Source organism: Lemur catta, chromosome 12 (assembly GCF_020740605.2).
Source record: "Lemur catta isolate mLemCat1 chromosome 12, mLemCat1.pri, whole genome shotgun sequence".
In the NCBI taxonomy this organism is placed as follows: Eukaryota; Metazoa; Chordata; class Mammalia; order Primates; family Lemuridae; genus Lemur; species Lemur catta.
This window is the reverse complement of record NC_059139.1, coordinates 44,532,313-44,647,225: the sequence shown is the minus strand read 5'-3', so window position 1 is coordinate 44,647,225 and position 114,913 is coordinate 44,532,313. Positions and strand designations below refer to the sequence as shown.

The 114,913-nt window shown below is 38.7% G+C and overlaps 3 protein-coding genes and 1 non-coding gene across 10 annotated transcripts; 2 read left to right on the top strand and 2 right to left on the bottom strand.

The window, feature by feature from the left end:
* Nucleotides 1-241: 241 nt before the first annotated feature.
* Nucleotides 242-23,051, top strand: LOC123648002 (survival motor neuron protein). 3 transcript variants are annotated; one of them, XM_045565685.1, is made up of 10 exons: nucleotides 249-354; nucleotides 4,966-5,037; nucleotides 6,717-6,836; nucleotides 8,093-8,293; nucleotides 8,441-8,593; nucleotides 9,999-10,091; nucleotides 10,961-11,071; nucleotides 13,427-13,477; nucleotides 19,943-19,968; nucleotides 22,726-23,051. In XM_045565685.1, exons 1-8 carry the CDS (start codon nucleotides 274-276, stop codon nucleotides 13,472-13,474), a joined length of 879 nt encoding a protein of 292 aa, XP_045421641.1. In that variant the 5' UTR covers nucleotides 249-273; the 3' UTR covers nucleotides 13,475-13,477; nucleotides 19,943-19,968; nucleotides 22,726-23,051. The 3 variants fall into 3 exon arrangements, with proteins under 3 accessions (XP_045421640.1, XP_045421639.1, XP_045421641.1); XM_045565683.1 differs by lacking the exons at nucleotides 19,943-19,968; nucleotides 22,726-23,051 and adding an exon at nucleotides 13,906-14,469 and having other exon boundaries at nucleotides 248-354; XM_045565684.1 differs by lacking the exons at nucleotides 19,943-19,968; nucleotides 22,726-23,051 and having other exon boundaries at nucleotides 242-354; nucleotides 13,427-14,469.
* A 7,551-nt stretch (nucleotides 23,052-30,602) lies between these two features.
* Nucleotides 30,603-57,892, bottom strand: LOC123648629 (general transcription factor IIH subunit 2). Of its 2 annotated transcripts, none has more exons than XM_045566558.1 (16): nucleotides 57,864-57,892; nucleotides 54,736-54,822; nucleotides 53,736-53,813; nucleotides 53,369-53,405; nucleotides 53,077-53,163; nucleotides 52,051-52,101; nucleotides 51,669-51,723; nucleotides 47,914-48,019; nucleotides 42,821-42,911; nucleotides 42,521-42,608; nucleotides 41,887-41,994; nucleotides 39,567-39,630; nucleotides 38,209-38,312; nucleotides 37,544-37,646; nucleotides 34,719-34,758; nucleotides 30,603-31,040 (listed from the first exon to the last, which is right to left on the bottom strand). In XM_045566558.1, exons 2-16 carry the CDS (start codon nucleotides 54,789-54,791, stop codon nucleotides 30,921-30,923), a joined length of 1,188 nt encoding a protein of 395 aa, XP_045422514.1. In that variant the 5' UTR covers nucleotides 54,792-54,822; nucleotides 57,864-57,892; the 3' UTR covers nucleotides 30,603-30,920. The 2 variants fall into 2 exon arrangements, with proteins under 2 accessions (XP_045422514.1, XP_045422515.1); XM_045566559.1 differs by lacking the exon at nucleotides 57,864-57,892 and adding an exon at nucleotides 57,824-57,851.
* Nucleotides 57,893-61,533: 3,641 nt separating this feature from the next.
* On the bottom strand, nucleotides 61,534-114,650 carry OCLN (occludin). 4 transcript variants are annotated; one of them, XM_045566553.1, is made up of 10 exons: nucleotides 114,613-114,650; nucleotides 113,801-113,946; nucleotides 103,243-103,359; nucleotides 99,025-99,679; nucleotides 95,843-96,004; nucleotides 80,252-80,397; nucleotides 72,949-73,164; nucleotides 71,156-71,327; nucleotides 66,029-66,070; nucleotides 61,534-64,086 (listed from the first exon to the last, which is right to left on the bottom strand). In XM_045566553.1, exons 3-10 carry the CDS (start codon nucleotides 103,290-103,292, stop codon nucleotides 63,985-63,987), a joined length of 1,545 nt encoding a protein of 514 aa, XP_045422509.1. In that variant the 5' UTR covers nucleotides 103,293-103,359; nucleotides 113,801-113,946; nucleotides 114,613-114,650; the 3' UTR covers nucleotides 61,534-63,984. The 4 variants fall into 4 exon arrangements, with proteins under 4 accessions (XP_045422509.1, XP_045422510.1, XP_045422511.1 ...); XM_045566554.1 differs by lacking the exon at nucleotides 114,613-114,650 and having other exon boundaries at nucleotides 113,801-114,145; XM_045566555.1 differs by lacking the exons at nucleotides 113,801-113,946; nucleotides 114,613-114,650 and adding an exon at nucleotides 113,567-113,725.
* LOC123648694 lies at nucleotides 84,560-84,666 on the top strand. The gene has a single exon (XR_006738720.1). It is a non-coding gene; the product is annotated as a U6 spliceosomal RNA (small nuclear RNA).
* Nucleotides 114,651-114,913: the final 263 nt, after the last annotated feature.

The following is a 114,913-nucleotide window of genomic DNA, read 5'->3' as shown; positions in this document are numbered from 1 at the left end:
CAACACAGTGAAATCAGAAGACTGAGGCAGAGAAAAGAAAAACCCGGGTGTGTCCCTGCTTGGATTATGGGGGAAAAAAGAATTAAAAAATATATTAAAAAGAAAAGGCGACCAAGTTGTGAGGGAAGTAACCATTTACAGAAAGCCTACGGAGTTCCTCCAGGCCGCCCTCCGGGCCCCTGTACTCTTCCGCTCCCAGAAGCCCCAGGTGGCGGAAGTCGTCACTAAGCGGAGACAAGAGGCCCACGCCGCGCAGTTCCCACTGGGCTCGCCATGGCAATGGCCGGCGGCGGCGGCGGCGGCGGCGTCGTCCCGGAGGAGGACTCGGTGCTGTTCCGGCGTGGTACAGGCCAGGTGAGACTTTCGCAGCACCCTCCTCCCGGCCCCCGCACTCCTTCTCCAGCCGCAGTGCGGGACTTGAGCCGTCTGTTCACCGTAGAGTCGTGGTCCCGGTTTTTCTACATCTTTTCCCCCTCCTCTTCCTGCGATTCCTATACCTAGGCTCCTTCCTCGCGCAACTTGGACGCCCTGATGGCTTCGGCCCGAGGCCTTACCGCAACTTGACGATACCTTAGTTTGTCCACCCTTCTCTGACTTTGGGCAGAACCAGGGGGAAATAAGGAAATCGGTTGGGAACCTTGAAATTACCCAAACTTAAATCAAGGTGTTAGTAGGAGTTAAAGTATTTGGATTCCGAATGTATTTTGAAATCAGAGGCAACAGGTCTTGCATATGGAGTTGATTATGGAGGTTTGAGAGAGGAAGGTTAAGGATAACTCGTTGTCCTGAACAGTTGAAAAGATGAAATTGCTTTTTACTAAGATGTATTAGGATGGGGAATAGGGAAGATTGAAATAGAGCGGGTTTATAAGGGGAATATCAAAAGATGGCATCGTGGGGATGAAAGCTGATTGAAGTAGGTTCGAGAGTGGGAGAAATTCAAGGCAACATTTGTAAGCAAGTATTCAAGGAGTTTTATTGCTAACATAAGTAGAAGGTAAAAAAATTGGGCAATAGATGGAGGGGGAAGTGAGGTAAAGAGAGTTTTTAGTTGTGTTTTTTGTTTGTTTTTAGTTTTTTTTGTTTTTTGTTTTATGATGAGAGCGACGTTTCAGCATGTTTGTGGGCTGATGGGGAAGATTCAGTAAGGGTGGGGAAACTGATGATGCAGAAAAGAAGAGAATTACAGGAGCAACGTTTTATAGTGGGTAAGAAGATGGGTTTGGCCTTTGTTAGAAACACTGGAAGTTCGTGTAGTGAGGTGGGTACAGATATGTGTGAATGGGCAGATTCGATGGCAGGAGGTTGTGAAGATTCTGATTGTTACTGTTAGTGAAGGAAGCAAGGTCATCAGCTAGGAGCTAGCATAGAGGGGAAGGTGTTGGAGGTTTGAGGAGAGAGAAGGTAGGGAGTAGTCCTCTAGGAAAGTGCGTTTAGTGTTGAACTAGGGAAATTTAGTGGAACTGTTGATAGGCAGCATGAAAGGCCTGCTTGAGATTTGTGGTCATGGGTTTAAGGGGACCAGACAGCAAGATGGGGGGGGGCATGCACGTAGTTAACGGAGAGTTGAAAGTAATAGGGTTGTAGTTTTACCAGGTGGATGTGAAGAAGTGAGGGGGAGAGGCACAAATGAATTATCTTAATGACTGACCATGGAATTTAAGCTTGTTAGAAAGGAATTAAGTACATTAAGACCTGAGGGACAGTTTAAAAAGTGGGAGGATGGGCCAGGCGTGGCTCACGCCTGTAATCCTAGCACTCTGGGAGGCCGAGGCGGGAGGATCCCTCCAGGTCAGGAGTTGGAGACCAGCCTGAGCAAGAGTGAGACCCTGTCTCTACTTAAAAAATAGAAAGAAATTAGTTGGACAACTAAAAATAATATATATATTTATATATGTATATATAAAATTAGCCAGGCATGATGGTGCATGCCTGTAGTCCCAGCTACTCGGGAGGCTGAGGTAGTAGGATTGCTTGAGCCCAGGAGTTTGAGGTTGCTGTGAGCTAGGCTGATGCCACTGCACTCTAGCCCAGGCAACAGAGTGAGACTCTGTCTCAAAAAAAAGAAAAAAAGTGGGAGGATCAACATTTTTTCAGTCCCAGTGAAGTGGAATGATTGTCATCATCAAACTACTAGAAAAAATAACTTGCAGAGCCTAAAAGGTGGTGGCTGATTACAGAGTAGGATCCTTTAAACTGTATTTACGGAGAGGTTGTAGTAATTGGTTATAAAAACCATAGAAGTGAGTGGCTGAGATTGGGAGATGTACAAGACTGTTGGTAAAGAGGAGTTTAAAGACCTACAAATACAGGTTATTAGAAGGATCATCTACGTGGATTTTTTAAAACTTTAGTTTTTCTTTTTTCTTTAAAGACAGGGTCTCCCTCTGTCACCCAGGCTGGAATGCAATGGCGCCATCATAGCTCACTATAACCTTAAACTCCTGGCTCAAATAAATGATCTTCCACCTCAGCCTCCAGAGTAGTTAGGACTACAGTCATGTGCCACCACACCTGGCTATTTGTTGTAGGAGAGGGTTGCCCAGGCTGGTCTGGAACACCTGGTCTCAAGTGATCCTCCCACCTTGGTCTCCAAAAGTGCTGGGTCTCATTTCCCAGTCTGGCAATAACAGTTGAGATATGAAGAGTTTGGGTTGCTGTATGTCTAGGTATCTCAGTGTAAGAGTGCCCTCTTCTGTTGATATGGTGGAGTACAGTTTCCTATATCAGTAGTGACATTTGCAGTTGCAGGAGAATTAATGTCTTCTGATTTTGTGATTTCCTTATTTCTTCAGGATGCTTAATTTCTAGTGTTTACTCTCCTTCCTTTTGCCAAATAGCCAAGGAACAGCTCCCCTTGCAAGTAGCGGTGTAACCTTTAACAAGTCACTTAACCTCTTTGTGATTACTTTATCTGCAAAACAACTTACTGATTGTAAGACTTTTTATCATATAGAGAGATTGAAAATTTTACATTGGAACATACTTCTCTATATATAATGGAGATTAAGAAGAGAATGACAAACAGTAGTGTTACAACTAAATGAATTTTATGGCAAACTTTTGTGGAATTCATTGATTTACTACTACTATACTAAATTCAAGATTCTGGCTGAGGGTGTTTTATAACCTGTCTTCTCATCACCCACATGATGTATCCAGACTATCTCCAATTGCTCTATAGTAAGAATTTGATTCTAGTTGGACTTGTCTCACTGATCCCTGAAATACAATGTGTTTTATTTTTAATTTTTAATTAAAGAAAATCACATAACCAAATGTATCATCCTAGCCATTTTTAAGTATATAGTTCAGTAGCATGTTCATATTGTTGTGCAGCAGATTTCCAGAACTTTTTTGTCTTGCAAACTGAAACTCTACCCATTAAACAACTCCCCATTTCCCCTGGTAATCACTATTCTTTCTTTTTTATTATTGTTATTATTTTTGAGACAAGTCTTGCTCTGTTGCCTGGGCTAAAGTACCGTGGCATCAGTCTAGCTCATAGCTACCTCAGACTCCTGGGCTCAAGCAATCCTCTTGCCTCAGCCTCCCTAGTAGCTGGAATTACAGGTGCAAACCACCATGCCCAGCTGATTTTTTTCTATTTTTAGTAGAGATGGTGTCTTGCTGTTACTCAGTCTGGTCTCAAGCTGGTCTCAAACTCCTGACTTCAAGCGATCCTCCTGCCTCAGCCTCCCAGAGTGCTAGAATTACAGGCGTGAGCCACCATGCCTGGCACATTCTTTCTATTTCTGTGAATTACACTACTTTAGATACCTCATATAAGTGAAATCTTGTAGTCAATGTGTTTATTTTTGCTTCCGTGCTTTTTTTTTTCCTTGGGCTCATGCTTTTCCCCAGAGTACTTTATATTTTTTTCTCTACCTGTTCAAATCCTGTTGATTTTTATTTCCTAGGCCTGTTTCTTCCATATGATCATTCAGTATACGTTAATTTCTTTAAAAATTTTTTTTAATCTTTTTAATTAAAACATGTTTGTATTTCACATTTTAGTGTTTTATAATTTTTTTCTTTTGTGTGACAATATGTCTGAAATCCCTAGTTAGATATCTCTTGAGAGCAGGTAGCATATTTTCATATACCTCTTAATGATTTGCACAGTGCTTAGTAGATAGTGGGTGTTCAAAAATATTTCTTTTTAAATTAAATTTATAGAAAAATAGAAATAATGATTTTTAGCTCTTTTTCAGATTACTCAATATCACTCCCATTTAAAATGAAAATTAATTGATTAATCATTTTTAACAGTTTGTATCCTTACAATCTACACACATTATAATGTCAAGAGAAAAAATATTCTTTGGACCACAGTGTCTGTGGTTAGAATGGCATTACCATAGTCTAGATAAAGTCAAGTTGATGGCCGGATGTTTTCCCACCCTGCCAAACTAAACCTTATCTTAGTTGAAATGTAGCTAGCCTTGAACAAATCTACTCATAGTTGATGGACAGGAATTAAATTGTGGAGGCATTCACTTTATGACATACCTCTTAGAACATTTACATTTGTCCAGTTTTGAGGGTAAAGTCATATAACCTCTAGGTGGATAGGCTTCCTGTAACTTTATTTAGGGTTTGTAGTACCTAAATATTTTAAATTCAGTGTAATTTGGTTATATCTGGGTTAAGACGGCTCATGGCACTACCTAACATATGGGGTTTTTTTGGTTTTTTTCCTGAGACAACGGAGTCTTGCTCCGTCGTCCCAGATAGAATGCGGTGGCATCATCACAGCTCACTGCAACCTCAAACTCCCAGACTCAAATGATCCTCCTGCCTCAGCCTCCCAAGTAGCTGGGACTATAGGCAATGCCACAATGCCTGGCTAATTTCTCTATTTTTAGTAGAGGTGAAGGTCTTGCTCAAGCTGGTCTCAAACTAACATATGATGTTTTTGATGAAACCTATCTGAACATTGTTTTTATTCCTTGCCCTCTCCAGAGTGATGATTCTGACATTTGGGATGATACAGCATTGATAAAAGCTTATGATAAAGCTGTGGCTTCATTTAAGGTATGAAATATTTACTTATTCTTTCTCTTATTTTCCCATGTTATTCATTTGGAAGAAAATTAATTGCTAACATACTTAAGTGTTAAAGTACATGTTACTCAGTTTTCATTTTGAAGCTAAATGCTAATATGGTTAATTACATCACATATCTTCCTTTAAAAGTTGATAGCCTATCTATGTCATCCCTTTTGAAGAGGCAATAAATATAAACAAACTTTTAAGCATTTATTCCGTTTAATATTTTTATATTGTATCAAACTGTAGAAGTCCTCTAATTCAGATTGGTAGGAAAAGGACAATCTGAATTATAATTTTAAACAATAAGCTTTTAGTGAAATAATAGTGATAAAGACAAATACCAGTAGTGCAGCAATTAATACTTGTAGAGTATTGACAATATTCTAAGTACTGTTCTTAGTGCTGTACATATAGTAAATTAATTCAGTCCTCCCAAATCCTATAAATTGGATATTGAGTCAAGTGTTCTTCATGGTAGGAATATACAGTTCTTTTAGAACTGTATATTTCCAGTGTAGTCTGGTTCTGTGGCCCAAACAAGACATTTATACAGTTGTCTGGCATCATCACCTTCCCCCCTATCTGAGGTCTTATTGAGCACCAAGTATACAGAGTCATCAATACTGTATTCATCTGACCCTGTATGTTGAGTCAGCCTTAGTCCAGGCTAGGTTGAGCACACACAGCATACACTCAGAGCATAAAGAGCACGAAGTATGTGGAGTCCACTTCCTTTTCATACTGACACTTGCAACATGAGGTAAGGATCAGGCCTCTATTTTATCTTTGCAGCTAAATTCTAGATATTTTCATATGCTTTTCAGTATACACTGAAACTAGAAGTGGACTAAGAAAGAGTTACCAAGAGAGTTCTGTAAAATACAGATTGAAATGGGGCTCAGTGTGGGATAGAGTTGGTGATATTGCAGGGAGAAATAGTCTGAATAAGGGAGGGAAAGACATGATTTGGGAAAGAGATAGTTTAGTTTTAGTCTTGTTGAGTTTCAGGTATGTGTGAGCCTGTGCAATTGGTAATTGGAAATGTTGGGCTGAACCAAGGAGAAAAGTCAGAGCTGGATAATAGCTTTGGAAGGCTGATTGCAGACTGTTGTAATTGAACTAATAAGAATAGATGGCCTTAGGCAGCTGAAGAAGGATGGCTAGTTCTTGTTGGGAATGCCTAAATTTAAGACTTGACCTGAGGCTGAGCACAGTGGTTCATTCCTGTAATCCTAGGACTTTAAGAGGCTGAGGCGGGAGGATCACTTGAGGCCAGGAGTTTGTGACCAGCCTGGGTAACAGTGAGACACTATCTCTACGGAAAAAAAAAAAAAGACTTAATCCAGAGAAGTAATAAAAACACTGGGGCCCTACATTGCTATGTCGTAAGTACCAGAATAAAGAGGTGATTAACAGGATCTAATGTTACAGAGAGGTTGAAAGCAAGAAGACTTAATTAAAAGGATCTTCAGAGCTGATAATCAGATGTATAATGACTTCAAGAGCAGTTTCTGTAGTGTGTGGGATGGTGAAAAGAGGAAGTAGAGATTTTCTGAGGCGATGGGGCCTTAACACCAGCTTATAATGTTAACTGAGTTACCTTGTAACTTTTTTTAATGTATCACTCTGTAACATGTACATTTCTATTCTTGTTTTCATAGCATGCTCTAAAGAATGGTGACATTTGTGAAACTTCAGATAAACCAAAATGCACACCTAAAAGAAAACCTGCTAAGAAGAATAAAAGCCAAAAAAAGAATACCGCAACACCCTTGAAACAGGTTATTTTATTTTATTTTTTTGAGACAAAGTCTCTCTCTGTTGCCTGGACTATATTACAGTGGCACAATCATAGCTTGCTGCAACCTCAGACTCCTGCACTCAAGTGATCTCCTGCCTCAGCCTCCTAAGTAGCTGGAACTACAGGCGTGCACCACTACGCTTGGCTAAATTTTGTATTTTTTGTAGAGAAAGAGTCTCACTGTGTTGCTCACTGGTCTCAAACTCCTGGCCTCAAGCAATCCTCCCTCCTCGGCCTCCTGAAGTGCTAGGATTATAGGCGTTGAGCGATAGCACCCAGCCCTGAAACAGGGTATTTTAGAATATGGAGATTTAACTTCAAAGGATTACTTGTTACTGTCCTTATTAAATAGTGTAAACTATCTTTAACTTCAGTGATTAGTAGAGTATTTTCTATTGATGTGTAATCATAAAGTGGTTTTTTTTTTTTTTGGTGTCCCTTGGTTTTAAAAGGACATAAAACTTCTAAAACAACTATTAAACTTTCTATTGTTTGAGATCATGCATGTAAAAGGAATTAGATGGGAAAGATGAATGCCAACATCAGGACAGTGTTTACTTTGTGGGTTGGGGAAGAAGGTGGTGCTGTTTGGGAGGAATACCTTGAGGGCCTTAAATTGAATTGACTGTGTTTTACTACTTTTTTTTTTTTCTTTTTTTTAAAAGCCAATCAAATTTAGTGTTTTACTTCTTAAGTTGAAAGATGGGTGTCTTTTTTTTTTCCTTTTCTTCAAAAACCCTAAAACTATTCATTCCAGGGAACCCAAAAGTCTAGGTAGAATCACTTCTGCTAGTTAAAAACAGGAGACCTGGAAGTTAAGCATTTTGATGTCTTTAGAAGTCAACTTTAGTGTCATCCATACCAAGGGGTAAGAGAGCTAACAGTTAATGAACACTTGCTCCGTGCCAGACCAGAGGGCTGGACACTTTATGCACTTTGCCTCCTTCTTATTCTTCACAACAGATATGGGAGGTAGATTTTTATTGTAGTCATTTAACAGGGAAAATAAGACTCAAAGAGATTAAGAAATTTGTCTATGATTATATAAATGGGAGACTTGGAATTCAGATGTATGCATTTTGGGCCCCAAGCCTTTTTCACTGTATCATGTAGCCTTCTAAATCAGTTAACTGTTCCCTCAACCCTCCACTCTCCACCCCTTCTCCATACAAGATTATAGTTTGCCCCTTTAAAAGAAATTTGTGTACATGTTTGTATCTTTGATTTCTTTTGTAGTGGAAAGTTGGTGACAAATGTTCTGCGATTTGGTCAGAAGATGGTTGCATTTACCCAGCTACCATTGCTTCAGTTGATTATAAGAGAGAAACCTGCATTGTGGTTTACACCGGATATGGAAATAGAGAGGAGCAAAATCTGTCTGATCTTCTTTCCCCAACCTCTGAAGTAGCTAATAACATAGAACAGAATGCTCAAGAGGTAAGGATATAAAAAGATTCAATTCCTGGAAGCAGACTAGATGAGAAACTAAGCAGTATACCTAGTTGTCAGTTTGATTCACTGAGGCATTACATTTTTCTTAATGATACTTTTTAACAAAAATATTTACATTTTTTCTTTTTAAAGAATGAAAATGAAAGTCAAGTTTCAACAGATGAAAGTGAGAGTTCCAGGTCTCCTGGAAATAAGCCAAATAACATCAAGGCAAAAGCTACTCCATGGAACTCTTTTCTCCCTCCACCTCCCCCCATGCCTGGGTCAGGCCTGGGATTAGGAAAGGTAAACCTCCTACTCAGAAAAGGTTTCCCAGGAAATAGTTTATATTGGGACTTTTAACCCCTCCATTAAGTGGTTTGTAGCTTTCCCATGAAACGTTTGTAGTTCTTTTTAGGTGTTACAAATATACTCTTGAGAATTCTTTGACAAGGAAATAAGATAACAGTGCAAAATGATTTATAGTGAAAGACTTAGCCAATTACTTTTGTGGAGTATTGGGTATTAGAGTAATAATTTAGTGAAGTTAAATAAGTTAGTTTTTTGAGACAGGGTTTCACTTTTGCCCGGGCTGGGGTGCAGGGGCATCATCATAGGTCACTGCGTCCTCCAACTCCTGGGCTCAAGTGATCCTCCTGCCTCAGCCTCCCTAGTAACTTTGACTGCAGCAGCATGCTGCCACACCTGGCTAATTTTTTTATTTTTTGTAGAGGCAGGGTCTCACTATTGCCCAGGCTGGTTTTGAACTCCTAGCCTCAAGCTGTCCTGTCTTGGCCTCCCAAAGTGTTAGGATTACAGGCATGAGCCACCACATCTGGCCAGAAAGTATTATGATATGCTGTAGTTCCCCGTGTCACCTATATAAAATATGTAAAAAAAAGAAAAGAAAAAAGAAAGAATACAGTATTTATATCTATCTAATACAGACAGAATCCTGAGGATCTCCTAGATTGTTTTGTAGAGTTAAAATATAAGCGTTGTTTTCATTTATGGTTCTTTCGGTTATAAGTAACAAATCAACTTAGAATAGATTTTTATCATACATTAAGTTATGTCATGGTACACAAGGGTATGTCCCTTTTTAGTTCTTTTGTGTAAAGCAGTGATTTCCCTGAAGAGTATGGTATTTAGGCAGTAATTTTTAAAAATCAAGCATGACTCATCAGAAGTTTTTCTTAAGATTTTCTGTGATCACTTTCTTATTGAGGCTTATTGTGTAAAGTTTCTTAACTCTAAAATGATTAAACCTCTTAGTTAATGTATATCCTGCTTCATTGGTCTCAGGGAGCTGATTTTTATTAGGTGAGAGGTCTGCTAGTTTTCGAAATGTATAATTAAGTTAGCTAAAAGGGCTTCCATTAAAAAATTACACGATTTAGTTAATGAAATTGGGAATATAGTCTTCTGTGATTAAAATGTCTTGCTGAATACGCTGTCTCTGATTCATTAAGTAATCACAAATCTTCCTTACTTTTGTTTTACTTCCATAATGTCTATGAGAGAAAATAAGAAAAATCTAGAGGTCATCATTTGACTTCAGGATTTGGTACATGGAATTCCATTTAATCTTTTTGATATGTATAATACACATATTCTGGGTAATTGTTTTTACCTTTTTGGTATTGAATCCTTTTTCTTCCTTTCATATGGATATCGGTAAATTAATTTTCCTTTGAAATATTCTTTATAGCCAGGTTTAAAATTCAATGGCCCGCCGCCACCACCACCACCACCTCCCCACTTCCTGTCATGCTGGCTGCCGCCACTTCCTTCTGGACCACCAGTAAGTACAAAAGAATTCAGATTAAACTTTGCTTTCATATATAGGATTTAGCAGAATATAGGGAATTGTACAATGTCAATTTAGACCATCCCTAGGGCCAGATTCTAATGAGTAAAAATTTGAATTTAATCTCTGGGTTTTTTGTTTTTAACGCCCTTTTATTACTCGGACACAGTACTCTTATAGCCCCAACTCTAAGCTCTATATTGCCTGATTCTTTCTTGGCAGAAATTGCCATGTATCTATAGGGAGGTAATTCTCATTCTAAAGAATTTATTAATGTTTTGCCCTGCCATATATACTTGGATGTCAGCTTCTGATCATGTAAAGTGGATTTCTCATGGTATATTTTTAGGCATTAACAACAGATACAAAGACACTTTTTGGCAGACTATGTATATTGGGGTGGGGTTAAGGCAGATGTTCTACCCAAGACCTTTATTAATATAGCCCTTGAAATGAATGCTCCATGTGTGTGTGTGTTGGGAGAAAACATGAAAGTATACTTGATCTTTCATTCATACCTTCATAATGGAACAGTAATGTAGTCTAATTAAATAAAAATGTATAAATATTTTAAGTCACCTATTGTCTTTTAATCCTTGTTGAATTTTATTGGTCTTGTTATTGATTGGCTTTCTCCAGATGTCAGATTTTTTAAAAAATTTAAATATGAGATGACATGGGATATAAGAAAAGATATAATTGATATCTAGCATTCTGTATGTAATAGTGAATCTCCAGAATTCACTTTTTTTTGGGGGGGGGGGTGTTTTTTTTTTCTTTTTTTTTTTTTCCTTAGCTCCCCTACCTACCCCTGCCCCCACATTGTTACTTGTTGGATGCAACATAATTTTTTCCATTTTCAGATAATTCCCCCACCACCTCCCATATGTCCAGGTTCTCTTGATGATACCGATGCTTTGGGAAGTATGTTAATCTCTTGGTACATGAGTGGCTATCATACTGGCTATTATATGGTGAGTAATCACTCAGCATATTTTCCTGACAATTTCTTTGTGATTATGTGACTTTGTATATAAGTTTAAAAAATACAACTATCTAAGGCTTAAATTACTCTTGCATTATCCCTAAGTGTAATTGTAGTTCATTTTTAAAAATCTTTCATGCTGTTATTAAATTTTTTTTGTGCCCCAAGTAGATAAAGGAAATTAGATTATTTGGTTGTACATTTTTTAATGTAAATAATATTCTTTCTAAATTATTTTTAATCTTAGCAGTTTTCTGCTTTGAAGTGAAATAAAATGAATTGTAGGGGATGGACAAAGGGATAATCTTTTGCAAAAGAAAGATGAAATTCTTTCTGTGCATAGAAAAATGTCTGAGGTAATATGTACCAAATTAGACCTCGGTGACTGAGGCTTCAAACTTGTCGTTTTATACTTTAGTCTACTATAGACATGTTCTATTATATTTTAGTGCAAAATTTTAAAATTATTTTTAAAAGGAAGCCATTGTGCCATGCTGAAATTATGATGTGATATTATAGGCACTTGAAATTTTAGTTAATTAATATAGAAGAAAAGAAACAACTGACTTTAAGGTGTAATTTTTTAAGTGTATCATCTGTGCATGCCCCCATTAATAATTAAAATCTCTTCAGCTGTTGTGTAACTGTGGTATATTTGTATATATGATGAATTTCCCACTTTAATGACATCTCAAACCAAATGCACCCAGAACAAAACTCTTGGTGTCACTCCGTGCACCCATATTCCCATAGCCTCTTACATCTCAGTTAGCAATATCATGTGTACTAGCAGCACAAGTTGTTTAAGCAGAGTTAGCCTTGATTCCTCTCTTTCCCTCACTTGCTATATCCAGTCTATAAGAAAGTCTTGTTGGCTTTTTCCATATTGATACTGAATCAGTGTACTTAGCTTTCTCTCTTCTGCTACTACTTCATTCAAGACAACATCATTTCTCTTTTTAAAAATTTGAGATATAATTCACATGCTTTATAATTAACACTTTTAAAGTGTGCAGTTGGTGGCTTTTATTATATTCACCATATTGTACAGCCACCACCACTATCTGATTCCAGAACATTTTCATTACCCACAAAGAAAACCCATACCCATTAGCAATCACTCCCTTAGACCCTCTCCTCCCAGCCCCTGACAACCCCTAATTTACTTTATATGGATTTGCCTGTTCTGGATATTTCATATAAATGGAATCATACACTATGTGGCCATTTGTGCCTGGATTCTTTTACTTAGCATAAGTTTCTCAGGGTACATTCATGTTGAACCACATATCAGCACTTTATATCTTTAATTGCTGAGTGATATTTCATCATATGGATATACTACATTTTGTTTATTCAGATGGGCATTTAGGTTGTTTCCTCTTTGGGGCTTTCATGAATAATGCTGTTACAAACACTTCTGTGCAAAATTTTGTTATGGACATGTTTTCAGTTCTCTTGGGTATATACCTAGGAGTGTAATTATTGGCTGTTATGGTAAAATCTGTTTAGCTTTTTGAGAAACTGTCAAACTGTTTTCCAAAGTGGCTATACCATTTTACATTCCCACCAATAGTTTAGGAACCTCCTTATTTCTATACATCCTCAAGCAGTCCTCCTGCCTCAGCCACCCAAAGTGTTAGGGTTACAGACATGAGCCACCGCACCCAGCCAGCTCCTGGTCTTTAGTGGTTTTATTTTAATGAATGAGTATGACACAAGTAATTTTATGTCATATATTTTATTTGATGAAAATAAGGTATAAGTGGGCTTAGGAACATCACTGGACTTAGTAAAGGAAGAAAAACTTTTTTTTTTTTGAGACAGAGTTTTGCTCTTTTTACCCTGGCTAGAGTGCCGTGGCATCAGCCTAGCTCACAGCAACCTCAAACTCCTGGGCTCAAGTGATCCTTCTGCCTCAGCCTCCCGAGTCGCTGGGACTACAGGCATGCGCCACCATGCCTGGCTAATTTTTTCTATATATATTTTTAGTTGTCCAGATAATTTCTTTCTATTTTTTAGTAGAAACGGGGTCTCACTTTTGCTCAGGCTGGTCTTGAACTCCTGAGCTCAAATGATCCACTCGCCTCGGCCTCCCAGAGTGCTAGGATTACAGGTGTGAGCCACCACGCCCAGCCTAAGAAAAACTTCTTAATTGCACCCTAATAACTGTTGATTTGGGGATCATTTTAAAAGCATACTGGAAGGCTGTAAACTTATATTTTGAACATATTTTGTTAAATAAAGTTAGTAAAATGTCTTATGTGAAAGGAAATGTTTATCAACATTTGTTTATAATATGTATGTTATTCTTTTAACTTCCTCTCCTTTATTTTCCTTATAGGGTTTCAGACAAAATCAAAAAGAAGGAAGGTGCTCACATTCCAATTAAGGAGTAAGTCTGCCATCATTATGAAAGTTAATCTTATTTTTGTATAAATTTTGTGGAAAACAACTATGTAACATTTTAAAATTTTGAAATGTTACATAGTTGAAAAGTTAATGTAAAACAACATTAAAGACATTTTGATGCCAAAGATTAGATACAAGATTGAGATCTGCATCCCCCCTAAAATTCTCCTGGTGTCGAAGTGTCATCTCACCAAATTCTTGCTGGTTGGTTTTATGGAAAAAACATACTTTTACAATAAAAAGATCCGTAGGATCTGATTACCTTTTGCATCACTGGTAGTCAGATAACCAGGCATTTTTTTTTATTTGTGATGCTGTATTGAAGTACACTGTATTACCTATGAAGCATTCTCATCAAAAAAGCTTAACTAGAATTTAGTCAAGCCTTTAGATCTAATTTCCCATTTGCAGGAAATAAACTGGGGATAGAGCAACAAGTTAAATGACACCACTAAAGAAACGATCACACAGGTCCAGAATGTGGAATGCCGTAGAAGATAACTGGCCTCATTTCTTCAAAATATCAGTGTTGGAAAAGAAAAAGCAAGGTGGAATAGTTAACTATTCTAGATTAAAAGTTACTTAAGAGACATAATAACCAAATGCAGTGTGGAATCTTTGATTGGACCCTGGTTTGTAAAACCATTTGACTTGGGGTGGGGATGATTGAGAAAATTTGAATATGACTAGATTTTAAATATTAGATAATTATTGCTAATTGTATGGGCTGTGAGAAGGGCATTGTAGTTTATAGAAGAATGTTTTAATTTGCATACTGAAATATTTTTGGAATGAACTGTTAGAGTGTCTCTAAAATATTTTAAAATGGTTTAGCAAAATGTATGTGTGTGAAGCATAAATGGCAAAATGTCAGTGACTAACTGGTGTGTATATGGATGTTCATTGTACTATTTTTTTTTATTTCCTGTATGTTTAAAAGTATATAATAAAAATATTTAATTGTTTTTAAAATTAGCTATGTGTCTGTCATTGTATTCCTTTTTTGCTCATTACTTTATATTTTTCACCCATATTCATCTATATTTTGATATGAATGCCATCATAGCATTTTGTGTGTGTGTGTTTGTGTGTGTGTGTCCCCACTTAATGTCACATTTTTTATGTCTTTACATACTTTTTCTGTCAGTATTCGCCTAATGTATGTCACTGTACCTTTTGTGGAGTAGTTTTTGCCATTCTGGATAACATTATAGTAAATGCCTTTGTATATGTATTAATTTTATTCTGTTATATTTTCAGGAAAAATTTCTGGATTATGACTTTGATACAAGATTATGAACGTTATAATTCTTGGTAGATGTTTCCTTGAAAAGCAAATTTTTAAAAATCACATTTTCTTTTCTGTTTGCAGAATGGGAGTTGTAGTCCTGGGAGGGGTATTTTCTAAATTATATAAATTATCACAAAGTGTAACTACTCATATTTCATTCTTTGGTTAGTCATCTTTTTTTTTTTTTTTTTTTTTTTGAGATAGAGTCTCGCTCTGTTCCCCGGGCTAGAGTGCCGTAGCGTCAGCCTAGCTCACAGCAACCTCAAACTCCTGGGCTTTAAGCAATCCTGCCTCAGCCTCCCGAGTAGCTGGGACTACAGGCATGTGCCACCATGCCCGGCTAATTTTTTTCTATATAGATTTTTAGCTGTCCAGGTCATTTCTTTCTATTTTTAGTAGAGATGGGGTCTCGCTCTTGCTCAGGCTGATCTCGAACTCCTGACCTCGAGCGATCCACCCGCCTTGGCCTCCCAGAGTTCTAGGATTACAGGCGTGAGCTACCATGCCCGGCCTGATTAGTCATCTTCATTCAGTTGAAGGTATTTACCTGGCATATTCAGCCAAGTCTAAAAGGATAAATAGAAAAATGAGGCAGAGGATGGAATGAGTTAGTCTGTTCCAGGCAGAGAATGCTCAAAGCCAGAAGCGTTAGGGGATGTGTGTTTAGAGGCATAAGGTAGCTCAGATGTCACATCATTATTCCTAATGCCACCCAACCTTCTTATCCACCACCCCCTATTCATGTAATTTCCCCTCCTTGAATACACTCTCTGCTTATTTCTATTACATAGCTTTTTACATTATATTATCTTTATTGTTTATATATCTGTCTTTCCTCTGTCATTAGAGGAAAGGTACTACATCTTGTTCTTCACTGTTTCTACAGTATCTGGCAGTTTTTTGAAGCTGAGGATAAACTTAGAGCATAGGGTGGAGGGACTGTCAAAGAAGAGAGAAAATGGTAAATGGAAAGAAATTTCAGAGTTGTTTTCAGATCCGTCTTTCATTTATAATGAAGGGATTTAAGCATTAGTTTTATTTCTTGCTAGTTTTGAAAAAGACTTTTAACAAACGCTGCATTAGGTTAAATGGTTTTAAATGTTGAGTTAATCATAATGGTGTTTGACTTAGGGTTATTTTTAGACATTATTTACCTTAAATATTGAATAATGAAGCTGCTTCCCCCTTAGGTACAGACAGGAAATGTAAAGCCACCACACTATTCCTAGCAATAAGGTCAAAACAGAGGTGGTTCTCTGGCCATCACTACAGTAATTGTCGCTGTGGTTATAAGGGATCCCAGATGGGAAATTCCATGGTCTGTTCCACAGCCACAGCAGTACCTACATGCAGAAGACAGAAAAACATAAGGTGCTATATTTGAAAAGAGCCTTCAGTAAGGGATCAACCAGAGATTGCTCTGTCTGAGATATAAGTTTAGCTTTTCTGCAGGGTTGCCATTAACAGAAGTAAACTACAGGGCTAATGTCTTTTAATTTTTAACTTTCATGAACTTAATCCTTTTTTTTTTTTTTTTTTAAGACAGAGTCTCACTCCGTTGCCCAGGCTAGAGTGCTGTGGCGTCAGCTTAGCTCACAGCACCCTCAAACTCCTGGGCTTAAGCAATCCTCCTGCCTCAGCCTCCCGAGGAGCTGGAACTACAGGCATGCACCACCATGCCCAGCTAATTTTTTCTATATATAGTTTTAGCTGTCCATATAATTTCTTTCTATTTTTAGTAGAGACAAGGTCTCGCTCTTGCTCAGGCTGAACTTAAGTCTTAATGGAGTTTAAAGCTCTTGGTGATTGCAAAAACAATGGATTCAGTTCAGAAATCAAATTCTGAAAGTGAAGAAGGGCAGCTCCTGATTTCGCATTACATCCATGTTTTACATACAGCGATCAGTAGAAGGCATTTGATATTTAGTTATCTCACTAAGTACTTGGGTGTTTTTATGTACGAATCATGGCCTTTCAAGAGAATTAAACATTTGTGCATAGGACTTCTTTTTTTTAATAGCTTTTTTGAGGTATAATTTATATACAATAAAATGCACAGATTTAAATTGCAAAGTTTGGTCAGTATTGACAAATACTTGTTACACCTCAATCAACATAGAGAACGTTTCCCTCAACCAGGAAGTCCCTTTGTGTCCCTCTCTCGCCATTCACCGCATTTGCCCACCCTGGCAACCACTGTTCTAACTTCTATGGGCAGATTACTTTTACCTATTTTAGAACTTCTTATAATAGAATTAGACCATATTCTTTTGCATAGCATCATTTTTTAGGTATAGTTACTTATGAGTTCAGCTACTGTCTTGGGATGATATATGTAGCATATTTTGAAGATAGCAATATGGTTGGAGAAGCTTTTGGAAAAACTAGTTTCTGAGCTTTGAAGTTCTGATTCTTTGATAACTAGTTGTTGTGACACATAAATTGACCTTTATATGTGAAAGTGGCATGTAATTTATGGTTAACCTATATTCACTTTAAGTAAAACCAGTTCTCGGTTACTAGGTAGAGGAAGGCAAATGTGAAGCAGTATACCTGAGCATTAATGAGCCTTTGTGTGAACCATTAATTATTAAGGACTTCTGGTTAATAATAAATAAAACCCCATATTATAAAATCTTGGTTTTAATAGACTGTTAACTATGTGTTAGTAGATTTAGCTTTTTTTTTTTTTTTTTTTTTTTTTTGAGACAGAGTGTCACTTTGTTGCCCAGGCTAGAGTGAGTGCCGTGGCATCAGCCTCGCTCACAGCAACCTCAAACTCCTGGGCTTAAGCGATCCTACTGCCTCAGCCTCCCGAGTAGCTGGGACTACAGGCATGTGCCACCATGCCCGGCTAATTTTTTCTATATATATTTTTAGTTGTCCAGATAGTTTATTTCTATTTTTAGTAGAGACGGGGTCTTACTCTTGCTCAGGCTGGTCTCGAACTCCTGACCTCGAGCGATCCACCTGCCTCGGCCTCCCAGAGGGCTAGAATTACAGGCGTGAGCCACCGCGCCCGGCCTTGATTTAGCTTTTTATTGTAAAGGAAACCAGGAACTGCCACATGAAATTTTTCTTCCCATTATAAGTACTAATAATAATATTAGCTAGACTTAGTGATTATTGTATACGAGGCATAGTTATTTTGTTTAATCTTTATAACACCAATCCATTTAGATAATATCCCCATTTTACAGATGAGAAAGCAGACTCACAGGTAAAATGACTTGTCTTGGGCCACGTAGTAAATGGTAGAATTCTGTACAACCTCTGCACTCTCCAGCTGTCAGCTCCTCAGTAACTGCTTTTGCCAGGCCCTGTGGAGTCTTGTCTTACATAAGTGCAATTTAGGATTTGGACAAAGACCTATGTGGAAATCCTATACAAATTTCTGAAGCTTCTTCTCTTCAAATCCCTCCTCTCTAGACCCTGCCTCTTTGGAGCTGCCTTCTTCCAAGGCCTGAACTCCAATCTCTGTTTCTTCCACTCAGGGAGACCAGTAATCTCAGGAAGTATCCCCCTTCCAGTCTGCAGTTTGGAAATCATATCCAGCCAGAAAGGGTGAATGCAAAGTTTACCTTATGGGTTTCCCTTTCTTGAGGATCTCAGCCGTGTACCATCTGTTGCCCAGTGTCTGAAAAGTGTTGTAACATATATTGTGCACAGTTTTATAGTCTATGGCAGGAAAACAAGTCCACTACCAGTTATTCCCCCTTTTTTTAAAGACTAGTTGGTTTTAACAAATGTTTCAGCATTTTCTCCATGAATACTTGGCTGGATAGCACAATACATTGCATCACCTTTCCCATTTTGGAACAATTAATTTTTAGTTGTTGCATGTTTTCTGAAAAATTAATCTGATGGTTAAAACAAAATGTATTTTTTTTTCTTTTTTTGAGACAGAGTCTCACTCTGTTGCCTGGGCTAGAGTGCCGTGGAGTCAGCTTAGCTCACAGCAACTTCAAACTCCTGGGCTCAAGCAATCCTACTGCCTCAGCCTCCCGAGTAGCTAGGACTACAGGCATGCGCCACCACGCCTGGCTAATTTTTTTTTCTTTTGGTAGAGATGGGATCTTGCTATGTTGGCCAGGCTGGTCTCAAACTCCTGGCCTCAAGTGATCCTCCCTCCTCAGCCTCCCAAAGTGCTAGGATTACAGGCATTTGCCACTGTGCCCAGCCCCCTTGTTAGATTTTGTTTAAGAATTATTATTTCTTGGCCAGGCATAGTGGCTTACGCCTGTAATCCTAGCACTCTGGGAGGCCGAGGTGGGAGGATCACTTGAGGTCAGGAGTTCGAGACCAGCTCTGAGCAAGAGTGAGACCCCGTCTCTACTAAAAATAGAAATGATCTAGACAGCTAAAATTATATATATAGAAAAAAAAAATTAGCCGGGCATGGTGGCGCATGCCTATAGTCCCAGCTACTCGGGAGGCTGAGGCAGAAGGATTGCTTAAGCCCAGGAGTTTGAGACAACAGAGCAACACTCTGTCTCAAAAAAAAAAAAAAAAAAAAGAATTATTTCTTTTCTGTTGTTGTTATTTATAAAATAAAAGTTCTAAAATAGTTTGAATCTATTTTTGTCCATTATTCAATTTACTCTTTTAATTCTTTTTTGTTATTTATTCATTTTTATTATTTTAACTTTTTGGAGATGGGATCTCACTGTTGCCCAGGCTGTTGAGTGCAGCAGCTATTCATAGGTGTAATCATAGAGCAGTAGAGCCTTGAATTTGTGGCCTCAGGCACTCCTCCCACCACAGCTACTTGAGTAGTTGGGAATACAAGTGTGTGCCACTGTACCTATCTATTTGTTTTTTAAAAAACAACATTGTTGCTTTGTTATATGTATAGTGATCTGATAGGAAGATAAACATTTAAATGAATAAAGTAAAATCCAGAACTATGTATATTATGCTACCTGCCATTTGTGTAAATCTATATGTATATATACGTATGTATGTACATTATCATCTCAGGGCAATACTCAAGTTACCTCTGAAGAGGAACTAAAATACACCCCCTTTTGTGGTTTTAAAATTTTTGTCCTGTGTACATGTATTGCAAACAAAAAAAAATAGCATGTACTAAAATAAGTCTAGTTATGATGTATTATCATTACCCCTTTAAACTTTTTGAACTTTTTATTTTTATAGGTAATTCATACAGTGTTCTTTAATAGGTAAGTGCTTTTTTCCTCACTATATCTTGGGGAGCATTCTATACAATATTTAAGCTGTCTCGTTCTTTTATACAGAGATGTGCACCATACTTATTTAATTGATATTTTATGGGTGAGAGTTTGTTTTTGCTATTTAATATACAGTCAGTATATTTAGGATTAAATATGTAGAATTAGAACTACTAGGTTGAAGAGGATATGCACTTATAATTTTAATAATTTTTTGCCAGATTGCTCTCAGTAGAGGTTGTGTTAGTTTACATTCTCACCAACGTGGTCTTTTACCTTTCAGTTACTTTGCATACACATCTGTCTTCCTCTTTTGTCCACTTAAAACTATTTCAAGTAAATTCTGGTGCATATATGTACAAGATGAAGGAATATTTTTACCTGTTCTTTTAGCAAAATGGAGTGTTTCAGATTTTTATCATAAAATATTATATAATGTAGTCCTTTCTGTTAAATTACTAACCAGATGAGACCACCATATTTCCTTTTTTGTCCTTAGAAATATATCAGTTCTTGAATTTGGGAGAATTTATCTAAGTAGTGTATCTCACCTGAAGACTCATAGTTTTCATATGACAATTTATTTCACCACCATTTTTAGTCTAGAGCAGGGATTAACAAGGAGTTAGGCAGTAAATATTTTAGGTCATAGTTTTCCAGCCACTGGAGTCAATGTTGGTATCTATGTCTTTCTTTATATTCATCTTCTAATTGGTTTAATAATTACGAAATAACTTTTTCTGTCAATTTTCTTCTCTTTGCTGTGATGGAGAGAAAATGAAAAGATCTGAATTCTCAACTGTTTTCAAGGAAAGGTGTTTTTTTTTTTTTTTTAAAAAAAAAAAAAAGACTACAAGGATTGTGTCTCCAGACTTCCATTAAAACTTTTTGAAAGATCATGTAATACTAGGCAATAGAATAAGAAAACTGAAGGATCATGTAAACAATGATGATTTACCTCATCATCCTTTTAGGTGATTCCATCCTTCCATGTTCTTATTATTTTAGCCTTTCCTTAAAGCATAGTTGGAGATAATAGGAGAGTGTATTATCTATTGATGCCTAACAAATTACCCTAAAATTTAGCAACTTAAAGCAGCAAACACTTTTACCTCATAGTTTCTGTGGGTCAGGAATCCTGGAGCAGCTTAGCTGGATGGTTCTGGGTGTTTCTTATGAGGCTGCAGTCATCTCAAGACTCTACTGGGTCTGGAAGATCCAAGCTCACTCACGTGGTTGTTGGCAGGGGCCTCAGTTCCTTGCCACTTGAGGCTCCCTGTAGGCAACCTGAGAATCTAAACTGGCTTCCCCCAGAATAAGTAACTCAAGAAAGTGAGAGCAAGGCCACACTTACCTTTATAACTTAGTCTCTGAATCACACACCGTTACTTCCACCTTTTTCTATTCTTTAGATACAAGTTTCTAAGTGCAGCCCACAGTCAATTGGAGGGGAAGACACAAGGGTGTGAATATCCAGAGGCAGAGATCATTGGGGAGAAATTTTGGAGGCTGGCTATCACAATGAGTTATAATAAAATGAATCCTGGGATGATGAATAACAAAATGTTTCAAGATAAGGGGTAATAAAATCATTAAAATGCTATCTTTTAGGTTTATAAAAGGGTTCAGTAGAGTCACACTGTAATCGCAATAGGTGGTGTTTTTTTTTTTTTTGTTTTTTTTTTTTTGAGACAGAGTCTTGCTCTGTTGCCCGGGCTAGAGTGAGTGCCATGACATCAGCCTAGCTCACAGCAACCTCAAACTCCTGGGCTCAAGCGATCCTACTGTCTCAGTCTCCCGAGTAGCTGGGACTACAGGCATGAGCCATCATGCCCGGCTAATTTTTTTCTGTATATATTTTTAGTTGGCCAGATAATTTCTTTCTATTTTTAGTAGAGACGGGGTCTCGCTCTTGCTCAGGCTGGTCTCGAACTCCTGACCTTGAGCGATCCACCTGCCTCGGCCTCCCAGAGTGCTAGGATTACAGGCGTGAGCCACCGCGCCGGCCTGTTTGTTTTTTTTAATAAGTAAATTTTTTCTCTTTGTTCCTTGGCAGACCTCTAAGAAACAATGTAATGAATCCTTACAAATAGTTAGAACTGTTCAAAAAAAAAAAACTTAGAAACTAAAATTGGGTTCAATAGACCTTGATGGTCTATTGGGTGTTAATTTTCATGTTTCTGCTTTCCTAATAATTTTTTTAAAATTTCTTCTTATTGTTTATTAAAATGAATATTTTAGGACCATAAATTTTCTTCTGAGTAATGTTATATTCTGGAGGTTGTCTTATGTAGAATTCTTATTGTTTTCTAGAAATTCCAAGTTTTTGAGTTTTGTTTTCAACTCTAGAAATGTTTAATGCTTTAATTTCTAGGTAGTTAGGTTTAACTTCTAATGTTATTATATTGTAGTTGGAGAATGTTATTTGTACTGTTGTAATCACTAATGTGTTTAAAATTTTTTAACATGATTTTGATAATCGTTTTATAATATGTTTTAAATCCTAGTAGGACAGACCAAATACCAGTACTTCTTAAAAATTTTTTTGGAATTAGCATAAGTCTTTATATTAGCATTTTTATGTTCTTTGTGCTCTATACAAAAATATTACATGTTTTTATATTTGTGTTGTAGTGTATTTACCACAATCAGTATATTGCTAATATTTTCTCTGTTCTTTCTTTATGATTTTATAAGAAAATAGGTTTTTATATTTTATAATTTAGACTTTTTTCCTTTCAAATTCAGGTGCAGTTTTCTCCCAAGGAGAATGGTATTTTGATGTTTCCTTGTTGGACACTTGACTGGGTGGCACAATCATCTGTACTTCTTCCCTTATTGCATGTGTTCCATGCTTAAATAACCAGTAAAGGGTTTTTAGGGAATAATCAGTTTAAGTAACTGAACAATGGAAATATGGGTGGTTAAAAGAAACTCAAGGTGACATATGGTACAGAAAAGTCAGTCTGTCAAAATTGCAATTGAGCACATTTGTATATTGTAACTTTCTTAGTATGTTAAGTTTTTTATTAATGCCTTTAAAATAAAGGAAAAAATTTTTTGAAACCTTAAAAGTTGAATTTTTTCCTTGGAATACATAGGATAGGGTTCAGTCTGTCTAAAGATGTAGAAATAAACTGCTCAGGCTTATCTGGGTAAAGACAGAAAAAATTATAAACAGCCTTACTGATAATCCAAGGTTAGGAAACAAAGGCAAGGACTGGGTCTATCCAGTCAGGAACCAAAGCCATGTTATGTTTCTTAGAAGTCATGTCATTCTCCTCTCTGTACTTTCCCTTGTCTGTCTGTCTGTCTGTTTTTCTACTTCTCCCTCTTTCTCTTCTGACTTCCTCTGTATCCGAATCATACACACTGCCTAACTCAGTTGCCCCACCCATTGTCTCTACATCAAGGCCTTTCACAGTTCCATCTACCATCTCCATTTGATTATTGTTTCAGGTGAGTCTAAAGATTGTTGTCCATGTACCTAGGGCTCTCCCTAGTCCATTTAGAATTGTTGACCAAAATTTCTTGATTCAGCAGTTTTTAGCTGAATCTTTTATTTCTGAATGATTGGGGAAAATGGCAGCACCCATTTCCAGAAAATAGTTAAGTGTTTAGATTGAGGATACCTTTCTTTCATGATATTAAGCAATGCAATATCCTCTGCATCCAGGAGCCAACTTAGCATGTTAAAAAGTAGGATCAAATCTCCTTGTGAGACTATATTTCTTAGGAAGAAATTAGTATTTGGCTCTGCCAATGGATGAAATTAGAAATGGAGCATCCATCCTCTCCCTTGCACTCTTGGAAAGCTGGGGCAGAGGAAAGCCTCCTGTCAAGAGTTCTAGTGCTTGACCAAATTCAAACAGTGATGCCTCGGCAATCAGCCTGGCACCAGTGGTTCTAAATCTTTTCCCACTTATCATCTTTCTTTCTCCCAAAGAAAGCCTTAGCTATCATTGAGATTTTAAAGTAAAAAATTGTTTCAATTATCCTAGTTACAGTACCATCTTCATCAATTACACAGTTTTGGATAACGGAAAAAATTCACAGGACTCCATGTGGTATAATTACATAACACCTTTATAAAGGTAAAGGATAAGACACACACAAAAAATAAAACAAAAACAAAAAAGGCACAGTAACACCAAGCCTGGTTCCTATGGTCCTTTTTCAGTCACAGAGGATGTGCTTCATCTTTAGGTAATGAACAACTTAGAGACATGTGAGATGCCTCAGCTTCAGGGAAACCATAACTTTATCTGAGGAGGGATCTTTCGTGCTCCTCTGCTCAGCTAGCCAAAACTAGGACACACAGCCAGCTCAGAAAGAGAAACAAGCTGGTATAGGCTGCCCCCTGGTCTAAACAGTATTTTTTTTTTTACTATTCTATTTTCTAAATGTTCACTGATGATGTATATAGGACTCCTTCTGGTCTATTTTTAATCTAGGATTGTAAATCCCCTTGAATTTTCTAAGTAGATATTTGTATTGTCTGCTATTATGACAATTTTGTCTTTTACATTATTTCATTTTGTCTTGTTGTATTGATTATATCATCTAATATGCTGCTTAATAAGAGTGATAATAGAGGTCTTATTCTTGACCTTGGTATAAATTTTTCTAAAGTTTGACCATTAAATATGACATTTATTGTAGATTTTTAGTGGATACCCTTAATCAGTTGAAGGAACTTCCCTTTTACTTCTAGTGACACTGAAAACTTCTTCCTAGCCAGGCATGGGTGGCACACACCTAATAGTCCTAGCTACTTGGGAGGCTGAGGCAGGAGGATAGCTTGAGCCCAGGAGTTTGAGGCTGCCAGTGAGCTATGATCGTGCCACTGCAATCCAGCCTGGGCTACAGAGCAAGACCCTGTCTCTAAAAACGAAAGAAAGAAAAGAAAACGTCTTCATAAGCCTTAATCGGAAATATCCAAGTACCAAATCTATATAGCAGGAAGAGAAAAAATCCCCAAGGGAAAGGAATTAAAATACTGGGAGCCAAAAACAAGCAAGCAAACAAACACTGAAGAGAGGATTTGGTGTTTTGAGTTTTAAAGTAATATTGTTTTCAGTTACTTTTTTGGCCAAGTATATACACATGGGGCAGTACTTTAAATGTTAGCCATTTTAGGGTATATGTATGTATCTCACTGTGGTTTTAATTTAATGGTTTATTGGTCATTCATATATCTTCTTTGGTAAAGTAATTAAATCTTTTACCCATTTTTAAAATGGGTTATTTACCTTATTAAGAATTCTTTTTTTTTTTTTTTTGAGACAGAGTCTCGCTCTGTTGCCCAGGCTAGAGTGAGTGCCGTGGCATCAGCCTAGCTCACAGCAACCTCAAATTCCTGGGCTCGAGCAATCCTTCCGCCTCAGCCTCCCGAGTAGCTGGGACTACAGGCATGCGCCACCATGCCCAGCTAATTTTTCTATATATATTTTTAGCTGTCCATATAATTTCTTTCTATTTTTTAGTAGAGATGGGGTCTCGCTCTTGCTCAGGCTGGTCTCGAACTCCTGAGCTCAATCTGCCAGCCTCGGCCTTCCAGAGTGCTAGGATTACAGGGGTGAGTCACCATGCCTGGCCTATTAAGAATTTATATATTTTTGGATACCAGTCCTTTGTTAGATATTTACATTGTAAATATATTCTCTCAGTCTATGACTTATCTTTTCATTTTCTTAATCGTGTCTTTTGAAGAACAGAAGTTTTTAATTTTGATGAAATCTAATTTCAATTTTTCTTTTGATTGGTGTTTTCTGAGTGCTAAGAAAGCATTGCCTAAAGTTGTAAAGATGTTCTAAAAATTAACAGTTGTGTTGTACAATAAATACCAGCTGTTGGTTGAGGAGATGTTAGAACTCTCATGTGTTGCTTGTGGGAATGTAAAATAGTACAATTTCTTTGGAAAAACAGTTCAGTAGTGTCGGGATAAGCTAAATATATACTTAGTGATCAATCTAACCATTCCATTCCTATGTATTTACTCAAGAAAAATGAACACACAAACATTTATACAGGAATGTTCATAGCAACTTTATTCATAATAACCAAAAAATCAGAAACCACCCAATGTCCATTGGGGGTAAACAAATGGATAAACAAAATATTCATACAATGGAATACAGGCAGTAAAAAGGAACAAACTATTGATATATGCAACAACATGAATAGATCTCAAAAACATTATGCTAAGCAGCCAAAGAAGCCAGACAGAAAATATGATTTAATTTATAAGAATTGTATATAACGGGAAAAATTAATCTACAGTGATAGAAAACACATCAATGTTAACAGGTGCTGGAAACCCTGAGCAATACTGACTACAAAGGAACACTAGAGTGATGAAAATGTTCTCTTTCTTGATTGTGGTGTCATTGCATGGGTATACACAAAGGCATGGAATTACTTAAAATGGGAGCATTTTATTGTATGTTAATTATAACTCAATAAAATTGACTTTTTAAAATTCAAAGTATTATACAAAGACACCAATGTTTACAGAGAATCCAGAGAAATGAAAAAGCAATTCTATGTCTGGGATTTGTCTTCTGTAAAATTACCTGAGTTAATTTTTTTTTAAAAGTTCGGTAGAATTCTATTATCAAGCCCTATTTTTAAGTTACCTAAGTTTCTCTGTAATTTGATTAAAAGCAGTTCTCATCTGTTAGCACTTACGATAACCACCTGAAGGATTTGTTAAAGCAAAGATTACCTGGTGCACCCTCAGCGTTCCTAATTCAGAAGGTCTGTGAAGTGGCCTAGAATTTGCATTTCTAATGAGTTCTCAGGTGATGCTGATGCTACTGGCCCAAGCAACCATTTAGAATCACTGAGTATGGAGATCCTTAAAAGATCCTTCTTCCTCCAAAGAGTCAATTCTTAATGCCTAAAAACTGAACTAAATTATCCCTTAAGAGGGGTATAGCCCAGGAAAGTGTTAACACCTGAAAATTAAAAGAGTCTCTGCCCTGAAGATAGGAGGCAGAAAAGAAACAGGTCAGGCCAAAGTTTGTAAACTGGTGGCTGGAAGGTAAGTTTTATTTAGCCTGTGTTTTTTATTTTAATTAAATGCCAACATTTAAAACTTGTGAGTGGCCAGGCACAGTGGCTCACACCTGTAATCCCAGCACTTTGGGATGCCAAGGCAGGAGGATCACTTGAGGCCAGATTGAGACCAGCCTGGCCAACATGGTGAGACCCTGTCTCTTAAATAAAATTAAAAAAAAAAAAAAAAACTTGAGAGAAATCACTTTAAAAATCCAGTCCTTTAGTTTCTTTTTAAATATCAAAATAGGAGCTAAAAAAAGAATAAATAAATATCAAAATATATGGCACCAGAGGATCTCTATTCTCAGAAGGGAAAAATAGGCTGGGGCTAAATAATTGTTATCTCACTTAAAGCACTTTATTTATTTATTTATTTTTTTTTTGGTTTTTTGGACTAAGTAACAAATGCCTATGTATAAAATTCAAAGGTACAAAAGGATGTACAATGAAAACATCTCCCTTCTATCCCTGACCCCCCAGCACCTCAGAAGCTGCCTCCCTTAGGTGGGACAAGTGCTTTCCATATGCTACCGCTCTGCATTACCCTGGGCCCCTTCCATTTATGAGCATTATCGGTATGGCCCCTTCAGACATTTGATTGCCTCCAAACTCACTGCACAGTGCCTCCTTTGCATTCCCATGGCACTTGGCATATTGTTAGCACTTTCACATAGACTTCTTTGCAGGTCTGTGTCTTTTTAGACTGGGAGGTTCACAGATCCATGAGGCTAGGGTTTATATCCTCCTTTTAGTATCCATAGCCCTAATGCCCAGGATCCTGTCAGACTTATAGCAGAAATACAAGGTTTGCTGAGTGAATTAATTAATGAATGGACAAATTGTGTATTGTTTCTAGGATCCTGGCCTGGGGTAGGACTCAATTCAGGTGAAACCAAGAATTTAAATCCCATAATGACCCCAGTGGAGTCCCCAGTCCATCTTGCAATACCTCTCCCAGAACAGAATTAGATAACTTGGAAATAATGAATCCTCTGACCTTATAGAATGGGACCCAAAAGGAGTATTAGTGGATTCCAAAGACTACTTCCCAGAAGTGTGACAACCACCTGTGCCCCTTTCTTCCTTACTATAGGCCCCAAGAACTCAAACTTCTTGTTCATTCTTCTAAACTCAACCACCCACTAAAGCTTTGGTCCCCAACCCCTGGGCCACAGTCCAATAGCAGTCCATGGCCTGTTAGGAAACAGGCCTTGCCTCACCCCGCCCTCCACTCCCACCCCTCCGGTCCTTGGAAAAATTGTCTTCCATGAAATCGGTCCCTCGTGCCAAAAAGGTTAGAGACCACTGCACTAAAGGCCTCAAGATTGGGATTCCACCAACCCACTTTCCAAGGGCTGGTTGTAGCCTTTCTCACCACTCATGAAACCATTTCATGTTATGAATTTGCCAACCATTAGGGACACAGACATGATCCCAAATATGAGGAAGTTACAAAATATTGAGAAATTTACAAAATCCTTACGGTTCTTTCCTACTGCCACTCTGAGCAGGTGAAGCCCTGGTGACCCCTAACTATTTCTTAACACAATAGGCAGCACACCACATACCCCATATTCTGAAGGATGTACTTAAGGTAAAAGGAAAATGATCCTAAATAGATAAGAGATGCAAGAAGAAATGAAGAGCCAAGAAAGTGGTAAATATGTGATTAAATCTTAAACATTGACTGGTTAAAACAAATATTAATATTTATGAAATAGAAAAAAAGAATTAAACACACAATAATAATAATGTGTATGTGAGAAAGGAGGTAAATGAAATTAGGGTACTTTTTGTTCTTGTGCTGTCTGGGGAGGTAAAGGTACACGTATCATCTTTAGGTTTGATAAGTCATGAATGAGTACTGGACACAAACTTCTAATGCCTCCTGAGATTCCCTTGGCTGCTTCCTTCTTTCCAAAGGTGTTGCCTCCCTTTTACTTTGCACTGCTGCTGCATTTGTTCACCTTCCTGAGCTGGCTGGAGTCCAAACTGAAGTGCACCAAGCCTACCTGACTTGAGTTGCCCCTACACCTTCCAGAGTTGGGTGCAATGCCATATCACTGAGCATGAGATCTGGCTTCCGTAATGCTTACCAAAGAACTGGATGACAGAACCCTGAGGGCAAACTAGGACCAATGGGAAATGGAAGAAGTTAGGAAAATAAATACCTTTCCTTCCTCCCTTCAAGGGACTGCTCAGAGGGGCAGGTTCTCCTTATAAAGCTTCCAAAGAAGTCCCATACTCTAAGTGAAGACATTTTCTGGGAAACTCCTATATCTCTTCACAGCTTGTCATACAGTCCAGCCACTGTGTTAACACACTGCATCACGTTTCTCCTTGCCTTGTTCTCCCTTTTCTTCCTCACCCTCACCACCCCAGACCTGCACCTCCCAAATACAGGAACAACACTTTCATCTTTGTCTAGGGCTCTATTTTCTAGAAGACTTAAGTTAAGAAATTTTGTCTGTTGTAATTTCTCGGGTAACCACTAAAGGAATAAAAACAAGAGTATACAATTTTCAAACTAGTGAGGAAAAACACAGAATGGTGGAAAATAATCCAAAAGAAGGCAAAAAAGAAGAGAAAAGGAAAGATGAAATAGTTAAAACCAATAGTACAAAGATGGTAGATTTAAACCCAAATACACTGGTGGTAATAAATATTTTTATATAAAAGCATATTTATATTTATTAAATATAAATTTAATCTGCACATTAAATATAAGTGAACTAAATGCTTTAGTTAAAACACAGATATCAAATAGAATAAAAAAGAATATGAAGTAAAAATGTATACATTTAGAAGTATTTAAAATAAATCTAGTTTTCATAATAAATTTTAAGTATTAAGGAGTTTTCTTTTTCTTTGTGTCTGTTGGGTTGGTTTTTTTTTTTTTGAGACAGGGTCTCACTCTGTTGCCTTGGTTAGAGTGCAGTGGCATCAGCATAGACCTAGCTACTCAGGAGTTTAAGGTGAGAGCATCGCTTGAGCCCAGGAGTTTTGAGGTTGCAGTGAGCTATGATCATCACACCACTCCACTCCAGCCTGGGCAAAAGAGTGAGACCCCATCTCTAAAAAAAATAAAATAAAATAAATTTTTAAAAAGGAGAGAGACTGGCTCCTTGATGCCTGTGGAAGATCTTATTTTCTTGCACCTAAACTGTATTTGGTGGACTGCTACAAGGACTTCTGCTAACGAGGACTGCTTGATGCTGCCCTGCTGGCAGGCGGTTGTTCCTGTTTAATAGCCTTTTGAGTAAACTGTGGCCAAGAGCGGCCATGGCAGTCTTGTGGGTTTGAATGTTTAACCTAAAAGGACCCTCTCAGCCACAAATAATTTCGGATGTATTTATTGTATCATTATATTCCAATGTTTAAACCTAAAAAGACCTGTGTGGTGGATATACCAGTATATCATTTCATATGTATTAATTTCCTAATAATTAATTTTCATACGTATATGTATTAATTTCCTAATAATTGATTAAATTTCATCTTTTACTGAATTTACACTTATACTCAATTTTCTTGTTACGCTAAGTGAATTAAAATATAAATCGTAAAGATTTTGTATTTTAATTATAAAATAAAATTATCACATCAATTTAATTATTATAATAATTTATACATAATAATGCATAATAACTTTGAAAACGTAACTCAAAATAATAAAAAACAAAATTGAATCAAGTACTATTGAATTCCAGGCATTTCTGTGACAAGATACAAATAAAACACTTAAAAAAATACTGTATTTTCTTAGCAAAAAGTTTCTTAAATTGTTACTCATGTTTTAAAAGAAGATTCTTCTAAAGAATCATTTTATTTACAGTTGCAACTTTCCTTTTAACACATACAATATCTACTACATGCTGGAATCAAATACCTGAATGACTTGGAATCTTATGAATACAGCCAGGACAACAGTGTAGAGAATCATGAACAAAAACATCACAGTCCACACAGAAAACATTTTGGCACACAGTGCAAATATAGACCTACAGTGAAAAGAGGAAAAGCGAATAAATAAAAGTAGTTTCCAAAAGTCAAGTATAGCATAACTAGAAAACATTCAAATTGCTTTGCTCTTTTATATCCCTATCAATTTTTCCCCACCTACCTATCTACTTTATTACATCCAATGTACTATATATTCTCAAATCTAAGGTGATTTTCCCCAAAATTACCCCTTAGAAATGAGGGAATGACTTTGTCTTTGAGTCTTTTTTTTTTTTTTTTTTTTTTGCGACAGAGTCTCACTCTGTTGCCGGGCTAGAGTGCCATGGCATCGGCGTAGCTCACAGCAACCTCAAACTCCTGGGCTCAAGCGATCCTCCTGCCTCAGCCTCCCAAGTAGCTGGGACTACAGGCATGTCCCACCATGCCCAGATAATTTTTTCTATATATTTTTAGTTGTCCATCTAATTTCTTTCTATTTTTAGTAGAGACGGCGTCTCGCTCTTGCTCAGGCTGGTCTCAAACTCCTGAGCTCAAATGATCCGCCCGCCTCAGCCTCCCAGAGTGCTAGGATTATAGGTGTGAGCCACCACGCCCAGCTGTCTTTGAGTCTTTAAAGTCTATTCTATTATAGTACACTCTCAATTACTTCATTTTTTTTTCCTGTGGTGGTTTCCCCACCCCCCGGTAGAGACAGGGTTTCTCTATGTTGCCCAGGCTGGTCTCAAAATCTTGCCCTTATGTGATCTCCCACTTTAGCCTCCCAAAGTGTTGAGATTAAAAGCATGAGCCACTGCTCCTGGCCTCAATTACTTCATTTTAAGGAACTATTTGGGGGAAGACAGATGAGCTTGAAACCAGTGCGATTAGGTTATTAAGTACGGAATGTCTGATTTCCTTAAGTACTATATTCGACAATTGTTATCTCTGACATTTCTTGTTTGGTTTTTTTTTTTTGTATTATGAAGGTACATCCTCGTTCTTTCCAATGCACGTTTCAGCTTGTGATTATCTTTCAAATTTTTTAGAGCAATTTTTGTGAAATCATGGATAAGTAAAAAATTCATGCTATTTTTGAATATGAGTTCCATCATGGAACCAATGCAGCGCAGACACCTAAAGTATTTCAGTAAGTGTTTGGGAAGGATGTAGCTAATGAAGGCACAGTATGTTGATAGTTTGAGAAGTTCCATTCTGGTGATTTTAATCTTGAAAATGAGCCATTTGGGTGACCTGAGAACAAGGTGGATAATGATGAGCTGAAAGCAGTAGTGGAAGCGAATCCAACTCAACCTACGTGTGAATTAGCAGCAAGGTATGACATTACTATTCCAACAATATTAGACCATTTGAAACAAATGGGCAAGGTAAAGAGGCTGGAAAGATGGGTACTGCATGAATTAAATGAGCATCAGAAGAGAAACTGTCTCAAAGCTTGCCTTTCTTTGCTGTCACGACATAAAGGTGAACCATTTCTACACCACATTGTGACGTGTGATGAAAGAAAAATGGATTCTTTTTGACAATCTCAAGCATTTGGCACACTGGTTGGGTAAAGATGAAGTGCTGAAACACAGTCCAAAGCTGAATATTCATCAAAAAAAGCTAATGGTGTCTATTTGGGGGTCCAGCGTTGGTATTAGCCACTGCAGCTTCATGAAACCTGGTCAATCGATTACAGCAGATATCTACTGCAACCAGTTGGATGAAATGATGAGGATGCTTGGGCTTAAGCAGCCAAGATTGGTCAATAGAGACAGGCCAGTCCTCTTGCAAGACAATGTTCACACAAACACATGTCGACATGTCACACAAACACACTGCTCAAACTATAGAAGCTGGACTTGGAAACTCTGTCATCCACCGTATTCGCCAGACCTTGCACCCAACTGACTACCACTTCTTCCAGGCTTTGGACCACTTCTTCCAAGGAAAGTTATTCAATTCTCAACAAGCTGTGGAAAATGCCTTTCATCATTTCATTGCTACTTGCTTTTTTGCTTCTGGCATAAGCAAGCTACCATTAAGATGGTAAAACTGTGTCGATAGTTTAGGCACATACTTTGATTAATTGTATCACTTCTTGTTTGAGATATAATAAACTAAACTTTGGATTCAAAATCGGACATTTCATATTTAATGACCTAATAGTTCTGAATGCTGGCTGGGCGCAGTGGCTCACACCTGTAATCCTAGCACTCTGGGAGGCCGAGGCGGGTGGATCGCTTGAGCTCAGGAGTTCAAGACCAGCCTGAGCAAGAGCGAGACCCTGTCTCTACTAAACATAGAAATTATCTGGACAGCTAAAAATATATATAGAAAAAATTAGCTGGGCATGGTGGGCACATGCCTGTAGTCCCAGCTACCCAGGAGACTGAGGCAGGAGGATCGCTTAAGCCCAGGAGTTTGAGGTTGCTGTGAGCTAGGCTGACGCCACGGCACTCACTCTAGCCCAGGAAACAGAGCGAGACTCTGTCTCTAAAAAAAAAAAAAATAGTTCTGGCCGGGCGCGGTGGCTCACGCCTGTAATCCTAGCTCTGGGAGGCCGAGGCGGGTGGATCGCTCGAGGTCAGGAGTTCGAGACCAGCCTGAGCAAGAGTGAGACCCCGTCTCTACCAAAAATAGAAAGAAATTAGCTGGCCAACTAAAAATATATATACAAAAAAATTAGCCGGGCATGGTGGCACATGCCTGTAGTCCCAGCTACTCGGGAGGCTGAGGCAGTAGGATCGCTTAAGCCCAGGAGTCTGAGGTTGCTGTGAGCTAGGCTGACGCCACGGCACTCACTCTAGCCCGGGCAACAAAGTGAGACTCTGTCTCAAAAAAAAAAAAAAAAAAAAAAAAAATAGTTCTGAATGCTTAGAGAGGTCACTTGACTTAATTAAAAACAGAAGCATAAAAATTTAACAGTTTAGTTATTCTTAGGGAATGGCCTCACAATCTCAAAAGTTATAATTCCCTTTTAATTAAACCTTTAAATGACAAACATAAGACAAATAAAAAGGAAAACAACCCATTGTACTTTCAGCATTATAAATACAGGTATTTATGCCTTGGGATAAACTTTCCAGGGCAGCATCACAACTCAAGTTCAAAAATCACTAAAACTCAACACAAAAGTAAAGATGAGGTGTTATTTAAAAACTGTCAAATGATTCAAAACGTGGTTCTAGTAAAGATGAAGCTACTGATGTCAGAGATATATAAAATTTAATAAAACTGTTTTATGAAATGTGAGAGTGGAATAAATAAGCAATACTTGTAATTAATATTTTACAGAGTTTATAAAGTACAGTTTAAATATGGATCTGTAACTAAATTAATAAAAAAGTTAAAAATAGATAGTCATCTATATTATTTGCATCTATACAAGTTTATATTCAAATTGGCCCTCTTCAAAATTTAAAAAATATTTTCCCATTGGCACAATGGAGGAATCACCTTTAATATGTGGCCACCTTAAATGATGACTTAATCCTAAAGTGTAACATGCAGAAAAAATCTTAAATACTTCCAAACTAAATGCAGTTTAGCTTGAAAACTGAAGACAAAGTACTAAAATATCTTCATAGCAGAATTAGAATCAGAATAACAAAACTATTTAAACTATTTTGTTCCCATTTTATTGCTACCTACTGTAATTATCTTTAGGAGGAATAACCTGATATGAGCCTGGTCTTTAACAACCTATTGAAAACTTAGAGAGCCAATGAACTTACGTGTTGGTCTTTCAATTCCCCCTGGCATCCATAACAAAATCTGAAAAAGACAGTTTAAGAGTAATTTTTTAAATTCACTCATTCAAATAGTTCAGTAGAATCTCAATAACTAGAATCCTTTAATGAATAAGTAATTGTTTTACAATTAAACTCTTTTGGGAGAGTTAAAAATATCAATAAGTTTTAAAAATTCCACAGTATATACCAAGGTCATCTGACAGCCCAAAATTTAGTTTTTATTTTTATTAAGGCTAAATATGAGCATGCTTTCTCAACTGAGATTCTGTAAGAGAATTAAGCCCTGCAGAAAATGATTTGAGTTACTATCTTTCAATTCTTCTAAAGATGGTGGACAGCCGATACAATTCTAGATGGACAGAAGTTAATTTATTGTATATAATGGATGTCTAATGGCTTAATTTTCAAGGAGTGGTTTAAAGAGTTAGAAGTTCTCAAAACTTATGACAAAAATTGTCAGTTCCCTGTATACCCTCCCCTACTTCATTTCCAGCTTCTCAGAAGCACTTTCAAAACTTTTAACTATTTGATTGTTACTTCTGCCAATAAGTGCTTCCTCATGGTTTTTCATAGGTATTGGCTATCAACTTCCAACTACAAAAGATGAGAATTCTCTTTCATCCTCTTGAACCAATAGTATATACACGTATATTATACATGTAATGTCATTCTCAATTCTTTCTATATCATTACATCATCATTTTGGATCGAATAGTAGTCAATGTCTAGTTTATTATGCCTATATAAACATCCTCAGCTGAGCCATGTAATGTAACTTCTCCTCTCTTTAAAACACTTTTTTCCTAGAGTTAATAACTGTATTGCTATTCCCAGGCTTAGTTTCCTATCTAATTAACACTAATTCAGTCCCGACCTTTCCCTGAACAATCTAAATATCCTCTCAGTATGTTAACATACATCAGGAATTCTACAGTTTTCATTCTCTTGGTGACATCTCCTCCTGGAGCATTCTGACCTACTCCAAACTGGACTGACTGTTCTCCATATCTGACACACAGTTCTTTCTGGGATCTTTTCTTACTATCATCCTAGGGCTTTCTTTAGCCTGTTTTGAATTAGATACATATTCTTAAATCCTATATTCTCTCTCTTTCTCAGTTCATTTGAATCACCTGGGAGGTCTTCCAGAGCTTCTCCAGAAAATCTCTTTTTGAGAGCTTACAAGTCTGAAAATGTCTTTATTCTACCCACACTTAATTGACAGCTTGGCTGGGTATATAATTTAAGTTGGTAATAATTTTCACCCTAAATTTTGAAGGTGGCTGCTCTCTACTGGCATCCAGTATTGCTGATAAGAAGCCAAACTATTGTAATTCCAGATCCTTTGCATGTGACTTAATTTTCCTCTCTGGAAATGTTTAGGGTATTTTGCTGCCTACTCTGAAATTTTACAGTTATGTACTTCAGTGTGGGTCTGCTTTCCTTCAGTATGTTAGGCACTTGACAGTCCCTTTCCATCTAGAAAGTTCTGCCCTTCAATAGTAGAAAATTTCCTTGACCTATTTCTTTGACGATTTTCTACTCTGCATTTTATCTTTTCTTTTTTCTCATGTTATTCTGATACTGGACTTTCTGGATAAATCCACCAGTTTTCTTATATTTACTCTCCTATTTTGCACCTCTTTATTTTATACCTTTTACTCTAGTTTCTAGGATATTTCTTCAACTCTATCTTCCAAACCTTCTACAGTATGGGGTTTTTCATTTCTACTATACTAAACCTCATCCCTAAGTAAATAAATACAAGCTAAAACAATGAGATTTTTTTTTACTTGTCAGTTCTGGCTAAAGTTTCTCATAATACCTAATGTTGGCCAACTGAGGGAAAACAGTAAATGAAACCTCTTGGAAGGACAATTTTATAATATCTATCGAAGTTCACAAAACATACATAACTTTTGACTCAGCAATTCTGCCTCTAAGAATTTACCATGCATTTGTACTTGCATTAATGTTCAAAGATACAGACATAAGCATTATTTGTTAATAGCAAAAGAAATAATCTTAACTATCCAATAGGAGGAAATTGGTTATATAAACCATGATACATCCATAATATATGCAACAATTTCAAAAACAAGATTGATCTAGGTATGCTGATATGAAATGACTTCTAAATGATTTTTTAAGTGTGAAAAGCAAGGAGATGGATACATAATTGTCTGCTAGCCAGTAAGCCTTTAACATGGTTCCTAAATCCTGGGTGTTCTTAAAAGTAGCCAATCTTTATCTCCCAAAAACTATTCTACAAAAGATTGACCAGTTCGACTTCAGACTTTATTAGTGAGATTTCACATGAATAGCACCAATTAAAGTACTTACGGGTTTAGATTAATTATGTAATGCCAGCCTCTTATTTTCAGTGGTATGCTAGAGTTGGATTGTACTGGCTCAACTATTAAATATGTTTTTAGGAATTTTGAGGGCTGGTTGTTAGTTGGTAGCTACAAATTGGCCATGGTGGGAGTATTTATACCATGGAAATCAGCAAATACTACCAATGAGGCTTTTTTTTTCCTTTAAACTTTTCAGAGAGCTAATTTATCAGTACACCATCGGTCTTATTATCGATAGGTGGGCTTAGGGAAATTAACAGATTTCTGGAGATCCAGATCTGTTTCATAATGAGTCATTTCAGTCATAACCAAGGCATTCTTCAATTCATTTTCTATATTAGAAGTATTTTTGTCCAAGTTAATATGACTATCTTTTTTAAGGTAGTAACAATCTATTCAAACATTAGCTTACCACATATAACAGATATAAGTTAATCAAAACTCACATACCTTTCTCCATTATATTCTTCTAGGGAAGTTTCTTGAAAAGCATCCAAAGGAAATAAATGATGGTAAGACCGTGCCAAATGCGGAGCTGACACCAAAGTAAGACCTAACACATAAAGCAGGGAGACATGTTTCATAGCCCAATCCACATAAAGGCAATGGCTGAAAAGCCATAAGATAAAACTTAGGCTAAATATTTTCAAGTTCTTTTAGGATGGCAGGTATTCATTTCTTCAGTTTACCCGGGGCCATAAAAGGAGATTCAAAGATAGAGCCTTAGTTCTGTCACTAAGTGTGTGGCCTGTCTTGGGCTATTTGCTTACTTATAAAAGAAATAAAATTCTACAATTCTATTACTTTAGTTCCTCATTCTACATATATATTTTTTTTATAAAGGTAAAAAGCTGGAAAGATATCTATTAGATCTAATTGCATTACCTTTAAAGCATATACTTTTTTCAGAAAGAGGATCGGGAAACTTCTAGAATGCCATGTTTATTCTTGGAAGTGGAGTACTAGGTATTCAATGTAAAAAGTAATCTATTTCTCTTTGCACGGATTAAATTGAAAAACAAGCAAAACTCTGTATTTACATTTATTTTGGCAACAATATAGATAAGAAGTTATTCAAGATTAATTTACTGAATAATGAATAGTTGGTTTCTTACCACAAATTTTACATTCAACAGGTAGCTCACAGTACTTTGCCCGACACTGTGGACAGAAATAGCCTCCTAATGTAAGCCCTGGCTCAGTATTGCTATCCAAATGCCTGTGGGGGAAAAAATTACTTTAAAAAGGTGATATATAAAGATATAAAAAGTTAGAGCTAAAGAAAGTATGCTATCTTGATCTTAAAATCTTGAGTCTATTTTAAAACCTAGTTAAAAGTCTATTTAGAAATCTGTTAGTACATCTTATAGCTTACTTACACTATGTTCTTATTTATTTATTTATTTATTTATTTATTTATTTATTTTTTGAGACAGAGTCTTGCTCTGTTGCTCGGGCTAGAGTGCCGTGGTGGCAGCCTTGCTAACAGCAACCTCAAACTCCTGGGCTTAAGCAATCCTCCTGCCTCAGCCTCCTGAGTAGCTGGGACTACAGGCATGCACCACCATGCCCAGCTAATTTTTTCTGTTTGTGGTAGAGACGGAGTCTCACTCTTGCTCAGGATGGTCTTCAACTCCTGAGCTCAAGCAATCCTAGGATTACAAGCGTGAGTCACCACACCCGGCCCAAGAATTACTTTCTTAAATTTAGTTTTAGCTTATATTAATTATGTAAAACATAAAGCTTTAATGTTAAAACGAAGTACAATCATGTGCCACATAATGTTTCAGTCAACAATAAACCACATATACAATAGTGGTCCCATAAGATTATAATACTGTATTTTTATTGTAGCTTTTCAACGTTTAGATTTGTTTAGATACACAAATACTGATCATTTTGTTACAATTGTCTACAGTATTCAGTACAGTAACATGCTGTACAGGTTTGTAGCCTGAGAGCAATAGGCTATACCATTGAGCCTAGGCTATAACAACCACTGTAAGTATAAGTACACCCTGTGATGTTTGCACAATGATGATATCCTCTAATGATGGATTTCTCAGAATGTATCCCCATTGTTAAGTGACTCATGACTACATATTCAGAAAAGTCTAGTGTCTATGCCTTTGCCTTTCTATATACAAATACCACAGCAAGCTTTTAGTTTTAGTTTTTACTTTCTATGTCCATTACTATCGTTTTTATTAACATAAACAAGTATGTGTATCGACTCACATCTCCACCCTCTTCTTAGAGACTACAAACTTCTATCTTACTGTTTTACTTAGTAATATATTCTGAAGATTATGCCATAGAAATATAGAGTCTTCATTCCTTTTTACAGCTACATAGAAGGTAATCTTTTATAAAAGCCATGACATTTCAAGCCCATCTTTTTAGTTTATAACTTAGAGGAAGGAATTAAAAATGTAAAATCATTATCACTGACGCTTTCAAGGTCTTTACTTACGCCATGCTGAAAGAGGGTTTTGCATCTTGATCAGACAAAGAAGCAATAGTGTGCTGAGGAAATCCTTCATAGAAGAAAAATGTATTACTTTCTTTTTCCAAGAAAAGAACAGAATTACAGAACTAGGAACCTAAAAATGTTCCTATCAAAAAGCCAACAAAGTTGTATAAAAGATCTCTTTCCTGCTTCTTAGATGTGCTTATTATATATAGCATGACGAAACTGACCATAATTCCAAGCTACAAGAAAAAGTAGAGGAAATTGGGAAAAGAACTGTCTTTACACATGACCTCAGAATTTGAAGTTCATATCTATATTCTGTAAGTTAATGATGATTTACACTCCTTTTTAAAAAGAAAAAGTTTATAGTTTTTACATGGTTTCTGATACAACTGAAGCTAATATTACATAGTTCACCTTCACTTTAAGCATATACTTCTGCATTTAAAATTTTGGAATGCCAAACCTTTCATGTAATTTGTTTTCCATATATAATTTTAAATTTTGAAAACATGTCCAGGAAAATCAGAAACAATTTTAAAAAGAGATTTCATCACATAAAAATTTTAAATCTGTATATCAAAACAAATATATAAAAGTAAAGGTAAATAACCAACTAGAAAAATATTTGTATCAGGTAATTAAGACACGGTTGATATTCCTAAAGGACTCCAACAAATCAATTTGAAGAATAAATTATAAATTTAAATAATTACTTTAAAATGGGCTAAGGAAATATATCAGTAAATCAAAAAAGATTAGCCTACATAATACCTAAAATATACTGAGTATTTCCATCACACATTCTTCTTTTTTTTTTTCTGAGACAGAGTCTCACTCTGTTCCCTGGGCTACAGTGCTGTGGCATCAGCTTAGCTCACAGCAACCTCAAACTCCTGGGCTCAAGCGATCCTTCTGCCTCAGCCTCCCAAGTAGCTGGGACTACAGGCATGCGCCGCCATGCCCAGTTAATTTTTTTTTAATATATATTTTTAGTTGTCTAGCTAATTTCTTTCTATTTTCAGTAGAGATGGGGTTTCACTCTTGAGCAATCCGCCCACCTCAGCCTCCCAGAGTGCTAGGAGTACAGGCGTGAGCTACAGCGCCCAGCCCATACATTATTCTAAATGCTTCATCTGTATTAACTCAATCCTTGCAATACACAAGGAGGCAGATACTGATATCATTTTACAGATGAAAAAACAGAAGAAAGAGAGGTTGACCAGTAATATAAATGGCCAAAAACAACTTAGAAAAGGATTCCATCTCACTGGCATTTTAAAAACAAGCATATTAAACAAGGAGATTCTTTTTACATTTAAAAAGCAATTCCTTTTTCCAATATAAATGTAATAAGTGTTCATTTTAAAATTTTTGGAAAATAGAGGAAAACAAATTTAAAAAAAAAAAAAAAGATCCAGGCTGGGCATGGTGGCTTCATGCCTGTAATCCTAGCACTTTGGGAGGCTGAGGCAGGAGGATCACTTGAGGCCAAGAGTAGGAGACGAGCCTGAGTAACACAGCAAGACTCCATCTCCACAAAAAAATTTTAAAAATTAAAAAAAATTAGTAAAAAGTAAATTAAAAAATTTAAAAATGATCCAAAACCAATTATTCTCCCTCACTTAAAAAAAAAATCACTTTGAGCAATTTGGTGTTTTTCCCTCTAGTTTTTGCACAGTTTGTATTACATAGCTGCTTTGAACATACAGTAGAGAGGATTTTTTAAAAAATTTTTTCTTTTTCTTTGAGACAGGGTCTTGCTCTGTCACCCCAACTAGAGTGCTGTGGCATTATCATAGCTCACAGCAACCTCCAACTCCTTGGCTCAAGCGATCCTCCTGCCTCAGCCTCCAGAGTAGCTGGGACTACAGGTGTACATCCTCCATGCCTGGCTAATTTTTCTATTTTTGGGTCTCACTCTTGCTCAGGCTGGTCTCAAAGTCCTGGGCTCAAGCAATCCTCCTGCCTTAGCCTTCCAGAGTGTGAGGATTACAGGCATGAGCCACTGAGTCCAGCCTTAAAAAATTTCTTAACACAAGTATTTCTCTATAAACACAGTGTCTTTATACCTTCCTAGCCTTAAAAACAAATAAAGCCAGTAGTGCTCTCTAATGGACAAGACTACAGAAAGCTTTAATTTTCTTTTTACTTCTCTATATTTTTCAAAATTACTTCAATAAGCATATTTTTCCTAATCATAAAACATTTAAGTTAAAAAAATTCTTAAATGTTAAAATGATAGCTTGTGCAAATGAAAACACAAAGTGTACATTGAACCAAAATATATATTTTCAAAAGCCATAAAATAAACACTTACCCATACGAATAAGTGAGCATTCAGAACTTGAGCTGGCAGGTGGAGGACTAACATGATGTGTTAGCAACTCTTTGTAATGGCTTTCATCTAAAATAACATGGTATGTGCCTAGCAAGATGAAAAGTTAAAAAAAAACAGACTTGCAGACCTAAGAATGAAGTATAACTTCAATGTAATTCTATAAAAGTTTTATCATCTGAAAATGTACATTTTAAAAATAACAATTTTAGCTAAATTATCTTTTTCAAAAAACCTTATTTAAATAATATCTCTAAATCAACTTTAGAAAGAACTGTTATTATAATTTCATTAAAGACAAGTTATGAAACCTTCACAAAGCATTACATATAATGAAATGTCTAGCTTTCCAGGTGTTATAAAACTTCCTCTAAACACTGGAGCATCATGGGTGAGAGAAGAAAAAAACTAAAACACTAACATACCTACTGAAAATTCCTTGTATTCTGAGATAATTTTTTATAGAATCAATGATATATTTAAGATGATTGTCCATATTTTGGACTACCAGATATGAACTGATTTAAGTAGCTTAAAACAGATTAAAACATCCTAATGAATAAATTATTTCTTATACAGTTATTATGAATAAATATTGAAGATACTAGATATATACCACCAGTTTCACGAGCAAGTACAGTGCAAACTCGAACCTCCGCAGACAATCCAATAACAGACACTCTAATTTTTGCTGCCTTTAGGGTCTTCGTAAAGTCCAAGTTTTAGGGAAAGGAGAAAAACATTTAAGAATTAATATATTTGAAAAGTAAAGAATGCCCTGAAAACTAGTGATGAATTCACTACAGAATTCTCTTTAGAGTTGTAACTTTGCAAGGTGACAGAACTATTGCATAATAAAATAAAACAAAAAAAAAACAACAGAGTTATAACTTTGGTCTTGATTTATTGGGTCTACCTTGATTAGATCATAAATATTAGATGGATCACAAGTTGTAAGGCTGCTGAAGATGATTAGGACTTCTCTACTTGTATGTCCAGGCATGTGTCTAAAAAAAGATAAAATATACTCCAATCAGGTGTAACAAATTACACTAGCAAAAAATTTACCAAGAATAGTACATATAGGTTTACACATTTAGACTACAAAATACCTCATTTGTTTCAACACTGCAAGGAAAAACTGTGAGTATATTTGAAACATTTTTATGTAAATTTTCAAAAATCAGCTACACACAAAAAAATTATTGATTCATTTAATGATTATTTATTGAGTACTCTCTTATGTTCTGGGGATAGACTGATAAAGAAGACCAGCAAGATTCCTGACGTCACAAAGCTTACATTCTAGTAGGTTTGTTTTATAAAAAGTCTAAAATGTGCACTGAGAAATATGACAATATCATATGGATCAACTTTAAAGTGTATAGGTGTGGATTAACAATAGTAACACACTTCTTTCTTAAAGACTATGCAGTAGTCCTTCCTTATCTACAGGGCATACATTACAAGACCCTCAGTAGATGCCTGAAACCATGGTATGAACCCTATATATCTACTTGTCCCTTGGTATCCTTGGTTGGGGGGGTCGGTGGGAGTTGGTTCCAGGACCTCCTGAGGATAACAAAATCCAAAGATGTCCAAGTCTCTTATATAAAATGAGTAGTACTTCCATATAACCTATGTACATCCTCCCATATGCTTTAAGTCATCTCTAGATTACTTATAATACCTGATACAATGTATACTATTTAAATAGTTGTTATCCTGCATTGCTATCCTGTAACGACAAGAAAAAAGTGTGTACCTGTTCAGCGCAGCACCATTTTTTTTTCCGAATATTTATAATCTGTAGTTGGCTGAATCCACAGAAGCAGAACCCGTTGATACAGAGGGCTAATTGTATTATATGTTTTTCCATACAGGAATATCTTGGAGATACCTCAGGTGTGGTTCCAGACCACCACAATAAATATCACAATAAAGCAAGTCACATAATTTTTTGGTTTCCCAGTGCACATAAATGTTATATTTACACTATAGTGCAGCCTATTAAGTGTGCAATAGCATTACGTCTGAAAAAAACATGTAATACCTTAATTTTTAAAATACTTTTATTGCTAAAAATGCTAACAATCACCTGAGTCATAATCTTTTTTGCTGTCTTGCCTTGAAGTTGATAGCTGCTGACCTACCAGGGTAGTAGCTGCTGAAGGTTGTGGTAGTTGTGGCAATTTCTTAAAATAAGACAACCAATGAAGTTTGCAACATCCATCGACTCTTCCTTTCATGAAAGCTTTCTCTGTAGCATGTGATGCTGTTTGATAGCATTTTACCCACAATGGAACTTCTTCCAAAATGAGAGTCAGTTCTCTCAAATCCTGCCACTGCTTTATCAACTAAGTTTATGGCATAGTCTGAATCCTTTGTTGCCATTTCAACAATGTTCACAGCATCTTCACCAGAAGCAGACTCCATCTCAAGAAGCTGCTTTCTTTGCTCATCCATAAAGTTTAAGCATGAGATTGTAGCCATTCAATCACATCTTCAGGCTCCACTTCTAATTCTAGTTCTCTTGCTATTTCTACCACAGCTACAGTTCCTTCTTCTACGTAAGTCTTGAGCCCCTCAAAATCATCCATGAAATAAACTTCTTCCAAACTCCTGTTAATGTTGATATTTTGATCTCCTCCCATGAATTACAAAGGTTAAGAGCATCTAGAACAGTGAATCCTTTCCAGAAGATTTTCAACTGACTTTGCCGAGATCCATCAGAAGAATCCCTACCTATGGCAGCTAAGCCTTATAAAATGTAATTCTTAATTAATAAGACTTGAAAGTCAAAATTATTCCTTGATCCGTGGTTTGCAGAAGGGATATTGTATTAACAGGCATGAAAACAACATTAGTTTCCTTGTACATCTCCATCAAAGTTCTATGTGACTACTAGATGCATTGTTGATGAAAAATATTTTGAAAAGAATTTTTTTTTGAGTAGTAGATATTAATAAATCTCAGTATTCAGTAAACAATTCTGTAAACAGATGTGCTGTCATCCAGGCTTTCTTGGTCCATTTATAGAGCACAGGTAGAGTAGATTTAGCATAATTCTTAAGGGCCCTTGGATTTTTAGAACAGTAATGAACACTGCCTTCAACTTTAAGTCACCAGCTGCATTAGTCCCTAATACAAGAGTCAACCTGTCCTTTGAAGCGTTGAAGCCAGGCAATGACTTCTCTCTAGCTATGAAAGTTCTAGATGGCATCTTTTTCCAGTAAAAGGCTGTTTTATCTACATTGAAAATCTGTTGTTAGTGTAGCCCCTTTCATCGATGATCTTAGCTAGATCTTCTGGATAACTTGCTGCAGCTTCTACATCAGCCCTTGCTGCTTCACCTTGCACTTTTATGTTATGGAGACAGCTTCTTAAACCTCATGAACCAACCTCTGCTACCTTCAAACTTTTCTTCTGCAGACTCCTTACCTCTCTCAGCCTTCATAGAATTGAAGGGAATTAGGGCCTTGCTCTGGATTAGGCTTTGGCTTAAGGGAATGTTGTGGCTGGTTTGATCTATTCAGTCCACTAAAACTTTCTCCCTATCAGCAATAAGGCTGTTTCACTTTCTTATCATTTGTGTGTTCACTGGAATAACACTTTTTTTCCCCTCAGAATTCTCATAGTTTATTCATTAGCTAAAAGTTAAATATGAGAGAAGCCTAGATGTGACGTCTGTTACTGGTTACTACATAAAACACCATCAGATCATGGCTGATCTGGCTGGAAAATATACAGCTTATCAACTAGAAAGACAGACTATGGTCAGGTTGCACTTCGGGATGTTCAATTTTTAAAATCAACCTATGACACCTTAGTAATATTTAAAATAATTTTTATCACTTTCACCACTTAATTTCCCTCAAGAACTTTTCCTTTGCATCCACAAATTGGCTAACTGGCACAAGAGGCCTAGCTTTCAGCCTATCTTGACTTTTGGCATGCCTTCCTCACTAAGCTTAATCATTTCTAGCTTTTAATTTAAAGTGACAGACACTGAGACTCTTCCTTTCACTTCAATACTTAGAGGCCACTGGAGGGTTATTATTATAATTGGTCTAATTTCAATATTATGTCTCAGGGAATAGGGAGGCCCGAGGAGAGAGGAAGATGGAACGTACAGTTGGTGGTGCAGTCAGAATACAGGTGATACGTATTAAGTTCACCGTCTTTTATGGGTATAGTTTGTGGTGTCCTTCAAATTACAACAGTAATATCAAATGTCACAATCATAGATCACCATAACACATATGATAATGAAAAATTTTGACATACTGTGAAAATTACCAAAATGTGACATGGAGATACAAAGTGAGCACATGCTGTTGGAAAAATGGTGCTAAGAGACTTGCTTGATGCAGGGTTGTCACAAACTTTCAATTTTTTAAAAAATGCAGTATCTACAGAGCCCAATAAAGCAAAGCACAAGCTGGGCTCAGTGGCTCCTAGCACTCTGGGAGGCCGAGGCAGGAAGATCACTTGAGCCCAAGGAGTTCGAGACCAGCTGAGCAAGAGTGAGATTCTATCTCTACAAAAAACAGAAAAATTAGCTGGCCGTGGTGGCATCTGCCTGTAGTCCCAGCTCCTTGGGAGGCTGAGGCAGGAGGATCGTTTGAGCCCAGGTTGCAGTGAGCTGTGATGAGGCCACTGCACTCCAGCCTGGGCAACAGAGTGAGACTGTGTCTCAAAAAAAACAAAACAAAAAAACCCAACAACAAAAAAAACAAAAAAAGCAAAGCACAGTAAAATGAGTATACCTGTATATACATATCTATAATAAAGTGTAATTTATAAATTAGGCACAGCAAGAGATTAACAACAACAATAATAATAGAACAATTATAATAATATCCCAGCATCACTACTCTTGTGCTTTGGGGCCAGTATTAAGTCAAATAAGGGTTACTTGAACACAAGCACTGCAGTACCTGGACAGTCCATCCGATAACCAAGGAGGCTGAGTGACTAATGAACGGGTAGCCTATACAGTATGGATACACAAAACAAAGGGGTGATTCACATTCCAGGCAGGACAGAAGAGGAAGGTGCAAGATTTCATCATGCTATTCAGAATGGCATGCAATTTAAAATTTATTGTTTATTTCTGGAGTTTTCTATGTAATATTTTAGTGCCACGCACAACTGAACTGTGGAAAGCAAAACTGCAGATAAAGGGGGCACTGCTATCATTTATCCTCATATTGATTTATAGTCATAATAATCAGAAACTAATCTTGTATGCCATATAATTAAATGATGGCTTGTGGGATTTTAAGATATGCTGAGCTGTTTTCACCTACGCTAGAGATTTCTATGCTTTCTGGAGCAATTTTATCAGTTAGTTACAGCTTTCCTGCTTATATTTTCATCATTACACTCCGAGCTTCCACTTGTAGACCCTGCTATTGTGCTTACCTTCATTACATGTGTTACCTCCTTCTCCTCTACTTCAAAACTAAAAAAACACCTGTTATATAAAGGTATAAAGTCTGAGCCAAGGCAGACTATCCAGAGATAAAATATATGAGCTTTAACGATTTTGAATATATCCTTTGGGGTCTTAGCTATACTCCACATATCTGAACTTGTTAGAAAAGTGTGCTATTAATTTACAGACACATTACAAAATAAATTAATAAATGTTAATAACGGTACAACCAACTCACAAGTATTATACCACATTAAATTCCACATATAATCCATTTCAATAAAATATTTTTTCCATCAACGTATTTCTTTGTATTATTGATAGTGCCTACAGTTGTAATAATATTTTTCTAAAACCATTACAGATATACCTCACCTACTAAAATGTGAAATAAAAATTGCTGACAAACATCATACTAAACATCATAAATGACAATATGTTATTTTTCCTAGTTAATGATTTTGTTATAGTTGGGTTTGTGAAGACCCATGTTAACATATTATCATTTTAACTTAATTCATACAAAGAACTTCTAAATCAATTATAAATAATAAATGTAAAATACTAACTTTAGAGTTTGCATAGCTATGTTTAAGGAATTATAAAGAGATGGTTCTCCATGGCAGGTCATATCTACAGCTTTCTTCAGGGATGCTATGTGTTTCCTTGGGTTTCCTAAAATAGAAATAAAGTAATACACTTTCAATAAAATCCTACATATACATTGTAAAAATTTATGTTTCCCTCAAAATTTACAAACCTATGATGTTAAATAACAGAATCCCTTCAATTTATATTTCTAGCAAGTTGCACTTTTATCAGAAATATTTAGTAGTCTCACTTCATACTCAAAAACAGAATACAAATAATCTCTTTTTATCCACTAGCACACATATTTTAAAATAATATTAACCTAGAGTGCAATCTTCTTACTTTTAATATTTATTTCATCATTTTTAAGACCCACGTATTTTCACATTTTAACATCTCTGAAACCAGCATGTGTTTTACAATCACTGGCAGCTAGGCAGCATCTGTGACAGTTGCCACTGTCTGCTCATGTGAAAACCTACGAATAGCTCTTCATATGTTGTTGCTTCAATCGCATTATGTACATTGTACTATTCATGGTAAATTTAATTGCCATTTAAAATGTAATTTTTAGGGCCGGGCACGGTGGTCAAGCTTTGTAATCCTAGCACTCAGGGAGACTGAGGCAGGAGGATAGCTTGAGCTCAAGTTTGAGACTAGCCTGAGCAAGAGCAAGACCCTGTCTCTACAAAAAATAGAAAAATTAGCCAGGCGTGGTGGCACACGCCTGTAGTCCCGCTACTCGGGAGGAGGGAGGATCATTTGAGCTCAGCAGTTTGAGGTTGCAGTGAGCTATGATGATGGCACTGCACTCTAGCCAGGGCAACAGAGCAAGACCTTGTCTCAAAAGAAGAAAAAAAAAGAAAGAAAAAAACAAAATACAATAAAATGTTTTTAGAAAGGTTATTAATAAAAAAGGCTATATTTTATGTATAAAGGCATGGAACACAGCAACGAGGTTTAAATTTATTATTAGTGAAGCAAATATTCATTAATGGAAGATTATATGCAATTTCTTGGGGGAAGAAAGCAGAAGCTTTCTTTACAAGACCTAAGAAAGGAGGATTCCCACAAATAGACAAAGCTGTGTTATCGTCTGTTACTGATATAACATCTGAAAAGATTGCCTAGCAATATTAAGGAAGGAAGGAGAAACTGCTGCTTATTGTCCTTTGGAATAAGTGACAGATAAGTCAAATTTCCAAGAAGCTAGTGTAACCAATTCACATATCATTTGATATTGTGTCAAAGTTCAACTGTTAGGGTTTTTCCTTCTTGATGGCTTATAAAATAAAGGCATAATAGACGGAATCTGAGATTCAATGAAATATGGTATTCTCTAAACATTTTCTATTTCAGCACTGTCTTCCTATTAATAATAATCAAAATAAATATAAATAATAATCAAAATATCATTAAGTTGATTGTACCATACAATTCATCAAAGTATCTCTATACTATTGAACATGTGAGTTAATTCTCAATCTGTCACTATTACACCTAATGTTACAAAGTGTATCTTTGTAGAGTGAACATTTTTCTTCTTTCATAACATTCCCAATTTCAGGGAATAACCATTTTAATGCTTTTCAAAAAAAATTTTAATTAATTTACAAGACTATTAGCACCGTATTGTTTCTCAGTGGTTCAGCAAGCAATATATTGCTTTTGAAACTTCATTTTGCTCATTAACAATATATAAAATAATAAAATGTTATTGAATTGGGTTTGTTTTTTTTTATCTATTTTTTTTTTTTTACTATTTTTTTAAAAAATAGTTTAGTTTCTGGGTTTTTTTCTGGTATGAAATGTCTTCTTTGTCTGTTCACCTACTTGCAGCTTCCTAGAGTTCATATTTATCTGAATAAGTTTAAAATACTAACCATTCAAAATATTGAATATTTACTGCAAGTATTAGAGATTCATAAAATTTTAGAGATGAAAATTACCTAAGTCCAAATCCATCATTTCATAAATGAGAAAACAAATTTAAACAAGTAAAATGATTTGCTCAAAGATATGTCATTAACTAATTGCAGGACCAGCAGCAATCAAACTTAGATCTCTTGGTTCTCTACCCACTCCTCTTTCTACCATATCATACAAAATGTTTTTTAAATCTCTCGTGGTGTTGTGAGTATAGGAGAAAAGCATACTACATTAGTGTCAGTGTAGTTTATGGCAATGGTCTAAGTAGAGGGAGAAAGGGTGCCTTCAGGAAGCCTGTCAGAATCTCCAGATTTTCATCTTTATACATGTGACTTCACTAGCGTCTATAGAAGACTGCTATTAGAGTGGGGGATGGCAAGAGGAATGAGGTTGATCCTACACCCCTTCCTTGGGGGAACTCTCCTTCCCCCACCATATGATGATCCTGCTTAGCCCATGTGGTACTGACCCTGCTTTTATTCTGCTCTGGGTACAGGCATGTAATCCAAGACTACCAACAAAATACTTCATTCTCCCGGCCACTTTGCTCATGGATGGGCAGATCATAATTAGGGCCAATAGCTGTCCTCCCTAGATTTGTGCTGATGCTATAAACTATGAGAGCCATGTACACTTGAGGCTATCAAAAGAAATCTTTTCATCTCCCAGAAAATCTACCAGAGAAATGAAGACAGACAAAGCCAAGATCCCTGAAAACAACTATATATGAAATCAGGCCACCTTTGAACATAAGCCAATAATTTCCCTTTTGCTTTTAAGCTAGTTTGAGATTCTTTTTTTGGTTACTCAAAACTGAGTTTCATGGATCACTCTAAGGTACATTTCACACTTTACTACCATAGTAAAAAACCATTAATGAAGAAAGTATGTCATTTCCCTTATGTGTGTTGGTGAGAATAAAAGGTTAAGAACCAGATTTAAGGGATAGTGTATTACAAAGAAAATAAAACAGAATCAGTGATGTAAATTTGTAACAGCACATATACCAAAGCAAATAAAAACAGCTATTACTATCTTTTGAGACTAAAATTCAGTTAGGTATGTCATATAAGCAAAATTGATTCATTAAGAATAACTACAGGGTCGGGCGCGGAAGCTCACACCTGTAATCCTAGCACTCTGGGAGGCTGAGGCGGGAGGATCGCTCAAGGTCAGGAGTTCGAGAATAGCCTGAGCAAGAGCGAGACTCCGTCTCTAATAAAAATAGAAATAAATTAGCTGGACAACTAAAAATATATATAAATATTAGCCGGGCATGGTGGCACATGCCTGTAGTCCTAGCTACTCGGGAGGCTGAGGCAGGAGGATCACTTGAGCCCAGGACTTTGAGGTTGCTGTCAGCTAAGCTGACGCTACGGCACTCACTCTAGCCTGGGCAACAAAGCGAGACTCTGTCTCAAAAAAAAACAATAATAATAATAATAACTACAATTCAATTTTCACACATTCTGTTCTTTAAATCAGATGATTAACTTTTTAAAAATTTAATTTTAAAATTAACTGGATCTTATGAATGGTTATATTAATTTTATCTTAGTATTTTCAGAATAAGCATGTATAGATCTTAAATAAATACTATTGATCACTATGCAGAACTCAATTTAGACCAGTTAACCTTAGATTCCAAGAGTTTAATGGTGAGGGAGATATTATTAAGTGGTTTTACCTAGAGAGCATACAGGAAGGTTTCACTTTACTTATTAAGCAGCCATATAAACAGGATTACAAGGTTGAGTAAATAAAGCAAAGTCCTTGAGTCATGTAAAGGTAATTATATGCATACCTGAGAGTTCAGTCAGTTTTTCAGCTCTTTTACTCTTAGTTACAATTATTCCAATCTCAAAATAAAAACAAAAATGATTATTAATATAACAAACTATTTCCTCTTGATAAGAATTATATAACTAAAATAAATTAATAAGCACAAAAGAAGCAACATGTGAGAAACTTTTTCTCATGGTGTTTTTGGCAAATAAATTTACCTATGAGTTCACTGTACGTTGTCTAACTTTTATAGTTATTATGCATTTCATTGATAAATGTACCAGAAACTGGTATACAATCTGGGTCACTTAATTAATAACTCACATATATATGCCCTATATTTTAAAAATATATTTGGCAGCAAGATAGGAATCTAATTCTGAATTCACTTATCTACATACCTGACTAATAGGATTTTGATCAAAATATTCCTCTACGAAGTATTCCAACAACTGTTTAAAAAAAACAAAAAGTAAATACTAGATAAGGGCAAAATAACAACCACATAGAACATGTCTGATTAATGTTTTATGAAACCTACTTATCAAGCATCCCTTCTCATGACTTTTAAGCTTGTCGATTTTTAAAAAATATTCAGTAGTAAAAATACTAAATAGTAAAAACCTTAATTTGAAATGGTGAGTGATGAGATAGGTTGTTTGAGCTAGGTTTTAAAAGAAGATGAAACCATTTGGACATGTCAGAAAAAATCTAAACAGGAAAAGATCCAATGAAGACAGAGATGGGAGAATGAGCAGAATTGAGGATGGGTTTTGATAAATTAGGATACGAATGTATTTGTAAGATGAGGAGTTAAGAGTCAAGTAAGTCAAAGGAGAATGAAGATTCAAATAAAGAAAAGGGCTGGGTGTGGTGGCTTATATCTGTAACCCCAGCTACTCAGGAAGCTGAGGCAGGAAGATCACTCGAGACCAGGAGTTCGAAACTAGCCAGAGCTACATAGTGAAACCCTGTCTCTAAAAATATTTTTAAAAATTAGCCAGGCATGGTGGACACCTGTAGTCCCAGCTACTCAGGAGGCTGAAGCAGGAGGATCACTTGAACCCAGGAGTTTAAGGATGCAGTGAGCTATGATGTGCTCTAGGCTGGGCAACAGCCAGAGACACCATTGAAAAGAGAAGAGAAAAGAAAAGAAAAGGGATAACTGATAAAGCAAGATCCTGACTTGGGGTAGGGGAGTAGAAATAAAAAACATAAATAATTAGCTATATTGGCTTACCATTTCCCTAAATGATCTGGCAGTACTTCTACACAGCTTTACTTTGTATTAACCAAAAACATAAAACAAAAAACTACTGTGTTCTTTAAAAATGTTTTTTAGAATTCAGTGTTCTTTCCCACATTTAGTAAAAATTTAAGTGATGTTAGTATAAATTTAAATGATTTAGTATCAATTTAAATGATACCTTTAAAGTACATGTCAGTCTATTGGGCTTTAAATCTTGGTCTTCCATTGTTCTTGACCCATCTACTACCACATAAAGGTGGCGCATCTACCAGGAAAAAAAAAAGACAATTTTCAAGTACATTTTGGACTGAGAAGTAAACATGGTATTTAATAGTCACGTATTCTATGCATATATTTTAATATATTATTTTTAAAAGTTTGTTGTCTTACTATTATTTATTCTATCAAGCCAGACTGTTTCTCTAATCCAAAGTAGTTCTGTACCAGTAAAAGAAAAAATAATTACATACCATTCCAAGTCGAACTTGTCCATGGTGCTCAAATACTCTGTTAAAATTATACGAACATTTTAATGGAATACCACATGCTACCCAAAAAAATCAATACAACTTTCCAACTAACCTGCATTTTTTAGTGAAGTTAATTATTAACTTAAGGAATACACATAATTATAGGCATTGTGGATAGTCCCTGAAGACCATTTCCCTGCTGAGGCAAGGCTAGGTGGCTAGTTCTTTCCCTCTATTCAGAAGGCTACAGGTCAGTTTCCCAGAAACACAGCTGAGATGAAGTAGTGAGGAGTGTTTACAGATGAACAGAAAGGTTTAAGGGAATGTATTTTACCTTTTGTAACACAGTTAGAAAGAGGTTACATACCTTTTCCTCTTTGCCTTGAATAGAATGTCTTCTATTGTAGCTTTAAGTGATCCAGACTCATCTTCTTTAAGGATCTCCCTATAAGCAATAATTATTTGTTTAAAAAGCTAAGCTAAAATGATTATTAACCCAAGAGAAATGAAAACATATGCCCAAAGATTTGCATGTGAATTACACAGTAGCATTATTAATAATAGTCAAAAATTATAAACAATCTAAATGTCCAACAACTGGTGAACAGATAAATGTCATGTAACCATATAATGGAATATTATTCAGCAATAAAAAAGTAAATTATTAATACACTCTACAGCATGGGTGAGCCTTGAAAACACTAATGTTAAGTGAAAGCCAGACACAACAAACCACAGATTAGAGTCATGTGTCACTTAACAACAGGGATATGATCTGAGAAGTGTCATTAGGCAATTTCGTCATTGTATAGACATCACAGTGTATTTACACAAACATAAATGGTATAGCCTACTACACATCTATTGCTCCTAGCTAGAAACCTGTACTGCATGTTACTGTACTGAATACTGTAGGCAACTGTAACAAAATGGTCAGTTACCTGTGTATGTAAACATAGAAAAGGGAGAGTAAAAATACAGTATTATAATCTTATGGGACCATCCTCATATATATGATCCACCATTAAATGAAATAGCACATGACTGTATATGATTATATTTATGTGAAATGTCCAGAAAGGGCAAATCTATATAGAGACAGAAAGTAGATTAGTGGTTGCCTAGGGGTGGAGGTGAGACTGAAATGAATTGTAAATGGGCACAAAGGATCTCATTGGAATGATTAAAATGTTCCAAAACGGGTTTATGGTGATGGTTGTACAACTCAGTAAATTTTCTAAAAAAATCATTGAATTGTACACTGGAAATGGGTGAATTTTAGCATATGTAAAATGTACTTCCAGAAAGTTGAAAGAAAAAAAAGACAATTTCTAAAAGAAAAGAGAAGATAATAATGCCCCACTTACCATGTTCTTTCATAGCCTCCTTCCCACCGTTTAGTTCTTTCAGGTTCTTCATCCATTTTTTTAAAAAGTATTTTATTATTCAATAATCTGCAAAAAAAATTCGATCACAAATTTTCTAAAGATGTTTGTTACAAAATATATCCAATTAAATTTGAAAATTAGAGAGAGAGTAAACATATAAAGGTAAAAAATAAGAACACCAGGTCATTTTATGCTCTGTAGTTTATTCAGTAATTGTTGGAAAAAAATACAAAATCCTCATGGTATTCTTTTTCCCATTTCCAAGAAAGAATGTAAAAACTTGGCACCAATAGAAACAAGCATCTTTCTACAAACTGGTAAAAAAACAAAGTTGCTTCAGAGATGTATTACAGGAAAGACCACAGAATTATGGGAAGTGGGTATGCAATTAACTGAAACAAGATTAGCCACAATTGATGATTATAACAGTGATAGATACATTATGATTCATTGTCCTATCTCTCCACTTTTGTGTATATCTGAATTTTCTCACAATCAAAAGTTTCTAATGACATTTATTATTTATAAGTCGGTAAATGTTTATGCCTCATAATTCCAAAAAATGTCACAAAATTGAACACACAGTATGACCTCAATTATTATAAGAAAAAGACAAAGGAAATATTTATTCAGTCATTTGACAAATAGGACAAAGAGTTTTGTCTGGATGATAGGATTAAGGATGATTGAATTTTTGCTTCTTTATTTTTTTCCTTTTCTTTTAATTTTAGAGATAGGGTCTCACTCTGTTGCCCAGGCTGGAGTTCAGTAGAGCAATCATAGCTCACTCCAGCCTCAAATTCCTGGGCTCAAGTGATCCACCATGCCCGGCTAATTTTTTTATCTTTTGTAGAGACCAGGTCTCACTATCATTGCCCAGGCTGGTCTTGAACTCCTGGCCTCAAGCAATCCTTCTGCCTCAAACTCCCAAAATGCTGGGATTACAGACAGGAGCCACGACACCCAGCCACAATTCTTCACGCTTTAATGTACTTCTTTAATAATTAGGAATGATATTGGTGGGTGTGGGGGGAACCCATTAATCATAACCGAGTAATAAAATCCCACACTTCCATCCTCCCCAATGTAATCTCCCTTCCCAACCCACCTCTTAGTTTCCTTTTTCCATAAATTTGAGATCAAAGGAATTTTAAGTGGTAAGACATTAAGAACAAAAGCATATTCCCTGTCATTGGCAGGGGCAAAGATTAATTTTTGTGAAGAGGACCATAACTAAGACTTTACTCTCCATTTATATCATTGCTTCTATAGAAAAACATAGTTAAAAATCTAAAGAAATTACCTACAAATGGACTTCTGGAGCTAAAACCTACTGACAAGTTGGAGACTGCTTCTAAGGCATCCCTGCTTTCTGTGGCACCTGCTATGATCAGATGTCATTAGGTAAAATTCTGTATATTCACCATTGAATTAATAAATCCATCCCTGGTTTTGCAAGAGATTCATTTGTTTCAGGCAATCTGATGATCCACTTTAATATTCTGAAGTAATTAGAAGCAACAATAATTTGAACATCTTTGCTATGTCAACACCCTGAATATGTAGGTACCTTGTACATTTGATGATGAGTGTAGCATCCTAGTATACAGGCAGTAAATTAAACATTTTGATACTCACTGTACTTTCTGTATTTATTGTGAATTTCACAAATAAAACTGGCTGGCACGGTGGCTCATGCCTGTAATCCCAGCATTTTGAGAGGCTGAGGCAGGAGAATCTCTCTCTCTCTCTCTTTTTTTTTTTTGAGACATTGTCTCACTTTGTTGCCCTGGCTAGAGTGAGTGCCGTGGCGTCAGCCTAGCTCACAGCAACCTCAGACTCCTGGGCTTAAGCGATCCTCCTGCCTCAGTCTCCCGAGTAGCTGGGACTACAGGCATACGCCACCATGCCCGGCTAATTTTTTCTATATATATTTTTAGTTGTCCAGATAATTTTTATTTCTATTTTTAGTAGAGACGGGGTCTCACTCAGGCTGGTCTCGAACTGCTGACCTCCAGCGATCCACCCGCCTCGGCCTCCCAGAGGGCTAGGATTACAGGCGTGAGCCACCGCGCCTGGCCAGGAGAATCTCTTGAGCACAGGAATTCAAGACCAACCTAGGCAACACAGCAGGATCCTGTCTCTATAAAAAAAATTTTCAAATTAACCCAGGCATGGTGGCACAGGCCTGTAATCCCAGCTATGTGGCAGGCAGAAACAGGAGGATCCATTGAGCCCAGGAGTTGAGGTTACAGTGAGCTATGATCTGGCCACTGCACTCAAACCTGGGCGACTGAGCGAGACTGTCTCTAATAAAAAAATTAAGAAAAAAAAGGAAAACCTTGCATAATGTTCTCCATGTTTTTAAACTCAAATTCTTAAAAATGTGGCTATTCCCATCCATCACATCAATAATTAAATTGTATTTAGTGTATTAGTATTTATTCTCTGAGGTTCAGAAACAAAGTGAGAACCAATGAGTAGAAACTGGAAGCTAGACTTTGGGCCCAATGTATACACAGACTTCTTAATTAGAGCTGCCTGCAATGGGAAATCAATCACAGAGACATGACAGGAGGTGGAAAAATCTCCAATGGCCTATGACTTCCCAATAGTCTATCTTCTTAAAATATCGCTGATCGTTTCCTGGAGTACAACCCCAGAAAAGCCACATTCCCCAGCATAAGCCCATTGGTATGATTCCTGTTTCATGAGCTCAAAATGCTATCACTGTGAGACAGGCAAGGGTGATTACTGTCCCTGTTTTTCAGGTGTGGAACTCTAGGCTCAGATGTTAACTCGCTCGAGGCCACAGAGCTGGCGGCAGGTCACAAACTCGAACGCTAAACCACAATTCCCAAAAGTCGCTCTCTGACTTAGGGAGGGAGAGCTATGCCCCAGACTGCAGCCCCCAGTGCTTCTCTGCGGCTCCCCAGAAGAAAGCTGCCCTCCTCCCCTTTCACACGCTCCCTCACACCCTCCTTCCTTAGGAGGCCGGCTGGGGTACTTCTGCTCCGTCCCGGCCTCCCAGGCCCCTCCTAGCCGCCTAGATACCCAGGCGCCCTACCCCGCCTCAACGCGGCGCAGACCTCCAACCGCACACTCACCGGTACTGCCAGGACGAGACTGTGCCGGAAGGCCCAGCCCCTCTAGGGACACCGCAGAAGTCCTTCCGCCGCACGCTGCAGTCGCGCAGAAACGTTCCGGCTACCGCGGACGGCGGCCGCCAGAGCGGGGCGCGTGAGAGCAGGGCGTACCTAGAGCTGACTTGGGGTGCAGGAAGGGACCGCCTCCGCGCTTTCCAGCTGATCTTCACAAAGAACTAGCAAGAGTGGTCGCCGTTCGCTCTTGGTTGGTCAGGTGCTCAGCAACCGTCGACCTGGGCTCCAAGGAACTTGATTTTGTTTTAAAAAGTTGGGATGAGGACTCTAACCACAGAAGTAAGGCCGGACCTTGCTGTGCAACGGCATTCCGCGACTCCTCTGTCGCTCTTGCTATTTATTCAACAAATACTGAGCACCAACTTTGGGCCTGGTACAGTTCTAAGCACTGAGGAAATAACACTAAAAAACTAACAGAAATCCTTGCCCTTGTAGAGTTTTCCTTCTACTAGGGGAGACAGCTATAAAGAAAAACATACTATATCAAATGACGAGAGTGCCATAGAGAAAAATCAAGCGTTGAAGGGGAAGGAATTGCAGTTTAACAGAGGGTGCTCAGGGGAGTCCTCCCTAAGACAGTTGAGCCCCGACCGGAATGAGGGAGGGAGTTGATACCTGGGGGAAGAGTTCTCCAAGGGAATTGCAAGTGCAAAGGCCTTGACGTAGAAGCACATTGGTGTGTTTGAGGGACTGAATGGTCCTCAAACCAGGGGATGAATGGTGGGAGCTGAGATCAGAAGGGTAAGGTGGAGGTGAGCAGCTGTGAGTATTGTAAGAATTTTGGAGGGGGAGAAATCATGATGGATTGGACCAGTGTAGTATGGCAGTGTAGCAGGTGAGAAGCGATTGGATTCTAAATCTTGCTGCTAAACTGGATGTGTGTTATGAAAAATAAAATCAATGATGACTTCAAAGTTTTTAGCTGAACCACCAAAAGTTTGGAGTTACAATTACTGAGAGGTTGGGGAGTGGGTAAGATCAATTCAGTTTTGGACAAGTTATTTGAGATTCCTATTAATATAAGTGGAATCACTAGCATTTCCCACACTTCAGAAGTGGAGAAGCAAGGCACTCTTAGAGGATCAGAAAAGGGTTAGGACCAGGAGGGGAATAGCAGAAAGGAACTGCACAGGCTGGGGCCTCTTCCCTTTCCCGTCAGCATATTCATCCCATCCATTGCCTATACTGTTAGTATCAAATTCTTCCTATCTCTGTTCTGACTTCATCAAAAACATAAAGGTATCCTGCATAGCAGTGGAAAAAACAGACCTGGATTTAAAATCAGGCTCTGCTACACTAGCTGGGTGACCTCAAGCAAGTCACAACACATGTCTGTGAACTGATCTGTAAAATGGGGATATCTCCATCTACCTTATGGAGCTTAGTGGCAACTCCACAATCACCATCATTTCCTCCCAGAAAACAAGATGTGTTGCCTTTGCATGAACAAAATTTTAAAAGAGAGAGGAAGAGAAATTAGCTTTGCTGATTGTTTCCCAGTGCCAGGAGGCTTTCATCCTTGCCCCTGCATAGGACTCACACACAAGCTCCACACTTTTTCCTTTCCTTCCATTCTAATTGGCCATCCTATTCCAGGATGTGATACATTCCTATAGGTCAAACAGCCACAATCCCAGCCCCAAGTTCTCCCTTATGTTTTTTATCCATCAGTCTGGGAAGACTTTTTTTTTTTAAAGGAAAACCAGGAAGAGGACAGAGGACTCCTCAATAAATTTAAATTAAAATGTATTTGTGAAGAGAGGAGCCTGAAACATTTAGACTTTTTCCAATAGTAATATTTGCTCTGTATTGGGTGTGCTGGTGCACGCCTGTAGTCCCATATACTTGGAAGGCTGAGGCAAGAGGATCACTTGAGCCCAGGAGTTTGAGGTTGCAGTGAGCCACGATGATGCCACTTGCACTCTAGAACAGAGCGAGATCCTGCTCTGTATAGATTTTAGACATGGATCTTAAGACTCAACTAGGATGATACCAAAGCAAAATATGCATAAACCCATGGTAATCTCTTGGCATAATTATGACTAATATTCTAATCATGTACAAAATGGTAGGATAAACTATCTACCTAGTCAAATGTTTTTTCAACTTTTAAAACAAAGTGGTAATTATAAAAAATGGAACAATCTATTCTTTGCCCATGGGTGGCTAGATACAATCTATGAAGTTAGAAAACTCATGAACAGCTCAGCCAGCAGAATCAAACTGAAATACAAAACGCATGCAACCTGAAAGACTGGAAGGGGTGAACCTGTCTATTCCAATACATTCATTCATTCGTACATTTATAGATGGAGTCTCACTCTGTTGCCCAGGCTCGAGTGCAGTGGCACAATCCTGAGTAGCTGAGACTATAGGCACACACCACCACACTTGGCTAATTTTTCTATTTTTTAGGTAGAGATGGGGTCTGGCTGTGTTTCACAGACTGTTCTCAAACTCCTGGCATCAAGGGATCCTCCTGCCTTGGCCTGCGATAGTGCTGGGACTGCAGGCTTGAGACACTGCACAGGGTCGATTCCAATACCTTTATACAGAGAAACCAAATCATTCCAGAGAGACTCATTTAAAATCTCCAGAACTGACTACAACAGTATCTAATGATCGTGATTTTGATATGTAATCACTATTTGTTCTATCCTAAAAAGCATTTGTTCACTATCTACAGATAGTTGGAATGCCAACCCTAACGCATTATCTGCCTAAAATTCAAAAGAATTTACACCTTAAAGCTGCACCCAGCACAGACCAAGCATATGGGATTGAATGACACGTACACTTTTAAAAACAATTTGCTTTTTAAAAATGTGTTAAAGTTTCACTTTCTGGCTTTGGGAGATAGGGGTATGTAGACATATTTACTTTTGGACAACAACTAAGTCACACATTAACTACCCTCTTAACTGTGAGATTACAAATATCTTTTACAGATACGAAAAACTGAGGTACAGGTAATTTGTCCAAGGTCCCACAGCAGGAATAGGACAACACCTGCAGGCAACAGCAAGCAGGTCCCTTGGCAGCAAATGGAAATTTTGGGGGGACACCCTTCCACATTTTGTTTCAGTCACACGTGCGCGCGCGCACGCACACACACACACACACACACACACACACACACACACAAATCCTAGTTATGTATCCATGTTCTTTTTCTGACTCCAAAGCATTATTTTAATTTACTAACAATGTTTTCTAAAAACTACTCAGATTATTTATGCATTGTTACTCACTTCTTCCCATTAGAAGAAATATTAAAATATGGAACACATGAGGGATGATGTCCCCCATCTAATTTGTCCTTTCACACAGGGAGGGCATGGTGTAGCATAGCAGAATCATGAGCTGCCAGGAAATTATGAGTTCTGATTTCCCCAGCTGAGCCTTTTAAAAAGCCCAGGTGAGAAACAGGTCCACAAAGAAGGGAGAAAGTCTTTGTGTAAGGAACTCCCACAATCCCCACCGAAGCTAAGGTCCCTGGAGCCATGATTAAAGCACTCTTCTGTCCTGACCCTTCTTTACACATACATACGTACTCAGGTCTTTAGATATTTCATGTGAAGCATTTTAGGTTAGTTAAAAGTACTTAAAATGCATGCAAAACTAAAATAGTGTGCTTTATTAACAGCAGAGTAATCTCACATTATCCAAATCATTAAACAAAGTAACAAAGTCAACCTAGGACGGAAGTATACATTCTAATAGTCCAACAAGCCAAGATCCCAATCCTTACTTAGTTTTACCACTTGCTAGTGTGTGACAATGGGCCAGTTAATCTAGCAAATCATTAGTCTCCTTATCTATAAAATGAAAGTGAGAATTGGTTACGTCAAAAGATTGTTGTGAGAATTAAATGAAATTTCATTTATATATGTGTATCCAATATTATTATCATTTAGTATAAATACTAGTAGACTTCATCATATTTCAAAAAATACAAAGCACATATGACAAAACACTACACCTGTTATTTCTGGATGTTAGGTACATGTATTTTCTATATTTCTGCATTTCTTTAAATTTTTCAAAATAAAAATTAAAATATTCATCCTACTTTTAATACAAAATCATACATTTAGGGCATCACTTTATGCTGGGAATCTATGAGATGGACCACATACTTTCACAGCAAACTACTTTGAAAAATGGTTTACACCAGAAAGCAGAATTGCCGACACAACCACCACAGAAGGGTAGAAATGGAAAAGCTGTCTGAAAGTAAATCGAAAACTTTTGTTTTCCAGATTAGGAAAACCACCTGAGTGATTTTTCAAAGTTACATCCAGCTAATTAATGTCAACACCAACAGAAATACTCTGACCCTAGCTTCCTGAAGTGGTCTTTAGCATAAACACCACATCTGAAAAATTATTTTTTCATTTTGTTTAAGTCCAATTTTATGGCACAATTTTACAATGCAAACTCTTGCTGTTTCATTTTCTGCATTCAGCTGAATAGTTTTGTTCGGTGAGAACACTGGCAAACTTGCTTTCATAAACTAAATACATTGACTTCCAAGAACAAGTTGTTGAAAATTTAACACACAAAATAGTTCAGGTGCTCAAGAGAGTCCTTTTCATTTGGTGTAAATTCAAAAACCATGAAAATACTTTTTGTACTATGTGCAGAACATAGAAAACTAAGAATTTCTTCAATCTGAAGAAATGAATTAGAATTATAATGGAAACATTATTTAAAAGTTTGTTTTTGAAAAATAATTCAGAATGGTATATAGAAAATTATATACTTAAATGTCTGAATTGCATACTAAAGACCAGTTTTATAGATTATTCTAAAAAAACATTTTCAGAAAAACAGTCTAAACTGGAATGATAATCACAATAAATTTGGTTAATGCATGTTACCAGTTAATTTTACTTTAATAAAAATCTGAATTTCTAAAAATGTGAGATTTAAGGGCACCATTTGAAATAATTTGGTATTTTATGGGATAGCATTCTATTTCCAGATACATCAGCATTCTGTTCTTAAAGCTAAAAGAACTGGGAAACTACCAACCAGCAAAGCACCCAAAATAACAACAGATAACAACTCCTGAGTGTAGTTTTCCACAGCTTAATATTAACTGCACTAATGACGTCAAACAGGTATATTATAGAAAGAAAACACCAGGTTTAATACCTTATAAAATATGTACAGAACTCGAACATTTCTGTAAGATATAATTCAAGTCACAATTGAATTATAAATGTAATCAGATACTCTGATACAATGAAAAGATCTAGTTGGTTTTAAAAATGCACGTAAACCTTAAAAGATAAAAGTATTTAAAAATACATAAAATTCTAACCAGTAGGTTTAAACTTTGATTTTAAAAAGTAAGTATATATTTACAATCTTTAAATTTCATACATTTGTTTCTTGTACATGATCTGTATTATGAGGATAACATAAAACAAGAAAAACCTCTTTTAACCATTTATACAACAGAAAAAATCAACAGAGAGGCTGGTAGAACATAGTACACATAGTAGCTAAAGTATGAAAGGCTGGGGACTTTATTACTAGTAGAGTCATAAAACAGACTTAACCAAAACTGTGTGCTAGGAAACAAGCAAGGTTCACTTCAGAGACTTCATTGTGGAGACCTACTTTCCTTATCTGAAAAGAAGTGATTATAAATAATAGTTACCTGCAGGGTTCCTGGGAGGATTAAATGAGATCACCTGTGTGAGTGAATGCATGTACACAAACATTAAGACATCGTTGTCTGGTGTGTGAAAGTTCACCACACAGTTCACACCAGGACTTCCTTTAAGGTTTAAAAACCTCAAATAGTATTTCATTCTTAAGGCAAGAACCAATGTTTAAAGCATAAAATCCTTAACTGGAGTGTTCAGCCAAGTTCATTATCAAAAACTATTTATAAAATGCTTCAATACTGATGATATTAAAGCTACCAAAACTTTGTAATGATCACAAAAGTTTGGCTTCCTGGGTTATGATCCAAGTCATTTGCCTTCTGAGAACACTTCAGAGACATCAGGCAGATACTTCTTAATTTCTCAAACAATGTGGCATCCACCTTCTATGTCTTCCGTCTGTCATAGTCTCCAACCATCTTCTTGATGTGTGACAATTTGCTCTTCAACTGCTTGGAATAATTCCTCTTATTTTTGTAATCTGCAGACTAAAAAGGGGAAAAGTGAATCATATAAAGCCAACAAAATAAAAACAGGTATACTGGGGAGGCAGAAGCAAACAAAAAAGGGGGAATATTAGTAAGAGAGAATTGTCGAGAGAGTTAAATGTAGTAATATACTTAAGGCACCTGACAGTATTAATAACCACATTGGCATCTCATTCCCTTAATCCTATCTTCTAACCTGGGATTTTACAAAGGATATCCGCATTTCTAAAAATTTGTAAAATGACCAAGAAGACTTGTAGGCCTTTTTCCTAACATATCATCTGAAAAAAAATCAGTAAAACAAGAAACTGGTAATATCAGTTGACTGAGGAAAAGGAAACTGTTTGAGTGGGGGACAAGAGAGTGGGGAAACTTTTACTATACACACTTTTAAACTCTTACTTAAAATCATGGGCTGGGCACAGTGGCTCATGCCTATAATCCTAGCACTTTGGGAGGCCAAGTGGGAGGATCGCTCGAGGCCAGGAGTCTGAGACCAGCCTAGGCAACATAGCAAAAAATAAAACAATTTAGCCAGGCATGGTGGCGCACGCCCATAGTCCTAGCTACTCCAGAGGTTGAGGCTGGAGGATTGCTTGAACCCAGGAGGTTCAAGGCTGCAGAGAATTGTGATTGCGCCATTGCGCTTCAGCCTGCGTGGGTGAGACCCTGTCTCTAAAAAAATAAAATAAAATCATGGTGTAAATCATAACTTATAAAATTCTTAATATAAAATCTTTTTTTAAAAAGTGTTTTAAGTCAATAATGACTGAATGCTTGGCATTGTCAAGGATATGGGGCAGCAGGAGTCTATAATGCTTGGTGGGAATGAAAACTGGCAAACTTTGGAAAGCTGTTTGACAGTATCTACCAAGGCTGGATACACACATGCACAATGGCCCTGTGATGTCACTCCTAAGTGTATACCTAACAAACGTGCGCACATTTACAAAAAAGTTTGAAGCTGCATTATTTGTAAAAGCCCAAACTTGGGAACAACCTAAATGTTCATTAACAATAAAATGGATAAATAAGCTATGTTTTATTCATAAAACAATACCACACAGCAATAAAAATTAATGAACCACAACTACATGCCAAAACATGAATAGATCTTACAAACACAATACTGAGCAAAAGAAATCACACACGAAACACATACTGTATGATTCCATTTTTATAAAGTTCGAGATAGGCAAAAGTAATCTATGAAGTCAAGATGGTGGTTATGATCTGGAGAGAGTGTAAAAATTGGAAGTGGGAGGTGTACCAGGGGTACTAGGTAATGTATTTCTTGATCTGGGTGTTGGGTACACAGGTGTGTAGTTACTTTGTGAAAATTTACCAACTTATACACTTTGATTTCTGCACTTTTTTGTAAATATACTTTAACTTTTAAAAAACATTTAAAAAAATCAGTCTGGCAGTGATAACCTCTCCACAAGATCATGCCTCTCACAAAGAGTCTCCTTCATCTCTCTCCAGAAGAGAAGAGGAAACGCAAGAAGGTACTCATGGTGCGGAGCCCCAGTTCCTGCTTCATGGATGTGAAACCCCCAGGCGGCTACGACTCAGCCACGCACATGCCCTCAGGCAGCCCCAAGAAGGAAAAGCACCGCTCAGGGAAGGATGCTCCTCCAGGAGGAAGCAGCACTAAAAGCACCTGAGCCAAGATGAACGGGAAACCATCCCAATCCACAAACAACACATTTTGGATTACCCAAAAAAAAAAAAAAAAAGAGAGAGAGAGCTTTAAAAAGTCAGTATCCACTGTAGCTACAAACAACAGAAATTAAGGTTCTTACTTTTGTTAGTTTTCATCTCAAAGTTAAAGGTCTATTATCAGTGCATGTGTGAAAAGGTATTCATAGTTATTCTTAAGGTTAAATGAAAAACACATAAAAGTTCTTAGCAAAAGAATCTTTCAATCCCAGATACTTACTCCCTTAACTTGCTTCAGTCTGTTGTATTCATCAGCAGCCGCCTATGAATGAGAAACACAAGGGAATATGTTTACTGGGGCCTTCTCTCTTCTAAGACGAACATTCCTGATGTTATACTTTGGAGCTAAAAGTAACAGCTTTGAAAAAAACATAAGCAATTAAAATAATGAAGCCTTAAAGCTCTTAAAACTCTTCCGGTCTGCAGGAGGCCTGAAGGAATCCAGTGAAGAGACATTTATGATACTGTCTCTCTCACATTCTGTCCACAGAGGCAGGAGCTGTTCAGATGCTTCCCATCTCTGCCCCGTGCCAGTCCCTGGGCCACACTGACCCCAGAAATACCTCTGTACAGCACAGCTCTGATCAGGTTATATCCCACTGCAAGACTGGTCTAAGCTCCGCTTTAATTTCTCTACTCATCTAGTTTCCTGCCTCTCCCGTCTCAGTGCTTCCCATTAGCAATTCCTTTAAAAAATCAGGCAGGGGACTGCTTCAAGATTTCTATCATGTTTTCCTCATGGCTGTAGTCACATACCTCCCCCACCCTTGTGTCTGGTTACACCTCAGTGATGCTTCCCTTCAACTCTTCAGGCCTAAGGCAGACTATTCCTTCTCCGAGCAGTACTGAAAGATGGCCTTGCTGATAAACTATGTAACAGAAAGAAAAAACTCACAGCACATAATTGCCCCTTCCAAGAGAAAACTCACAGCACAAGTGCCCCCTTCATTTTGTTTGATTAGCCATCTGGGGGCTCAACTCATTGTCTCAAAGATCAACTCATTACCTCTAAGAGTTCCTTTTCACAGCCTTGAAGAGCCCTAAGCTGACAACAGGGGTGAGAGCTCCGGCTCCAGCTATGGCCTCACAGGAAAAAAAAAACAAAACAAACAAAAAACAGGTTTCCTTTCTCTTTGTCCCCATAAAAATCCTGGCCTGCTTGTTCTGGGAGGTGAGGGGGCACTTCCCCTTTTCTTTCTTTCATGTGCCATGCCCTCTCCCTCCTCTTTCTGTTTTTCTCTTTCCCTTCTCTCTTTCTTTCTATCTCCTTCACATACCCTCCCCTCCTCTCTCTCTGAGAAAGTAAAATAAACTTTGTACTTCTATCTTAATCTTTGTGTTGAGAATTCTTTCTCCATCCATGTACAAATTCCCACCCTAACAGTTAGTGTTTTCTACACATAATGTGAATACAGCATGAATCATGTTGTCTAAGTTGTTTATTGTTTTTCTGCCATTAATGATAAAAATTGCCTAAGTTGTTTAGATGTCAATTTCTCTCTTGGAATATGAGCTCTTTGAGGGTGGGGAAAGGATTTTATTTTTCTTTCTAACCCCAATACTTCCACATCAACAAGGAACAATGAGTGATCAATAAATGTTTACTAAATTCATAAAGGTTTACGATAACACCAGAAAGAAACCATAAAAGAAAACAATACATAAACCAAATTATGTAAAGATGCAAATACTTTAAAACTGAAAGGGCTGGGAGGACATCAGCCCTGCTGGGTGGGTGGCTCCCGGTCTTTCTCCTCAGGGACTTCTAGGAGCTCTGAGCTAGCCTGCAGGAGGTCAGGTCCAGGGTCAGCCAGGGTCCAGCCTTAGGAACTTTGCATTGGCCACTCCCTCCACCTGGAGCTCTGCCACCCCACACCCTTGCACTTGCACTGCTGTGCAGCAGAGGATCCAGCATTGATAACATTCAGGAATTTGGCTTCACTGAAGTCAACCCTGGACAAGTATTTACAACAGAGAAACCTGCAAACACTACAGATCTGGGCTGTAGTCAGGAGGCTCAGTGCCTGGGATTCCCCCTCCCCAGGTAAAACACTAGCTATTTTGGTCCCCACTTACTTCCCTGTACTTGTCATGGTCCCAGACACACCCATAAACATTGACAGAGGACGGGACCCTGGTCTTAGCAGGAATCCTCCTGACCACCCAGGAGGGCAGCAGGGATGTGTGAGCAGGATCTGGGATGAGGACACTGGGCGCCAGGAGGGTGGTGACAAGGGACTGCATTTAGGGTGATGTTGGCCTTGGGACCACCAGGGACCGCTCAGGAACTGGGTGTGGCAGGTGAGAGAAAGGAGGCTGGGGGACAACCCCGCAGTTTGGGCCTGGTGCTGCCACGGTGGAGGTGGAGGTGAGAGCACTGACTCTAAGGGACTCCCATGGAAGTCCCAGAGGTCCTCGTTCTGGCCCATCAGTTCCCTGAAATCCAACCTGGGGGCCGACCACTCAGACATGAGGGGCCATGGGCTGAGACCCCCACCCCAGGCCAGCGATCTAGCACAGGCCTCAGGAGACTTCTCCCATGTTCTCTGCTGCACTGGGACCACCTTACCACCCTGACCCTCCAAAGCTCAGCCCAGCCAGCTCCTCCTCTAACCCCCACCCCTGATGTGATCCCATCCACAACCCTCCCAGTTGGCTAAAAGTGTCAGCTTGCAGAAGCACAACTGCTTCATGCCCCTATCAGTAAGTAAGTTTTAATATTTCTGAACATCTATCAATTTAATCAACTAAAGTGTAATCACAAATCATGAATTAAATATATTTAAAAATCTTTTGTAAAACTGAAAAGCAGATCATCTCAATTGAAAAATGGCAGCATATTAAATAAAATTAATATGAAGTTCCAATAAACATATGAAGTCATGAAAAGTTGAATTACTAATATCTAAGACATGAGGCAGTAATTTTTCAGGTATGAGTAGATTTGGGTCAAAGGAGACCTCTAGTACATTGCCAGCGGGAATGCAGTTGGTATAATCTTTCTGGAGGGCAATTCTGCAACAAAAGTTTAAATGTACATACCCTATGACCCAGCAATGTCACATTCTGGAATTTGTTCAGCTAATAAGCAGACAAGAGTGCCAAAAAATGGAAAGGCTCACTAGTGTATTACAGGTACTACTGGAGTTGGGGGGAGACATACTTAAATGTGTATCCACAGACGGTGACCCTTAAGTAAATTATGATACAACCATAAAACTGAAAATTGTGTAGCTAGTTTTACATATTAAATATTTAGGTAGATCTTTATTACTGATATGAAACAATAACTATAAATCATTGTTGAGTAAAAAAAGTCAGAAAGAAGCAGTGCCAGAAAGTATTAAAAAAAAAAAAACAAAGACAAAGAAAAACCCCCACCATGACAAGGGAGGGTATGTCAAAGGGACATAGGAAGCAACTGAAAGAGTTACCAATCATCAAAGCTAGAACAGTTAGAGCCACTAACTGAAATAGTATTGGACTATAACTCACAGTATAAAACAGATATCTATGAGTTTCTGCTTACACAAATGATTGATAAAATAAATGAAGAAACAAGAAAATGGGAAGAAGGGACTAATCTCATTGTAAATGGTGGTGTAACTATAAAAATTTCAGTACATATACAAAATACAGTATGAGAAGAAAGAAATTACAAAAAAGAGTAATTTTACATGGACAAACTCTACCTCAGCCAGGAGATCAAGAGAAAAAGAAAGATAATCATAAGGCCAGGCACAGCGGCTCACTCCTGTAATCCTAACACTCTGGGAGGCCGAGGCAGAAGGATTGCCCAAGGTCAGGAGTTCGAGACCAGCCTGAGCAAGAGAAAGACCCCATCTCTACTGAAAATAGAAAGAAATTAGCTGGGCAACTAAAAATAGAAAAAATTAGCCAGGTGTGGTGACATATGCCTGTAGTCCCAGCTACTCTAGAGGCTGAGGCAGGAGGTTTGCTTGAGCCCAGGAATTGGACATTGCTGTGAGCTAGGCTAACGCCACAGAACTCTAGCCCAGGCAACAGAGCAAAACTCTGTCTCAAAAATAACAAACCCCAACCCCTCAAAAAGAAAGATAATCATAAATTGCTCTTGATCTAAAAACCAGGAAGGATATAAGTAAAACATATAAGAAGATTCTTTACTGAAGATTGTGTGTGCCTAGGTATGTATACTGCTGTATAGAAAGATGTTTTAACAACTAATATTTTGGTGACAAGGATTTTTTTGGTGGTAGAATTTAAAGTGATTCATTTTTCTGTATACAATTCTGTATTGTTTGAGTTTTTTTGCAGAAACGATGAATTGGAATAGAAAAAGTAATATAGCTGTTTTCTTTTAAATAGGAAGGGATAGATATACATAGAGTATTGCTTTGTAATAAATACTTCAGTACATTTGTACACTCTTCAATTTGGAAAGACTTTCATCCAAAACCCAATTTCAGTGGGGCACAGTGGTTCATGCCTGTCATCTCAGCACTCTGGGAAGGCTGAAGTGGGAGGATCACTTGAGGCCAGCAGTTCAAGACCAGCCTGGACAACATAGGGAGACTCTGTCTTTACAAAAAATTTAGAAAATTTAGCCAGGTGTGACGGCATGTGCCTGCAGTGCTTGCTATCCTAGAGAATGAAACAGGAGGATCGCTTCAGCCCAGAAGTTGGAGGTTGCAGTGAGCTATGATCACATCACTAAACTCTAGCCTAGGTGACACAGTAAGTTTGTCTCAAAAAAACAAAAAAACACTGGGAGGCTGAGGCGGGTGGATTGTTTGAGCTCAGGAGTTCGAGACCAGCCAGAGCAAGAGCGAGACCCCGTCTCTATTTGTTAAATTAAAAAAAAAAAAACAAATTTCAACTATTCTTCGATGAAATTAGTTTGATAGGCCAGGCGCCAGTGGCTCACGCCTGTAATCCTAGCACTCTGGGAGGCCGAGGCAGGAGGATCATTTGAGCTCAGGAGTTCGAGACCAGCCTGAGCAAGAGCGAGACCCCGTCTCTACCAAAAACAGAAAGAAATTATATGGACAACTAAAAAGATACATAGAAAAAATTAGCCGAGCATGGTGGCGCATGCCTGTAGTCCCAGCTACTTGGGACGCTGAGGCAGGAGGATTGCTTGAGCCCAGGAGTGTGAGGTTGCTGTGAGATAGGCTGATGCCACGGCACTCTGGCCCAGGCAAGAGAGTGAGACTGTCTCAAAAAAAAAAAAAAAAGAAAGAAATTAGTTTGATAATTACTAGCTAAATTTTTATCAATAGTATAATAGTACAGTATAAAGGATGTTGTATCTCCATAGATTAGCATCAAATTCTACATAATAAACAAATAGCAGGTTTGAATTTACCATATACTCTTCACTTTCTTCTCTATAGTCATCCAATTCTTTATCCAGTCGAGAGAGTTCTTTATTGACATCATCGAGTTCTGCTTGTAAGCTCTTGTATTCCTGCAGGCCAGTGTCAAAATCTCTCTTGTAGAGTTGTCTTTCTAGATCTGAAGTGATAGGTGGATAGTCCCTAAAATTGAGAGGGAAAATGACTACATCAACACTGACATAAAATCCAGCATTTCTTCCTCAAAGATAATAAAACTGGTGGGGTGTGGAGAATGACATTCACCTGATTTCTTTTTGTATCTTATGGGCAGAGGGAGGTGGGATACGAATAAGTTCTATTAAGAATGATTATATATATTATATATACTACCACTCATTTAAAAAAAAAACTATGCCTATATAATTTTTAGAAATGAAGTTGAAAATCATTCCTGAAACTTAAGGTTCGAGTCATAGGAACTCATTTATTCTCAATACACCATACCACATGATATTGGACTCCTTATGTTTAAAGTCTTAAAACTGGAATTCTGGAACACAAAGCCTGTTTTGATCACTACAGCGGCCGAGCAGCTGACTGGAAGTGGCTGTTTCCTGCTAACACCCATACTTTTCAAATTGGCTTATTTATTTATTTTTTGGTCTTGTTTTTCCTGAGTGGAAATAGCTTATTTTGTTCTTGCATTATAAAAGCAGCCATTAAAAATGTACACGTATAAAAACATGAACTCATTGCAAAAATAATCTGGCAATTCATCAAAGTATGAAGAAGAAAAACTGAAATTCTGTATCACTTGTGTCTCTTAATTCCTATTCCTTACATAGGAGATGATGCTATTAACCTGTAAGTCCACTGAGAAAATACTCTGAACTCTTTCACAACACTAAGGAGCTCCATAGTAATATGAAATGTCAAATTTTATATCTATCTTCAATTTATAGAGGACAGAAATTAAAGTGATTTGATCAAAAGGGCTATAAGAATTCAGGATTTCTGAAAGTGTTCAGTTAAATCTTCCATGATACAAGTTAGGCAACTATTTTGTAGATATGCAGATGAACCAAAAACCCGTGGGGGCAGAGAGGAAGATGAAGTATCAGATTTATCAGTGAATAGGGGATTTCAACCTATCCATGCCCCACCCATCCCTCCTAACACCCTGAGAAGCAATGTTTTGATTAAACAACATTCACACCACAAATGTTTCTGATATGTGTCCTAGTTCTCAGAATACTTGGGCTAAAAACAGCTACATATCACATTCAAGTAAATTTGGTGACGGTGGACAAGAACAAAACCACCAACACAGCTTTAGCCTGAACACCTGAAATTGTTACTTCAATTGTTTACAAAACTGTTTGCCAAAGTTTTTTGCATTAAACTTTAAAAGAAACTCTGGTCTTATGAAAGCTTAACTTAAAAGTTATCGCCAAAGGAAAGCCATAGCACTGGTCTGGGAATTTTACAATCAGTAAAACAAAGTTCCTCTAGACTTTTATTTATTTGAAAAGTCTTTCTTGGGTGAATGTAAGAACATGGTGAAGTTCATTGGCCACGTTGTGCAAAGCTGACAGAGCTGGTTACTGCCAAACATATTCCCACCACTTCAATCTGTATTATGAAAGGGCAGTAAGGAAAAAACCAACACAGCACAAAAAACGGTCTCCAGTCCTGGTTGACAAAGAATGAAATTATACCATTGACCCCAGTTTAGGAGGCAACAGCTCCAAAACCTGGTTGGCCCCCGCTTGATAATCAGAGGGTGAAAGTGGCTCCACGAAGAGGAGAGCCGACCGGGTACCTGACCCAGTCGTCCTCCAGCTCATCACAGGACTCGCCGCCAGTCGTGTAGTCCGTTTCATAGTGGTCCTGCTCCGTCCTCCTTGACTTTCCTGCTCTTCCCTTCGTGGGAGCCCTTTTTGAAGATGTCTCAAAGTTACCACTGCTGCTGTACCGAGGCTGCCTGAAGTCATCCAGGGGTGAAGTCACTGGAAGCTCCCGAACCACCTCGGGCACCCTAATAAAAACAGGTGTCATTGTTCAGTGGCCACTGGGTATACTACAACCCCTTGCCAGTACAGCGTAACCACAAACAGCAGCAATACTAAATGCCAAGAGACATTCACACACAGGCGCACTCACTCGAGGACTTTATATGCTCAACACTGAGCAGATGCCTAGTTTTCCGCATTCAATTTGGCAGCAGCTCAGAATCCTGAAACATGAGTAGCTTCAGGTTCTGATTTAAGGGGGACCCATATTTAAACCTTCTAAGTAAAATGGATCTCAGATTTCACTTTAGGAAGTTCAGGCTGATCTAACTAAGAGGTGTTTACCTGACCTGTGCCAGGGACTTACTCTACAAAAGGCAGTCAGGAAATAATGATCATGATTCTTTTCTACAGGTTCTTCCAGTTCCAAGGAATGCCGTGTGGGGAAGAATGATCATACAGATCTACTTTTGGAAGCTGACTCTCAGAGATAAGCTCTTTGTAATATTACTTTTATACTGCCATATAGCAATTCTCTTTTCAAGATAAAATCTTGAAAAACTAAAATCTCAACTAAAAAGTTAAAAAGCTTTATATTGTAATGAATTAAAGAGTTAAGGATACTTTTTTAAATTGCTGTTCATCTTGAAACCAGTAGAATGAACACAAGAATTACCACTGTACTAATTTTTTCTAATGTGATTCTTTAACATTGCATCTGATTTTAAATTGCATGTAATGTTCCTGCCACAAGTATGAAAACAAAGCCTAACACAGTAATAAAATACCAAGAGCAGTGGCAAGTATAAACTATTATACTTCTGAGTAACAGAAATACAAAGTTTCACTTTCCTCTGTAGTAAAAGGGCAAGAACAGAAATGAAAAGACCAGAGAAAGAGCCTGAGACTTTCTAAGTATCAGCCGTGCTATTCAAATCCACTGTTAAAAATGTCTGAAGCCTTTTTTTCTAATTGTTGCCAATTTACAGAAACTATAATCTTGAACTTTATCTACCAGGTTTACTCTGTTGTCTAGGTGACTCAGAGCCACTTGATTCTGAGGTCAGAGTCTTAGATTTCTGATTACACTACATTTCTTGTACACCCCCTAAAGTATGTGTGTAGTTGGGGTACTGGTGGTATTTATTTCTACTTTCAAAATGTATTCCGGTAATATGGCTTTGTGTGCTATGTTAACACTACTGGTAATGGAGGGAAAATGTGACTTTGGCCATGAGTCAATGATTAACAAGTTCCTAGATACTCTGCCAAAACTGGTGGGTACTATGCTTCTTGCTTTGAGGTAGCAAAACAAAACCTTTAGAATGCAGTGGGGCTATTGGAGGAGTAGAGGCCTGAGAATGAGGAAGCTAATGGGCAAAAGAAATTTTAAAAATTAGTAAAATATAAATAAACCTTGCAGCCGGCCTCCTGCCATAATTTTATGATAACAGATATTGATATTATAAATTTTTACCTCGGAAGTTTTCCACCTCGCCTCTTCCTAGAACCTTTAAAACACACAGTAACATACTTGATCTAGCATGAAAACTAAAAACAGAATGCTTAGCAAGAAAGTACGTATAAATGAAGAGTTAAGGATAGTCCCAATAACCATCAAACCTACTTTTAAAGACAAGTCCTACTAGGTCAAAATACATACAACCCATAAGAGGTAATCAGCCCTACACTTCTTCTTCACTCACAGACAGGCATTCTCAACCTCACTTAGTCTCCCAGGTCCAGACGTTCATTTTTTTGTAGCTTTTGAATTCATTCTTTTTATTCTTTAGTCGTTAATTTTATTCTCACACACACTCCTTCACGTTGCTTTTGTTGCTCCTATCTTGACCTGGCTGTCAGTGCAGTTGTTGTGTACTTTCTTCCTTCCCTGTTTTGCAACCTCCATGAGAACATGACTTGTTATTCCCAGGAGCACCTGGCCCAGTATTGTATAAGTGGCAGGTGTTAAAGACAATTACTGAATTGAAAACACATTCACAAGAATCCTTCCTTTCTGATGACACATAGTATCAGTGAAGGAAGAGAAACAATTCATGATCAACATCAGTGCCATGACTGACAGAATGGCATTCGTTACACATATTGTATTTTAGAGCTGCTGCCATTATTGAGAGACATAACTAAACCTTGCCATCCTCCTGGCCTCAGGGATGACGATGGCCCAAAAAGGGCCAATCAGAATCTTTTTGATATGTAAGCTTTGGGAAAGGAAACCTCATTTTCTGAATCCTGGGTGGGAAAGATTAATGCTACTTGGAGAATGTGGATGGCCATCTTGCCACAAGAGAAGCTATACCAAGAATAAAGCCAACATACCAACAGATAAGACAGAGCATGCAAGAGCTCTGCTATCTTCTTAGTCCCTGGATCCTGCCATGCCTAAAGCTAGATGCAGTCTGGGGCCTTATGTGAACTGGTGAATTCCTCTTTTTGCTTAAGCTAGTTTAAACTGGGTTTCTATGATTGCTATAACTTGCATAAAAGTCCTAACACATCATCCTACCAGCCAACTGCTACCAAACAATGGTCTCATTTGGTACTGTAAGGAGTCAGCCTGCCTTGAAAGCTCTGCATTGTGGCAACATTCAACTTCCTTGATTTATAAAGGTTAATTCACCCTGAGTATGCACAAGATAGTAGGGAGTGTACCTAATAGGGCTCTTCCAAACTCACTTAGTAAGGGTGGAGAGGCAACAATCTTCAGCTAAATTCTGGTGTCCCCTGATGCAGGATTAATTCTAATTAGCAGACTGCTTAAAATTCTAAGGTATAGGACATTATGATAAGCAAAAGGAGCCAGACATGCATATGATTCCATTTTCTATAAAGTCCAGTAACAGGCTAAACTAATAGGTGGTGGTAGACATCAAGATAGGGCTTACCTCAGGGTGGGGATGGGTGGGGATGGTGGAGAAAGGGCACATGGGAACCTTTTGGTGTGCTTGAAACATTTATATCTTGGTGTGGTGGGGGGTTCATAAGTGTTCATATACATGAAAACGCATCAAGCTGTATGTTAAATATTAGAGCTCTTTTTACTGAATGTATGTTATGTTTTGGGATAAAAAAATCTCAATGTTGAGTTATCCCATCCTTAACATACACTTTAAGACACATTGTTCTCCATCTAATTCCTACTCTACCCAATACAATGGCAAGAAAGAGAGGTGCTCATGGGTTACTAAGCGCCTTCAAGAAAGCCTTAGGAAAGACTTAGGTTATGACTTGTGTGTTCTTATTCGCATCCAAGGGGATGTCCTCTAAACCCTCCATAGCATTCAGTATATTTGCTGTGAACAACACTTGACAATTTATATTACTCCCCAGAGGCTGTAAAATCCTTCTATCATTACGAGGCTCTGTGGCAGATATTGTTACATTCATATCTCTTAGTACCGTTCCCATCCTCTTCTTCATCTGGGTTCTAAAATCAAGCATTATATTTGCCTTTTCTAGAGACCTTCAAAAAAAGCTCTGGGTATAGGTTGGGAGTATAAACTGGTACAATTTTTATGGAATACAATTATCAAAATTAAAAAATGCACATTTTCTTTAGCCCAGCAATTCTGCTAATAGTATTTATCTTCCAGATACATTCACATATGTGCAAAGCGATAAATGTGTAAGGTTATTCCCTCGAGCAGTTTGTGAGAACAAAACATTGGGGGAAAGTGTACATCAATATGGGATTGATACAACAAATTATAGTATATCCATATGATAGAATATTATGCAGCTAGGCCGGGCGCGGTGGCTCACGCCTGTAATCCTAGCTCTGGGAGGCCGAGGCGGGTGGATCGCTTGAGCTCAGGAGTTCGAGACCAGCCTGAGCAAGAGTGAGACCCCGTCTCTACTAAAAATAGAAAGAAATTATCTGGCCAACTAAAAATATATATACAAAAAAATTAGCCGGGCATGGTGGCTCATGCCTGTAGTCCCAGCTACTAGGGAGGCTGAGGCAGTAGGATCGCTTAAGCCCAGGAGTTTGAGGTTGCTGTGAGCTAGGCTGATGCCACGGCACTCACTCTAGCCCGGGCAACAAAGTGACACTCTGTCTCAAAAAAAAAAGAATATTATGCAGCTATAAAACAGAACCAGTAAACTCTTTGTGTACAGATATGGACAATCTCCAAGATATATTGCTAACAATTGCATTTAGAATGCTAATATTTTAAGGGGAAAAAAACCAATATACACATTTGGCCAGCATATTTATTTTTTGTAATCTCTGGAGGGACAGAAAAGAAACTGGTGACATTAGCTGCTTCTGGGTAGAGGAACTAGGTAGCTGGTACATTTTGTCCTTTTTTAAATTTTACACTATATGAATGCACTGGTTTTGAGAATAAGATTATTACTTAAGAATAAGTAAGATTTTTAAATCGTTCCAAATGAATTTGTCAAACTATTTTGGTTTTCATGAAAAGGGACAACACCTGGGAATGCTGAGCAATCACGCAGGCCTTACAATTCAGAGGCACAGCTGGTCACAAGATGCAGCATGGATATTTATTTTGTATGTGTGAAAGTCGTGCAAATAATCATAGCTTAAAACTTTTAGAAAGATTGTATGTCTCCTTGGTCCTAACAGCTTTTGTCCCTAACAGCCTCAAGTGCTTTGGTTTTTGTCAAAATCCAAAGAGAAGAAAGGACAAAAGAGAAAATGCACTTTCCGCAAATCATTCACATCTGAAATCAACAGCAAGGTTGATTCTGAAGACCAGCACAAATGTATTTGGCGGGGCAAAGGGGGTAAGGCAGACCACCAGTCTTTCTCCAAATTCCATTCCAGGGTAAGAATAAAACCTATTGTCTTCAAACTAATTCCATAAGTAAGTCAGCTGCCGGTGTCATACTGTGGGGTTTCCAGGCCCAAACTACTGTGCACTTGCAGTGGATCTCTACATAACCTGACCCACTAAATGGGAGTCAAGGGTTGGGGATAAAACTTTGAAATAACAAAAAAACCTTTCCAGTAGATACACCTTTAACTTAAAACACTCAAACTAGCTGAAAGGAGGTTTTATGGGGGTTTTTTGGTCTCCAAAGGAATCTGAAGTTCTAGAATTGCCATCATGTAGTCACATTTCATTCAACTATGGACCAATAAAAGTATAGCACATGCAATTATGTACAGTGCATAATACTTGATAGTGATGATATACAACTATGTTACTGGTTTATTTACTATACTATACTTTTTATCATTATTTGAGAGTGTACTCCACTTATTTAAATAAAAAGTTTCCGAAGGTAGTGAGTTACCTCACTTGATTGTTCACAGTCCATTACACATTGAACTCTTTGTTCTACTACTTTGCTCCCTCCTCACTACTGCACTTGACTAGTCTTTAAAAAAAAAAAAAAAGTTAACTGTAAAACAGCCTGAGGCAGGTTCTTCAGGTGGTATTCCAGAAGGCATTGTTATCACAGGAGATGACAACTCCATGTGTATTACTGGCCCTGAAGACCTTCCAGTAGAACAAGATGTGGAGGTAGAAGGCAAATATTAATAATCCTGACCCTATGGAGGCCTAGGCAAATGTGTGTGTTTATATCTTCATTTTTAACAAAACAGTTTGAGAAATAAAAAGAAAAAATTAAATGTCAAAAATAGAGAAAAACTTACAGAATAATAATATAAAGAAAATATTTCTGAGCCAGGTCCAGCTACTCAAGAGGCTGAGGCAGGAGGATCGCTTGAGCCCAGGAGTTTGAGGTTGCAGTGAGCTAGGATGACGCCACTGCACTCTATCTAGCCCAGGCAACAGAGCGAGACCCTATCTCCAAAAAAAAAAAAAAAAGAAAATATTTCTGTACAATTACACAATGTGTTTGTGTTTTAAGCTAAGTGTTATTGCAAGAGTTAAAAAGTTAAAGTCACAGCAAAGGTTAATGTATTGCTGAAGAACAAAAGAAATTTTTTACAAATTTAGTGTAATCTAGTGTACAGTGTATATAGCATCTAGAGTAGTATCCGGTAACGTCTAGGCCTTCACATCCACTCACCACTCACTCACTGACTCATCCAAAGCAACTTCTAGTTCTGCAAGCTCTATTTGAGGTCAGTGCCCTGCACAGGTGTACTACCATTTCTTATCTTTTATACCATATTTTTACTGTACCTTTTCTATGTTTAGATATGTTTAGATACACAAATACCACTGTGTAACAACTGCCTATAGTATTCAATACCATCACATGCTGTACAAGTTTATAGCCCAGGAGCAATAGGCTGTATCATACAGCCTAGGTGTATAGTAGGCTACACCATCTGGGTTTGTGTAAGGACCATCTATGATGTTCACACAAGGATGAAATTGCCTAATGACTCGTTTCTCAGAATATATCCCCATCATTAAGCGACACACGACTGTATACACAGGAACACTAATTTATCATCCTTAGGCAAAAATTACATCAAAGTCCATAACAATATCTCTAACATCCTTCTCTCACCACTAGTCATTAGGTTGAATTAGAATTGGGCCTTAGGGTAAATGTTTCCACCATAGTGATACCATTTCAGTAACTCACCTACCCTAGGCCAAACACTCATTGAGGTTTCACATCTCCATGATATGGAGGACCTAGCACAGCAAATGAGATACTACAATTCCTGAATTCAAATGAAGTCTTCTAGTTTAGTAGAAATGTATGTGGATATGGTTGATCGAAGTGCAATCTCTCCCTTCTATTCATGAGATCGAATAATAATAGCAAAAGGAGAGATTGAGCGCAGCACTGACCTCTGCTCAGTAACTTCCTTTCATCCTCACCTAAACTTCAAAACCACAAGCAGGAAAGGAGCCTGCAGAACCACATTTCCTAGAGGGATAGAACCCAACCCAGCCTTTCAAGTAAGCAGTGAAAGAAGTATTTTCAACTTAGAAGGGAAAGAGGACCCCACCCTCCTCATCCTGGTCTTCCAAGTAGCCCTAGGCCTTCATAACACAAAGATCAGTCTCCAGCTTTTGTGGGCACTGTTGGATTTTTTTTTAAAGAAAAATGGCACAAAACAACTGGCTTTAAATATGTGCAAATATTCATTCTCCGACTCAGTCTACCAAACTAAGAGATGCTACTTACGGTGTGGATTTATAGGAAGACTCTGGATAAGACCGCTTGTCGTTCACTTTGCCATTGGAAGAGTACGCCAGGGAGCCGTCAACTCTCTCTGCATAGTCAGAGAGGGGTGGGGGCATGTCTTGTGTGCCTGCAGACACATTTTTAACCTACAAAAAAAAAACCCCAAGAGACACAGTTACTATTTATCCTGCAATTTACAGAGGGAAGAAACTTTTAAAAATTATATAAATTATCTAATATTTATTTAGCTCATTAAATACTATTAACACTAATAAAAAGGTAATCATTCCAGGTTAACAGTCAAATCATTATTTCTACAAACACACGAACAGTGTTACTGCTAGTTTAATAAGAGCCGGAATGGGCCGGGCGCGGTGGCTCATGCCTGTAATCCTAGCACTCTGGGAGGCCGAGGCGGGTGGATCACTCGAGGTCAGGAGTTCGAGACCAGCCTCAGCAAGAGCGAGACCCCCATCTCTACTAAAAATAGAAAGAAATTATCTGGACAACTAAAAAATATATATAGAAAAAATTAGCCGGGCATGGTGGCACATGCCTGTAGTCCCAGCTACTCGGGAGGCTGAGGCAGTAGGATCGTTTAAGCCCAGGAGTTTGAGGTTGCTGTGAGCTAGACTGATGCCACGGCACTCTAGCCAGGGCAACAAAGCGACACTGTGTCTCACAAAAAAAAAAAGAAAAAGAAAGAAAAATAAGAGCCGGAATGTATTACCAAGAAGGAAAAATCAGATTACCTGAAAATTACCATAATGTTTTTAGGTGGAATAGTTATCTATGGTGATTGTCCCACCCCACCCCCACATTAGGAGGACCAGTCTCATTTAATCTAGGCTAGGTCTGATTCCATAATTTTCATTTCTAATAAGCTCTCAGGTAATGCTAAAGCTGCTGTCTGGGTATTACCCTTGGAAAACCACTAATCTAGGACAAAGCATACTGGTTCTTCTTAATCCATTCACCCCTAAACACAGAATGTTAAAACCACAGAAGAAATTCAGAAGCTCAAACTGATTTCCCCCATAGCTCTTTTCATGAGAGATTTGTTTATTCTCCCTTAATGTACATTCTCAGTGGCTCTATTATTAACAGTCTACACAGTATGTCACAACATCACTACCTTCCCTTTTACTCTCCTCCCATTCCATTCTTATGTGTAAGTGAATTCACCCTACAGGAGTATGCTTTAGCAATTATGTCTTGTTAATAAAAAATATTTATATACAAATACTTATCTGAGGAATCCAAGCCCTTTTAAATTACCAAGCCCAGAAAGGCATTAAAATGAGACAGCAATCACGTCCTATTTCCCCTCCTGAGCTACGTAATCATCTCTTAAAACTGCTTAACCTAAAAATGCTGCACAATGGACACCATAACCCACGCCCCATGGCTCAACAACGTATAGCCAATCACCAATCAATGTAATTTCTGCAAACCAATGACAATTCGTGACAACTCTGTGTCAGCCCACTGCCTACTCCCACATTTTTGCCTATAAAAATTTGCTTGTAACAAAGGCGGAATGGAGCACTCCCCAAGGAAACCTGGAAATGTATCCTGGGAAGCTCTCTGCAAACTTGACCCAAAAAAACCTCTCCGTGTTAATTTTGTTTCTTCCTTTTTATTTTTTTTTTGAGACAGGATCTCATTCTGACATCAGGTGGACATTAATATGGAAGGTTTACCACAGAACCTTTGGGAGAAAAAAAGCTTTAAATATAAAAGGCATAGCCAATTAGATTCCCAATATTGTTAGATTTTACATAACAGCTCCAATGCTCTCTAAATTTCACCTAAAATTATTGAAATTATTATATATTACTCTGCAAATTGATAAAAAAAAAATTGAAAAAAAAAACCAAAGACCCCAAATAAGTGCTCACACCAGATAAATCATTTAGCTATTTTAACACAAAGGAATAGAAATAAGGTGTGGAAAAATAAAAATAATTCTACAAGTTATTTCTGTGAAAAAGAGCAACTTTTCAAAAGTAGGGAGGGTGGGACTGCTTTAGCTTGGTGAGCAGAAGGATGGATGGCATCAGATTGCCTGGGCTTACCATCTGCTAATGGTAAGTTCTATAAAGCCTTAGTCTCCTGATCTGCAAAAAATGGAGAAAACTACCTACTTCAGAAAGTTGTTCTGAGATTAAATTAGATGACAAGGTATCACATTTACCATAGTGCCTTTTTTTTTTTTTTTTTAAGACAAGAGTCTTGCTCTGTGGCCCAGACTGAAGTGCAGTGGGACCATCATAGAATCATAGCTCACTGCAGCCTCGAACTCCTGGGATCATAGTGCCTTTTAAACACAGTAAAATCTCAGAAGATGCTGGATTCTGGAATTAAGGTCACTGGATCTAATCCAAAAATGTTTAAAAGAATTTGCAGGTGACAGGAGACTTTTAATTGGATTATTTTTCTATTATAAAGCCTTGCAATTGGGTTTTGCACCACACAGTCTATCTCCCTGCAATACACACACTTTACATCTTCAGTTTTCCGTTCTTGGTAGCATTAAAATATGATGCACACTCTTGACTGTCACACTGCAGTATTACATAACCAAAAAATATTTACCTGCCTCTCAAAGTACACTGAGGTATTCTTGATTGTTTAATGTTCAGAGTCAGAAAGGAATGGAATCATTTCCCTCAGAAAGTGGAATTTGGCAGCAACTGGGAAACCAGTGGGTGGGTTGCCACGGAGTGTGCTTAGATCCCACCACAGGGGGTACTGGGTGGGAACCATTCCTGGTTCCCACAGAATTCCTACAACAAAAGCTTACAACATAAGTTGCCAGGCTTCACAGAGCAACCGGCAAATGTTCCACCAAACCAAAGGCCTATTCTTATTCCAGAGATCAACAGAATTTGAAAAGACTTCCTTTTCTTATTATAAAAACCCATTTTACACTTCTCCAGGTCATCCCCACCCCCAGCATAAACTTTAGCAGAGCCTGGGAGCCATTTTAGAGACTTCTTACAGCTGAGCATGCCCTTCCCCTCCAGCCAATTCTCCATTGGGCTTCAAATCTTGGCTCAAGTGCCACCACCTCCTAGAAGTCTTTCATACAAATCATTCCTGGGTAACGTACCACCCTGTCCTCCTACCTCCCCACACCAGTGCGTACAAACCTCCTACCAGAGCACTTAGGCATTGCCAAACAATTGCTTACTCACAGTACAACGGCTTGCTCACCCATCTCGAACTTCAGTAGACAGTGGACTGGTCTTAAGCCACCACTGTCTGGCCACTTACAATGAGCCAAATACTGAACTGACAGATCATTTAGAAGGCACAACTTTACCGGTAAATATTATTCTTTTTTTAGAAATAAGGAAGCTGTGACTCAGGAAGTTAAACAACTGTCCCAAGGACCTAGACCTAGTTAATGGTAAAGTGGCCAGCCTCCTACTTCCCTCTTTGAGTCTCCAAAGCCCTGCACGGTGCCTGGCACGAATCAGAAGGCAAGAGGAGTCTGCTGCATAAAACATCACTGATTACTGTTCAGTGCCCAGGCTGTGTAGACACAAGTATCTAATCAATGAGCCACCCTAAGCTGACCTTTATCGCTTAGTGTCAGCAGAACTGGACTAGCTTGACCACCAAGTCCACCCTCCAGCACAGATCTTTGATTACTTAAACCTTTTCTACAGTGAGCTAAAATAAAATTTTAAGGCTCACCCCCCACCGGTTGACTGAATGGACCCCCTCAAGGCCAAAGGAATATCCTAAAACTAAATTGCCTGCCAGGAGGAAGGAGGTCAGACATGTCTTATCATGCCCTGCCCCCTTTGGGGACATCCTTTGTAACCCATTAGCAGGCCTAAGGGTATTCAAGGCAAACCTGCAGGTCCTCAATTTACCCAACAAATATATGCCTGGTGGTTTAGCTCTGATTAAGAGCTTCTTATCTTAAAACATTCCAAGCCTCTAGACAAGGCTTCATGTCTTTAACCAATTCCAAGTCAAAGAATTTTTAAACCCACCTATAACATGTAAGTCCCCCCCTACCCCCACTTCGAGATGGCTCACCTTTTTGGACCAAACCAATATATGCCTCCCACCTATTGATTTATGACTTTACCTGTAAACCCTGTCTCCCTGAAATGTATAAAACCAAACTGTAACCCAACTACAGCGAGTCCACTTGCTCAAGGCTTCTTGGGTGTGGCTCCAGGTCATGGTCTTCAAATTTGGCTCAGAGTAAATCTCTTTAAAATTATTTTACAAAGTTTGGCTTTTTTTCCATTGACACTATACATATGCATAAAAAATGCCAAGGCAGTGCTCACTTTGGCAGCAAATACGCTAAAACTGGAACAATACAGAGAAGATTAGCACGGCCCCTGTACAAGGATGGTACCCAAATTCACAAAGTGCCACATATTTTAAAAAAAAAATCCCTAGCCAGCTGGGTTGCCAGACTCAGAGATGAATGAGCAGCAGGCTTTGTCCTCAAAAAGAGATTAAGAATCTAGAGGCACGGGCAAAATATTTGTAAAACACGGTGGATGGTCATTTTTTTCTTCTTTATCCTTCATTTTATCCCCCCAAAAAGCTAAAATAGTACTTTTTCTCTAACCCACTTCCTGGTACCAATGCAAAGTGAGCATGAACCCAGTACCTGCTGCTTCTGGTCAATAGGGCAGTAGAAGGGGAGGGCAATGAGGAATGACTAGGTATTAGTAATCCTACTTACTAGGACACAAGGAGTCCTCAACCTGTATTTCCTTTAAAAAGGCAGACAGATCATTTTAATATTATCACAGTAAATTTTTTTTTTTTTAAAGAGATGAGGCTGTTGCTCAGGCTGGACTCAAATTCCTGGGCTTAAACAATCCTCCCAGTAGCTGAGGACTATAGGCCTACACCACCACACCCAGCTTTTAAAAATTTAGAAACAGAGAAAAACAACTGGGCATAATTCTAAAGAGCAAGAAGTGAACAATTTTCCCTTAAGTAACTTGAGAATAGCTCTAAGAAACTAGGCGCAGAACAAAGCAGGATGAAAACACAAATTAAAAAAGATTTGTCTTAAACTAAGCCCTCAGGGAAAAGAAAAATTTGAGAGTCGATCATTCCCCAAATCAAATGCTGGAGCTGCTGCTCTGCAGCAGAGAGCAGCCTCAGGCCTGGAGGGCTGATTCAGCGTTCCTACCCCAGGGTCAAGAGCTCCTACCCCAAGGTCAAGAGCGTGGAAGGGACTCAAGTGGGGGGGGGGGGCGCCCCGCAAGTGGAAACCCACACAGCAGAGATCTGCCTAAGGAGTCCCTGGTCCTAGTGTCCCCTCCTGCCATTTAGACTTCGTAAAGGGAAAGACACAATACAGCAGAAGGAAAAAGAGACATGCTGAGGCTCTGGGGGAGAAAATACACCTAACCAAGCTACGAGTGACTCAGACTCACTCTTGAGATTAAATTCAAAAAGGACAAGCACTCACCCAGACCATGTTTAAGGAATATTAATCATTAATATATGGGATACACAGGGAAGTTTTAGTGAGATTAATATTACTATCAAGAAAGAACTTGGCCGGGCGAGATGGCTCACGTCTGTAATCCTAGCCCTCTGGGAGGCCGAGGCAGGTGGACCGCTCGAGGTCAGAAGTTCGAGACCAGCCTGAGCAAGAGCGAGACCCCGTCTCTACTAAAAACAGAAAGAAATTATCTGGCCAACTAAAAATATATATAGAAAAAATTAGCCGGGCATGGTGGCGCATGCCTGTTGTCCCAGCTACTCGGGAGGCTGAGGCAGGAGGATCGCTTAAGCCCAGGAGTTTGAGGTTGCTGTGAGCTAGGCTGATGCCACGGCACTCACTCTAGCCAGGCAACAGAGCGAGACTCTGTCTCAAAAAAAAAAAAAAAAAAAAAAAGAACTTAAGCGTTGCTGAAATATGAAAATGAAATAAATGATTTCAAAATATCTTCACAAAAGGTAATTAAGGTGAGGACAAATTTTTATTCAAAGTTTAATTGTACTCATTAGAAGTGTTCTCATTATGTCACTTGTGGAAAAAAATCTTTGAAACAAATAACATCTAACCCTCCTTGGAGAGTTAATGAAAATATCCTAAACCCCTGTGGGAGGCAAAAGGAGAACACAGAGGGCAGACACCTTTAGAGCAGCTCGGGTGCTCTCCTCCAAATACCTGTCATTATTCTGCCTTCCTCACCTGGGACCAAGAAGGGTCCACTCCATCTCGTTGGTCCCACCTTTCCCTCCCTGAGTCCCTGAAGTCAGACAGGGAATAAACAGGCCAAGAATGTTTTAGGTCACTTTGAAAGAAAATCTTCTCTCCCCTAAAACAAAGTTTGGGGAAAACACTATATCTCCATATAAATCAATTTCATATTTCATTTGGAATTAGTAAAAGGAAAAAGCTGCAATGCTAGTCATTCTCCATTTCTCTCCTCACCCTGCCTTCACATTCCTAGTTCACTCGTAGGAGTATCAGAATAGACCTACATCCAGCTGGTCTAGCAATGAGACAAAAATGATCTAACTCTAAGGAGAAAACGAAAATTTACCTTTTGAGTATCTATCACATGCCAGGCAAAAACCTGACCTTGTTCATTTCCTCCTCACCACCCAAAGAGATATGATTATGTCTACTTTCAGATGAGGCAATTGAAACTCTAAGGTTAAATTAAGTCGTTCAAGGTAGCACAGGAGGAGAAGTAGCAGAGGAGAGCTTGAATCCTAGTCCACCTAGCTCCTCTTTCTGACATAACACACTGCCACCTCAGTGATTCAAACACAGCTTGAGGTACCCATCTTGGCTGGGTATTCTGACTATTCTCTATAACAAAGGAAACTATTATCATTGCCTTAAACTCCTCACCACACCCTAATGAGACAGGATGTGAAACCATTGTGAAGAGTTTTATTTGCCTATTAGTTTAACTTTGTTAAGAGCAGCTTTTGACACAAAATTATTGTGAATGTGTGCTTCAGTCACCAGATGCTTTTGTGTAGGTTAGAGTATAGGAACACCTTTCACTCAAAAGGGAAACAGAAGGACTTTTCCTGTTTGGTAATTAAAGTGGAGAAATACCTCAGGCATGGGAGGGAGGAGCATCTTAATCTCAAGGATCATCTCCAGGGTTACAACCTGCCTTCACCGGCCACAAGCCCTGTACTACAAGTTCTCAGGAGCAAGTGGTCCGACTCGTTTTTCCCGTTTTCTGATATTTTACACCTGCAGATGCTCCCCCAACAAAAGCTTCAAAATTGCCTCTGGAAAGTTCTCTTAGACTTTTCTCCACCTTTGGTCACTTGAAGGCAGATGCTCCCACATCTATTAGTCCCACAAATGAAGAGATCATAGGCCAGGTTTGAGCAAGTCTGATAAATTTACATTGCTCAGATAGCACTGAGGATTCGGCAAGCATGCTGTCCTCTACCCATCTGCAAGTTGCCCCAAGAAACAGTAATATATACCAGCAAAGGTGAATTCTGGACCTCCCTAGAAGTCAATGAATTATTATGACTATGGGAGGGGATGAGGTAGAGAAACCTTGTACTCAGTGAGTGAGCCTTATCAATTATTTCCTTCAAGGCCCTTGTTCTAGAAACGGAAATTCTGATGAAGACTCTGTGTTAGTTTAATACACATGTCTCTCATGCCAGAGTTCCTCAACAGGTGTGCCAGAAGGCATGAAATGTCTTAGTCCTCAGACCTGTGAGCTAGTCACCATCACAGTTCCAAATCCCTTTCCGTTTACTCCAGGATGTTGTACTACGCTACTGTTTTCTATGTATACCAAGATGGAGAAAAGGCTTTCTGCATACATTAACTCAAATGATAACTGGGCTTGCACTGTAACAGCTGTCACTTGAATCTATGGAACGGTGGTTCTTAAGGGATGGTCCCCAGATGAGCTACATCAACATAACCTGCTAAGGCCCTGCCCAGACCTACTGAATCAGAAATTCCAGGGGTTTTCACAAGCCCTCCAGATGATTCTGATATTTGCAAACATTTGAGAACCACTGATGTAGACACAATTCTCCTCCATGTTGCTGACAACTGTGCCTGGTAAAGACCAAAAGTGAAGGGTCTCCTTTGCCTATAGTGATGCACAAACCCAGCAGTATCTGGTTTCTGACTGGTGTGTAGTAGACCAACCTAGAGCAACAGTGGGAAGGAGGTTCACTTAACATGAGAAGAGCATTTAAGGTTGTTATCTACTCTTATCACAATGGAACCATGAGTTGATTCTCAGCAATGAAAAACACCTCTGTCATACAATCAAAACAACGGAAAAGGGAAGGAACATATCTTTTCAAATTGAAGAGGGGAAGGCACTTGGCTTGTCATATCTATCATGGGTTAGTCATTTGTGAAAAGTACACTAATGATCATGCAATAGATTATACTACCTTAGAACTATGGCTCATAAAAGTTGACCTTTACCCCATCAAACCTTGTAAGAACCAAGAGTATCAGAGAAACCAGTAGAGTTTTGCCACCTCAACAATTGCCAAAAGGTAAAAGAAAACATTAGGCCAGTAACATGATAACATTTTCAGAAAAGATACAAACAAAAACAACAGTGATATACTTTTACACATGTATGATTGGCAAACAGTATGAAGTCTAACACCACCAAGAGTTGCTGGTGAGATTATATAATAAATGGGTAAACTTTGGAAAGTAATCTGGCATTATTTTATAGAGATGTATATTCACCAACTCTGTACCCCAGGAGTTCCACTAAGGTACATACCCAAGAGAAACTTGTACAAGTGTAGGTGATTCAAGAATATTCATAGCATTTTTAGGCCGGGCGTGGTGGCTCACGCCTGTAATCCTAGCCCTCTGGGAGGCCGAGGCGGGTGGATCGCTCCAGGTCAGGAGTTCGAGACCAGCCTGAGCGAGACCCCGTCTCTACTAAAAATAGAAATAAAATTATCTGGCCAACTAAAAATATATATAGAAAAAATTAGCCGGGCATGGTGGCTCATGCCTGTAGTCCCAGCTACTCGGGAGGCTGAGGCAGTAGGATCGCTTAAGCCCAGGAGTGTGAAGTTGCTGTGAGCTAGGCTGACGCCACGGCACTCACTCTAGCCCGGGCAACAAAGTGAGACTCTGTCTCAAAAAAAAAAAAAAAAAAAAAAAAAAAAGAATATTCATAGCATTTTTAATGTTCTCTTAATAATCCAAAAGCCCATCAACAGGAAACTGTATAAACTGTTATGAAATGTTATAAAATAGAGATCAGACAATGGTGACATCAATGGTCTCCAGCTACATACCACAACATGGATGAATCTTATTACCTAATGCTGAGTAAGAAAGGCATGTGCCAAGATACCATATGCAGGGACATTTTTTATAAAGTTTAAAAACACCAAATTATTAAAAGTAATATCACATTATTTACCATGTACAGGGCGTTATTCTAAGTATTTTTCAAATGTTAACCAGGCTGGAGTATAATAGCAGTTTGGCTCCAATCGATACCCACTCTGCTAGACGGTACCAACTTTGTGGCTGTGACTGTACACACACGCAGAGTCCAAGAGAGGCCGGGTGGGGGATCATCCACAGTACATCAATAAGTACTATTTTCAGAAAAATTAGATTGAGGGGAATACAGGAGTATGTCTTAGAACGTATTAAGTCATTAATTGCACAAGAATTTTTTAAACCCTAGAAGGATATAGACCTGTTAAAGTGTTATTAAGTGGCCACAATGGGAAACTGAGGAAAAAGGGAGAGGGGGACACTTCCATTTTTTTTATTCCCTATTTTTTCTATACTATTTGCATTTTATTTTGATAAAACTTGCATTACTTTTATATCAGGAAATTACTGTAAACCACCACAAACAAAATTCATTTTTAAAATAGGCAAAAATTGAAAAAAACCTACAGGTTTGTCAAATACATTTGTACAATGGAATGCTATTAGCAAAGATGTGTCCAAATAGAATTTCATACATCACTGATGGTTGTATAAATTGGCACAATTCCTATGAAGGGCAATTTCTCAGTATCTATCAAAATTACTGGGTCTATCCCTGGGACCCAATAATACCACTCTGGAGAATCTATTCTACAAAAGTCTACATGCATAAACATATATACAGAGCATATAAAGTTCTTTTTCCCCAAATCATATCACTGTGATATTAAACAGCAAATATATCCAGCAATGAGAGCTTAGTTACATAAACCATTGAACATCCATACACCAGGCACCAAGATAAACTGTAAAGCCAAAAGGGTAAGGTGCACACAGAATGGTGTGATCAGTGAGCTAACTTTCGTGATAAACAACAAAAAAAGGGAAGTCTATTTTCAGAAAATAAAACAAGGATAGAATCACAATAAACTAGAGCATATATGAGAGAGGGAGAGGCTAGGGAAAGACACCCAGAAATGGGCAAACGGGACACAATGACACAAGGAGCCGTCTCCCTAAAAATCTGTTTTAATTCAGACCATGGACATTTAAAAAAGCGATAATTGGCAAAGCTTTTATCTTGCAAAAAAAATACATAAATAAAAACACAATCTAGGCCGGGCGTGGTGGCTCACGCCTGTAATCCTAGCACTCTGGGAGGCCGAGGCGGGTGGATCGCTCGAGGTCAGGAGTTCGAGACCAGCCTGAGCAAGAGTGAGACCCCGTCTCTACTAAAAATAGAAAGAAATTATCTGGCCAACTAAAAAAATATATATAGAAAAAATTAGCCGGGCATGGTGGCGCATGCCTGTAGTCCCAGCTACTCGGGAGGCTGAGGCAGTAGGATCGCTTAAGCCCAGGAGTTTGAGGTTGCTGTGAGCTAGGCTGATGGCACGGCACTCACTCTAGCCCAGGCAACAGAGCGAGACTCTGTCTCAAAAAAAAAAAAAAAAAAAAAAAACACAATCTCCAGTCAGATGAGGTCTACAGGAAAAAAAATAAATTAAAAAATAAAAACACAAAATGATACCAATAAAAGTAACAATATGAACAAATCCTGTAGACACTATATTGAGTGGACACAAAAACACACGGTACGTAATTCCTGTTTAAGAACAGGCAAAACTAATTGATCTGATAGAAATAAGAGTAGGTATCACCCTCTGGAGATACTGACATGAGGCATAAGGAATCCTCAGATACTGGAATGTTCTTTGTCTTGATCTGGGTATTGGTTATATGAAGAAATAAGTGTAAAAATTCCCAAGCCTTACAGTTAAATTAGTGCACTTGATGTACTTTACTCCCTGTGCATGTACAGATATATATATTATACTTCAACAAGTTTTTAATAGTATCAAAAATGTCTGTGAGGAACATTTAATAACATGATAAAATGACTATAATAGAATATTAAGTCAAAAAGGTTAGGGGCTGGTAGTGGTGGCTCATACCTGTTACCTCAGCACTTTGGGAGTTGGAGGAGGGAGTATTGCTTGAGGCCAGGAGTTTGAGACCAGCCTGGGCAGCAAAGCAAGACTCTGTCCCCACTTTAAAAAAAAAAAAAAAAAGCAAAACGAGGGGGGGTGCGGGGGGGGGGGTAGTGGTTAGAGGAGGGGGAAAAACTCACCTAACAGGTACAATGAACACTATTCAGGTGATGGGCACATTTATAACCCTGACTCGGGCCATGTAACAAAAACTTTTGTACCTCAATATTTTAAAATTAAAAAAAAAAAATAGCTGGGCATGGTGAGGCAGGCGGATCTCTTGAGCCCAAGAATTCGAGATTACAGTGATCTGTGATTGGCCACTACACTCTAGCCTGCGAGACAGAGTAAGATCCTGTCTCCTAAATTAAAAAAATAAATAAACAGAAGGAAACATTTTATACTAGAGAAGATGAGCATACTTCTTTCTGATTTACAATAAGAAGTAGAAAAGGAAAAGGGGAAAAAGATCAAAGAAAATACACTAAAATAGTAACTGAAGGTAACAGAATTTTCTTTATACAGCCGACCCTTGAACAATACGCATTTGAAATTCAAGGATCCACTTATATGCAGATTTTTTTCAACTAAATATGGATCGAAAATATAGTATGCAAGGGATATGAAACCCTGGTATACAAAGGGCCAACTTTTCAGATGCTGCAGGTTCTACAGGGCCAACTACAGGACTTGCACATGCATGGATTTGGGTGTACACAGACAGTCCTAGAACCAATCCTCCACATACGCCAAAGAATTATTATACTTCACTGTATTTGTCTGTTGTTTGAAACAGGGTCTCACTCTGTTGCCCAGGCTGGGTTGTAATGGCATGATCATAGGTCACTGCAACCTCAAACTCCTGGGTTCAAGCAATCTTCCTGCCTCACCTTCCAGAACAGCTAGGACTACAGGCGTGCATCATCATGCCCACCTAAATTTTTTTATTTTTTATAGAGACAAGGGTCTCACTATGTTGCCCAGGCTGGTCTCAAACTCCTGGGCTTAAGTGATCCTTCCACCTCAGCCTCCCAAAGTGCTGGGATTACAGGCATGAGACACTGTGCCCTGGTCTTCACTGTATTTTAAAAATTATCTATACTTACAAACATAAAATATTTATTAATAATTCAGAAAAAACAACAATGAGATCTGCAGTTTGAGAGCATAATAAAACAAAGATATGCAAATTTAATTAAAAGAACCCTAAAACATTTAAAATACAGCAACGGGTACACACCTAATTGAGAGACTATACAGGACAAGGTTAACAACACAAAACCATGTGTAAACATGGCCTGTTTATTTTGCAGAGAACAAGATATCCAGAAAAGGGAGGCAGAAAAAAAACCCTAAAAATCCCTAGGAAGGCAGAAAAACCACAGTGTTGGAGAAACAGGAAATTAGAAAACTGTAAATTTTCTTATAGATAATATAATCAGGCTAAAACCTGTTTAAAACTCTGAAGGCTCAGCCTTTGACCCGCCTCCACTCTAAAGGGATATAATCCTAAAGATGTTAAAAATCCAAAAAAGACGGTAAGATTTAATATGGTAATAAATTTCTAGACCTACTCCAATTTGTAGGGAGGGAATAAACTAATATTGAATAGCTAACTAATTGTGGCTTTCAGCAGTGGCTCAAGCCTGTAATCCTAGCACTCTGGGAGGCGGAGGCGGCAAGAGTGCTTGAGCTGCCTGGGAGTTTGAGACCAGCCTGAGCAACAGTGAGACCCTGTCTCTACTCAAAATATAAGAATTAGCCGGGTGTCATGGCATGCGCCTATAGTCCCAGCTCCTGCGGAGGCTGAGGCCTGAGGATTGCTTGCACCCAGGAGTTTGAGGTTGCAGTGAGTTATGATGATGCCACCATACTTTAGCCAGAGTGACAGAGCAACACCTTGTCTCAAAAAAAAAAAAAAAAAAATTGTTGCTAAGTTTTTCTTTCCCCCAACCAACAATTATTAGCTATAGGGGGAGTATCTTGTCTTAGCTCTCCAATCAGTACAACCCAAATTTTAATCCTCATTTAGCACAAATAGTTAATTCTAGATTCTCTCCATTATTTTAAGTGGAGATTATTTTGATGGTATTAATTTCTAATGACCAAAAGGAAGGAAAATTGATAATCCACTCCACCGTCAAGCAGTTTAGAAGCAGGGCCACATAATTCCACCGCTGCAGCCACGTTATCAGGGTGAAAGCAATCAAGCAGAAAGTCGAGGTGCACAAGAGCAGAGAAACAAGAGTAATAATAGGCTGCATCTGGTTGTTGCAGCCAATTGAGGAAAGAATGAAAACGTGGCATTGAGTTCAGCAACATGAACTTGGGCAGGTGAGGGGCGAACAGAAGGAAAAGCAAAATACCTGTAGCTAAAACTACCTCCAAATAACTTATTTCAAAGAGCCTTTCTCGGGCATTTCAGCTGGGGAAACTGAAGAGAAGGGGAGAAGAAATGAGGGATTTGCATGTGGTTAAGTATCACATAAGACATTGGTTGGGGCAAAATCATACATCTGCTATTTAATAGATGATTCTTTATGTTTCATACAATGACAATTTATAACTAGAGAGAAACAATCAAGTTCACACGAAACAACCCATAGGCTGTCAAATTTCCAGAGATTCAGCAAGGAAGTTTTATAAAAATAATATCTTTTTAAAAAGCAGGTTGTCCTTTCAGCTTAATCATCATCACCACCTCCATAAATTTCTATGGCTATCTTTTCCCAAATTATCAAAAGCAACTAGAACTGATGAAACCTTCATGACAGTAAAATCAGATGAGAGGACAAAGTTCACTGGGACTCCAATCTTACTGGCACTGGTCTCCCTTGAGTCGGGCTTGTTTTTTTTTAAAGCCTCTCGAAACCTTAGGTAAACACATCCAACAGCCAGTGAAAACTGACACACCCAGAAACTCTCAGCAAAACATTTACTTCATAGCTCACAACAGACTGTCCCATTCCATCTACAGGTGGCTGTGCCTGGAGGTAAAGGTCGAAAGAAAACACTCCCTAACACCTTCACATTCTATACAGGGAAGAATAGAACAGACCCAGGGCTTCAAGTGGAGGGCAAGGACTAAGACCTGTCATCTCAGGAGCAAACGCATGCTGCGCTCTTTCTGGCTTTCCTAAGACTGCTTTAATTTTGCTCCTTAAGTAACTAGAAAAAATTTCATCTATGATTCTAGATTTCCTTAAAAATCAGTCGTATAGCTACAGCTAAAGGAGCCTTCAAGATATCAGTGTCTTTATCTCAGCCCCAACGGACTGCACTCACCCTTAGCCCTTAACCCCACTTCCACAGGCCGAAACGAACCTCCCCTGAACCGAGGGGCAGTTCTCAACTAACCTTCACAATGAGCAGAGAAATCAATCTGGTGAAAGGAAACTTGTGATGGCAGTTTCTGAGGTGGCTTCCAACAGCATCCTAACAGAGGATTTCTGAGAAACAAAGTCTCACTCTAAACATTACCGCAGGCAGTTTAGCAACACTCATTTGGGAGGTATTTTGGGGGACAAGGATGTTCTGGGCTTTCAGCAAATCACATCATATAGGAAGCCAGTACTATTAATATTATATGGAAAAAAAGGAAATTTCTAATCTCTCTTTGCCTCACTAAAGTATTTCATGGGTAAATGTTATCGCAGAATTAGTCACTGTGGTTCACCATGCTGTTATCTATGTAGGAAGTTTAAAAGGCCTGCCACCTGGTACCATTCCAAAAATACCCTTGCCAATCTCAACCCCAGACAGCACCCTGGGCAATAGTGTTTCCTCCAAAATGATAAGCAGAAAAATCAAAGAGGCTAGAGGGAAGGAGCTGGTTTCTTTGCCAAGGCCAAGTTCTTTTTTGCATGATTTATCTGAGATGTCATTTCTTTTCAGAACCTAGATCCACTCCTTAAAAATGGAAATCTGATTTTTACCTTGTAGTAAAACAGTTCCCACTTATCCTACCCTCTTAAAATTCTGAGGACAAACCAAAGCAACCATGTTTGCAACACATACAGACAATAACTGTTTTTCTCCCCCCATGGCCATCCTTCTGGCAGACACAGACAATAATTCTAAGAAGAAAGTTTAACAAAGCACTAAAAATTTAGAGACAGAAACTTGGGACTGTAATGAAAGATTGAAAGGGTTTTTTTTAATACTTACCCACTCTTCGACATTGGGGGGCTGCTCATCATAAATGCGTTCCTTGTCCCACAGAATATTGGACTTGTCATACCGGTCCATCTTTCTTCGAGTTTTCACAGCAAAGAAAATTATTAAAGCAAAAGCCACAATAATCAAGAACCCCAGTACAATGGCAATGGCCTAAAAAGGGATTAGACATATTGGCATAATTAGATTTTAGTTGCTTACCTAATCACCACCCACCCTCTACAAATTATTAAAACGCTTATCTACTTACGGCCCTACTAAGTATCTGTCATTTAATCCACATAAAACTGAAACAAACAGAGTTTAGACATATCATAAAGCCTAACCCACCCCAACTGGGCTAAGGCCAGCAAAACAGATGCACATGTAACATAATACTTGACTCGATCCTCAGAACATGCTTAAAGTTAGGTACCACCATCACTCCATTTTAGAGCTGTAGAAAACTAGTTCCAAAGCTTGTATACTTTAAAAACTATGGCCTGTGCCATATTATGATAAACAGACGAGAATGGCCAATAAATTAACTTAATCATTGGTATATTTCTAAAGTGCTTGAAAAAGTCTATTCTCAAAAGTAGCTTTAAAATAGAAAATCATGCTTTATAATCTTGTTCATAACAGATGCTTAGCAAATCTTTTTACACTGAATGTAAATTTTAGTCCATAGATATCTCTTACCATAAATGATGAAGACATGGATCTAACCAAGCTATAAATTGGAGCAAACGGACTAATGATTCATCTGGTCTGGCAGGTTTCTTTGTTTTAGGAGTCTTCTGTACTTACTAGGAAGGGCCCTATGACAAGGAAACTTCCTACTCTTGACAGTTCTCCCAGCGTCTGATAGGTATAGTAAGTGGTACATTGGCCTGGGAGACACTGGAACTTGAGGCAGGTATCAAGCCTCCGCCCTGCCCTGGATGTCTGCTAATGGGTAAAAGGAAGCTCTCCTTCCTGCTGTCTGACAGTGACATCCTTTTTCAAATACAGGTTTCAAGTAATCAGAGGATTAAGAGGGATGCAGGGTGCCGTACAATAAGCACACCAACCCTCAGTCCCTATTTACCATGGGGTGAATGGTCGGAATGGTAACAAGAATTCTGAAAACCTGCATCTCCAGGGAAAACCTTCAGTCTTCAGAAAAATGGGAGACAGTTACTAGAGGTCTAAGCCCCAACAAGTGACTCATTCAGGTAAAAGAATGAGAATTCCTGAGTCAATGTAAGACGAAAAACAAGGGAAAAAAGATTAGTAACTCAGAAATGTTTCAGTTGTTAATATAATTAGGATGACTCATGGTTACTAAAGGTAGGTTTCTCAGCCCCACCTACACATGTGAATCTCCTGCATAGCTTTTAAAAACACTGACTTAACACTTCAAAAACTACAAAACACCTTTGGAAGAAGTTAAAGACCTACATAAATTGAGAGACATCCTACTCATCGGTTAGAAGACTTTAATTATAAAGATGACAATATACCCCAAATTGACCTACAAATTCAATACAACCCTTTAAAGTCCTAACTGGCTTTTTTGCAGAAATTGATAAGCTGATCCTAAAATTCATGTGGAAATGCAAGGAACCCAGATTCTAGCCAAAATAATTTTGAAGAACAAAGTTGGAGAACTCTCACTCTACTACTTCAAACCTTACTACAAGACTACAGTAATCATGATAGTATGATACTAGCATAAGAAGAGAAATATAGATTAATGGAATTGAATTGAGAGTTCAGATGTTCACATTTATGGTCAATTCGTTTTTGACAAAGGCATGAAGAAAATTTAATGGAGAAATAGTCCTTCACCAAATAATACTAAGACAATTGCATATCCACATGCAAAAACTTTTGGACCCCTTCCTTACACCACACCCAAAATTAACTCAAAATGGACCATGGACCTAACTATGAGAGCTAATATTATAAAACTCTTAGAAAACATAGGAGTAAATCTTTGTGACTTTGAATTAGGCAAAGCATTCTTAGATATGACACCAAAAGCACAAGCAACAAAAGAAAAATTAAATAAATTGGATATCAAAACTAAAAATTTTTATGCAAAGGACCCTATCTAGAAAGCAAAAAGAGAATGAGAAAACAAGAAAAAATATTTGTAAATCATATATTTGATAAGGGACTTATATCTAGATATATAAAGAATTCTTACAACTCAATAAGAAAAAAGCCCAATTTAAAAATAGGCTAAGATTCTGAAGAGCCATTTCTCCAAAGATGATAAAGAAATGGCCAATAAGTACATGAAAAGATGCTCAATATCATTAGTTACCAAGGAAATGCAAATCAAAACCACAATGAAGTACTACATCAATTAGCACGGCTGGAATCAAATGGACAATAATAAGAGTTACTGTCTTGTGAGGTGAAGATGCGAAGAAATCGGAATCCTCCTACATTTCTGGTGGGCATGTAAAATGGTGCAAACTTTGGAAAAGTCTAGCAGTTCCTCAAAAGGTTAAACAGAGTCACCATATGACCCAGCAATTCTACCCCTATGTATAAACCCAATTCAAGAGGTACTAAAACACAGGTTCACATATAAACTTGTACACAAATGTTCATAGCACTATTCATAAAAGCCAATGTGGAAACAGCCCAAATATCCATCAACTGATGGATAAATAGCATGTGGTATATCCATACATTGGAATATTAGTTAGCAATTAACAGGCATGGAGGACCATTACATGGATAACCCTTAAAACCATTATGCTAAGTGAAAGAAGCCAATCACGAAAGACCATGTGTGAATCACATAAAAGACCACGTGTGATTCCATTTATAGGAAGTATCCAGAGAATAGGCAAATATATAGAGTTAGGATTAGTGGTTCCCTAGGGCTAGGGAGAGTAAGGGAAATGGGGACTGACTGCTAATGGGTACAGGTTCCTTTTTGGAATAGTGAAAATGTTCTAAAAATGATTATGGTGATAGGTGCACAATTCTGTGAATATACTAAAAACCACTAAACTGCTCTTATTATATCTTAAAAATGACACTCAGCCCCTCCCCCAGATTCCGATTTAATTAGAAGTGGAGACTTAGCATCAATATTTTTAAAAACTTCCCAGAGTGATTCTATTACATATCCCAAGGTGAGAGCCTCTGACCTAAGGAGAGGGGGAAGAAAACCAAAACAGCACTCATACCTCCTGGGGATCCACCACACAGTAGTGATACAAATACTGATCCATGTAGACTCCAGTAGTCACAGTCGTATAAAACTGGTTGCAGAGGGCATATATCTGTGAAGCATACACAGACCCAGAAGCCTGGGCAGTTGGGTTGACTCCCATTATATAGACAATTGTGGAAATAAACATCATGATGCCCAGGACAGCACTCACTATTATCACAATCAAGTAGTATTTTCTTGTTCTGGACATTTCAGATCTTATAACACTGGTAACAAATATCACCAACATAGCAATGAAGCAAAAGGCAGCCATGGCCAACAGGAAGCCCTTTGCCGCTCTTGGATCCGTATAGCCATAACCGTAGCCATAGCCATAACTGTAGCCACCAAAGCTACTTCCATAAGGGTAGCCTATACTACCTCCTAGTAAGGCAGTTCCATAGCTTCTGTCCCAGGCAAGTGTGGAGGCGACGCAGGCAAAGATGGCAATGCACATCACGATAATGAGCATAGACAGAATCCGAATCACTCCTGGAGGAGAGGTCCATTTGTAGTAGTGAAGAATTTCATCTTCTGGGTAAAAAGAATATGCTGGCTGAGAAAGCATTGGTCGAACATGCATCTCTCCACCATACATGTCATTGCTTGGTGCATAATGATTCGGTTTGCTGAAATGCACATGAAAACAAGTTAGCACTTTTTGGTGACATGCAGAGAACATATAAAGTACCTGCAATAATTTAAACAAACTATTGGTGAATGAAACTATTATTACTGCCCCACTGAAAGTAAAGGTATCTGTGTATAGGAATCACCCAGAGGGCTTGTTAAAACAGTTTATTGGCCACCAGCCCCAGAGCTGTTGACTCTGCAGGTCTAGGGTAGGACAAGTTTCCAGGTGATGCTGATGCTGCCGGTCTAGAAAACATATACTAAGAATGACTGTTCCTGGGCTGAGCACACTGGCCCACGCCTGTAATCCTAGCACTCTGAGAAGCTGAGGCAGGAGGATCGCTTGGGGTCAAGAGTTCAAGACCAGCCTGAGCAAGAGGGAGACCCCTGTCTCTACTAAAAATAGAAAAAATTAGCCGGGCATGGTGGCACACACCTGTAGTCCCAGCTATTCGGGAGACTGAGGCAGGAGGATTGCTTGAGCCCAGGAGTTTGAGGTTGCAGTGAGCTATGATGATGCCACTTCACTCTACCAGGCAACAAAGCAAGACTCTGTCCCCCCCAAAAAAAAAAAATGGGCCTGGCCCTGTGGCTCACTCCTGTAATCCTAGCACTTGGGAGGCCGAGGCAGGAGGATCATTTGAGCTCAGGAGTTCGAGACCAGCCTGAGCAAGAGTGAGACCCCGTCTCTACTAAAAAATAGAAAGAAATTAGCTGGACAACTAAAAATATATAGAAAAAATTAGCCGGGCATGGTGGCGAATGCCTGTAGTCCCAGCTACTTGGGAGGCTGGGGCAGGAGGATTGCTTGAACCCCGGAGTCTGAGGTTGCTGTGAACTAGGCTGACGCCACGGCACTCTAGCCAGGATGACAGAGCAGGACTCTGCCTCAAAAAAATAAAAAATAAATAAAATAAAATAATAAAATAAAAAGAAAAAAAATGCTTTGCAAATCCCAGTAATTAAATCATAAACAGACTGCTTGTGACAGATACACTGATGTATCTAAGCACTAGCCTTGGCCTGGCGCGGTGGCTCACACCTGTAATCCTAGCACTCTGGGAGGCTGAGGCGGGAGGATCGCTCGTGGTCAGGAGTTCAAGACCAGCCTGAGCAAAAGCGAGACCCCGTCTCTACTAAAAAAAATAGAAATAAATTATCTGGACAACTAAAAATATATATAGAAAAAATTAGCTGGGCATGGTGGTGTATGCCTATAGTCCCAGCTACTGGGGAGGCTGAGGCAGAAGGATCCCTTGAGCCCAGGAGTTTGAGGTTGCTCTGAGCTAAGCTAATGCCACAGCACTCTAGCCCAGGCAACAGAGTAAGACTCTGTCTCGGCCGGGCATGGTGGCTCACGCCTGTAATCCTAGCCCTCTGGGAGGCCAAGGCGGGTGGATTGCTCAAGGTCAGAAGTTCGAGACCAGCCTGAGCGAGACCTCGTCTCTACTAAAAATAGAAATAAAAATTATTTAAAAAAAAAAAACAAAAAAAAAGACTCTGTCTCACAAAAAAAAAAAAAAAAAAAAAAAAAAAGAACTAGCCTTTTCCCTAGGGAGGCAAAATTGACCCCAGCCCCTTTTATTTTTGCCATCATTTCCACAGACAACCTTCCTCATTCCCAACAGAGGCATCTTACTACTGGCTGCTGCTGACTATAAGAATTCATAGAAATTATCTTAGTATATGAGTATCAAAACAAAAAGGAAATGGAGAAACTAGAGAGAACACTAATAAATTGGTCTTTGCAAATGTTAAGCATGAAAATTACACAACCCATTCTACTCAGACATTTGGGTTGTCTCTTTTTGTGGGTATTGCAGACAGTGTAACTCTAAACATCCTTGAATGTGTGTTCTGGTACAGAAAAGCACTTATTTTTCTACAGTATATACCCAGGAATGGAATTTCTAGGTCATAGATTTTTGTATCTGCAACGCTACTAGACAGTGTCAAACTGTTTTCTAAAGTGACTGTACCAGTTATATTACCATCAACAGTGTAAAAGTCCACAGCAGCATTGCTTATGATAACCCAAAACTGGATGCAGTCCAAATGTCCACCTACAGTGGAACAGGTAACTATGATATATCCATACAATGGAATACTACAGAGTTGTGCTGTCCAATATGGCAGCCACTAGCCACAGGGGTCTGCTGAGCACTTGAAATGCCTTGAGTCCGAACTGAGATGTGCTATTAAATGTGTAAAATACGGTGGATTTCAAAGACATAGTACAAAAAAAGAATGTAAAGTACCTCATGAATCATTTTTTATATCAATCACATGTTGAAATAATATTTTAGATATATTGGATTAAGTGAAATATATTATTAAAATTAGTTTCTCCTATATTTTAATATGGTTACAAGAAAACGTAAAATTAAAAATATGGCTCAAGTTATATTTCTATAGTGCTGTTATGAAACAAAAAATGATGAACTATTAATACATTCAGTTACATGATAAACCTTAGAGGTAATGCTGAAGGAAACAAAAAAGAAAAGAATACATAAAGCATTATTATATTCACATAAAGTTTAAAAACAAGTAAAACTAAACTGAATTGTTTAGGATGCATAAGGTGGTAAAATAATAAAGAAAAGCAACTAATAACTACATGAGTACAGTGGTTTCTAGGGAAAAGGAGAGGAAACAGGGAAGGAGTTTGAGGTATTCTGTTTCTTGACCAGCATGATGACTATACGGATGTTTGCCTTGTCTTTATTCATCATCTCCTACATATGTTATGTGCCATTTTCTATAGGTATGTTAGAGTTCATCATTATTTACAAAAGCAATACAAAATAAGTATCAAGTTTTTTTGTTTGTTTTGTTTTAAACACAAGGTACTTTGTTAGTAAGTATCAAGTTAATGGAACACTCCTCAATTACTATATTCTCCAGTGTATTTTAAAAAATATGTTGTCATAACAACTGTGTCCCTACCATGTTTAGGAATCAGTAAATGCCTTGTTTAGATGTCCATTAGCAACATATTGTCAATTTAAAAAAAAAACTTTATTTAGATATCATTCATACACCATACAATTTATCCATTTAGAATGGACAGTTCAGTGGTTTTTAGTATGTTCACAGATTTGTACAACCATCACCACAGTTAATATCAGAGCATTTTCTGCTGATGGGTAGGTTTCTTTGGATGGTGATGAAAATGCTGTTATTTTTTTTAAATTGATAATGTTGTTAATGGCCATCTAAACAAGGCATTTATATGGAAGCTTCATACCATTTGTGAAGAGCAAAAACGAGTAAATATACACACAAACATAAACCCAGACAACCTCCTGAAGCGAACAACAGAAGTGTGGGACAGCAGTTGCCTCTGAAGAGAAAACTGTCATCCTGGAGGTTAAGAGTAAGAGGGAAATTCACTTTTCACTGCATACCCTTTAGCACAATTTAAATTTGCAAGTACACATATAGTTTTACTTTTAAAAGCAAATAAACATTTAATAGATGAAAGTTTCTACCATACATATTTTTTATATGCGACAGACTTTAAAAAAAGAAAATAACTGAAGAATTATTTACTTACAATTCATCAGGTCTATAAGGAGGTGGACTTTCAAAAGGCCTTGATGACATGGCTGATGTTGAAGGTCACCTGATGTTCAGGATGAGCAATACCCAGCAGCTCCCAAGATAAGCCAATCTAAGCAACAAAGGTAGGGTAATAGCATTACTGCTGGGCTCAGAGTTTCCTTGCATCACAAAGAAAACTAATGATACCAATCTCCAAGTAACCACTCGATCCATAGGTACTTCCCTTATCCTTTCCATCGTTATTTTTACATGTTGGACTATTAATTCCTTGAGCATAGGAAATCACTAAGCATAAGAATTATTCAGCCTGGGCCAGGCTCAGTGGTGCTGCAATCAGTGCTATGCCTGCAATCCTAGCACTCTGGGAGGCCAAGGCGGGAAGATCCCTTGAGGTCAGGAGTTCAAGACCAGTCTGGGCAAGAGCAAGACCCCGTCTTTACTAAAAAAAATAGAAAGAAATTAGCTGGACAACTAAAAACATATATATAGAAAAAATTAGCCAGGCATGGTGGCACATGCCTGTAGTCCCAGCTCCTTGGGAAAGTAAGGCAGGAGAATTACTTGAGCCCAGGAGTTTGAGGTTGCTGTGAGCTAGACTGATGCCACAGCACTCTAGCCCAGGTAACAGAGTGAGACTCTGCTCAAAAAAAAAAAAAAAATAGAAAAAGAATTCTTCAGCCTGGTATTCCTCATAGCACCTAGCTCATGTCCTGTCCATCCCTGGCAGAGAAGTATTACTTAGACTTGAAATTCTAAGTTATAGTAATGATATTATTTAGCTTTGAAATTCTAAGTTATAGCAATGATAATTTCACCAATTGTCATTTTACAGCATAGGTATAAATGTATTTTTAAAGTCACTTCAAAGAACAAAGACATGTAAAGAAAATATATTCATTATTTCACATTACTTCTGAAAGTTTTATGTAAAATGAGAATGCATATTAAAATGCATACACAGTAGTGTCTAGTTCTACCATATATCAGACCCCTCGATGTTAACTAACACAATCTGGTGAAAAAGTATGCCTTTATCATTAAAAATGATTCCATTCCTTTCAAGTCTGAGATGCAAGAGGAAAAAAAAAAAAAGAAAAAAAAGTGATTCCAAATGTATCCATGAATGGTAGGATTGTAGATATCTTCCCTTTGTCCCCTTTTCCAAGCCTTCAAAATTGAGCATACTTTTTACAAAAGGGGAAAAACCTGAACATACATTGTATTAATGAGTTCTTTCCTAAGAGAAAAGCAGAGTGATTTTGTTGCAAAATTCCTCATTGCAGAAGTCCCTAAACATCTGAGAAACAACGACAGGTGGGGAACCTGAGGCCTTCTGATTTCAAAATTGTTCTTTTTTAAGCCCCAAAGGAGGCAAGAAAAGCTTCATCTTTCTCTGCTGCACCCCTTTTAATAAAAGGATTTGTTCTGTAAAATTTCGATTCAGTAAAAAGCCGCACTTAAGGACCTAGAAGGCCACAGGTTCCCCACTGGACACAGTTCTCGGGAAGGTCACACACAAAGAAAACATCAACTTCAGGCATCATTTAGGGCTGAACTACATGATGAAGAGTCCCAATGGTATAACTGGGGAAGACTTAAAGAGGAACAGCCAGAAGCTGGGGTCCCAGAAGGAAAGAAGAGCATCCAGGCTGGTCTGGTGCTGATACGCATGCGGCTGGCTTATGGGACAATAAGGAGACCAGAGAGGAACGTGTTGGAATGCTGTAATCTCCTAAAATAAGGCTACGGTTAGAACGTAGAGGGCTCTGAGTCTAGTGGGAGCTTCTCATCTCATTCAGGTGGAAACAGGAAGCCAGTTAGAGGTTCTCAGAAAGGAAAAAATAAGTAAGTTTGACCAGATTTGAAGCTCAAAGTGAACAGAGTAAAAAAGAGCACCCGGGGCCAGCAACAGCACACCCTGGTGTGAGGTGACCACAGAGGACTAGCTCAGGGGCCAGGAAAGGGAAGGAAACTAACATTCATCACATACCTATCCATGTGCCAGGTGCTTTACATAAAATTCTCATTTCATCCTCAAAACAAACCTCTGTGGTTGATTAGCCACTTTACAGATGCAAGAGGGTCACAAAGAGATGTGAAGTGATATGCTCAAGGTCAGATGGAGGCCAGTGTGTCACTGAGACATATCTTCAACCCAAAAGACCTCATGTCCTTTCCATTATCACAGCTTTAAAAAATGAGTTCCACTTGGGATACACCAGCTTTTGTATGGAGCGGACATCTGGTGTGAACGTCCATGAGGGAGTGAGCCAGAAGTCATCTGTCCCTAGGTCCACAGGTGGATCCACGGGCACTGAGAGCTCTCCAGGAAAAAGATAGCTAGATGTGGTAAACATACAATTCCAAAACTAAAAAGGTTTATCTTAGAAAATCCAGTGTTGGAGACATTGGCAAGGTACTTCATCACATTAACTATAGCACTTCATGCCTCTCCTGTAAGCTATGTTGAAATGTTAGGTAGTTAGCAAGGGATTCTGGGTCTCCTAGGGACAAAAGTGGGAGCTGTTGCCTTGTGCAATTGCCCCACCTGGAAAGAAGGATAAGGATGAGCCCCAGACCCCCAACTTGGTCCTGCCCCTCCTTAATCCTGCCCTGAGCTACTGTCACACCTAGAAGAGGATCTGCCAATCAGAATTTAGCACACCAGCTGCAAAAGGATACACAGGACTCTCCAGCTCACAGGCCAAGCAGTATAGGTACCATAGTGTCTGGAAATTGAACTAGAACAACCTGCATGCGTAGTTAAGACTCAGGTCATGCAATCCTCAACTGTCCAATCAAAGTGGTTCCATGGTGACCTCTGAACTACGAGGGAGGTCCCAATCTGGGCACTGTAAAACAAGACACAGACCATAATCACCCCCTTTTTGCCCCTTCCTTTTGCTCTCCCTTTGCTGTGACAATGGGTCCGGTTGTCATCTGTGGTGTACGTATCATGTTCTGTAAACCTGCATCTTGCTCTTGCCATATAATTAATTCTATCTTTCTCTGCTCAATAAACCTCATTTTCCTGCTTGCCTTACTTTGGTATATCTGGTCACTCTTTGGCCATGAACGCACTAAGAACCAACACTTCAGACTGAAACCTGACAGAACCAGCAATAAATTCTTTCCAGGTTACACCAGTGATTAGTAAAAAAGGGAACTTTGAGATCCACTAGATGGTAAATTCCACATAAGCAGGAATTTCTGCCTGTTTTGTTCACTGATTAAAAACGAGGCTTGGCACATGGTACACGCACAAATATTTATTGAATGTTAACGTTAATCAGATGGAACCATGGATATTTTGCCTGCAAAATCTCTTATGCTTTCAGTTTGAAGGTAACAGTAGTGTATCAGGTATTACCCCTGAATGACACTTGAGCAACATCTATAATCTGAGTACATTAAAGTGTCTACTAGTTTTTTCCTTTTCTAATGAGGCCTGTGCAATCATTACTATGTTAGGAACAGCAAATCAATTCAAACTCTGTAAACTTTATTCTTTAAAATTAATGACAACTCTCCTCCACATCCTTAAGGTCAATTCCCAATCTCTCAGAATTAAAACCTTAAAGGTGAAAATATACTGAATGTTAGTAACACCAACAAAATTGGCAAAATTTTCCAAACAATGAGGGAAGACAACTTCTCTACATTATTTTTTAAAAACCACTTTATTGAAGTACAACACACAGAAAAGTGGGACTGCAAATTAGTACAACCTCTGTGGAAAGCAATATGGAGATACCTCAAAGAGATACAAGTAGAACTATCATTTGATCCAGCAATCCCATTACTGGGCAACTACCCAAAAGAACAAGACATTCTATAAAAAAGACATCTGCCCTAGAATGTTTATAGCAGCACAATGCACAATTGCAAAGATGTGGAAACAACCCAAGTGCCCATCAATACATGAGTGGATTAATAAAATGTAGTATATGTATACCATGGAGTTCTACTCAGCCACAAAAAACAATGGTGATCTAGCACCGCCTGTACTCTCCTGGATAGAGCTGGAGTCTAGTTCTACTAAGTATCACAAGAATGGAAAAACAAGCACCACATGTACTCACCCTCAAATTGGTATTAATTTATCAGCACTTAAGTGCACATATAGTAATAACATTTATCGAGTGTCAGGCAGGTGGGAGGGGTTGAAGAGGTGATGGGTACATTCACACCTAATGGGTGTGGTGTGCACCATGGGGGATGGACACACTTGAAGCTCTGACTCGGGTGGAGCAAAGGCAATATCTGTAAACCTAAACATTTGTACCCCAGTAATATGCTGAAATAAAAAAAATTAAAAAAAAATAACATACAGAAGAGTACAAAAATATAAGTGTACACAGCCCTGTAATTAGCTCCCAAGTCTGTATATTCAAATGGTGAAATATACACATAAATTTAGGCCAAGATGTTATAGTGCTATGAAAGTGTAAAAATTAAGATTGTCTTCCTAACTGATGTTCAAAAAAAGAACATTAAGAAAAACTTGGCTGGGCGCGGTAGCTCAAGCCTGTAATCCTAGCACTCTGGGAGGCCGAGGCAGGTGGATTGCTCGAGCTCAGGAGTTCGAGACCAGCCTGAGCAAGAGCGAGACCCTGTCTCTACTAAAAATAGAAAGAAATTACCTGGCCAACTAAAAAAAATATATATAGAAAAAATTAGCCAGGCATGGTGGCGCATGCCTGTAGTCCCAGTTACTGGGGGGCTGAAGCAGTAGGATCGCTTAAGCCCAGGAGTTTGAGGTTGCTATGAGCTAGGCTAACGTCACGGCACTCACTCTAGCCCGGGCAACACAGCGAGACTCTGTCCCAAAAAAAAAAAAAAAAAAAAAAAAAGAACATTAAGAAAAACTGAATTTAAACACTATTAAATGTGGAACCGCATTTCTGAAGCTGAATGTCAAATAGTGACAAATACTCAACTCAGAGGAATTTTATCCCCTCTGTACCCATGACTCATTCATTCAAGACTATCCCCAGTAATCCAGGCTCAGTATCAGTTTCTGAAAACTCTAAATTAATTCAGACGGGCTGAAGTTGTCAAAAGTTCAAACAAAATCTCTTTTCAAAGTGCTATTTCCTGGATTCAGAGTTGTCAAGTCTCCCCAATAGCAGAGATTTTATACCGTGAAGCAAACAATTTTAGAAAGCTCATTAAGAACAAGTCAGGTCGCACCAACTTCATTTCCTTTTTTGAGAAGGTTACCAGACTGGTGGATGACGGGAACATAGAGGGAAAGAATCCCGGGAATCTGGAGTACCTCCTCCTAGCAAGGTTGAGCAGATTCCCAAGGAGCTGAACAATGGCACCTAATTAGCACAAAAGAATGGACCATTTATGTCCACCCAGTGGGAGGTCTCCAGGGGTGACCACAAGCAAGGTGGAAAAGACAAGCTTATCCAGATTTTCAGCTAACCAAATAATGGAAAGGATAAGTAACACACTGGCTAGAAGTCCACCAACACTAATCAAGATCTCTGTAAGGTCAGAATGGCAGGTTAAAAACAACCCAGTGGATTTAACAGCCCCACTTACTAGCTCACAACCTGAGACAGGTTCCTCATCTCTGAGCCTCGGTGCCCTCCTCTGTCAAAGGGAAGATAATCCAGACCTCTGGGCTGGGCTAAATTAAGATAATGTCTTAAAGAAAATAAGCAAATGCATTCACAGTAAGGTGGTTATATTGAAGGTGAGAAATTTCAGTGTTTAGACACCTGTAGGTATATTATATCCATTTTCAAATAGAGTTGGCCCGCCCTATCTGAGGGTTCTGCATCCGCATACTCAACCAATCTCAGAAAATATTTGAGGGGAAAAAAACAAGAAAAGATGATATAACAATAAAAACAATACAATTTTTAAAACTATAGTATAACTATTTATATAGCATTTACATTCAGTATTATAAGTAATCTAAAGATGACTTAAAAGTATATGAGAGGATATAGATTACAGCAAATACTATGCCATTTTACATCAGGGACTTGAGCATGCTCAGATAATAGCTGCTCAGTGTAAAAAATACACCTCCTTAGCAAGAATTTCAACAAAAGCTAACAAGCTATCCCAAACTTAGGCAGTATTCACAGAAATAGTACTCAGATCTAGGATGGATACAGTTATTAAACGGGAACAAAACCTGAAATTTGTAGATCACATTCTAAACTAGGTACCTCTCCAGGAGGGTAACTAAAACCGTTAAGGATCTGGAAAAACTATGTTGTAAGACAAACAATTGGAAGAACATGAAATGTGTGACCTGGAGAACTGAACATTAGAAGGACCACTCTGGCAGCCTTGAAGTATCTGAAGAGCTGTCTTTGTTGTCCTAGAAATGGTTAAAAAAAAAACAACACACACCAAAATCCACAGGGTCGGATTTCATCTCAATGTTAGGAAGTCTCTCCCTCACCCAGACCCCACACCCTCTCCAAAAATAACAAACAACAATTTGAGCTCATGCCATTTGTGCAAAGCTTAAGTTATTTAATATTTTTTGGGAGACTGGACTGGAGGACTTCTAAGTTCTCTTTCAGGGCAGAGTCTGTGACTGTGCTTTAAGGCCAGTTAGCCAAAGGAGAAAGAGGACCAGTGCTCAGCACAGCAACATTAACAAAATCTGGTCAATAAATATGTGTTGACTGAATAAAAAAATAAAATGAGTGAAGAGGCCACTAGATTTGGCCTAAGAGATCCATTGTTCACCTTCACAAACCGGTGCCAACAAGAGTGACAGGGAAAGAAGTCAGACAGCTAAGTTCAGAGTCAGGGGCAAAAGAGAAGCAGCAGATCCTTGCTGAATATGTTAAGCTGAAAACCAACATGTTAAAATATAAAAAATGGTCCCCCCTTGAAAATGTCTAATGAACAAAAGCTGTCTTAATAGAAAACCAAGCTAAGATGAAAAAAAAGTATAAAAATGCTTTGCCCTCAAATTATTCTTTAAAGAAAACTATCAATAAGTAAAAAATAAACTTTATTATATTTGAAGGGAATCTGTTCCTTTTAGATCACAGGCAGCAATTGTCCATTTGCCTTTAAAAAGTTTAAGTTGTACATGATACTGAATGATTCTATTTAGATTATAGGCATATCATTAGTAAATTGCCTCAAATTTTGAAATTAGGAAGATCTTGTAATAGCCTAGCTCTGTATCAGAAATTATTATCATTATTATTATTATTATTATTATTATTTTTGAGACAGGGTCTCCCTCTGTTGCTTGGGCTAGCTAGAGTGCAGTGGCGTCATTATAACTCACCGCAACCTCAAACTCCCAGGCTCAAGCTATCCTCCTGCCTCAGCCTCCTGAGTAGCTGGGGCTACAGCTGCGTGCCACCATGCCCAGCTAATTTTTCTATTTTTTGTAGAAACAGGGGACTCATTATGTTGCTCAGGCTGGTCTTAAACTCTTGGACTCAAGCAATCCTCCCATCTCATCCTCCCAAAATACTAGGATTACTGGTGTGAGACACCATGCCTCGCCAAAAATTGCATTTTCAATAAGCTCTCAGATGATTTTTAAGCACACCACATATTCGAGAATCACTGTTTACAACGAAGGTATCAATCCAAGAAGCGCACTGATCTTGCAGGAGTCTAGAAAGCCCAGATCTTTATACAGCAGGCACCCGCTGTTCAGGTCTCAGATCAAATGTTACCTCTTCAGAGATGCCCTCACAATTGCTCATTCCATCACAGCAAGTTTTTTTTGTTTTTGTTTTTGTTTTTTAATTTTTGGAGCAGGGCAGGGGAGCAGACAGGGATTTTGCAACCTGAAAACCCAGGAAGCATCAAAATCCCTGCCTGCTCCCCTGCCCCCCTCAACATCACAGCAAATTTGTTTTATTTTCAGAGCAAATTTCCCCCTCATACCTAAAGTTATTATTTTTTCTTTCTTCTTCAGTGCTACCATCTCCACCCCATCTGAAATGCCAGCTTCACAAGCACTCAGATGTCTGTCTTGACCACGACCTATCCCTGGTCCCTGGAACAAAGTGATGTTCAATCAGCACTTGATTAATATTAATAAAACAGTCCAGGCCGGGCATGGTGGCTCACGCCTGTAATCCTAGCACTCTGGGAGGCCAAGGTGGGAGGATGGTTTGAGCTCAGGAGTTCGAGACCACTCTGAGCAATAGTGAGACCCTGCCTCTACTAAAAATAGAAAAAATCAGCCGGGCATGGTAGCGCCTGCCTGTAGTTCCAGGTACTCGGGAGGCTGAGGCAGGAGGATCACTTGAGCCCAGGAGTTTGAGGCTGCAGTGAGCTATGATCACACCACTGCACTCTAGCTTGGGTGACAGAGAGAGAAAAAAGTAAAGAAAGAAAAGAAAATTTCCCTCTGTGAGGTTCCCAAGATGGCGAAAGATATTACACGGTTAATTTGTGTGATTAAAAGTAACCTTTTATCATTGTGAAAATGCAGTAATCCCAACATTGTCTTTAGAAGAAAACAGGAATTTTACTGCATCAAGCAAGATGCAGAAAAATTTATTACCAGCCCATGGGGACTGGTCCACGATAGAGAAATCCACAAAAATTCCCCAAATCTGGTTATGGTGCTGGAATATCAAGGACTACTGTTTCTGATATAATTTCCCTGATTAGCTGAAGCAGTTTGCAAGCTGGCCCATCTGCAACATGTTTCCCCCGTAAGCGTTCACTGATTTTTAAAATGGAGTTCTAATAAGATCTGCTTTTTAGCATTGTTGGTATGATTAAATGATAAAACATACAAAATGCTTTTAGCACAGTGCCTCATATATAGGAGGGACTGCCCATTATTTCTCTAAATAGCCTGGAAGCTGCAGAAAGGTAGAGAATGTTTTACCTAACTTCCTATCCTCCTCTCCATCTCCTAACAAACGAGGTATCTAATTAATAAATGCAAAACTACAAAAGAAAAAAAAAAGGTTGCTTTGTCCGAGGTGAAATCTATTCCTGAGGCCCCATCATTTAAAATATCTATTTTAAAGCACCACTAAGAAAATAAAGATTCGTATGCACAGTGCAAAAGAACTCCTGTTACACTTGGGGATGCGTATTTTGAGAATCTGCCTTCATCTGGAACGAACTAGTTTTCAACCACAGCAGGAATCATCGGAACTGCCTCAATGGGAAGCGTGTCTGTTTTCCAGGGATCCCAATAATACACCTGTTGTGCGTCAGGGCCACACACTAACCTGCCTGGAACGCCGCCTCCTCCCCACCCTGGGTAACCTCCCACGTGGGCAGTTTGCCCGGCGAGCCTCGGGTCCCGCCTGAGGATGCCGCGGCTTCTCCTCGGACTCAGTCGCTCCCCTGGGGACGCGAGGGGCTCGGAGTCGCTCCCAGCTCCAAGGTGCACAGGCCATTTTGCCCCTCAACCCCCCGCCCCGCGCACACTCTCCCCGGCGCAGGCGACGTGTCGGCGGGCTGCGCGCGGGGCTGGCCGGCGCTGGAGGTCTAAAACCCCGCGGCCGGCGGGGTGCGGGTCCGGGCGTCCGTGCGCCCCGCGCCGCCCAGGAGCAGCCGCGGCAGGGCGCGCCCGGGCCGGCCGAGCAGGCACCGCCCGCAGGCAGGTCCGCCCACCTGCAGGCAGCCCTTTTGGTCACGGATGAGAATGCGAAGCGCCAGCAGCTTCCCTCGAAGTCCAGGCTCACTCGAAATTCACTCCCCGCCCCCCAGCTTAAATCGACGCGGGTTTACACAGTTCCCACTAAGTGGATTCAAAATAACCAGTGTGGCCTACACCGTGACTCCAGGAATATTTCACAGATTAAACGTTGCCACCCCCTCTCGCCAGGATACACAAAGGGGTGTAGGGGGGCGGGGAAATGATGAAGTTCCCCCGGGATCTAAGCCTCCCCGGCCAGCGATGGGTTCCCGTGCTCCAGCCCTCGGGCTCAGGACCCCCCAGCAGCCGGGCGCGGCAATCCCCTCCTCGAAGACCCCGGAGCTGACGGCAAGATTCTCGCTGCTCACTGATCTCCCCGCTCCCATAAAAGTGAAAAGTTGCCCGCGACGCCTGGGCACTGGTAGCTTTAAGCCTTTCCCCCGAATAGAGCACATCGGCGGTTCCAAGTCTCCCCTCGACCCGGGAGGCAGCCTCCCACGTCTCTCGGCGCCGCTCTCCACGGACCCGCGCCTCTCGGGTTCCCGCGAGCCCCAGCCCACAGGCGAAACCGCCACCGAAACCGGCGCCGAGCGTCCTCCGCCCGCGCCTCCCCCACCAGCCACAGGCGCCGCAGTCCCCCCGCGGGGACTCTGGGGCTCCCGTGCTCCCCTGGCACCGCGCCCGACTCTCACCCACTCACCGCCGCTGGGCCCGACCCAGCTGGGGCCGCAGGAGCCGAGGAGCGCTCTCACCTGGCCGGCGCGCCAGACGCCGCGCGGACGGCTAGCTACAGCCAGGGACGGGGCTGGGGACCCAGCCCTCCTCCTGCCCTCCTTCTCCCCACCCGGGCCGCCCTGCCCCCGGGCATGCGCACCAACTCCAGGCCCGGTGGAGGGGCGCCGGAGGCCCGCGGCCGCGCGCTGGCGCGTCCCACCTGCTGCTCCCGGGACTGGCTCCTCGGCTCTCCGGCTCGCTCTCCCGGGAGTCCCGCCGCCGGCGCCAGGGGAAGCAGGGAGGGGAAAGTGGGCGCTGGCGCGAAGGTGTGGTGTGGCCGGCCTCCTTCCTCAGTGACCCATTCACCTGAAACTCGGATGGGAGGGAGGGGGAGGAAGAGAGCGGTGGAGGAGGAGGCGGGAGGACTCGGCCCTTCTCCCTACACCCTTCCAGCGCGGTGTTAAAGGAACAGCGCGGCGTTCTGGCCCGTGGGGAGGCAGCGTAGGGGGGACGCAGACGAGGGACTCGGGCTATCCCGGGGCAGGAGGTGGTCCCGCACCACCTGGAGACGTGCCCCGAGCTCCGCCTGCTTCGGGTAGAACCGTGGAGTGTTGGGCTGGGAGAGGCGGGGTAAGGTCTAGGGGGGACTGTTTTCCTCCTGAAAGAGGGTCCAAGGGTGCTCAGCACAGGACACGGGCCTGCTCCCAAAGTTTGATCAAACTTTTATTGCAAAATATCCAAATGTGTTGCTCCAATGAACGACTTCTGGAAAAATTTCAAGTCATGCGTAAGTTTGGGAGCTATTTCTGAAGCTCTGGATTCAGAAAGACAATTAGGTTCAAATGAAGATAATCTGCTGTAGATACTGGTGTCAGTCAGTTCGCCATCAAGCAAGCTAAAGTGCATGATACACATCACCACTTGAGGGTTCTCTCCTTCCCACCCCCGCCCCAAATGTAATTGTGGTAGGATTGAGAGGCTGCTCTTGGGGAGGATTTAAACTACTTTAATATTCTCTCAAAAAAAAAATACCTTTGTTCTGGTTGCAACGTTGTATTTCTCGATCTGGATGCTGGTTCCACAGGAGTGTCCACTTTGTACAATGCATAGTCTACACTTAGCAAAGTGTACACTTTTATGTGTGTGTGTTGTATCTCAATTTTTTTTTTCAAATTGTACTCCAGGATGTGACAATTTTAGTTGGAATTTAACTATCTGCACTGAAGGCTAAAATTTAGATTTCTTAAATCCTGCTTCCCTTTGTATTCCAATCTGGAATTTCAGCATTGCTAATAAATTTCTGTCCAACCCAGCCACCTTTTAATTAAGTGGT

What these genes read in the sequence shown, in the direction of transcription:
- LOC123648629 (XM_045566558.1), bottom strand. Translation starts at nt 54,791, where the DNA reads ATGGATGAAGAACCTGAAAGAACTAAACGGTGGGAAGGAGGCTATGAA. An exon ending in GGAGGCTATGAAAGAACATG is followed by an intron (nt 53,814 to 54,735) that starts GTAAGTGGGGCA and finishes TATTGCTTATAG; the next exon opens with GGAGATCCTTAAAGAAGATG. An exon ending in AAAACTGACTGAACTCTCAG is followed by an intron (nt 48,020 to 51,668) that starts GTATGCATATAA and finishes TTTCTATTTTAG; the next exon opens with GAAACCCAAGGAAACACATA.
- OCLN (XM_045566553.1), bottom strand. Translation starts at nt 103,292, where the DNA reads ATGTCATCAAGGCCTTTTGAAAGTCCACCTCCTTATAGACCTGATGAA. An exon ending in CCTTATAGACCTGATGAATT is followed by an intron (nt 99,680 to 103,242) that starts GTAAGTAAATAA and finishes TGTGCATTTCAG; the next exon opens with CAAACCGAATCATTATGCAC. An exon ending in CTGGAGGACGACTGGGTCAG is followed by an intron (nt 71,328 to 72,948) that starts GTACCCGGTCGG and finishes TCTCAATTTTAG; the next exon opens with GGACTATCCACCTATCACTT.
- LOC123648002 (XM_045565685.1), top strand. Translation starts at nt 274, where the DNA reads ATGGCAATGGCCGGCGGCGGCGGCGGCGGCGGCGTCGTCCCGGAGGAG. An exon ending in TCCGGCGTGGTACAGGCCAG is followed by an intron (nt 355 to 4,965) that starts GTGAGACTTTCG and finishes TGCCCTCTCCAG; the next exon opens with AGTGATGATTCTGACATTTG. An exon ending in CCGCAACACCCTTGAAACAG is followed by an intron (nt 6,837 to 8,092) that starts GTTATTTTATTT and finishes TTTCTTTTGTAG; the next exon opens with TGGAAAGTTGGTGACAAATG.